Source organism: Phocoena phocoena, chromosome X, assembly GCF_963924675.1.
Source record: "Phocoena phocoena chromosome X, mPhoPho1.1, whole genome shotgun sequence".
NCBI lineage: Eukaryota > Metazoa > Chordata > Mammalia > Artiodactyla > Phocoenidae > Phocoena > Phocoena phocoena.
In genome coordinates this window covers 99,600,807-99,731,245 of record NC_089240.1, presented here as the reverse complement: position 1 = coordinate 99,731,245, position 130,439 = coordinate 99,600,807, and the positions used below count along the sequence as shown (strand labels likewise).

Sequence of the window (130,439 nt, the reverse complement as noted above, 5' to 3'; positions counted from 1 at the left end):
AAGTCTTAACAGTGACCTCTGTTCTCTGAAGCGATTGCCGGGCATCTTGGACTGAACTGTGAAACACTCTGATATTCTAGAAAGAGAAATGGGTCAGGTAAAAACCCTAATGGAACACACAGAGATTCACTTATTCATCCATTATTTCAATGACATTTATGAAGCACCTACTACGTACTAGGTACTGTTCTAGATGCTGGGGTTTCAATGGTGAGCATAACTTGACGCCATCCCGGCCCTCAAGGAACTCTTGTTCAGTGCAAGAGATAGGTGTTAATTAAATAAGCACAAATACATAGATAATTATCATAAGAATAAATAAACAGGACTTTGCAGCCACCTCAACTCTGCTCTGGTGTGTGGACAAGAATGTCTAGAATACTGGCTAATTATTCTCATCTCTTCCTCCTGCCTATAACAGAATTATACACCTGCACCCTTTGCAATGCAACTTTGTAGTACATCCCACCCAGTGGAGTAAGTGGAGTATATTTCTTCCTTCTATCTACTTTGGGTTTGAACATGTGACCTACTTTGACCCAGGGTTTCACTTGGCCCATATTCGTGGGCCAAAGTGATAGTGTATCAGTTCTGAGCAGAGGCTTTAAGACGCATTTTGTATTTTTGCTTCTGTCTTGTCCTCCTGCCGTCCACTAAAAGAAGACCATATACAGGTAGCTGCTCCTCTTTGGCATGGGTCCTGAATGAATGAGCAGACCTGAACCCAAAACTAAGAGGCCAGGCTAGCCAATCCCAGTAGACCCACAGCCAGCCCACAGAACCGTGAGCAAGAGATAAAGGTTTGTTGTTGTATCTGGAATTTGAGGGGTCATTACTGCAGCAAAAGCTGACAGTTCATCAGCTTATAGGTATTTACCTGAGTACCTACTATATGCTAGGCCCTGGGCTAGGAGTTGGGATTAAGTGGTTAACAAACCCAGACACTGTTAGCATGAAAATCACAGACTACCCTTTTTGTTTGGCTGACATATTTTTTTTCCTCATCATTTTTTAAAAATAAATTTATTTATTTGTTTTTTGGCTGCGTTGGGTCTTCGTTGCTGCACGCGGGCTTTCTCTAGTTGTAGCGAGCAGGGGCTACTCTTCATTGCGGTGCGCGGGCTTCTCATTGCGGTGGCTTCTCTTGTTGCGGAGCACGGGCTCTAAAACCGCAGGCTCAGTAGCTGTGGCCCACGAGCTTAGTTGCTCCGCAGCATGTGGGATACTCCCGGACCAGGGCTTGAACCCGTGTCCCCTGCATCGGCAGGTGGATTCTTAACCACTGTGCCACCAGGGAAGCCCCTCTCATTATTTTTTATTTCCTCCTTAAAGTGGGGCCAGCAAAATATACTAAAAATATGCCTGAAACCTCAATGTTATTTGTTCCGGTCTTGAGTTTCTGCCTTCCACCAATTCCCCAACATTTTTTAGCTTTTCTTGGGCTCCTAGAATGGAGATGCTACCATCACATTTTTATTTTCAATGACGTGGAAAATCTGTCTCCCTTAGGAAAAGAAGGGTTTCCTTGTCAGTGTCCAGGAGTTGAAAAAGATTGGAAACTGATCGTATTTTAAAATTCTGTCTTAAGTTATGAAAGACTTTCCAGTAATTTAGTGCTTTTAAGGTGTTTTATACATGTAAGCAGAGTATGCCTTACGGCCTGGCTGTTTTCTATCCACAAGCACACAAGGTAGACGGCTCCCTACCATAGCTCTGTGAGGAGAGATTTGTCAATCACAAAGCTTTGACAGAACTGATAGGGCCCCTGCTCAAAAGTGACAAACTCATTTAAAACTTACAGCAAAGGGGGGATTCCCTGGCGCCCAGTGGTTAGGACTCACGCTTCCACTGCAGGGGGCATGGGTTCTATCCCTGGTTGGGGAACTAAGATCCCGCAAGCAAAGGATACCAAAAGTGCTATTTACATCATCCTATTTAACCCTTCTAACACTCGTAAGTCTTAAGTCTTCATTGAAAGCGTTACTGAGTATCTGCTATGTGCCAGACATTATTCCAGATGCTTGTGGACATAATTAAACAAAATAGACAATGACCCTTGCCCTTGTAGGCAGTGGGGGAAGACAGAAAAGAAACTATTACAATGTTAAATAAATTAATTAAATAGGGCTTCCCTGGTGGCGCAGTGGTTGCGTCCGCCTGCCGATGCAGGGCACATGGGTTCGTGCCCCGGTCCGGGAAGATCCCACATGCCGCGGAGCGGCTGGGCCCATGAGCCATGGCCGCTGAGCCTGCGCATCTGGAGCCTGTGCTCCTGCAACAGGAGAGGCCACAACAGTGAGAGGCCCGCGTACCGCAAAAAAAAAAAAAAAAAGTAATTAAATAATGTTTTAGAGTACCATAATTACTATGCAAAAAGAAAAAATAAATATGACTAGGTACTATTATCTTCTTTGGAAATGAGGTATCAGTATCAGACCTGTGTTCAAATCTCAACCCTACCAGTTAATAACTAGGTGATTTGGGGCAAGTTACTTAACTTCTCCGAGCCTCAGTTTCCCCATCTATACAAGCAGGGTAAAACGTCCCCTGAAGTATTGTTTTGAGGACTGAGATGATGCAGGCGCAGTGCCTCCCACATCGACCCATGGTAAGCGTCAATGATTGGTAGCTGTCTCTGCTGGGAAGTCATGCATATTGCCTGTGGTTGTAGAGATCTAAGGGGCATGATCAGGATTTGCAGCCACATTTTTCAAGCTTGTAAATTTAGAAATAACTTCAAAATTACAGAAAAGTTGAAAGAATAAGAATGGTACAGAGAATACCTCTGACTGCTGTACATGCGCTCTCTCTCTCTCTCTGTATACATATTTGTTTTTTCTGAACCATTTGAGAATAAGTTACATAATTTATGACCCATTACCCCTAAATATTTCAGCATGTATTTCATAAGAATAGGGATATTCTTTTACATGACCACAGTACAGTTATCGACTTCAGTAAATTTAATATTGACACAATTTTATGTGATCTACCATCATATTCCAATTTTGTCAACTGATCCAATAATGTCCTTCATAGCATGATCCTCCCTCCCATACAGGATCCAGTCTAGGATCAGGTATATATTTAATTGTCGTGTCTCTTTCAACTCGAAACATTTCCATAGACGTTGTCTTTTATGACATTGACATTTTCAAGCAATACAGTCCTCACCCTCCTCATTTTTTCAGTAGGACATCCTTTATTTGAGGTTTGCCTGACATTCAGGTGATGCTTTCTCAACTGAAATACTACAGAGGCAATGCTGGGTCCGTCTCAGGGTCTCACATCTGGAGGCACACACTGTCCATTTGTGCCTCTCTGGTGATGTTAATTTGATCACTTGGTCAAGATGTTAACCAATTTCTTCACTGTATAGTTATTTTTTTACTATGCAGTTGACAAGCAATTTGTGGGGTAATACTTTAAGACCATGCAAATACCCCACTCCTAATCAAAAGCCATTGATGATTCTTGTCTGATCAATATTTAACATGATGTCGATTTTCCAACTCAAGTACTTCTTTTGCCTTCACCAGTTGTACTCTACAGTTAACAAGATCCCTCCCTTTTCCTCCATTTATGTAGGCATGTACGTGTTTACGTCTATCTATTATTGTTATAGACTCATGGCTTTCTGTTTTTTCAGTTTCATATTTCATGACTGTACTTAGTTATTTGGGTTCTCAGTTTGTCACATATTTGGCCTATGTCCCTTTCAAGCTGGTTCTTGTTCTTGTGACATACCCCCATCATTTATTTTGAGCACTTCCTTAATTTCTGGCATAACATGTTCCAGAGTCATCTTGTTCCTACCTTGTCTAGCCCTGAAATCAGCCGTTTCTCCAAGGAGTTCTGTCACACCACAGTGAGTTCAGCCCTGCAAAGACCAAGGCTATACTTGGGGGATTTTTATGGAGAGGTGCACCTCTGGGGTACAGGATGATTTCTGGGGAGTGATGGGAAACAAAGCTTATCAGAAAGTTGTCCAGAGTATAGAATTTTTTGTGGTAAGCAAATGGAAATCAATGAAGTTCCTAATCAAAATTCTTGATTGGAAATCCCAGTAAAAAGAATGGGAGGGCTTCCCTGGTGGCGCAGTGGTTAAGAGTCTGCCTGCCAATGCAGGGGACACGGGCTCGAGCCCTGGTCCGGGAAGATCCCACATGCCGTGGAGCAGCTAGGCCCGTACACCAAACTGCTGAGCCTGAGCTCTAGAGCCCATGAGCCACAACTGCTGAGCCCACGCGCCACAACTACTGAAGCCCGCGCACCTAGAGCCCGTGCTCCGCAACAGGAGAAGCCACCGCAATGAGAAGCCCGCTCACCACAACGAAGAGTAGCCCCCGCTAGCCACAACTAGAGAAAGCCCACGCGCAGCAACGAAGACCCAACGCAGCCAAAAATAAATAAATAAAATTAATTTATAAAAAAAAGAATGGGAAAGGGGTGGGCTTGAAGATTGATATAGTAAAGATTGAATTTCTTAGCTGGGGGCAGACAGTATGGACAAGGCAAGTATATACTTGATTTCCTTATATTGAATAAAAAGAAAATCGTATAAAACACGTCTCTCATAATTTCTTCGTGTAATATAGGAGCACAATTGCTAAGAGAAATGAAATCAGCAGAAATGGCAATTCCATTTTTGTCCATGTAACATCAATTTCTTCCGCTGACTTTTGTTTTGGGGGGGGTGGGGTCCAGACTGACTGCAAAGAATACAAGCGTTTTGAGTTTCATCTCCTTTCTCTGGCTACCCTCTAGTGGAGGTGAACTGAAATTACACAATGACTTAAAAACAGATTGCTAAAGGAAAAATAAAAAACAACTAGGTGAAATAGGCGAGATCACCAGTTAGAGCAGGAAGGACTTGAAATATCTTTGTATTCAATCCCTTATTTTGCAGATAGGGATAATGAAGCCCAGGGAAGGGGGGAAGTTATTTGCCCAAAGTCATAAAGCTAATGACAGAGCTAGGACACACGCTGCTCCTGGAACGCACCATCATTTCAAAGAAATCCTTGACAACTTTCTATTAAAAACAGCCCATTTGAAAAAAAACAGCCCATTTGAATGCAGAAGAGTTTACTTAAATTTTATAATACTTTGCCATCAAATATATATTTTTCAGAACTTCATTTTTAGGAATGTGAGGGAAATCAGTGGTTATTCCATACATGCACCCCACCCCATTCCCAATTTTCTTTTTTCTTTTTTTTTTTTTGCGGTACGCGGGCCTCTTACTGTTGTGGCCTCTCCCGTTGCGGAGCACAGGCTCCGGACGCGCAGGCTCAGCAGCCATGGCCCACGGGCCCAGCCGCTCCGCGGCATGTGGGATCTTCCCGGACCGGGGCACGAACCCGTGTCCCCTGCGTCGGCAGGCAGACTCTCAACCACTGCACCACCAGGGAAGCTCTTAATAACAGCTTTTTAAAGATATATTTTACATGCCATAATATTCAACCATAACAATTCGACAGCTACCATCTTTCCTTTCAAAAACATATAGACAAGCTCCTCTTTTAACAGTTGAAAACTATCTATTATTCCCTTTTCTCCTTGAACATATAGTTCCATTCCTCTTCTCCCAGATTTTTATCCTAATGTAATATAGTTTCATTCTTGAAAATGTTTATATTTATCACCCTGTCATGCTTCTTTGCAGCAAATATACAGATACACATGTTAAACTTATATTTTTCATTTCCTGTGACCACAGTGCTCTAAATGTTAACACTTTTCTTCTGATTTGAGTTAGCCTTACAGTTATATGGCTATAAGGCTTGATCAAAATAAATGTACCAATTTTAGTCAATTATTAAACATGAGGAGTACATTTTTATTGGAAATACAGCTCTAAATGTGGTATATGGGGCCCTTTTCAATTAGTTCATATTTCTGTGGCTGACTAGTTCTTACTGCTAAAAGGACACAGCATTCAGCTTCAATTTTGTTCCTATTTTCTTTTCCATTTATAGACATAAGCATTGAGGAACCTTATTCACAAATTTAAGTATATGAGAATTTTGTTTTAGCAATGCCACTCAATTCTTTGAACCTTTCCAAGTATATAAAAAAATAGAAGTGATCTATTACCAAAGTTATTTTTTAATGGTTATCTGACAATTAGGTTCTCATTCAATTTTGTTGAAAGCAAAGAATCGGAAACCACTTAATTGGCAAGAAGATACGCTACCCCATTGTTGTAGTCACACATGTTCTCAGCACCGACACCAGTATTTTGAATTGTCCCTCTGTTTGCCTCTATGGTGGTTTTTACACCCTGGGGCCATTCCCTACATAAGTTTTAGGATAGATAAGTATGATTTTTTTTTTTTTTTTGGTCTGTCAAGGGAGATACAGGTGATCATGAAAGGCGAGGCAGGAAAGGAGATTCTGCAGGTTGCCTCTTTCTCAGGCAGATGGATTTTAGGAACTCTGAGGACATATGAAAATGGAGGATCTGGAAATTGATTCCTTTAAGACTATCTGTGCCTATGTATGCTTTGGAAAATCTTCATGTATCCTCAGGGGTATGTGTACATATCTTTTGTTGTTGTTGTTGGCCTCGCTGTGCATTTGTGGGATCTTAGTTCCCTGACCAGGGATCGAACCCTGGCCCCCTGCAGTGGAAGCGCGGACCTCTATAACCACTGGACCATCAGGGAAGTCCCTGTGTGTACTTATCTTTAACAACAGCTGCTCCAACCCAGGACTTCTAAAATGTTAGTGCTTATCAGAATTGCTTGGTGAGTTTTGTAAATATGCAAATTCCAGGGCCTGCCTCCCTTTGATCCTGATTCAGGAGGTTTGGGGCACCCTGGACTCTGCATTCTAAGCACACCTCCTCTCCCCTCATCTGATGCAGGTTGTATGTGCCTGACGCTCAAGAAATCCTGGGCTAGAATATAAGATGCAGAGGAGAGTTTTTGCCTGTGGGCTGTAGCATATACGCATACCCTTATTTTCTTAGCTCAGGCTCTAGATTGAAGGGAGAGGGCCTTGAGGAAGGAGAAACAAAATGTTCTGTTCTCGACATTAACGCATGAGAGTGAAATGCTTTCATGTATTTGTTTATTTATAAGCTTAAAATAAATCCTCTCCCTAATGGAGATGCACAGAAGCTTGGCTGACGGAATCCAGCCTCTAATGGTTTATTCCTTTGATTTAGCAAATGCCCATGTCAAGGCAAAAATAGAGCCAATGAAGTCACACATAATTCCCAATCTCTCTTCTGTTACTCTAGCCTTTTTCACATTGTACTCTGCACTGCAACAGACTCAATTGCGATTGAACATCTGTTGAGTATCTCATACTTGCAAGACCCTGTGATCAACTTTCACGTACATTCTATGGGTCAATTCATAATAATCAACCATGAAGTGGAATCATTCTCTTCTGTCTTCTGTATCTGTTTCAACTCGATTCTCAGGAGGTTTTAAGGCTTTCCATCACCTTCCGCTCCCATTGCCACCAGTGTCTATTCCAGCCTTTGCCGTTTCTGCAGTCTGTCTGTACCTTCCCCCCGCCCCCCATACTTAGGGGTATACTCTTGCCACACACAGAGTTTTACGAAGATCTGTCTTTTTTGCCTCATGCCAAACTCACCTTTTAGAAGATGCTCCTGATTATGGACTCTGATTTACCAAAGCAAGATTCAATTTAAGTTCTCTTTGGCCATTTTTGTAATAGTTAAGTTTTACGCATACTCAAATTTTTTAGAAAGTAGGTTCACTTCTGGTTTGTCCTGCTTTACCAAACACTTTGTTTTGTAAATAACTTAGGTTAGTTTCATGGTTCACTGAAATGTATGTGAAATTTCTTTGGGGGTTCAGCAGATGGATACAATTCATGTTTGCTTTTTGGTTCCCTCCGTTTGGTCTGGTCCCAGGAGAGGCAAAATACTGCCATCTGCCATCTGCTCCAATACTCCTCCCCACTCTCCCCAGCTAGCGACAGTGAAAAATCTAAGGCCTTTTGTTCTCCTAGCAATTTTAAGTTATGCTTTTGGTCTCCTTATCCAGATAATGAATAATACGCACTGCAGTATTTTAAATGTTGAGTACCGGCTAGAGGAGACAATATTTACTGATCCAGCTGATGAATGTGTTTGGGGAAAAACATTAGGGAAAATGCTTCTCAATATACTGATTTGGGGCATGGTTAGTTGTAATTAGAAATTCTAGGTGTAGAACTCAGTCAGACTGGGCCATTCTGGTGCTACAGGTCAGAAGTTATAATGTCAGCATGAACATAAACACATTAACACAAAGCCTGACTTGTCCTGGCAGTTGGGTGAGACAGGTGATGGGCTTGGCTTCACTGGGGTTCCTAGTTGCCATGCACCCAATACAGCGAGCTCCGGGAGCAGTTGAATTTACTGCAGTGGAGATCTCAGGGATGCTCTGACTTGGGACCACTAGTGCCCCCTCTGGTAGTTTTGGTTATTGTTGGGATTGGGCTGTGAGCCGTCAATTTATTGTCATCGACCTGGTGTAACATTCCATATGCCAGAGGTGAGTAACCTTGGTATGGCCTCTTATAGTGACGTAGTTTGGAATATCTTAGACAAAAATATGAGGCCCATAGCGTTTGTGTTGCAGTCTTCTTATCTCCCATATGTTTCCCTTTCTTCCTTCCTGGTATCTTGCAACATTTTTCCAGTGCACTATTTTTCTTTATACTCAACTATTAGTTTATGCCAACTGATAAGGAAAATTAACTGATACCAGCGTAACTAGTTATTCCTTCCCGGGGTGAAAAACCTTCAAGACCCAAACAAATGAAGCTATGGAGGTATAATAAAGGCAGAGGAGCTGATACACCCAGATGCGGTGGCTAGCCAACTCTGTTAGCCACCCTCCCTTCTCCTGCCAGCCAATTCTATCACAAGGAATTCCATCTCTGGAAGTGAGCTCCCCAAGTTGACTTCAACAGACTTCACATGGCTATGACTTTGCAGGTGACATAAACCGCGAGTGACTTGCATATCGCATGTCCTCTAGATATCTGCTAAGAAACAGGAAAGTGAGTAAATTCTTAGCTATACTGCCTCCGAAAGAATGCTGACCAGGCACATGGACCACTTGAGTTAGAAGGGCTCTTAATCTAAATACCTTATTTTGTTAGGCTCTCAGAGAATTCCTTAACTTTCCTCAAGTCACAAGGCCACCAGAACCAGGACTACAAACTGGGGCTCCCAATTCCTGTGCAGAAGATTTTTACAATCTATGATACTGCTTATCCTTAGGAGTTCATGCCTTATACTTTCATTTTAAGGATTTATCATCTTAAGTCAGTAATTAGAAATTCTGACAAAGATATTTGCCTCTATATCTTCCATTGTTATTCATGGTAATAAAATAAGGGTACACCCTGAGTGTTCCATACATTGCTTAAATTGTGTCCATATGATGGAACACTTATGCACCATGAAAAAACATGGAAACTGCCCGTGATGTGTAGTATGAATATTATTCAAATTATCTTGTTTAATTATATAAGCTCTTAAAAATATATATGCATAAAAAGAGTTAAATATCCTAAAATATCAATATCAGTTATCTCTGAATTACAGTATTATGGGTGATTATTTCTTATAATTTTTGGTATAAGTCAAGTTTCCTACACTGTGTAAATGTTAAAGTAGAATAATATTTTAAATTAGAAAGGATTTCTTATGAATTTGTGTCAGTTTAGAGATCAGGTATGTAGCAACCGAATTCTCTCTTCTACCTAAGCCTTGCTACTAGTCCCAGCCAGGAATCAGTGTATATAACCCAAGTCTGCTCCCACAAATGCTTCTCCAAGGGTAGTATTTTACATATAAATAATCCTTAAGTCATGGTTTCTCCACTGCTTTTTGCCAAATCCTCCTAAGATTTAGGTTTCCCACAAAACTGGAAATTGAATAGATGTGTAACAGATCCTCCTGTTATTTATGCCCTTGTACTAATCCGAAGAGGCTGTATTAACAAGTTCTAATAGTGGAAAAAGGTTTCTACTAATGAAGGGTGTTCTGATTGTGACCTTTGAAGGAAAGGGCTATACCTTATAATTTTTTATTCTTTACAGTACCCCATAGAGTAGGAACTCAGAAAATATGCAATAAAATGATTGAAATCATAATTGTAACTCCTTCATGAATTTCCGAGATCCAAAGCATATTACAAATGGTTCAAGGCAACGTAGGTGATTATCTGAAAAGCATTTGCTTTGAAATTTTTCCTATGTTGTTTAGCTTCAGCCAGCTGCTTCAAACTTGGTTCTTACAGACTTTTCAAATTCTGGTGAGCTCTTCAGCCATACATCAAAAATATCTTTTTTACTGGAGAAATTAGGGTTAATTTTCCTATCAAATTCCCACAGTTTTTGCAGAAATTGACAAGCTGATCCTAAAATTTATATGGAAATGCAAGCGACCGAGAATAGCTAAAACAATTTTGAAAAGAAAGAACAAAGATGGAGGACTCACAGTTCCCAATTTCAAAAGTTATTACACAGGTGCAGTAATCAAGACAATTTGGTATTGGTATATGGATAGGCATATAGATCAATGGAATAGAAATGAGAATCCAGAAATAAACCCTTACATTATGATCAAGTAATTTTTGACAAGGATGCCAAGATAATTCAATGGGGAAAGAATAATCTTTTCAAGAAACAATGCTGGAAAAACTGGATAGCCACGTGCGAAAGAATAAAGTTGGACCCCTCCCTTATACCATACATAAAAATTAACTCAAAATGGATCATAGACCTAAATGTAAGAGCAAAAACTATTAAGACTCTTAGAAGAAAACTTAGGAGTAAATCTCTATGACCTTGGATTAAGCAATGGTTTATTAGATATAACACCAAAAGCAAAAATGACAAAAGAAAAAATAGATACATCAAAATTAAAAAGACTTGTGCTTCAAAGGACACATCAAGAATATGAAACGACAACATACAGAATTGGAGAAAATATTTGCAAATCATATATCTGATAAATCATATATCAGGTATATCATATATGTGATTTGTATCCAGAAAAAGTACTAACACACTCAATGACAAGAAGAAAAATTACCCAATTAAAAAATGGGCAAAAGACTTGCATAGGCATTGCTCCAAGAAAACATATAAATGGCAAGCAAGCACATGAAAAGATGCTCAACATCATTTGTCATTAGGGAAGTGCAAATCAAAATCACAAGGATAATGGACTTTACATAACTAGGATGGACAACAAGTGTTGATGAGGATGTGAAGAAATTAGAGCCCTCATACATTGCTTGTGGAAATGCAGAATGGTACAGCCACTGCAGAAAAGCTTGGCGGTTCCTCAAAAAATTAAAAAGAGTTACCATATGACCCAGCACTTCTATTACTAGGCATATACTTAAGAGAAATGAAAACAAATGTCCCCACAAAAAGTTGTGCATAAATTTTAAGAATATCATCATTCATAATAGCCAAAGACAGGAAACAACACAAATGTCCATCAACTGATGAATGGATAAACAAAATGTACAACGGAATATTATTTAGAAATAAAATGAAGTACTGATATATGATACAACATGGATGAATCTTGAAAATATTAAACTAAATGAAAGAAGCCAGAGACAAAAGGGCACATACTGTATGATTCTACTTATATGAAATGTCCAGAAAGAAATTATATTAGTGGGGCTGGTACTGGATGAAGGGAAGTGGGAAGTGATTGCTAATGGGCACAGGGTTTCTTCTTGAGGTGATGAAAATATTCTAAACTTGGTGGTGATGGTTGCTTAAGACCATTGAATTGTACACTTTATTATTATTATTTTTGTTTGTTTGTTTTTTGCCGTACACGGGCCTGTCACTGTTGTGGCCTCTCCCATTGCGGAGCACAGGCTCCGGATGCGCAGGCCCAGTGGCCATGGCTCACGGGCCCAGCCGCTCCGCGGCATGTGGGATCCTCCCGGACCAGGGCACGAACCCGTGTCCCCTGCATCGGCAGGCGGACTCTCAACCACTGCGCCACCAGGGAAGCCCGAATTGTACACTTTAAATGGATGAATCTGACGGCATGTGAATTATATCTCAATAAACATGTTTAAAAGGTTTTATGTGGTGCATGTGAAGGAATGAGTTTCGATCTTAGACATTTACTTATCTGTTTATGTCTAAACATTTTATACAAACACACACAAGCCCTGCCTACACAGCCCTTTCTATGCTGTCAATTTGTTTCACCTTTGAGCTTGTCTAGTTTAGATGCACTTCATGTATAACCTTAAATGCAGGGCCTGAAAAAACATAGCCACAGGCTGAGTAATTAATTTGAGTATTTCCAATTTCCCTATTTCCTGCTGTTACTACAGTCTTATCACTTTTTAGATTTATTTAAAATAAAATGACTGTTGGGGGCAGTGTTAATGGAGTGAATTGTGTTGCCCCCAAATTCATATGTTGAAGACCTAACCCTCCAGTACCTCAGAATGTGACTATATTTGGAGATAAGGCCTTTAAAGAGGGAGTAAGTGTAAATGAGGCCTTAAGGTGGGACTTAATCCAATCTGACTGCTGTCCTTATGAAAAGAGGAGATTAGGACATACAGAGACACCAGGGCACATGTGCACAGAGGGATGACCCTGTGAAGAGGCAAGACGGTGGCCATTTTTAAAGCGTAGGAGAGAGTCCTGAGAAGAAATCAAACCTGTTGTTTAAGCCACTCAGTCTGTGGTATTTTCTTATGGCAGCCCTAGCAAACTAATATAGGCAGACTCACTGCAAACAAGTTATGGGGCTGTCAGGCTAGCTTCTATAAAGATCCACAGCATGAAACCAAATGACCTATGTACTCAACTTTCAGAGTATCCATCGGAACGGCTCTACCTCCGCATCTTTTCATCAGGAGAGAGAATTAAGGTATTCATAACTAAATTAGAAATGTCTTTTCTTTGAGAATGGACTTCATATATGCTAATGAATTACTAATTCCTTTAGATAATCACCAAATTCTGTATATGCTCGAATAAGTTTGCTTTTTGATAACTAAGAGTACTGCTTATACTTATAAGCAGTACTTATATAAACACAATCTTATATAAGCAAGGGGGAATCAATACCTGCTTGCACGGTAAATCAGAGAACTGGGTTTTGACTTAACCCAACGTCATATGTATATACATACATACATGTATATATATATATATATGTATCAGTAAATGGCTTGGCATTGAGAAGTAGGAAAATCAGATAAGACTACCCTTTAATCATGCTAAGAGTCTGGATGGAATCATCATTCTTGTCTGTTTCTTCTACTGGACACCCTCAAGGTCTTGACACAGACTAAGTGCTTGATGTTTGCTGAATAAGTGCAACCCCAGTGCAGCAACAGGACAGACTGTAAAACTGCTTTGGGATAATGCTAAGCATTTGAAAGCAAGGCAGGAAGTTGTCTACAAAAGAATTCCACTGCTTACTTACTAAATAAGTTAGTAAGTAAGGAAACCACTATTGGGATTTGTACATCATCAAATCCCAATAGATTTTTAAGTTTTAAAAATTTTTAAAAAATTTTAATTTTTGGCTGCGTTGGGTCTTCATTGCTGTGCGCGGGCTTTCTCTAGTTGTGGCGAGCGGGGGCTACTCTTCACTGTGGTGCACGGGCTTCTCTTTGTGGTGGCTTCTCTTGTTGCAGACCACGGGCTCTAGGTGCGCAGGCTTCAGTGGTTGTGGCACGCGGGCTCAGAAGTTGTGGCTTGTGGGCTCTAGAGCGCAGGCTCAGTAGTTGTGGCGCATGGGCTTAGTTGCTCCACGGCATGGGGGATCTTCCCGGACCAGGGCTCGAACCCGTGTCCCCTGCGTTGGCAGGCGGATTCTTAACCACTCTGCCACCAGGGAAGTCCCCAATAGATTTTATTAGAGGAACAGATAATGTAAATGAATCTAGTATTTTAAAAGGTGATGTCAGTGGAGAAAAAAGGCGCTGACCTTAGTAACTTCGAAAAACAGTGTTGTAACCAGAAATTACGATATAAAAGACGAAGGACTGTATGTAAAAACTGTATTCTAGTTGGTAAAGGTATTTCTCATGGGGGTATGGGTTAGCAATTCTGAAACTGCTGAATATGTTATGTTGTGATTGAACAAATAAGTAAATGGGAAGTAAATGGTGGAAACCAGGTGTCTCACTGTTGGAGAGGGAGGTTATCCATAAGCAAGAGGAGGAAACTAGAATAATCCATGTGTTAATGGATTACTCAGAGACATCAGCAAGGATTCACGTCTAATTTAATATAGAGATGGTTACATAGAAATTTTTATAGATGTGTGGAGATTAGTATACATGCATATATTTCTTTGCTCGGTCAGCTGAGAGGGCCTAAGAGAAACAATGCCCCAGTAGCAATGAGCACACCTGTCACCCAAATCTTAGTTTCTAATACCAGTCTCCAATAAAAAGGAACTGGGATAAATGGTTGATTATAGGGCTGGAGCAGGAAATACACAAAATGAACCTGGAGCATGTTGGGAGTGACAGAAGGTAAGGAAGTGCTCAAAAAAAAAAAAAACAGTCAAAGGGACACAGAAGCCAACTTGAAAGAACTCTCAATGGCTAAGGCTGGAACAAGTTGAACAACAAAATAAGGTAGTATTGTGCTGTAACTCAAAGTATAAAATAAATACCCCTAAGTCCATGCTGATATAAACAAATGGTTGAATAAATAAATAAGAGAGAAGAGACCTATCTCCTGTACTGAGCAATTCCAAATTAAGTTATACAGATACTTGCTCCTCAAGGAGGTGGGCCTTAACTCTTCCTTACCCCTTGAGTTTCGGCTGTGCTTAGTGATTCACTTCCAAAGAGAAGATTTATGGAAAGTGAGAAAAAAGTAACTTTATAATAGAGAAACCTGACAAACATTCCTCAGCCAGGTGATGTCATGTTGGTAGTATGTATCCTTTTTTTAAAAAATACTTCTTTATTGGAATATAATTGCTTTACAACGGTGTTAGTTTCTGCTGTACAACAAAGTGAATCAGCTATATGTATACATATATCCCCATATCCCCTCCCTCCCACCCTCCCTATCCCACGCCTCTAGGTGGACACAAAGCACCGAGATGATCTCCCTGTGCTATGCGGCTGCTTCCCACTAGCTAGCTATTTTACACTGGGTAGTGTATATATGTCAATGCCACTCTCTCACTACGTCCCAGCTTACCCTTCACCCTCCCCACGTCCTCAAGTCTGTTCTCAACGTTTGCATCTTTATTCCTGCCCTACCACTGGGTTCATCAGTACCATTTTTCTGGATTCCATATGTATACGTTAGCGTATGGTATTCGTTTTTCTCTTTCTGACTTACTTCACTCTGTATGACAGACTCTAGGTCCATCCACATCACTACAAATAACTCAGTTTTGTTCCTTTTTATGGCTGAGTAATATTCCATTGTATATATGTGCCACGTCTTCTTTACCCATTCGTCTGTCGAAGGCCATTTAGGTTGTTTCCATGTCCTGGCTATTGTAAATAGTGCTGCAGTGAACATTGTGGTACATGTATCTTTTTGAATTATGGTTTTCTCTGGCTAGATGCCCAGTAGTGGGATTGCTGGATCATATAATAGTTCAATTTTTAGTTTTTTAAGTAATCTCCATACTGTTCTCCATAGTGTATATCCTTGATGTGATGTAATGAAAAGAGTAATTCACCTCTGTGGTCTTCCTCCCCAAAGTTCATAGCCTGTTGAATCATGAGAAAAATACCAGACAAACCCAAACTGAGGGACATTCAACAAAATACCTAACCAGTACTCCTCAAAACTGCTGAGGTCATGGAAAGCATGAGAAAACGTCATGGCTAAGAAGAGCCTAAGGAGACCTGACGACCATGTGTAATGTTACATTCTAGACGGGAATCCGGGACAGAAAAAGGATATTAGGTTAAAAACTAGTGAAATCTGAATAAAGTGTGGAGTTTAGTTAACAGTAATGTACAAATGTTGGTTCCTTAATGTGAAAAATGTGCCATTGTAATGTGAGATGTTAACAATAGGAGAAATTGGTGCAGGGGATATGTGAACTCTTTGCAAACTTTTCTGAAAAATCTAAAACTATTCTAAGATAAAAAGTTTATTTAAATTAAGAAAGCACAATATGCCTAAATGCAATAAGGTATTCTGGACTGGATCTTGGAAGTGAAAAAGGACACTAGTGGAAAACTGGTGCAATGTGAATAAAGTCTGGAGTTTACTTAATAGTATTGTACCAATGTGGGTTTTAGTTTTGATCACTGTGCCATGGTAACGTAAGATATTAACATTAAGGGAAACTAGGTAAGGAGTATATGGGAACTCCGTATTTTCTTTGCAACTTTTCTGTAAATCTAAAGTTATTCCAAAATAAAAATTAAAAAATGTAATGCAGGGTAGCTGGACGTACAGGCAAACTCCATCTGCCTGGACCACCGTAGATCACCTACATGATGACATTTGATTTGCTGGGGACTCTGCAGTGGATCTCTCCCCTCATTTCCACACCACCCTTCACGCTGGCCCTGCTGTATCAACCTGAATTTACTTCATGTGCATGGGTCTACACCAGCCAAGTGGTTGTGGCTAACAGGGGGAACCTGGCTTCCCCAAAACCAGATGACTCAAATCTAGAGAACGAAAGAAAAATGGACCAAGCTTCAGAACTGAAGGGAACAGGAGAGCAGTTGCGGGGAAGGGGGGGTCTGTTAAACAGGAGTTAGCTCAAAATAGAAGACAGGTAAGAATTTAGAGGAAATAGACAATGATTTTAGTCTGGGAGGAGGGAGCCAGAGACCAGCGAAGATGTCGGCATGGTGGGTACTCCATTTTTTCCACCTTACCGGTATATGGCTTACACATAAGGTCTTTTACCCATATTATCCTTGCTATTTGTAATATTAGATGAACTAAGATGGGCCTGAGAATCAAGTGGCTGCCATGAGTTACTAGGAAGGGTAGAACAGACAGGGGATAGGATGAGAAGGGGCATTTCTAGGGCCACAGCCACAAGATAGTTCCAAGTCTCTCACTTGTTTCTGTGGCCATCTTCTCCATCAGACTGTGAGCTCCTCTGGCACATGGCTGCTGCCTTATTCTTTTCTAGTCTCAGCAGTGGTCTGTACATAGTAGGTGTTCAATAAACATCTGCTTAATGAAGAAGGCAGGAAGCTAGAAACCAGTGAAACTGGGAATGATTTTCTTTTGAAAACTTTATCTTGAATCCCCATAATAATTAAATAACTTAAAAACATTCTGATAATTTGATTTTTTCGTATCAGTGAGGAGAGCTGGCTCTCAAAATTATACAACTGAAACTAGAATTTTGGGGATGGATATATTAACGTTAAACATATATTTCAAAGAATAAAAAGCAACTGCCCAGCTGTATAATTTGAAGACCAGAGAAAATGGCATGCTAAATATGTTGAGTCATTCATATTTTAATTCCAATTAAGGTAAACAAGATGGAGGCAGGGGAAGGCTCAATATGACTCTTCAAAGAGTTTTTAATGAAATGTGGTTTTAAACTTGTCCAGGCAGCCACACCAAGTCTGTGATGAAATTTTCACCAAAGGAAAAAGGGAAAATAAGGTAATATGGTTACTTTTTTCAAAAGCTAGGTTTATTCACTTTAGACTGTTTGTTGCTCTAAGATAAGATTGTGTTTGACTTTTCTTAGTGACTGTTTTAGTATTAAGATGTTCTCTCTTTTATGATGAGGTGATAGTATACGGTGGCAGTTTTTAAAAGTGTTGCGTTGGCAGAAAAAGGCTGGTGTCCTATGTCAATCCTTAAAATACTATTTGTCCATGAAATCTCAATATCTAGAAAGCACTTGCACATCTTTTTTTTTTTTTTTTTGGTCTAGGAGGGTACTCAGGGATTCGGGAGAGGCAGTGAGAAATGTGTGTTTGTTGAGTACACCTACTGGCTAGGTACCAAGCTTTATACATACACGATTTCTCAGTAAATCTTTACAATTTCCATTAGATATTCTTGTACTACAGATAAGGACATGGAAATTAATACAGAATAACTTGCTCAAGGAAGGTGCTAACAGAGGAAACCAAATCTAAGTTTATCTAATTCTACAATCTGTGCTCCTTCCTATAATACCACACAACTTATTACAGTGAGTTTCTAATATTCATTTTAGGGAAAAATATTGTTCAGTTTTTCTTTGTATACATCTTCATGCTACCTTTTCAAACTCACTTTCTGACTTGTAACTTCACAGTGTATTTATATAGTGATAGCCAACAATTTATATAAAACGAAATTTACAAGTGTCAGTATTGTTCTCTTAAGCTTGCATCCCAACTATTTTTTGCCTTTTTGTTCAAGAAACCACATAAAACCTATCAGGAAATATTCATATTGGCAACACCCTGATTATCTGCAGTTGAAACATCCAGCACCGCAGCAGACTACAAGGCCTCAGGCAGAAGTCAGTGAAAGCCAAGAGGGTTGAAGACACTGAATTCTTTGACACGCTAGACCAATCACACTGCCATCCAGACCCTGAGACTACGAAAGTGACTGGTTAAAAAGCCAATGGCATAACAACTCGGTCTGTCAGGTAGAGTACAGAAAAGTGAGCAGAGGTGGGGAGAGAAGTGTGAGGGAGGTGAGAGGAGGGGAAGGACAAAGCAAAGCACTGGCAAGAGGAAGAAAGCAGCATAGGGGTAAAACCAAGGCAAATAATATGCAATGAACTAGAAAATCCACGACACCTCAAGACCATGCTGATGGGCTTCCCTGGTGGCTCAGTGATTAAGAATCCGCCTGCCAATGAAGGGGACACGGGTTCGAGCCCTGGTCCGGGAAGATCCCACATGTCGTGGAGCAACTAAGCCCGTGCGCCACAACTACTGAGCCTGTGCTCTAGAGCCCGCGAGCAACAACTACTGAAGCCCGTGCACCTAGAGCCCATGCTCTGCAACAAGAGAAGCCACCGCAATGAGAAGCCCACACACCGCAGCGAAGAGTAGCCCCCACTCACCGCAACTAGAGAAAGCCCATGTGCAGTAATGAAGACCCAATGCAGACAAAAATAAATAAATAAAATAAAATTTTTTTTAAAAGACCATGCTGATTGATAAGGATGTGATCACGGCTCCCCAGCTTCTCACCTATATACTGAAAACAAATGCAGTAAAGAACATATAAGCATACAGATGAACTGTTAGCAGTGTTCATTTTAGAACTAGAATTAAAAACTTTTTTTCTTAAAGGTATGTAGCTAATGCATTATAATTTAGGGGTCCAAAATTTGATCTCTGCTTGCTAAAAATCAAATTATAAAAAAGATTTTGGTTTTTTTACATTTCTCAATTTACCGAAGTCATCTGAAAATAAAGTCATATGTTTAACAAGTTTTGGCCACCAACTTTTAATAATACATATTTAATTTTCAGAAACATATGCTAACCATCAACAACATTATCAGGGTTCCATCACCCCAGATGTTATTTCATTGGTACATTATATCAATATTTACAAAGGCTTTCAAATTCAACAACACAAAACAGCTTAATTTTTAAAACTACAATGCTTTAAAAAATGTAAACTGTCCATTTTTACATTATTGTAAAAAAAGAAGACTCACTCCTTAATGTGGCTTAATTTTTTTAAGTGAGCAAAGCCTGGTGCTCATGGATAAAGAATGAAAAGAATTCTTTACATAGGAAACATTGTGCTCCAGTGTGGCAAAAAAAAAAAAAGAAAAGAATATATATATATATATATATATATATATATATATATATATATATGTATATATACACACACACACACATACAAAAAAAGAATCTTAAGTCCACAATTTAGACCACACACAAAAAAAGTCCCCAAATTGAGAAATTTATAAAAACCATTTACACATGGTTGTTGACCTATTGAAAACCTATATAACATTTTAAAAATATTAACTCAGTCAAAAGATACCACTTCTCTTAAAAATGAAATTTTGTGCAAAAGAAATTATTTAAGCTAGAAACAAGACACTCCCCCTCAGTAAGAGGCCAAAAGAGCCACTGAAATAATTTAACTCTGTTAGATTTAGTGCATGTAACCAAAAGGCACACACATGTGATTAATATATTAATATATTTTCATGCAGAAACCTGTGCATGTTCACAATTATATAACAAAAACACAAACATAACAAAATGTAAAGCCTAATGTTTGGCAATGTTATTCTAGCTACATTCCTTTCTAGTCTATCAGTCCCGGGTTTACTAGATCATTAACGTTGCCTCTCAAAAAATATATTATATTTGAACAACTTCCAATAAAAATTAAAAAAAGGATGTTGGCCTGAAACACTATAACTTTTTCAGTTCTGATACATATAGAAACTTACTGATATGTTTATTTTAAATGTCATTTCAAATTAAGATACATTTTTCCTTTTGTTAATAAACACTTTGATTGCGCCAGTGAAGTCAGCAGAGAGAAGAACTTCTGTGTTATCTGTCTTCATAATACCTTAAAAGCATAAAAGAAAGTTTTTAGTTGATTTTAAAGGAATATGAAGCCTGCTGCCACAACTGTCACATGCCCATGACCCTCTACCTTTGGGGCGGAAGAACCTCTCCCAGCCTTCAGTCTCTCTTTTCTGGCTTGCTCCTGTGATCCTTTCATCCTCCTATACCTCTCCTCTCTGAGGCTCACTTCCACTTACCTTGTCTTAGCTGCTCTTTTCCTGGCAGCTAAGGAGAGATTATGGTCCCTTGGGGCCAGGATGCCTGGATTTACTCCCAGACAGCCAAGGCCTCTAAGTTGTCTAATTCTTCATTTCGCGACAAGAGGCTAGCATGTTATTCAGCCCCAGGACTGGAATGTTGGCGGGATGGGACCAGCTGGGCAAGTCTTTTGCCAACAGGGTTCACTAATGAGGTTGACAGTAAGGTTTACTGTACAGCAGACATACTGGAACTGCCATGAAATGAAGCACACACGATCACTCTGTGAATGCTGAGAGAACCTTTTGCCTTTCCAGTCCATACTGAAGAACCATGTAGCTACTACGCTGAATGGCAAAAACGCTTACCACTTACATTTGCTGGTAAAAACATTTAACGAACAAAATTCAGTGTTAACTATTATGCATAGGCAAAAATTGTGGGTTTAAGAAGGAGTGATTAGTAAGGAAGAAAATAATCCAAACTTTAACTGGGAAGTTGTGTACAGGATGAGTTAGACAAAATGGTTTCATATATATATATATATATATATATATATATATATATAAATGCCTTATAAGATACAATATAATGAAGATGATAATGTCTATTGCATGCCAGGCATTTTGCTAGACACCTTACATGTGTTTAATTCTTCTCACAACCTTGTTTTGTCTTTTTTTTTTTTAGTTTTCAGCTGTATTTTTTTTTTAATTGAAGTATAGTTGATTTAAAATATTGTGTTAATTTCAGGTGTACATATGGTAGCCGTAAGTTTGTTTTCTATGTCTGTGAGTCTGTTTCTGTTTTGTAAATAAGTTCACGTGTACTATTTTTTAGATTCCACATATAAGTGATATATTTGTCTTTCTCTGACTTACTTAATATGATAATCGCTAGGTCCATCCACATTGCTGCAAATGACATTATTTCATTCTTTTTTATGGTTGAGTAATATTCCTGTGTGTGTGTGTGTGTGTGTGAGTGTGTGTGTGTGTGTATACACTGTAGTTTTGATTAGCATTTCTCTAATAATTAGCGATGTGGAGCATCTTTTCATGTGCCTGTTGGACATCTGTAGGTCTTCTTTGGAGAAATGTCTATTGAGGTCTTCTGCCCATATCACAACCTTATAAACGAGGTATTATCACCATTTTAAACATGAGGAAAACTGAAGCTTAAGTTGCCAAATATGTCAGAATAAAGAGGAGGGCAATCAGATATATTTTATGATCTCATACCCCAAGTTTAAGAGTTTATTCTTAGAGTACACCTACACAGGTACAAAACAGCAAACACAAATCTGAGTATGATCCAAAGTTGTGCCTCTTTAAAAAGGAGGCAGTGAAGTAATAACTGAACCATGTTAATATGGTGTAGTTTGAGAAGTTTAAAAAAGGTACTTTTCATTTTTCCTCAAATGGTTTAAAAAGCTAGAATTTTCTGTTCAATGTGTAGGGAAAATGTGCAGAGTGTAAAAAGGTATTGGGGAAAAAGAAAAGGAAAAAAAACCAACCAAATGACTTAATTTAGAAGAGAGAAGTAGGATTTGACTGTGAGAAAAAAAAAAAGAAAATGAAAAGAAATATTTCCAAACAGGCATTTAGTAAAGGTGTAATAATTCTGAGTTGGTTGATTTTTAAATCTGGTAATTGAAAGAAGTGGTAGGGACTTCGCTGGTGGCACAGTGGATAAGACTCCACGCTCCCAATGCAGAGGGTCTGGGTTCGACCCCTGGTCAGGGTTCGACCCCTGGTCAGGGAACTAGATCCCACATGCCACAACTAAGGAGCCTGCCTGCCACAAGTAAGACTCAGCACAACCAAATGAATAAATAAATAAATATTTAAATAAAAAAGAAAAAAGAAAGAAGTGCTAGACTGAAGTTCATCTTTGCTATCAAAATTTTTCTTCACAGACAGAAGAAATAGTGTATTTAGTACAGTGTATAGTGCAAATAATGCCACAAGGGAAATTACTTGATATTAAATGAGAAAAATGCTTGAGAACTTTTTAGTATTCAAATACTTTTAGAAGCACTCTTACTACATTGTATCTATTGTTGTGACTTTATAACTCTCTACAAGGCCTGGGTATAGTCTCTAAAGTGAGAAAACACATTTAATAAAATATTCTGCAATAGATTTTAACAATACAAACTTGTTTTCATTAACAACTGGTCCAAGTTTCCATGTTTTTACCTTACTCTTAAGAATTAACAGGGACCATTTTTATATAATTGGCACTCAATACTACTTGACGGTTTCTTTTTACTTCCTAATCTGAGCATTTTATATAATTGAAAGTACTATTCCTTCTCGAAGTATTTGCTGCAAAGGGCAAGAATTACTGGCTTGTAAATAGCTATCTATGAGAAGCTGTAAATTTGTGGCAATTAGAAAAGAACACTGCTTTCATTTTGGTTTAATTCACTTATTCAGTAAATGTTTATTAAGCACCTACTACATGCAGGCAAGCACTGTGCTAGGCACTGGCCCTACAACAATAAATAAAACACATAAAATCTTTGCCCTCACAGAGATTATAGTGCAGCAGAGACAGATAATTTATCTTGTATGTATTTATGTCTGGTTTGCATTTCTCTAAAGAGAATAGTTGTCCATAAAAAAAATTACCAACTTTCAAAAGTTTCAGTTTTAATTCCCAGGTGAATTTAAAAGAAGAAAAACTCGCAAGAACTATATTACCAAAATGTTCAGAAATGAACATCTGACAACCATTATGTTGCACAAAGGAAATATTCTTCATACTCATGATGAAGACCTCATAATACCCACAGGTCAATGAGGCTACTAAAGGCTGACTAGGGAAAACGAAGGACAAACAAAATATGAATACCTACCAGAGGGCATGTTATCCAAAACTTCAGCATCTTCACCTTTATCGTTCCCTTCTGATTTTTCAGACTGCACATCCAAAGACAACATCAAACTTGGGTTTGGAGCAAAGATGGCTGATGTAACAACTGCATTATGGGCTGGGGAAAAAAATTTTACTTTAAGACAACTAATAAACTTGATTCTAAACATCAAGACAAAAAGCATAATATTTCAAAAAACATAATAGTGTAGTTATATGCAAGTACCTTTAAAAACTAACATATAAGTAACTAAGAACTATTTAAAACCCAAAATATTTTCTTAAAAGAAACCAAATCCATCATAGTAGGGGACTTTTAACACCCCACTTTCACCAATAGACAAATCATCCAAAATGAAAATAAATAAGGAAACACAAGCTTTAAATGATACATTAAACAAAATGGACTTCATTGATATTTATAGGACATTCCATCCAAAAACAACAGAATTCACTTTCTTCTCAACTGCTCATGGAACATTTTCCAGGACAGACCATATCTTGGGTCATAAATCAAACCTTGGTAAATTTAAGAAAATTGAAATCGTATCAAGTATCTTTTCTGACCACAACGCTATGAGACTAGATATCAATTACAGGAAAAAATCTAAAAAATACAAACCCACGGAAGCTAAACAATACACTACTAAATAACCAAGAGGGAGGTCACAGAAGAAACCAAAGAGGAAATCAAAAAATACCTAGAAACAAATGACTATGAAAACACGATGACCCAAATCCTATGGGATGCGGCAAAAGGAGTTCTAAGAGGGAAGTTTATAGCAATACAATACTACCAAAAGAAACAAGAAATATCTCAAATAAACAATCTAAAGCAATTAGAGAAAGAAGAACAAAAAACTCCCAAAGTTAGCAGAAGGAAAGAAATCATAAAGATCAGAGCAGAAATAAATGAAAAAGAACTGAAGAAAACAACAGCAAAGATCAATAAAACTAAACCCTGGTTCTCTGAGAAGACAAACAAAACAGATAAACCCTTAGCCAAACTCATCAAGAAAGAAAAGGAGAAGACTCAAATCAACAGAATTAGAAATGAAAAAGGAGAAGTAACAACTGACACTGCAGAAATACAAAGGATCATGAGAGATTACTACAAGCAACTCTATGCCAATAAAATGGACAACCTGGAAGAAATGGACAAATTCTTAGAAAAGCACAACCTTCCGAGACTGAACCAGGAAGAAACAGAAAATATAAACAGACCAATCACAAGCACTGAAATTGAGACCAGGACCAGATGGCTTCACAGGCGAATTCTATCAAACATTTAAAGAAGAGCTAACACATAATGTTCTCAAACTCTTCCAAAATATAGCAGAGGAAGGAACACTCTCAAACTCATTCTACAAGGCCAGCATCACCCTAATACAAAAACCAGACAAAGATGACACAAAGAAAGAAAACTACAGGCCAATATCACTCATGAACACAGATGCAAAAATCCTCAACAAAATACTAGCAAACAGAATCCAATAGCACATTAAAAGGATCATATACCATGATCAAGTGGGGTTTATCCCAGGAATGCAAGGATTCTTCAATATACGCAAATCGATCAATGTGATACACCATATTAACTGAAGGAGAAAAACCATATGATCATCTCAATAGATGCAGAAAAATCTTTCGACAAAATTCAACACCCACTTATGATAAAAACCCTCCAGAAAGTAGGCATAGAGGGAACTTACCTCAACATAATAAAGGCCATATGTGACAAACCCACAGGCAACATCGTTCTCAATGGTGAAAAACTGAAACCATTTACTCTAAGATCAGGAACAAGACAAGGCTGTCCACTCTCACCACTATTATTCAACAGAGTTTTGGAAGTTTTAGCCATGGCAATCAGAGAAGAAAAAGAAATAAAAGTAATCCAAATTGGAAAAGAAGAAGTAAAGCTGTCACTGTCTGCAGATGACATGATACTATACATAGAGAATCCTAAAGACTCTACCAGAAAACTACTAGAGCTAATCAATGAATTTGGTAAAGTAGCAGGATACAAAATTAATGCACAGAAATCTCTTGCCGTCCTATACACTAATGATGAGAAATCCGAAAGAGAAATTAAGGAAACACTCCCATTTACCACTGCAACAAGAAGAATAAAATACCTAGGAATAAACCTACCTAAGGAGACAAAAGACCTGTATGCAGAAAACTATAAGACACTGATGAAAGAAATTAAAGATGATACAAAACAGATGGAGAGATATACCATGTTCTTGGTTGGAAGAATCGACATTGTGAAAATGACTCTACTACCCAAAGCAATCTACAGATTCAGTGAATTCCTATCGAACCACCAGTGGCATTTTTCACAGAACTAGAAAAAAAAAGTCACAATTTGTATGGAAACACAGAAGACCCCGAGCAGCCAAAGCAATCTTGAGAAAGAAAATGGAGCTGGAGGAATCAGGTTCCTGGACTTCAGACTATACTACAAAACTACAGTCATCAAGACAGTATGGTACTGGCACAAAAACAGAAATATAGATCAATGGAACAGGATAGAAAGCCTAGAGATAAACCCATGCACATATGGTCACCTTACTTTTGATAAAGGAGGCACAAATATACAATGGAGAAAAGACAGCCCTTCAATAAGTGGTGCTGGGAAAACTGGACAGCTACATGTAAAAGAAGGAAATTAGAACACTCCCTAATACCATACACAAAAATAAACTCAAAATGGATTAAAGACCTACATGTAAGGCCAGAAACTATCAAACTCTTAGAGGAAAACATAGGCAGAACACTTTATGACATAAATCACAGCAAGATCCTTTTTGACCCACCTCCTAGAGAAATGGAAATAAAACCAAAAATAAACAAATGGGACCTAATGAAGCTTCAAAGATTTTGCACAGCAAAGGAAACCATAAACAAGACAAAAAGACAACCCTCAGAATGGGAGAAAATATTTGCAGATGAAGCAACTGAGAAAGGACTATTCTCCAAAATTCACAAGCAGCTCATGTAGCTCAATATCAAAAAAACAAACAACCCAATCCAAAAATGGGCAGAAGACCTAAATAGGCATTTCTCCAAAGAAAATATACAGATTGCCAACAAACACATGAAAGGATGCTCAACATCACTAATCATTAGAGAAATGCAAATCCAAACTACAATGAGGTATCACCTCACACCAGTCAGAACGGCAATCATCAAAAAGTCTACAAACAACAAATGCTGGAGAGTGTGCAAAGAAAAGGGAACCCTCTTTCACTGTTGATGGGAATGTAAATTGATACAGCTACTATGGAGAACAGTATGGAGGTTCCTTAAAAAACTAAAAATAGAACTACGATATGACCCAGCAATCCCACTACTGGGCATATACCCCGAGAAAACCATAATTCAAAAAGTGTCATGGACCACAATGTTCATTGCATCACTATTTACAATAGCCAGGACATGGAAGCAACCTAAGTGTCCATCGACAGATGAATGGATAAAGAAGATGCGGCACGTATATACAATGGAATATTACTCAGCCATAGAAAGCAATGAAATTGAGTTATTTGTGGTGAGGTGGATGGACCCAGAGTCTGTCATACAGAGTGAATAAGTCAGAAAGAGAAAAACAAATACCGTATGCTAACATATATATATGGAATCTAAAAATTAAAAAAAAAAAAGGTTCTGAAGAGCCTAGGGGAAGGACAGGAATCAAGATGCAGACGTAGAGAATGGGCTTGAGGACACGGAGAGGGAGAAGGGTAAGCTGGGACGAAGTGAGAGAGTGGCATGGACATATATACTCTACCAAATGTAAAACGGATAGCTAGTTGGAAGCAGCCGCATAGCACAGGGAGATCAGCTTGGTGCTCTGTGACCACCTAGAGGGGTGGGATAGGGAGGGTGGGAGGGAGACGCAAGAGGGAGGAGATATGGGGATATATGTATATGTATAGCTGATTCACTTTGTTATAAAGCAGAAAGTAACACACCATTGTAAAGCAATTATACTCCAATAAAGATGTTAAAAAAAAAACAACCCACCAAAACCACATACAAGTTCTGAGATTCCATGACTTCTCAAATTTTAGACAAGTATACGTTCTTCCTTGGTACAGAAAAATCAAACAAAGCCAATACAATGCGAAAGCACTTAAAACTGCCAAACTATCTCTCTGAAATAAAGCCTATACAAATTTACTTATAATACATCTCCATTTTAACTTTATTCACTTATAAGACACATAAAAGTATGCATTTACTTACCTTTAATACCTTCCCAAAAGTCATTACGATCTCTCCTCACTGAAGTAAACTTGCTTAAGTCATGGTAAGTACTCCAGATATAAACATACTTATCTTCTGAGCCACTAACGAGGTAACTAAAATCATGGCTACATTTAGTGAAGAAAGAAAAAAAAAAATCAAAGTTGTGGGTTTTTTTAGGTTTCCCTCTATCTATCAGAGCTTCCTAGTTTGAAACACCTAAGAAAACAGCCAAGAGAACTTGTTGAAATACAGACTCCTAGTCTCACTCCAGAGGTCCTGAACGTGTAGGTTTGACATGGGTGGCCAGTGGCATTAGTATTTTCATCGAAGCTCTAGGTAACTGCTGCTGGGTTAACCCACACTGGGATGAGTGCCTACTTAAGAGGTAAAAGAGAGAAGCAGAATGCTTTACCAATTAAATTACTGGGTAATTCAAGAAGAAAGGAGAACTGGTAAGAAAAGAGCTGAAATAAGGACGGCTACAAAGGAAGGAAAGGTAGGTATTTCAGGAGAGCCTGCAGATCCCAAACTAACAGTTCAAATAATAATGATATGCAAAGGTGTAAGTACAGGACACTGTACTTTAGGGTCTCGAAATGCTTTATTAGCTTCTGCACCTAAAAGGATCAAGACCATGGGTGGGGTGGGCGGTGGTGGGATAAATCTCCTCTTAGAAAGCATACATGAAAGTACAAAAGCACAAATTCTGGAGCTGGGTCTTCTAATCCTGGTTCTGCAACTACCAGTGTGACTTTAGGCAAATTACTTAATTTTCTGGGTGTTGGTTTCTTCATCCTCAGAGCAAGGGCAATTCGAACTCTACCAAACAGCTGGATAATGTAAGTAGGACTGATAATATGAGATACCAGTTGTAAAACTGCAAAGTAACTAACAGCACCATATAAACATAAGCCATAGATCAATGGAAAAATGGGAGTAGGGGAGAAATGTTCTGATCCCTTTTGGGAATTCCTCATTGTCAATTTACCTGAAACTTGCTTTGATCTGGCTGCTGCTGTTGACATAACCCTTATACTTCATGGACAGTGACAAATCTCTAAGATCATATAGTCTGATTCTGGAGTCATTTGAAGTTACCAGTATCTAAAAACAAATCAAAGGAAAAGTTAAAAATACCATCTTTTAATCTGTGCTAAGGTACAACCAAAAAAGGGTGTTAGACACATACAGAATATATCTCAAAACTAGAAAAAGCAATATTCCATAGGAAAGGAAATATATTCTTAGCTAAGATATGAAGAACTTACTTTCAGGAGTCTATATATAGTGTGGAGACAGATGGTTTTGAATACCTAGTACCTTATTTTCTCCAGGTAAAGGTTCAATGCCAGTAATTTTTCTTCCAACCTTGTTGCGCCCTCTGGTAGATCGGACATGTATCTGTGTGTGGTATTTCAAATGCTAAAAAAAAAAAATCACAATTTAAAAAGATCAGAATTAGAAAGAAACTCAAAGATCATCTGAGCCAACTCACAGACAAACATGGTATTATTTGTCCCAATTACAGATAAGGCAGTTAAAGCCCAGACAGGATACACCAACTTATTCCAAACCACAAAAGTATCTAAGTATTCAAGTATGTAATTTATACAAGACAGTCATTTACCTCTGTATCATAGAAAATACACCTGCCATCATATGTCCCAATCACTGCATATTTGCCATTCTGACAGAAATTTGCAGCTGTGATCAATTTTGTTTGACCATCTACTTCATTCCACAAAGCCACTTTTTTGTCAGGTATGTTCCAAAGGCGGAGCTTTCCATCCAATGACCCACTTAGAAAATACCTGTCATCCTAAAAATGTGACGAAAGAGGAAGCTTTCATTTTATCACATGAAGAAAAACTCATTAGCAAATCAATACATTAAGTCTATTAGAAATAATGTTAAAATATATAGATTTCATTTTAAAAGTATTAAAGTAAGCATTATTTCAGTCACTAAAAATAACAACAATTAGAAACCTCAGTATTCATTTTGGAGAAATGACCTTCTAATCACTTTATCATATCCTTAAACTGCTTTTCCCAAGGTATAGATGTTAATAGATAATGTGTTTGAGTATACATTGTGTAGAAGGGTTCTGTGGTCAAATAAGTTTGAGAAATTCTGGGTTACAGAAAGTTAAACAGGATTCTCAGTTAACACGCACTCTGAATCTTTAACGGGCGACTTTTTTGGGGGTCAGGTAGGGACATCTAGCAGGGCTAGCAATTCAAGGAACATGCTTTGGGAAACACTATCCTAAAATGGTACATTTGCCCATACCTTCCTTGGGATACATGTAACAGATGGATAAAAGAGTAACTAATGCCAGTTAGCCCACAGAACCAGTCAATTTTTGGAACTCTGATACCCTGTCAGCAGAGAATTGCTTCACTGTTTAAATTCTCAATCTCAAACCAGGGGTTCTCAGCTGGGGGCAACCTGGCCCCACAGGAGACATCTAGCAATGTCTGGAGACAGTTTGGAATTGTCACAATTTAGAGGGTGGGGCGCTACTGACATCTAGTGGGTAGAGGCCAGGAATGCTGCTAAACAGCCTACAATGCACAGGACAGCCTTTTCTCTCTCTAAGAAAAAGAATTATCCAACCCCAAGTGCCATTAGTGCCAAGGTTTAGAAACCCTGTTCTAAACTAAACCAAGCCTACCATGAAGCTGCTCTAATTTTTGGTAACATAAGAATTAAAAAGAAAATAAAATAATTGGGATGCCAAAACAAGAAACAGATTTTCTTCTCCACTCAAGATTATTATTCTTACCCACTTCTCAAGCCCGTCAAGGATAACCTTCATAGAATAGGCATTTTTATGGCTATGGTACAGTAGGCTCAACTCAATGTCTACCAGCAGAAGTGCTGAACAAATAAAAATACTTCATCTTGGTCTTACAATTCAGAATTTTATTTACATACATATATACACGTGTGTACATGTGTGTGTATCTCCATTTTGCTATTTCTTTTATGACTCTGCTTCGTTTCTTCTAGGTAACATTATTTGATAGAGTCATATTTCCTAGGAAAATGTCAACACCACCCCACTCTTCCCTAGCCCCTCTCATAAATTCTCCAGGTCAGTAGAATTTTTAGAAATAAGGCTTTTCAGTTTCCAAAATAAAACCAAATAAAAGTATAGGAAAATTATTGACTGAACAGAAACCTTAATAATAAAGTACTACATAGATAACTATTACCACCTAATAGCCCTCTCTTTCCATCTTGATACATTATAGTTAAAATAGAGGTGGGGGGATTTTGCTCTCAGGTGCTTGACAGGGGTAAAATCTACCCTTTTGTTGCACCCTTAGGTGACAGGATGGGGATATTATTTAGAAAGAAGCCTCGAAAGCTTGATGGTCAAAACTGATACAGTATTAACATAGATTAAGCATTTTTAATTTTCAAAAGTTCTTAATAAAATCTTCTCTAAGGGTTCAGAATTATTACTGCCTATGTTATAAGCCTGCCCAGGGAGGGAAATTATATTGAGAGAAAAAAGTCATTCTTCTCTCTTAATTTGGGGAATGAGAGAAAGAAATGTCAATATAATTGAAAGGTTGCATTAAAAAGACAATGGGTACTAAACACAGAGAGATGAGGACATGATTGGAAATGTAATCATACACAAATGTAGTGGAGGGAAAGTCAATGAGGGTCAGCTCAAGCCCTCCACTTATTTCAACCTAGCTAGTGAAGCAGTGCCAACAAGTGACATCCCTTGTGCTTACAGCTGCAAAGAACTAAAACTACTCTAGCCTCATGCATTTGGTGGCTCTATCCTATAAGGGCATAAGATAGCTCTGGAGTCCATGATGGTAGATTTTTCTCCTTTAGTTGAAATCATATGAAATTCTTTCTAGAGGAAAGATATTAAAGGATTTTCTACATTGAAAATGAGTATGAAGGGATCTCAAGATTAACAATGTTTTCAGACCTGAAATAGGAATTCAGTCTATCTTGTAATGAATTTTGGTCTTTGCCTCTTTCAACCTTTTCCTCTTTGTCTCTTCCCTTCCTGACCCTCCTACAACTATTCCTGCCTATATGCTTCCCTTTCTCATTTATTTACCTGCCGTCTTTTCTTCTTCCACTGTCTCCAACCTCTCTCCTCTTTAATAAGATATTTTATTTCTTTATTTATACCCTGCAGGTCTTATTAAAGATTTGGGATGACTTTTCACTGTCATATTTAGACTATAATATTTCCAGCTCTTCTAATGAAGATTAGTACAATATTTATTTCCTTTCTTATTTTTAAAGCAGAATGAAACACTAAATTAAGCTGCTCTTAACTATGTGGATATTAATAATTTTTTTCCTGTAGTCCAATTACCCTCCAGAGAAACCTGGTTCCATCACCTTCCTCATAGTATAACAGAAAAACATGTAAATACTTACTCTTGGATGGAAAGCTATGGCAGTGACAAAATCTATGTGCTGAAAACAGCAAAGGCATTCTCTTCTGGAAATGTGCCATAACCTGACTGTTTTATCCATTGAAGAAGAAAGCAGAAAGTAGTTCTACGGAGAAATTGACATTGATTATCTTATCACCATATGAAAAAAAACACTTACACCATAAAAGAGAACTTTTAGTTTTAGGTATCTCAAGAGTTTTGTCATTACTATTGTTATATGCAGCATCATAAAGTACAAAGATATCCAATCCACTTGGACAATCCCATTTTTTTCCAAATAGTTAAATACCATATTTCTTTGATTCTAAGACTTTTTCACATTACCTATTCTGAAATGAGGATGAATCTTATGACTTCTGTTGAAAGAAATCTGCCAGATGCCGACAGAGGACTAAGGTGTGCCTTGGTTGTTGGAGCCTGCATGTACTAGAAGTTAGCTATGAATGTAAGGCATCTATTCATTTGATCGTCACTTCAGTTATTTTCACATTGATAACACTGGTGAATTTTAACTCCCATGAATTCCCTAATTGTCACTTAAAATGTCTTGAAACGAAAAGTTCTTGTGCACCTGTCACACCTTAGGCAAGCAAATGAGAGAACAGAAATTGTCAAATGTCTCAGAATAGAATTTTCAAAGCTAGAAGAGGGTAGTGTAACTGATTTAGGCATTATGATGGCCCATCACCCATAAACCAAACATCTATCTGTCAAAAGCTTCCAGATGGATACATAAGGGGATAGGATTCCCAGGTGCTCGGCCCTACCAGGCGCCGGATGTGCCACTGCGCAGGGGCGCGAGACCAGATTCTGTACGTCACTCCCTCTTGTGAGAACACCGGAATCACAACTAAATGCTGAACAATCATCAACAGGAAGGCGCTGGAACTCACCAAAAAAGATACCCCACATCCAAAGACAAAGGAGAAGCCACAATGAGACAGTAGGAGGGGGGCAATCACAGTAAAATCAGGGGCTTCCCTGGTGGTGCAGTGGTTGGGAGTCCGCCTGCCGACGCGGGGAATGCGGGTTCATGACCCGGTCCGGGAGGATGCCACATGCCGTGGAGTGGCTTGGCCCGTGAGCCATGGCCGCTGAGCCTGCGCGTCTGGAGCCTGTGCTCCGCAGCTGGCGGGGGGGGGGGGCGCGCAGCAGTGAGAGGCCCGCGAACCGCAAAACAAACAAAAAACCAAAAAACCAAAAAAAAAACCCCAAAAAATCAAATCCCATAACTGCTGGGTGGGTGACTCACAAACTGGAGAACTCTTATACCACAGAAGTCCACCCACTGGAGTGAAGGTTCTGAGCCCCACATCAGGCTTCCCAAACTGGGGGTCCGGCAATGGGAGGAGGATTTCCTAGAGAATCAGACTTTGAAAGCTAGCGGGATTTGATTGCAGGACTTTGACAGGACTGGGACAAACAGAGACTCCACTCTTGGAGGGCACACACAAAATACTGTGCACATCAGGACCCAGGGGAAGGAGCAGAGACCCCATAGGAGACTGAACCAGACCTACCTGCTAGTGTTGGAGGGTCACCTGCAAAGGCAGCAGGTGGCTGTGTCTCACCGTGAGGACAAGGACACTGGCAGCAGAAGTTCTGGGAAGTCTTCCTTGGTGTGAGCCCTCCCAGAGTCTGCCATTAGCCCCACCAAAGACCCCAGTGTTGGGTCGCCTCAGGCCAAACAACCAACAGGGAGGGAACCCAGCCCCACCCATCAGCAGGTAAGTCTATTAAAGTTTTACTGAGCTCTGCCCACCAGAGCAACAGCCAGCTCTACCCACCACCAGTCCCTCCCATCAGGAAACTTGCACAAGCCTCTCAGATAACCTAACCCACCAGAGGGTAGACAGCAGAAGCAAGAAGAACTACAATCGTGCAGCCTGTGGAACAAAAAACACATTCACAGAAAGACAAGACGAAAAGGCAGAGGGCTATGAACCAGATGAAGGAACAAGATAAAACCACAGAAAAACAACTAAATGAAGTGGAGATAGGCAACCTTCCAGAAAAAGAATTCAGAATAATGATAGCGAAGATGATCCAGGACCTCAGAAAAAGAATGGAGGCAAAGATCGAGAAGATGCAAGAAATGTTTAAGAAAGACCTAGAAAAACTAAAGAACAAACAAACAGAGATGAACAATACAATAACTGAAATGACAACTACACTAGAAGGAATCAATAGCAGAATAACTGAGGCAGAAGAACAGATAAGTGACCTGGAAGACAGAATAGTGGAATTCACTGCTGCGGAAAAGAACAAAGAAAAAAGAATGAAAAGAAATGAAGACAGTCTAAGAGACCTCTGGGACAACATTAAACACAACAACATTCGTATTATACGGGTCCCAGAAGGAGAAGAGAGAGAGAAAGCACCCGAGAAAATAAATGAAGAGATTATAGTCGAAAACTTCTCTAACATGGGAAAGGAAATAGCCACCCAAGTCCAGGAAGCACAGAGAGTCCCATACGGGATAAACCCAAGGAGAAACACGCCAAGGCACATAGTAATCAAACAGGCAAAAATCAAAGACAAAGAAAAATTATTGAAAGCAGCAAGGGAAAAACGACAAACAACATACAAGGGAACTCCCATAAGGTTAACAGCTGATTTTTCTGCAGAAACTCTACAAGCCAGAAGGGGGTGGCATGACATATTTAAAGTGATGAAAGGGAAAAACCTACAACCAAGATTACTCTACCCAGCAAGGATCTCATTCAGACTCGGAGAAATCAAAAGCTTTACAGATAAGCAAAAGCTAAGAGAATTCAGCACCACCAAACCAGCTCTACAACAAATGCTAAAGGAACTTCTCTAAGTGGGAAACACAAGAGAAGAAAAGGACCTACAAAAACAAACCCAAAACAATTAAGAAAATGGTAATAGGAACATACATATTGATAATCACCTTAAACGTGAATGGATTAAATACTCCAACCAAAAGACACAGTCTCGCTGAATGGATACAAAAACAAGACCCATATATATGCTGTCTACAAGAGACCCACTTCAGACCTAGAGACACATACAGACTGAAAGTAAGGGGATGGAAAAAGATATTTCATACAAATGGAAATCAAAAGAAAGCGGGAGTAGCAATACTCACATCAGATAAAACAGACTTTAAAATAAAGAATGTTACAAAAGACAAGGAAAGACACTACATAATGATCAAGGGATCAATCCAAGAAGAAGATATAACAATTATAAAATACATGGGGCTTCCCTGGTGGCGCAGTGGTTGAGAGTCCGCCTGCCGATGCAGGGGACACGGGTTCGTGCCCTGGTCTGGGAAGATACCACATGCCGCAGAGCGCCTAGGCCCGTGAGCCATGGCCACTGAGCCTGCATATCCGGAGCCTGTGCTCTGCAACGGGAGAGGCCACAAGAGTGAAAGGCCCGCGTACTGCAAAAAAAAAACAAAAACAAACAAACATACACCCAACATAGGAGCACCTCAATACATAAGGCAACTGCTAACAGCTATAAAAGAGGAAATCGACAGTAACACAATAATAGTGGGGGACTTTAACACCTCACTTACACCAATGGACAGAGCATCCAAACATTCCATCCAAAAACAGCAGATTACACTTTCTTCTCAAGTGTGCACGGAACATTCTCCAGGATTGATCACATCGCGGGTCACAAATCAAGCCTCACTAAATTTAAGAAAACTGAAATCACACCAAGCATCTTTTCTGACCACCATGATATGAGACTAGAAATCAACTACAGGGAAAAAAGCGTAATAAAGACAAACACATGGAGGCTAAACAACACATTACTAAATAACCAAGAGATCACTGAAGAAATCAAAGAGGAAATAAAAAAATACCTAGAGACAAATGACAATGAAAACACAACGATCCAAAACCTATGGGATGCAGCAAAAGCAGTTCTAAGAGGGAAGTTTATAGCAATACAATCCTACCTCAAGAAACAACAAACATCTCAAATAAACAATCTAACCTTACACCTAAACGAACTAGAGAAAGAAGAACAAACAAAACCCAAAGTTAGTAGAAGGAAAGAAATCATAAAGATCAGAGAAGAGATAGATGAAATAGAAATGAAGAAAACAATAGGAAAGATCAATAAAATGAAAAGCTGGTTCTTTGAGAAGATAAAAAAAAATTGATAAACCATTAGCCAGACTCATCAAGAAAAAGAGGGAGAGGACTCAAATCATTAAAATTAGAAATGAAAAAGGAGAAGTTACAACAGACACCGCAGAAATACAAAGCATCCTAAGAGACTACAACAAGCAACTCTGTGCCAATAAAATGGACAACCTGGAAGAAGTGGACAAATTCTTAGAAAGGTATAACCTTCCAAGATTGAACCAGGAAGAAATAGAAAATATGAACAGACCAATCACAAGTAATGAAATTGAAACTGTGATTAAAACTCTTCCAACAAACAAAAGTCCAGGACCAGATGGCTTCACAGGTGAATTCTATCAAACATTTAGAGAAGAGCTAACAGGCATTCTTCTCAAACTCTTCCAAAAAGTTGCAGAGGAAGGAACACTCCCAAACTCATTCTATGAGGCCACCATCACCCTGATAACAAAACCAGACAAAGATACTACAAAAAAAGAAAATTACAAACCAATATCACTGATGAATATAGATGCAAAAATCCTCAACAAAATAGTAGCAAACAGAATCCAACAACACATTAAAAGGGTCATATACCATGACCAAGTGGGATTTATCCCAGGGATGGAAGGATTCTTCAATATACGCAAACCAATCAATGTGATACACCATATTAACAAATTGAAGAAGAAAAACCATATGATCATCTCAACAGATGCAGAAAAAGCTTCTGACAAAATTCAACACCATTTATGATAAAAACTCTCCAGAAAGTGGGCATAGAGGGAACCTACCTCAACATAATAAAGGCCATATACGACAAACCCACAGCAAACATCATTCTCAATGGTGAAAAACTGAAACCATTTCCTCTAAGATCAGGAACAAGACAAGGATGTCCACTCTCACCACTATTATTCAACATAGTTTTGGAAGTCCTAGCCATGGCAATCAGAGAAGAAAAAGAAATACCAGGAATACAAATTGGAAAAGAAGAAGTAAAACTGTCACCATTTGCAGATGACATGATACTATACATAGAGAATCCTAAAGATGCCACCAGAAAACTACTAGAGCTAATCAATGAATTTGGTAAAGTAGCAGGATACAAAATTAAGGCACAGAAATCTCTGGCATTCCTATACACTAATGATGAAAAATCTAAAAGAGAAATTAAGGAAATACTCCCATTTACCATTGCAACAAAAAGAATAAAATACCTAGGAATAAACCTACCTAAGGAGACAAAAGACCTGTATGCAGAAAACTATAAGACACTGATGAAAGAAATTAAAGATGTTACCAACAGATGGAGAGATATACCATGTTCTTGGATTGGAAGAATCAATATTGGGAAAATGACTATACTACCCAAAGCAATCTACAGATTCAGTGCAATCCCTAACAAATTACCAATGGCATTTTTCACAGAACTAGAAAAAAAATGTTCACCATTTGTGTGGAAACACAAAAGACCCCAAATAGCCAAAGCAATCTTGAGAAAGAAAACGGAGCTGGAGGAATCAGGCTCCCGGACTTCAGACTATACTACAAAGCTACAGTCATCAAGACAGTATGGTACCGGCACAAAAAAAGAAATATGGATCAATGAAACAGGATAGAAAGCCCAGAGAGAAACCCACGCACATATGGTCACCTTATCTTGGATAAAGGATGCAAGAATACATAGTGGAGAAAAGAAAGCCTCTTCAATAAGTGGTGCTGGGAAAACTGGACATCTACATGTAAAAGAATGAAATTAGAACACTCCCTAACACCATACAAAAAAATAAACTCAAAATGGATTAAAGACCTAAATGTAAGGCCAGACACTATAAAACTCTTAGAGGAAAACATAGGAAGAACACTCTTTGACATAAATCACAGCAAGATCTTTTTTGATCCACCTCTTAGAGAAATGAAAATTAAAACAAAACTAAAGAAATGGCACCTAATGAAACTTAAAAGATTTTGCACAACAAAGGAAAGTACAAGCAAGACAAAAAGACAACCCTCAGAATGGGAGAAAATATTTGCAAACGAGTCAACAAAGGATTAATCTCCAAAATATATAAACAGCTCATGCAGCTCAATATTAAAAAAGCAAACAACCCAATCCAAAAATAAATACTTAATAAATAAATGAAATTAAATAGCGTTCTTGAACCAAGCATGATCTTACAAGTCAAAAAAATTAGATTCAGATCTAAGTTCTACCCATAACTAGTTTTGTGATGGGTCAGAGGCCCAGTCTTCTAATCCACAGTATGGAATATCAACTACCTCACAGCATTGTTATTTTCAGTATTAACAAGGTAATTCCTATTACGTGGCACAAAATAAGTCTTCAACAAACAGAAAACCCACTATAAACATCAACTGTGCTAGATACTCAAGAGAAACAACAGTGAAGTAAGAGCTGATCCCTACTCTTGAGGGGCTTAGAATCTTGTTGCCAATAAGATGTGGAAATGTACATAGATAAACAGTTAAGTAAAAAAGAAAGTTTAAGAAAAGAGCACAGAGACAGATGAAGGCGTTAAGAACAAAAACTGAGGTTTCCTGGAGAAGAAATTCTGCCTTAAGACTCCAGCATGAATGTACAACAAGGTGACTAGAGTTAACAACGCTGTATTATATACTTGCAAGTTGCTAAGAGAGTAGATCTTAAATGTTCTCACCACAAAAAAAAGGTAACTATTTATGGTGATGAATGTGTTAATTACCCTTATTGTAGTAATCATTTCCCAATATGTAAGTATATCAAATCATCACTGTGTACACCTTAAACTTACACAATGTTTTAATTACATCTCGATAAAGCTGGGAAAAAAACCCAAAAAAACTTCAGCGTGACTCCAGCTGAGTTTTCAATGCCTGCCCTACAAATTTCAAATTTGCCTGCCCCCACAACTGTGTGAGCCAATTCCTTAAAATAAACCTCCCATGTATGTATTTCCTCTTGGTTCTGTTACTCTGGAGAACACTGACTGATACAGTCATCAATGGAGGATTAATATCTTCAGTTGGTGCTACATTTTACAAAAAATATTGGTTTGCTTTAAGAAAGTAAAATGAGTGCAGGGTTCCCAATAAGGTGCTTTGTACTTTTTATTCTAGATGAATACGATTATCAGATTAAGGACACTTTAAATTTCCATCTTCCAACAACTCAGATTTCACACAGGGTGGGGAGAGAGTACAAAGATACAACTGTGGCTCAATTTAAAACCAGACTACCAGGTGAGGCCCAAGCTTGTTCCAGGAGGTTAGAGAAAAACGTTATGAAATGCATCCATAACATCTAAACAAATATGATACGAGCATAATTCAAAAATGGAGTGATTCAAAGCTGGAGCTCAGGGAAAGGCTGACTTGCCAATATATGCCAGTGATATCTTTGTGATATAGTTAAAATATATGGGTGTCACTGGTATCCTTGCTAGTATTTTGTTAACTCAGATGACTTTTCTCAATTTAAAGCTTTTAAATATCACTTTCCCCCACAAATTCTTAATATATTTTAGATTTTGATTACTGACAAATTTTAATACAAAGAAAGTATAAGGAATCATGCAAAAATTCCAAAAAACTGCTTCATGCTTCAAACACCTTAAATAAAATTTTAAGTATCTCTTAAAAATTTTGCAAACTTCTAAGATATTTGATCGGTGGCAAAATAGCCCCTCTACTTCTAAAATTTTGCTCTAAGGAAAAAAAAAATTACAAAATGAAGACTTACCATTGATCTGCAGAATATAATTATTAAACCTAAATTAATAATTTCATGAATATAGCAGATTATCCCCAAAACAGTCTTGATTAGATAGGTCAGACTTCACCTTTGTAGCTGAAGTCATATCCATTTTGCTGAGGATAGTTACTTTGCAAAACTATTTTATAAAAGAAGCAAATACAAGTATATAGACAGATCCAGATAGAAGCTGTTAAGTAATATAAACATTTTATTAGCCTAATCTGACATTTCTCTTTTTTAACTTTGATTAATTTGTAACTCCCACAAAGTATATACAAACATTCAAACACCTGACTGTGACAATCATACAAATAAAACATTTGCTTATATCCTAAAATAGTTACATAGAATACAAAATTCAAATAAGAATTTCTTACTTTAGGACTTTATGATGGCGCAGTGGTTAAGAACCCACCTGCCAATGCAGGGGACATGTGTTCGATCCCTGGTCCGGGAAGATCCCACATGCTGCGGAGCAACTAAGCCTGTGTGCCACAACTACTAAGCCCACATGCTGCAACTACTGAAGCCTGTGCACCTAGAGCCTGTGCTCTGCAACAAGAGAGGCCCATGCACCGCAACAAAGAGTAGCCCCTGCTCGCCGCAACTAGAGAAAGCCCGTGCACAGAAACGAAGACCCAACGCAGCCAAAAAAAAAAAAAAGATTTCTTACTTTAGACCATGAAAGATCAAGGAGATCAGCAGTATGTCCTTTATATTTGCAAAACGGCCGTTGTCGAAATGGTGCATTTTTATCATCTGGGTCTTCATCAGCTCCACTGCATACCTATTTAGACATGAAAACAAATGTTAAAACTAGAAAAACAAAAGCTTCATACTCTTCCCACCCATTTATTCTCTCATTTTATATGATGCCTGATTGAAATCTTGATCCACTAAAAGCTGACTCCCCTTTATGCTGAATCTACTACTTATTACTTCCTCACCTCCTTGTCCTAATAAGCCAGGATCATCCCTGAAGACATCATGCTATCACAATCTTTCCCTCCCTAACAGAGCCCCCACTTTGTCCTTTTTTGAGCATCTCTTCCTTTAGGAGAGGTGGGAGCCAGCACCAGGGGGTGATCACGATTAGGTCCAAGCTAATTAAGATGAACTAACTCCCCTTTCCAGTGATGACTGGTTTAGGCATGGGCATATGTTATAATTTTCATCAAACAGACATGAGGGCAAGTCCATCTGGGGGATGAGGTGATAGGGGAGGCTTCTAGAAAGATTTCCTCACTCTTAAAAAGGGGTATACTAAAGGGACCTTCCTCTTTCCTGCTTCTGAACATTGTTGTCTGCATGTGACACCTAAGACAGTAGTAGTCATCTTACTACCATGAGGGCACCAAGCCCAGGAGAACAACAGATAAAGAACAGCAAAGCAAGAGGATGGAAGGACCTTGTGTTCCTGATGACACTACTGAGCTGCTGAATTAAGCAACCCTAGAGCCGCCTTACCTCCAGACTGGCTTCCTCATTGTTAAGCCATTTTCAGTTGGATTTCTATTATTTGAAGTCAAAAGCATCCTGACAGGTAGAGGTAGGTAGAAAATAATGCCATACACATGTGCCATGCATTTAGTTTACAACATGCTTTTGTATTCATTATCTGAATGAATCCTAACGACCCTGTGAGGTAGGTATTACCATTATGAGGATGAAGAAATTAAGCAAAAAACCTGAGAATCAAAGAGGTCAAAACAACATATTAAAAGTCACGCAGCCACCTGTAAACAGCAGAACCAAAGCAAAGGTACAAGTAATCTAACTAAGTCCAGAGGTTGTTCCTCAAATGTTTTAGAGGATGTCACTTGAGCAGAAATATGGAATGTTAGCTAAGCCTTGCATATTTAGGGAAGGGTAGGTAGGATGATGAGGATGGAGAAAAACGTATATGGAGATAAAGCAGGGGATTAGGGTAGAAAGGTACTTTGAGACCAGATCATAAAGTGGCTTAAAAATTCAGACATTCTAAGGCGATGGAGAGCCAACAAAGGTTTCTGAAAAGGAAAAATAACACAATCTGACTGGGGCTTTAGAAAGAGAATGCTGGGCAATAATGTAAAAGATGGTTTGGAAAGAGAGTCGGGGCAGGAAAAGCAGTCAGTAAGTTTAAGTAAGACTAACGAGGGCTTAAATAGGACAGTGGCCATGGGGATAGATAAAAACTACCACTATCTGTTAACAACTTTACAGTTTATAAAAACATCTTCACATTCTCTGTGGAGGTAGACCAGCAACACAGATGCCCTGACCCTTTGCCAAACACTCCTCATCCTAGATGATTACAGCTACTTCCCCTAATTTTACTGCTAGATTAGTGAGCACTGCTGGAAGACAAAACTAAACAGGCTTCTTGCCCTGTTACATAAAATTCAACTTTTTGTTTAATAATAATTTTCATTTTATTAACTCCTCAGCATATTTCCCCTAGCTGTGATCCCAGATCTTTTTTTCCTCCTTAACCATCCATTTTCTTTTCATTGTACTCTACATATTTTCAAAATACTTAAATAATGTATTTTTGATTATAAAGTAATATACATGCTCAGTATAGACAATTCAGAAAACATAGAAAGTAGAAAAACTAAAATTAAAACCACCTATAATCTGCTCAAATTTTGGCCACCTTCAATCTTTCATTTTTTAAAAACATAATTGAAATCACATTGTACACATGATTCAGTATCTTCCTTTTTATTTTACATGAGCACTTTCTGTATTTCACTCTTTGGAAACATTTACTAGCTGCATATGGATGCACCATAATTTAATCATTTCCAATTTGTTGGTAATTTCGACATTTCCAATTTTTTGCTAAATAGCAATTCAACAAACATCCTGGAGCATGAACCTTTATCCCTATTTTATCATTTGCTTATCCTACTAGAAGGGTCAAAGGCTTAAACCATAGACTTTTATAGTATCTTCTGTTGTTTGTCTTAATAAAATCAGGTAAATTTATTACAGAAAATTTTAGCTAAAACCCTACCAGCTAGTGATAACTACTAGTTATAATTTAGTGTATTTCTTTAAAATTTAAAAATCTATATTTATAGATATTTTTAGTTAAGATTAGGATAATATTATATCTGTTTTTTATTCTGCTATTTTCACTTTACAATTTATTTAGAATATTTTAAATGTCATCAAGTAGTCTTTGAAAAGAATTTAAGGACTGCATAGTATTATACTGTATGGATTATACCATAGTTTTTATTTTTCAACTATTAAAAATTCAGGGCTTCCCTGGTGGCGCAGTGGTTGGGAGTCCGCCTGCCGATGCGGGGGACGTGGGTTCGTGCCCCGGTCCGGGAGGATCCCACATGCCGCGGAGCAGCTGCGCCCGTGGGCCATGGCCGCTGGGTCTGCACGTCCGGAGCCTGGGCTCCGCAGCGGGAGAGGCCACGGCAGTGGGAGGCCCGCGTACCGCAAAAAAAAAAAAAAAAAAAATTCAGTTTGTTTAAATTTTAGCTACTGTGAGAACATTAATATGAAAATCCTCTTACATCTTTGGGCATACATGATCATTTCTTTATGATAGATTTTTAAAGGTAGAATTACCAAGTGAAATGTTATATATTTTATCTATATCTCTCTAGATATCTATATGTAGAGAGATATTTATATCTCTATGTAAATATAAAACTTTATTATGAACATTTCAAATATACACAGAAGTAGACAGTATAATGAAACCCGTGCATCCGTCACCTGTTTTAATGATTATCAACATTTTATTCACCTTGTTTTTCAATCCTCCCACTTTTATGTATTTGCTTATTTTTGCTGGAGCACTTAAAGCAAAATCTAAACATCATTCATTTTATCAGTAAATATTCTATATGTATCTCTAACTAGTAATCTTTTAAATTTAACTACCATTACATTATCATACCTAAAAAAATACCATCTGTGTCATCAAATACCAAATCCATATCCAAATATCCAGATTATCTAAAAATGTCATTTAAAGTTGGATTGCTTTGAAAACTTGTAAGCCTTTTGATATTTATTAACACTTACTATATACCAGATATGGTATGCTACTTGAAATACCAAAATAAATATTTCTTATCTGTTTATAATCTATTCTCAGTATTTAAAAGCCAGAATAAAATATGTCAGATTGTCATTCTCTGTTCAAAAACCCTCCATTGGCTTCTTTCTCAGAGCAAAAGCCGAAGTCCTTGCAGTGTCCTACACCTTATGACTGGCCCATCTACACCTCCGTGACTTCATTTTCTTTTTTTTTGTTTTCATGACTTCATTTTCTACTACTCATCTCCTTGCTCACTGGCTCCAGCTACCCAGGCCTCAGTGCTATTTCCTGAACATACCAGGACTCCTGCCTTATCACAGTTTCACTTGCCTCCACTTGGAATGTTCTTCTCCTCCAGATAGCCAGATGATCCCTCTCTCACCTCCTTCAGATTCTCCTCAAATGACTTCTCAGTGAAGCTTTGCTCGTCCACCATATTTACCTCCTGTCACCCCGCTTTATCTGCTTTATTTTTCTCCACAAAATTTATCACCTTCTAATATATTACAAAATTTACTTGTTTTGTTTCTCTGTCTCCCACCACTAGAATAAGCTTCATAACAATACATTTTTTTTGTTTCTTCTGTTCACTACTATATCCCCAACTCTTAGAACAATGATAAATACACAGTAGACACTCAATAAATATTTGTGGACTAAATGAAGACATAGTGCCAGACCTTCAGATGTCAACTAGCAGAGCATAATGGTTAAGAGCATAAGCTCTAAAGACACATCAGAGCTGGGTTCTAATTCTCTTGCTGTATCTACCAACTGTGTGAAACTGGTGTTACTCAATATCTCTAAGCATTTTCTTCATCTGTAAAATAGGGTTCTTAATAGTACTTCACAGCACTACCAGGGCTGTTGTGAGGTGAAGTAAGACATAAAATGTACTTAGCAAAGTACATGGCACATAGTAAGGGCTCATAAAATGTTAGCTGTTGTTACATAAATTGATATAGTATACAGTAAGTGCTTTTAACAGAACTATGGGCAAAGTACCATGGGAACAGTGAGGGAGCACATGAGTAAATTACTAGGTGAAGCAAGGAATGCTTCAGTGAGGGGACGAGTCTTAAATGAATTTGCCAGGCAAAGGGGAACTGCACATGTATTGTTAAGTACAGGGAATCAACAAAGGGTCTGACATTTTTGTTGGGGCATGAACAACCAAGTGGTTCAGAACATAAGGCCTGAGAGAGGGAAGGGTGGGAAATAACGAGAGCTGAGGTCAGGCTGATCTCTGAAAGACTGGGTCATCTAAGGAATTTAGACTTAATTCTATAGGAAAAAAGAGAGCCAAAAGGAGTGCTTAAAACAGGAGAGTAACATGATGAGATTTGTTTTACAGGAAAGTAATTCTGCTGGCATAATTTTATCCATAATTCTGTGGATAAAAGACTGGAATCTGGGAGAACAGCTATAGTGGTCCAGGTAAGAGATAAAGGCCTGGATTGTAACAGTGGAAATGAAAGAAATGGCCAGATTCCAAAGACATTTCTGAGATCAAGCGGGCAGGATCTGGTAAATGAGCAGACACTGAAGGGAGAGGAGACAGTGAAAAGTGATCACAGTTTCTAACTCAGGAGATGGTATGGGTGTTAAATAATGAACTGATATCAAGTATGCATACCATCAAAGGAGTGGTTTTCTCAGGAAAATGATACTTAATTCTGTTTTGGGCATATATTATCGGGTTGGCCAGAAGGTTCGTTTGTTTTTTTCCGTAAGATGGCTCTAGTAGCACGTAGTTGTCTTTAACTTCATTTGAAACAATTTTATTAGATTGTATGTGACAGCTGTCATATCAGCGTGCATTTAAAAAGAGACTTATCAAAATTGGTGAATTTTTGTGTAGCCATTTTAATATTGAAGATGGAAGAGAAAAAGCAACGTTTTTGGCATATTATGTTTTATTATTTCAAGAAAGGTAAAAACACAACCGAAATGCAAAAAAGGATTTGTGCAGTGTATGGAGAAGGTGCTGTGACTGATCGAGTGTGTCAAGAGTGGTTTGCGAAGCTTTGTGCTAGAGATTTCTCGCTGGTCGATGCTCCAAGGTTGGCTAGACCAGTTGAAGTTGATAGTGATCAAATTGAGACATTTATTAAGAAAAATCAACGTTATACCACGCGGGAGATAGCTGACATACTCAAAATATCCAAATCAAGCGCTGAAAATCATTTGCACCAGTTTGATTATGTTCATCGCTTTGATGTTTGGGTTCCATGTAAGTTAAGTGGAAAAAAAACTTCTTGACAGTATTTCTGCATGCAATTCTCTACTTAAACGTAATGAAAACATTCTGTTTTTAAAACAAATTGTGACAGGAAATGAAAAGTGGATACTGTACAATAATGTGGAATGGAAGAGATCGTGGGGCAAGCGAAATGAACCACCACCAACCACACCAAAGGCTGGTCTTCATCCAAAGAAGGCGATGTTGTGTATATGGTGGGATTGGAAGGGAGTCCTCTATTATGAGCTCCTTCTGGAAAACCAAACGATTAATTCCAACAAGTACTGCTCCCAATTAGACCAACTGAAAGCAACACTCGACGAAAAGCGTCCAGAATTAGTCAACAGAAAATACATCATCTTCCATCAGGATAATGCAAGATTGTGTTTCTTTGATGACCAGGCAAAAACTGTTACGGCTTGGCTGGGAAGTTCTGATTCATCCACCATATTCACCAGACATTGTGCCTTTGGATTTCCTTTTATTTAGGTCTTTACAAAATTCTGTTAAAGGAAAAAATTTCAATTCCCTGGAAGACTGTAAAAGGCACCTGGAACAGTTCTTTGCTCAAAAAGATAAAAAGTTTTGGGAAGATGGAATTATGAAGTTGCCTGGAAAATGCCAGAAGGTAGTGGAACAAAAGGGTGAATACGTTGTTAAATAAAGTCCTTGGTGAAAATGAAAAATGTGCCTTTTATTTTTACTTAAAAACTGAAGGCACTTTTTGGCCAATACAATATCATTGTTGATGTCTGTCTTCTCCCATGCATTGCTCGTTGGTATGAATTATCCACTGCATCTTTATATTTTCAGTGCCTAACACACTGTCGACGTTTAAAAATTGCTTGTTGATTGAACCAAATCTAAATCAGTGCATATTTTTAATACATACCGCATATGTACAGTTTCATAAAAATTCCCTCTCATTCCCTTACAGTTAAGGCCTTTCATCCATTTTAGACTCTAATGATTTTGAAGGGGATCAGAATATGTCACCCCCAAATATGCCCCTTTGCCTAAGGATTATTTTGAGCTGAATGCAACTAAGAGGAAACAGACACAAGAAAAAGTCTCTGCCCTCCCCCTTTCTACCTGAAAGCAGAGCATAAAGTGCCCTTTGTGAAGGTGTCTCCCCCTCACCTCTCCCTTACCAGGAAGGGGAGAATCAATCTTAACTGCCTAAACAGAACCTTACTAAATTACCCTTATCTTCCATTAGTTTCCCCCAGTTGATTTACCTTCCCACAATTTACCACCCCTAAAAGCCTAAACTTCTTTTTCTTTATCTTGTCACTTTTCCACAAATTTCTTGCTCTTTGTTAAAATGATATATAAGTGCCTAAGTCTAATAGCTTCTTTGGGTCTTCACTATTCCTCTAGGAAGGCCTCTATATGCATACGTAATAAACCGTTTCTCCTCTTAATCCGTCTTTTGTTAGGTTATTTCGAAGTTCCCAGCCACAGAACCTAAGAAGGTAGAGGAAATTTTTTTCCTCCCCTACAATCTACTCTCAAAAATTCTAAGCAGAAGTTAAATGCTGTTAACACCCATATTGATATTCCACTAATCAAGTGCACCAAACAGATTTATCCAAGAAAAACATTAATTTTTAGGTAGATAGCATATTTATTCGTGTCAAGCAGAAATGTTACAAGTCTGTAGCATGATGGAGCAAACTAAATACGCTGCTCTTCCTTACATTTACTGAGCTACTTTTGGAAATCAATAGAAACAGAGAGCATAAGGGCCAGAATTCTAGGCTTGGCATGACCAACGAGTAGGTGAGTGATCTTGGGTGTGTCACTTTGTATGCCCAACTGTACAATAGGTACTTTTATGTATTCTATTTTACATGGATGCTAAGAAGGCAAGAGTAAAAATGTATCAAAAGAGATATATATAAGATATCACTGTCATGAGAAAAAAGAAAAAAAGAACACACATATCAGGGAAATAAACTCCACTGTGCTTACTGTGCCTCACTGCAGCGAGTACTAGGTTAAAGACAAAGGCATATGAAACAGAGGCTTCTTTTAACTGTCCCCATATAGAATAACAGAAGTGAAAGGAACCCCAAGGTATCTTTTCCTGAAAACAATAGATATAAATGATACTCAACTACTCCAGAAAAAAGGCTCAGTACTCCAGGGGCTCAGTACTTTTTGGGTCAAAGAACTACTATGCTCATTTTTTTTTTTTTTTTTGGCCACACCAAGAGGCATGTGGGATCTTAGTTGCCCGACCAGGGATAGAACTCATGCCCCTTGCATTGGAAGCACGGAGTCCCAAGCCACCGGACCTCCAGGGAAGTCCCTATGCTCCTCATTTAAAAGGTCTTCTATTCAAACAAGATTGGGAGTTACTTAGGGTTTTTTTTTTGGGGGGGGGGATGGAAGTAGTTAAGAATCTGTAAGTAGGATTGTTAAAATAAGCATAATATAAGATAGTACAAATAGTCTCTGTTTTTTTTTTTAATAGTCTCTGTTTTTAATAGTAATCAAGGCCTGGAAACTTTATGGTAAATTAAACTAATAAAAGCAAATCCTTTTCCCCTAAAGCAAAGTGGTTAAAATTTTCACTGCTACATTAGTCAGTGAAGGCTTTATGGAGGAAGTGGGCCTTCAAGAATGGGCAAGTTTTAAGTAGAAAAAAGGGAGACCACAGGCATCCAGATAAGGGGAATAGGAATGAATGAAAGGCACAGAAGCAGGAATTCAACACTGATTTAGGTCTACCACAGTCAGGCATGGGGTTAGGTTCCAAGGATACTAAGATCTGTGAAGTACAGTTCTTTGCCTTAAATCAGCCCTGAGCCTAGCCAGAGGGACAAACTGCCAAGGAAGGCATGGTAAATAATATCAATGTCAAAGTACATATGATGTACTGTCAGAACACAAGTGAGGAACAATTCTGTCTGCTTGATTCAGGGAAAATAATAAGAGAAGATAAGATATTTGAGCTGAATCTTGAAGGATGAGTAGGGCTTTGCCCTGTAAGAAAAGGGGACAGGGAGGGAATTCCTGGCAAAGCAAACAACATGAACAAAGACATGAAAGTGAAAGAGTGTTTAGGATACAGACCTATATTTGGCATGGCAAGTAGGATGCACAGGTACTAGGGAATTAGAACTGAGTTAAAAAGGTAAGATGAGGTAATATCAGGAAGAATGGTGACAAGGAGCCACCAGAAGACTTTAAATCACAAAATGGCACAGGTCTGTATTTTGACAAAAAAAAAAAAAAAAAGGGAATCTCCTGGAGGTCCAGTGGTTAGGACTCCATGCTTTCACTGCAGGGGGCACAGGTTTGATCCCGCAAGCCACGTGGTGTGGCCAAAACAAAAAGCTGGTGGCAGTAGAGACCAGCGACAGAAAAACCAACTAGGAGGCTACAGCAAGCATTTAAATGAGTGTCAAGGACCTAGACGAGGTGAGTAATGAGGGGTCAGATTCCATGGGCATTTGTAGGAGGAGGTGGAGCGGATAGAATTTTTAACTAATTTGGTATGTGGGTAAGGAAGAAAAAGTAATGAGTGTTTCTGAGTTAAAAAGGTAACTTATGGATGTTGATACCGTTAAAGAAGGCTCAAAACAGGAGAAGCAGGGTTGTGGGTAGATAATAATAAAACTATTTCCGTGAATGACCATTAATATCTAGCCAGTTGCTCAAGCTGGACACCTGGGAATCATCCTAGGCTACTCACTTACTACCCCAGGTAGTCTAGTCATCAAGTCCTTCTTTTATATTTCTCAAATTCAGCTCCTCTTTATGGTTTCTAGACTCACTGCTATCATAATCTACCATAATCGAAGTACCCATTTATCTCTGGGGTTGAGAGCCTCTTAAGTGGTCTCCCTGTCTCTAGCCAGGAGCCCCCATCCAATCTATCTTTTACACTGCTACGAGAATGCTCATTCCAAAACAAAAATCTGAACATTTTAATTCAGCTTCTGACCCAAACCCCTCAAAGCCCATCTTCCCCTAGTACCTTGAGGATAAAGTTCATATGTTTTGGTTTAATAGAAAAAGCCACTGAAAATACCAATCCTGCCTACCTTTCCTACAACTCTCACACATGCACCCTTTGCTCCAGCCAGGTAGTACCTTTAACATGCCATGTCGTTTCAGCCTCCATGCCTTTGCCCTTGCTATTTGCTCTGATACGCCCCTTCCTTCCCTCACATAGTTGATTCCTCGTTCAAAGCCTCCAGAAGCTTTTCCTGACACACTAATTCATAAGGCTAACTTGTATACGTGTGTAGTATCTTCTATAGAGTATTACCATCCAATACTATAATTGCAGATATATCTATTTCACTAGATTTCACAGTTAGCAAGGTCCCTGAGGCCAGAAAATAAGTCTCATTTGATTTTGCAGAATCTAGCAGTGTCTGGCACATGTAACAGGCACTCAGAAAACATTTGTTGAGGGAGTTTAGTTTCAGACCTATTAACTGATGTGCTTAAAGAACGTGTAGGTGGAGAGAGCCTATATATATTATTATGTGAAAAGGGTAGCATGCACAGTAAGGTTTCACTGTTGTTTAAAAAACATAAAGCTATTGAAAGGAAACAAGAATTATGGAGCTAAAGCCAGTTCAGGATTGGAGGTAGCGAGTGAATATGTCAACTGAGAATAGCCAAAGGACAAAACCCAGAAAAACAGCAACATTTTAGGGGGTGGAAGAGGAAGAGACAGCAGGGATATAGGAAGAGAACAAGGAAAAACAGAACCATGGAAAGCTGAGAGGAGTATGTTTAGAGTAGGGAAAAATTAGTGTCAAATACTATAGAGCCAATGAAATCCCAGGAAAATACTGTTGAGCAGATGGACATTTTAGGTTCTATTTGTTTACATCACCCTTGCCTTGCTGAATACACAAGAAGCACAGGGACAGCTTAGAATAATATTTTGCATTCCGCTTCTTAGGTTAAAACTAGTTATATTTAACCTTCCAGCTCTGAAACCAAATGAAAATCATTAAGATATTTTAAACCACCTGACACTGGGATAAAACATTTATTAAACCAAGAAGATGGAAAAATGAAAATATTTCAATATCTTTTTTCTTTCCTTAATTATCTTTAATTCAGGTGTCCGTTACTATTATTATTTGTAAAATATCTAACATGGATTTGAGGGGAGGGAATTTTTAAATTTAAGTTTACATTAGTATAGTAGCTTGAGTAATATTAGTTACTGTCTGACAATCTTTAAACATCACAATTTTTCATTTAACAATTCTAACAGAAAAAACCTAATGCATCTCAATTTTAAATGCTTTCATGTACCTGTAATATCTGATAAACAAGGTACTTTATGGTAAAAAATCATAGTATGTAACAATAGTAACCATAAAATAATAAACATACCCCTGTATCTGTATCAGATTTTGATGAATTTAGACTTTCCTGAGAAGGTGATGGGGACACACGTCCTAAAACAACATAATAATTGTAAAAAGGCACGTATATATACAAGTGTACACACACACACACATCAATCAGAAATAATAATACAGTAACACCTATTTAAAAGTCATAGAATACATCATTCTGGAAAAATACATTTTTCTAAACAAGCGAAGCGTTAACTCTTACGCACCAAAATATTTGTTTTTATCATTTTTATATAAAATATTTATAAGATGGCTTAACCATTTCCCCAATTAAAAAAAATACTGTTAAGTCCTCATTATTCATCGTGAAGACATCGTGAAGACATTCTTGTCAATCCTAACAGTTAGGAAGATGAATACAGGGGCAGGAAGGGTCTGGGCTGGGGTAAGTCTCAATGGCCACTGAAAATAGTCTTTCTGCTCCAGGCAGGGCAATAAATGTATAATAAACATAGTTTTACTTTTTGTCAACTCATCATCATCTTGAATTATGTATTATAACATATTGCAAACAACCCCATGGGGCTACTAAAGTATATGGGCCTCGCTGGCCAGTTTAGTGGCTCTCCCTAGATTTCTATGTTCCTCAAACTGCTGCTTCAACTACAGTCTATACTCCTGCCCATACTACCTCTATTCTCCTTTCTCCCATCCCTTAACTTTTGTGTTCAGCCTTGGATGATTGGGTGGTGAGGGGTTTGTGGAGAAAATGTACTGCAGTTAAATAATGACAATAATTACAAGAAAAGAATCCCATAAACTTAAAGCTCCTATTTACATCAATCTTACACACTTTGCTGATAACACAATACAAAAATATTTTACATAGTTGTAATCGTTGCGTATACACATCATGTTCTGGGGTTTCTCCTTTCCATTTAACCTAGTTTCATATACCCTTTGATGTACTGACAAATCACATTTACTTTCCATGGCTATGTTTCCTTAATCATTCTTTACTTACTGGATGTAAACATTATTCTCATTCTTTTTCTAGATTAATCAGATATTTCATTTTAACCTAAGATAGAACTGAAAGTTACCAGGGGAAACCAAATAACTTTGTTCTCGGTAGTTGATGAATTTAACTCTGCAGTACACCTAAAAAGAGATAAAGTCAAAAACTTTGTGGTAGCTTTTTTCACTGGGTTTAGATGCTTTCTGCTGTTGACTTCTGTTTTAAGTTTGTGGCTTTTATGGAAAGTAGTGCTTGCTGCAAATGATTGCCAGATAAGAGGGTATCATTATACCTAAAATGTAAAAATGCCAGATGTCTCCAGATATTTTAAAACCCACCAATAAATGAAAAATACCTTCAGTATTGTATTTCATCCGCATATTGTTGAAATAGTCGAAAGCATTTTTTAAAGCCCATATTCTTACTACATTGTCTTGTCCAGCTGAGGCAAGTAATCTGCCACAGTGAGAAAATTTCATGGTCCAAACAGCACCCTGTGAAAACAAAGGAAGGTTCAAAGTTATTACTTTAGAAGTTGAGACATTGTTTTTAAGCCAAAGAAAAAAGTTATGCCAAATTACACATACAGTAAATCCCCTACATATGAACAAGTTCCATTCCGAGAGTGCGTTTGTAAAACGTCAGCCTAGGTACCCAACTAACACAATCAACCATACAGTACTGTACTGTAATAGGTTTATAATACTTTTCACACAAATAATACATAAATAACAAACACAAAAAATAAAGAAAACATTTAAAATCTTACAGTACAGTACACCTTGAAAAGCATAGTACAGTACCAGCTACATCAACCTCTGCTTTTATGCCTGTTTCTGGACATCTTGGGCTTGAAATAAAGATACTGTACTACTGTACTCTATACAGTACTTACTGTACAGTAAAGTACACAAAAACACAACCACTTGTAGAGGATGCACACACGTGACAATGTACGCCAGACACGTGAACTAACTTACGTGACTAGACATGTGAACGCACGTTCGCACCTTTGAAAGTTCACAACAAGGGTCGTATGTAGGGGACTTACTATAAACTAAGATAATGCTCACATAACTAACACCACTTAAGGCCAATAGTCCAATGGTGCTATAATACCACAAAAAGGGACTTTTAGAAGAGAGGGAAAAGACAGTTGCAGTTTGCATAATCTAAACTAACAACTTCAGGCTTCCCTGGTGGCACAATGGTTAGGTATCCGCCTGCCAATGCAAGGGACATGGGTTCGAGCCCTGGTCCGGGAGGACCCCGCATGCCATGGAGCAGCTAAGCCCGTGCGCCACAACTACTGAGCCTGCGCTCTAGAGCCGATGAGCCACAACTACTGAAGCCTGTGCGCCTAGAGCCCGGGCACCGCAACAGGAGAAACCACCGCAATGAGAAGCCTGTGCACTCAACGAAGAGTAGTCCCCGCTTGATGCAACTGGAGAGGGCACACGTGCAGCAGCGAAGGTTGAACGCAGCCAAAAATAAAACAAACAAAAAAATAAATTTATAAAAAAATAAAAATAAACGACTTCAAGACCCAAAACCTTGTCCACATATTAATGGAAATGGGAGACCTGAGGGGGCCAGAAACCTTCATTGCAAAAGAACAAATCCTAGTCTGGGATCTCAGTCTCCTAGCTGAACATGAGGGCGAGTGGGATAGGAGGGGGCACAGACCTCAGAATAGCAATAACAACTCCTGACCAGGGCTGAGGGAAGAATAAGGCCCAGCTTAGCAGTGACCCTCACAGCACTGGTTATTTAGAAGTGTTGGAATGGAGTGGTCTCATTCTATTTTTCTCCCCAGAAAAAAGGTTTTGCAGCATATGGCTAAAATTCCCAGATAGACAGTACTAAGAACAGTGCGGAAGTGTGTGTGTGTGTGTGTGTGTGTGTGTGGCGGGGTGGGGGTAGGCATGGTAAAGAATGTGAACACTTAAATTGGAAAGGCCAAATCCTATTACAATAAATACTGTTATAACCACTGTTATAACACACATCTATGCAGGTCAAAAAGATCATCCAAGTTAAAGGTAACAGTTTATTTACTGGAATAACATTCATTTCCACAAAATTCAAGTATGTTAAGAAATTTGTCATTTGGAGCCTACTTCAATGAGATTTACTTAAAACTGTTAATAATGAAAGAGAACCAATACAGTACAAGGAAATTCATCAGATTCCTTAAGGGAGTTACTATAATCAATTGAAACCTTTTTTTTTTTTTTTTTTGCGGTACGCGGGCCTCTCACTGCTGTGGCCTCTCCCGTTGCGGAGCACAGGCTCCGGACGCGCAGGCTCAGCGGCCACGGCTCATGGGCCCAGCCGCTCCGCAGCATGTGGGATCTTCCTGGACCGGGGCACGAACCCGCATCCCCTGCATCAGCAGGTGGACTCTCAACCACTGCGCCACCAGGGAAGCCCTCAATTGAAACTTTTTAAAAAATTTATTTGATTGAAGTATAGTTGATTTACAATGTTGTGTTAATTTCTGCTGTACAGCACAGTGATTCAGTTATACATATACATTCTTTTTCATATTCTTTCCCATTATAGTTTATCACAGGATATTGAATATAGTTCCCTGTGCTATACAACTCAAACGTTTTATGTGTAGATTATAAGCACCAAAGTAAATTCAAATCTGGCTGCCAACTGATATGTGTAAGCCAACTTTTAGATTTAAAATCTAAATAGATAAGTAGATTCCCTGATCAAAGACCAACAGTATCACTTACCCAGTTCTGAGTTTATTACTACCTTCCCTGCGTTCCTAGCATTTTCAGGGGGTAACTGTAATGTATTTGTGAACTTTATATCTACTTTGGTACATTTTAACTCTGATAGACGACTTGTACCTCTACCTCTCTCCTTGTTCTGTCACTTTACAAAATATATTGAGCTTCTGAAATATTTGTATAAATTATTTAAAATACACCAGGGAGCATTTTAAACATTGTTCAAAGTGACAGATCACCCTTAACTGCTTTAAAGTTTGGTACCTTTCTCTGGTAAAAGAAAGTTTGCATAGCTTTCTTAATAATACAGGCCTAGAGTTTACTTATTCAATAGGTCACTTCTTGAACAATGATTCAGAGACAGACTTTGCATTACCTATTCATTAAATCATATTATTATCAATTCACTTTTCATGGCTCAGGCTAGCGAAATTACATACATAAGACATCAGCTTTATAGAAACCAAAGTATTTCTCTCAATGAAAACAGAATCAATCCTGAAAAATAAAAAGGTTGCTTACCATATGTTCACCACTAAGATCTTGTACCACTTTGATCTGATCAAAATCATAAGGTCCTTTGAAGCCATGTGCTGCTTTGAATTTAACTGGTCTTGTGTATGGCATTCCTTCATCATCACTTGATGAAGGATCATCTTGATCAGTATGAAACACTGAATAGAAAAGCAACAGAAATCATCACTAGCTAATATAGATATTGCTACTGTCATATTTTCATATCTACTGCTTACCAAGAAAATTCATTAATTGGAAAAGCAAAATCTGTCTATTACTAAACAGCATATTGGTTAGCAGCATGGAGTCTGGTACCAGATTGCCTGGGTCCAAATCCAGCTCTGCCATTTATTATCTGTGTGACTACGGGCAAGGTATTTGACCTTTTCGTGCCTCAGTTTTCTCATCTATAAAATGGGGATAATAATGGTCCTTACCTCATAGAGTTTTTAAGAGGATTAAATGAGTTAACACAGGTGAAAGTGCTTGGAACAGTGTCTGGCACAGAATAAATATTATATAAGTGTTTATTAAATAAAACAAATGAGCACAATTATAACAAAGGCATAGGAAGTTAAGGTGTGGAAATTCAGAAAATTTACCTAATTTTGAGAATATTTATAAACACTAAATAGCCTTACAAAACGAATTTACAACTGATTACTGAACACTCAACTCTTCCAGGTTGCTAGTCACAAAGTATGTACAAATTCATGTTTAAGATGCATAAATTCATTTTTCTTCCCACTCATAAAACTGATAGTGAGAGTAACATGATTTATTGAAATACTAAGATATTAGCTATTAAGGTTTATTACTTTCAATAAAATAGAATGCTTCTTACAAGCTACAGGCTAAATTTAAATGATTACGAATCAATTAAGTATTCAGTTGAAATGTTCTATTTCACTTACCTTCGTCTCTAACACTTTTAACTTTATTTACAGCACGTTCGCCGTATTCCTCAGCAAGGTGCTTTGCTCTCTTTACTGATTTTCCTAGGAACTTCTTTAGTTGAGTCCTTAACAAAAATACCAAAAAAAGATAAAAACCAAAAAACCCAACCCAAATTACTTCTTATTAACTCAACTAATTGTAAAAGTTCAACAATTCACAGATAATTTCAGAAGCTGTGACTGGTAAAGTGTATCATTTTGAAATAACTCCTTTTTTATATACATAGTAGGTCTTTGAGTTCCTAAATCCCTTGTTCTATGGAATAAATATACGCAAATCAATATGGCTACAAAGGAAATATAGGCAGTTCCCCCCAATGTATAATATCATATCCTCTAGAGCACTAGTTTTCAGTGGTGGATAATAATCACTTGGTGGGAACGGAGTGGGAGGGGAGTGTTTTAAAGTGCAGATACCTGGGCGCGTGGGCTTCACTAGTTGTGGCACGTGGGCTCAGTAGTTGTGGCTCGCGGGCTCTAGAGCACAGGCTCAGTCGTTGTGGTGCACGGGCTTAGTCGCTCCGCGGCATGTAGGATCTTCCCAGACCAGGACTCGAACCTGTGCCCCCTGCATTGGCAGGCGGATTCTTAACCACTGTGCCATCAGGGAAGCCCTAACTTCAGTTCTTGAAATGTACCAAGCTTTTAGTCACCTCAAGGCCTTTGGATGGGTGGTTATTTCTGCCTGGAACACTTCTCCCTTGGCTAATTTCTACTCATCTTTTAGGTCTCAGAACAAATAGCTCTCTTTTAAAAAAGCCCTCCTTGACTCTTTAGAACAGATTTTCCTGTTATACACTCCCATAGCACCCCATATATTCTTCTATAGTAATTACTACAAACACAGTTAGATTTATCTGTGTAATTACATGTTTAGTGTCTATTTCTCTTATTTAACTGGAAGCTCTATGAGGGCAGAGACTACGATTGTCTTCCTAACTATTTTATCTGCAGCACCAAACTCCCATGTCTAACTGACAGAAAGACTACAATATGCTACAACTGGTACTGATATGAAGAGATGTCCATTACATAATAGGTATTTTTTTTAAAAAGTCAATAAACTATAGACACAGTATAACTTCACTTTTGTGAGAAAAAAAATTCTATGGTGGGGACTTCCCTGGTGGCACAGTGGTTAAGAATCCACGTGCCAATGCAGGGGACACGGGTTCGATCCCTGGTCCAGGAAGATCCCACATGCCATGGAGCAACTAAGCCCGTGCGCCACAACTACTGAGCCTGCACTCTAGAGCCCACGAGCCACAACTACTGAGCCCACGTGCCACAACTAGTGAAGCCCATGCGCCTAGAGCCTGTGCTCCGCAACAAGAGAAGCCACCGCAATGAGAAGCCCACGCATGACAAAGAAGAGTAGCTCCCGCTCGCCGCAACTAGAGAAAGCCCGCGCACAGCAATGAAGACCCAACGCAGCCAAAAATAAATAAATTTTAAAAAAACTCCATGGTGAACATACCTAAAGATTATTTCTGGGGGTGAGAGTATGAGAGGCTTTCATTTTCTTTTTTACCCATTTCTGTATTACTTTTGATAATCATAAGACACAGATGATAAACCTTTTTCTTTTGGCCACACCACGCGGCTTGTGGGATCTTAGTTCCCTAACCGGGGATCAAACCCGGGCCCTTGGCAGTGAAAGTGCAGAGTGCTGACCACTGGACTGCCAGGGAATTCCCAGGTAAACCTTTTTTTTTTTGAGGTATAGTTGATTTATAATATTATATTAGTTTCAGGTGTATAATGTAGCGATTCAAACTTTTTATAGATTATACTCCACCTATGGTCAATTAATGTATGACAAAGGAGGCAAGAATATACACTGGAGAAACGACAGTCTCTTCAATAAGTGGTGCTGGGAAAACTGGACAGCTACATGTAAAAGAATGAAATTAGAACATTTTCTAACACCATACACAAAAATAAACTCAAAATGGATTAAAGACCTAAATGTAAGACCAGATACTACAAAACTCTTAGAGGAAAACATAGGCAGAACACTCTGACATAAATCGCAGCAAGATCTTTTTGGATCCACCTCCTGCAGTAATGAAAATAAAAACAAAAATAAACAAATGGGACCCAATTAAACTTAAAAGCTTTTGCACAGCAAAGGAAACCATAAACAAAGAAAGCCCACAGAATGGGATGAAATATTCGCAAACGAAGTGACAGACAAGGGATTCATTTCCAAAATATACAAAACAGCTCATGCAGCTCAATATCAAAAAAACCAAACAACCCAATCAAAAAATGGGCAGAAAATCTAAATAGACATTTCTCCAAAGAAGACATACAGATGGCCAAAAAGCACACGAAAAGATGCTCAACATCACTAATTATTAGAGAAATGCAAATCAAAACTACAATGAGGTATCACCTCATACCGGTCAGAATGGCCATCATCAGAAAGTCTACACACAATAAATGCTGGAGAGGGTGTGGAGAGAAGGGAACCCTCCTGCACTGTTGGTGGGAATGTAAATTGGTACAGTCACTATGGACAACAGTATGGAGGTTCCTTAAAAAACTAAAAGAACTACCATATGATCCAGCAATCCCACTTCTCTGGGCATATATCTGGAGAAAACCATACATTGAAAAGATACATGCACCCCAATGTTCATACCAGCACTACTCACAACAGCCAAGACACGGAAGCAACCTAAATGTCCATTGACAGAGGAATGGATAAAGAAGATGTACATATATACAATGGAATATTACTCAGTCATAAAAAAAGAATGAAATACTGCCATTTGCAGCGACATGGACGGACCTAGAGGTTATCATACTAAGTAAAGTAAGTCAGACAGGGAAAGACAAATATCACACGATATCACTTACACGTGGAATCTAAAAACAAGGATACAAATGAACTTATTTACAAAACAGAAACATACTCACAGACTTCGAAAACAAACTTACGGTTACCAAAGGGGAAAGGTGTGGGGGGGGATAAATTAGGAGTTTGGGATTATCATATACACACTACTATACATAAAATAGAGAATCAACAAGGACCTACTGTATAGCACAGGGAACTCTACTCAATATTGAGTAATAACCTATATGGGAAAAGAATCTGAAAAAGAATGGATTATGTATAACTGAATCACTTTGCTGTATACCTGTAAAACTAACATGCTATTGTAAATCAACTATACTCCAATATAAAATAAAAATTAAATTAAAGTTATTATAAAATAGTGGCTATATTCCCCATGCTGTACAATATATCCTTGTAGCTTATTTATTTTACACACAGTAGTTTGTACCTCTTAATTCCTTACCCCTATCTTGCCTCCCCACCCTTCCCTCTCCCCACTGGTAACCACTGATTTGTTCTCTATATCTGTGCTACAGAAATTAAATACAGATATAGAGATTAAAAACAGATAAACCATTTTTAAAATCACAGTAAGGTCTCTGCTACCTATAACTCTGAAGTTATATTTTCTGGTTAACTACAGGTTTAGTACTACTTTAAGCAAGGAAACATATTTTAATCATTTTGGATGAGAACATTTCTAAAATACATACTTTTGTGCCTTCTTTAATGGCACTTAATGCTCGATAAGTTTCTTTCTTTAATAAATAGGGTCAGTTACCATCTTTACTATTCTTTAATACATTCAAGGCTTTTCAAATGGATTGCAAGTGAGCCATAATATTGGTTCCCCTCTCAGCCTTCAAGGCAACAGGGTAGGGCGCAGAGAAACCAGAACCCTGGGCCAGTCTCTTTTGGCCATCAGCTGCCTCATCAGTTTACCCCAGGGTTCAGTGCAAATAATACCATGTTCTGTATGTCACAACATAAGAAGAAGTTGAAAGCACTGCCATGTGAAATGGTTGTGCAATGTGTGAGTCCTTTTTTATCATTTTCTGATTCCTCTCTTGCAATCAGAGTATTATGTGACATTCTTATGCGCTGATTTACATGTCAGTTTGCTGCTTCTATTTTGCTCTGAGATCAGATACCAGATGACCAGATTTTTAGAAATTATGTAAGAAGTAAGTATAAAGGCTTTGAATGAACTTGAGGAGCTTTTCTTTTAAAAAATAATGAGCTTTAGTGCATGGAGCAAGTGACATCTTTCCTGGATGTCTATATGTCTCCTGAACAATTCTAATTTTCCGGTTCCCGATAGTTGCCATTGCTAGAAGGCCAAGGTCCAGATAGCTGAGGTGTTATCATATACCTCCACTGTGGGCATACCTGCTCTAAAAAATCTCAATGCTTTCTTTGCTATACTTGCCACACTAGGAAAAGATCAGACTTGAGTAGAGAGCTCATTTTAGGCCTTAGACTGAATTATTGCCAATTAAGTGACTTGTGTATAATCAAGCAAAACATACATGTCCACCACTGTGCTAGATTTTTATAGGGGAAAAAGAAGAATGATGTGATCAAAATCCTTTTGCAACACATGGTCTAGTTGTTTAACATATATTTATCTTATTTTTTAAAATCAGAAAACAGTTTAAGATAATATAAAATATAAACAGCAAATGTAAGTTATGTAGACAATAGGTGTCATTGAAATTGAGAACAGGAGAAACTTTACTATGTACTGGAGTAGTAAGGAAGAATCTCACGTAGTTGGGTTTAGAAAGACAAATAGGATTTGGAGAGATGAGAAATGGAAAAAGCAACTTCAAGGACAATCATGTTCTTCTACCAACACTTCTGGCACCTACCATCAGAAAAATACAAGCATGATGCAAAATGTATCGATCATTTACTGTATGTCAGATGCTATAAAAATGACCAAGACAGCCTCAAGGAACTCATAATCCATTGCCCGAGGGCAGGGAGTGGTAGTGGTGGATGGACATGTAAACTGGACAGAATATAGATTTAAAATATGGCAGCTCTCATATATATATATATATATATATATATATATATAATAAAAGCCTGAAATGAAGAAAAGAGATGTACTGTAACTCACGTTTTCTGTTTTAACCTTCCACCATCAGTATCTGTTTGCTGAGACTGTAACTTCTCTTCATCATCTGACTGTGCTGCGTCATTACTACAAGAAGAGGTAGTCATTTTATAAGAAGCCATTTCCCCTACACTTCTCAAAAATCTCTATGTGTACTTAGTATACAATTAGCTAATCAGTGTAAGAAAAAAATGTTAACATGCTTTATATAAGTTTAATTTAAATGATGACCCTGAGAATTTAAAGACTTGAAAGATCATAGAGTAGAATCTTTAAGCAAGGTGCAATGTACAAAATGCAAACGAATGCAATTTAGGAATTTATGAAAAACCTAACACAAACAAGGCTTTTTGCTGGGCAAAACGTGCTGCACAGAAATGACACATTAACTTATAAATATCTCCCTCCTTACTTACCAGGCACATCATGTGAAAGCTTTGCTTTCACCGAAATTATTTCTTAGTTCTACATACATCTCACAGTAAAGTCAATCACCTCACTCTAAAGACACTTTCTGACCCTAAAAAGACAATACAATTATTTATAAAATTTCTGATCCTTAAAGCAAGGTTTCAGAAGACCAGGTGTTTATCCCACATGGCTTTTTAGCTTCATGTGTTCTAATATTGTCTCTAGTATAATATTGGGTTGGTTGAAAAGTTTGTTCAGGTTTTCTGTAAGATGTCATAGCAAAACCCGAACAAACTTTTTGGCCAATCCAATATAAATCATTTTAAAAGAAGACAAACCAAATACTATGAGATTTAAGATATATATATATTTTTCCCCAAGTAATTGTACAATCTTGAGAACAAAGCTGAATAAAGAAAATGTGACACACACACACACACACACACACACACACACACACACTCAGAGAAGAATATTGTTCAGTCATAAAAAGGAAGGAAATCCAGCCATTTGTGACAACATGGATGGACCTTGGGAGCATTAAGCTAAATGAAATAAATCAGACAGAGAAAGACAAATACTTTATGATATCACTTATATGTGGAATCTTAAAAAAAAAAGCTAATTTTAAAAAAGAGAGAGAAAGAAGTTTAAGAATACATACATTAACTAACTCTAATTTTAATTCTAACTTTAAAAAAAGAAGACTGAATGAAACCAAATTAGGGACTCTCATAGTTCATAAACAGAGAACTTTTCACCACTCTGAATGAAATACTACAAATGATAAATAATAACAGGCCATACCTTACATATTCCTTAGTCCTTCTCATGATGTGTAGAGTGAGAGGATTAATACCTGTTGGCAGTTTCTCTTCTGCAAGACTCAAAGGTATTTCTTCTCCAGTATCCAGATTCTTAATCATTACACTGGCTAAAATTTCCTGAAGTAAAAAATAACACCAAGAGTACCTATAATTTAATTATCTTTTTGAATCTACAAAATCCTCAAAAATTCAAGCTAAGAACTTTCTAGATACATTCAGGACTATGTACAATAATTTTTTTTTTTTTTTTGCGGTACGTGGGCCCCTCACTGTTGTGGCCCCTCCCGCTTGTACAATAATTTTTTAAACATTTTTAGTGAGATACAATTTCCACACCACAAAATGCACTCATTTAAAGCGTATAATTCAATGGTTCTGAGTACATTAACAGAGTTGTTCAATTACCACCATTATCTAAGTTTAGAACATTTCTACCTCCCCCAAAAGAAACCATAAACCCATTAGCTGTCATGCTGTATTCCCCTCTCCTCCCAGTCCTTGGCAACCACGAATCTACTTTTTTTCTCTTATGGATTTGCCTATTCTGGACATTTCATATAAATTAAATCATATAGTATGTAGTCTTTTGTGATTGGCTTCTTTCACTTAGCATCATCCTGTCAAGGTTCATCCATATCGCAGCATGTATCTCTTTCCTTTTAATCGCCAAAAAATAGTCCACATGGATGGACATACTACATTTTATTAATCCATTCATCAGTGTTGGACATTTGTATCGTTTCCACACTTTCGCTAGCATGAACACCTATGTATATTTTTTGTGTGGATGTATGTTTTCCTTTCTCTTTGGTGTATACATAGGATTGGTATTGCTGGGTCATGGTAACTCGATGCTTAATATTTTGAGGAACTACCAAACCGTTTTCCAAAGTACAATAATTTTTTTAAATGTACTGTTTAAAAGAAACAAAAGTTAAGATTTTGCTTCAAAACTTCATTCTGAATAAATTGGCCAACAGATGTATACTAAATTTTAAGGTAAGAATTAAACATTGAGTCTGTATACACTGTACATAATCCAATATGTATAAAGACATATACCGATAATATCAAGTTTTTTTTAAGCCCACTTTCTATAAAACATAGGCCTTGCTTTCAATACACTTATTCCACCATATAATTATGTGAAAGGGCAAGTTTAAGTCAGAGTTCAAACTCCAGCATATTAAAAAAAAAAAAACTAAGACAATCTTCAATTTTCATTTTTTCCTCTACATTATGATTTTTTTGCCTAACAGCAATAAAGCTAATTTTTTTTAATCATGGTAAAATATATATAATACAAAATTTACCATTTTAACCACTTTTAACTGTATAGTTCATCAGCATCAAGTACATTTACATTGTCATGCAACCATCATCACCATTCATCTCTAGAATTTTTTCATCTTCTCATCATGACCTCTATGTTTTATGCTTTCAAGAATCAAAAAATCTAATTATACCTCATCAGTAAGCTCTCTCCCAGAGTTGGATCTAGGTCTCTGAGGGCCCATCACTTCACCTGCTATTGTCTGCCCATCAGGTGTTTTTCCATTTTCCTGAAATTATAATTTTATAAACAGAAAGTAGACTGAATCAATTTCTATAAATATTCAATTATTCATTACCACACACAGTTCTAAAGAATTCCAGAATATAGATAATGGAGCCTACTGAAAATTTAAATGGAGCACTCCATTTCAGTCTTTTATTATTCCCAGCATACTGAAAAACATTAGGTACCAAAAGTGTTGCTGCTCATGAAATAATGTCTGAGTAGTCTTGAAAGCAAATAAATGTTCTATTTGAACCTGGCCCAAAAGCAGTTCTCTACCAGTTAAATGCCAGCACTAATATTGCCATTAATCAGAGCTATACACATGGATATCTCGAGGGTAGGGGTTGGCAAACATTTCCTGTAGAGCCAGATAGTAAATATTTTAAGCTTTTTGCTTCATATATAGTGTCTGTTGCATATTCTTTTTTAAAAAACAACCCTTTAAAAATATAAAGACCATTTTTAGCTTGGGGACCCCACAAAATCAGGCCACTGTTGACCTCTGCTCTAAGGCTCTGTAAAGACTATAGTGTCTTTTTGTGTGTGTATGTGCTTTGAATTTTATTCCAAGTTCCATTGGCCACAGAATCCTTGATTTAAAAAATTTTTAAATTTTATATTGCAGTATAGTTGATTAACAATGTTGTGTTAGTTTCAGGTGTACAGCAAAGTGATTCAGTTATACATATACATGTATCTATTCTTTTTCAAGTTCTTTTCCCTTTGAGGTTATTACAGAATATTGAGCAGAGTTCCCTGTGCTGTACAGTAGGTCTTTGTTGATTATCTATTTTATATATAGTACTGTGTATATGTTAATCCCAAACTCCCAATTTATCCCTCCCCCCACCTTTCCCCTTTGGTAACCATAAGTTTGTTTTCCAAGTCTGTATGTTTCTGTTTTGTAAATAAGTTCATTTGTATCATTTTTTTTAAGATTCCGATATCATATGATATTTGTCTTTCTCTGTCTGACTTACTTCACTTAGTATGATAGTATCTCCCAGTCGGCTAACCTGCCCTAACCACAGCTACCACATAAGTAACCCTCTTGAATCCCAGAATTTGACAGTGGCAGAAATTCATGTTATCAAGTCCTTTCTATTGCCTCATATATGGATACATAGCCTAGTGTATGAACTTTTTTTTTCATGATTAGGAAAAGGAAATTATAAAAAATAAAAGTCCCCAATTTTGACCACTATAGGTCAGATAAATGAAGATTATAGTTGGTATTTATTAATAAATATTACATATAGCAGCATCTGTCACTTTTTGAATACCTACTACATGCCAGGCACTTGGCATACTCTAGCTCATTTCAACCTTGCAAGAAACCTTCAAGGAAGGTTTTCCTCTCATTTCATCAATGAGCCATCTCAGACTCAGATGTTAAATAGCTTGCCAGAATCAGCCAGCTACTTAAGTAGCAGAGCTAGACAAGGGATGTAAGGTAGCCAGGTTTTGTGGACAAGGAAATATTTGGCCTGGAGAAGAAAGAAGGTTCAACAATCAACAAACCAAAACCAAAACCAAAACCAAAACCAAAACAATCAACAAACCAGCCAGTTGCAGAAAGCTGAGAAAGCCTGTATCAAATATAACACAAATTCACCAACCTGGGCAGTAACTATTTTATCTCCACTGGTAGCACTTGCCAAATCAAGAGAAGGCTGAGAATCTTTGACTGTACTCTCTGAAGCCATGTTTGTAGTTAGGAGAGTATCAGATGTAATATTCTCTTTGGGAACTGCAATAATAATAACAACAACAACAACAACTAATATTTATATAAGACCTTATACATAGCTTGAAAAGTGCTTTAACCTTTATCTGGCTGATGCTTAGAACAATCCTCTGAGAAAAGTGGTTTTATTACTCTCGTTTTATACATGGGAAAACCAGGGTTCAAATATGTTAAATTCCTCAAGGCTACACAACTTACACATGAAGAGAACTAGGACTTGAATTCAAATCTGAAGTCTCCAACTTCTACACTCTTTTCACTATGCCACACTGGCTCTCCAATGGTAACAGATTTGAAAGTCTCCTGAAATGTTTAATTACAGTAATGTAACAACACCAATGTAAACATTTTGACTTTCTATTACTAAAATAAGTTTTATAACTTGGTCATCAATGTTGTTATATACAGCATAAAGTGAAAAAAAAATCAGAAAGTTCAAGTTTCAACTCCAAGAACTCCCCGCAAAAATAGCTATTTCTCAACTAATACTTGCCATCTAGATCAGGTGCCTTAAGAGCCTCAAACTCCAATTCGCTTTTCTTTTTTCTTGGTGGTGGAGCAGGTCGAGATGGAGGTGGGGGTCTAGGAGGCGGGAAATTAGTTGGAGGAGGTGGGCGTGCTGGAACAGGCTTCTTTGTACTAGCTACTATATCAGGTTCTGGAGTAAGCTGTCTTGGTGGTTTGGCAGGAGCAACTTCTTCCACAACAGCAAAATCTTTAGTAGATAAGGAGTGTGAGGATGCAGGTTCTAGAATAGCACTTTCTTTGACTTCCACTGCTTCCTTGTTCAACACTTCTGTTTCAGTTTCAGGCACATTAAGCTGTTGTTCAGTTGAACTTATTTCAGTTAACTTAGTGGTTTCATCTACTGGCTTGTCACATGTGTCATCAGAAGGAAAACATTTTTTTGATTCTAATTCAGTGTCTTCAGATACATCCTGACTCTCTGCCTTTTGGGAATCTTCCTGCAGTACTTGATCTACGGCTAACAATCCAGGTATATCTGTTCCAGCCATGATAGGACTGGCAGTAGCCTGATCAGACTGTCCTTTTCCTTTGGAATCCAAAGAGTCATCTTCCAGCTGTAGTACTTTCTGACTCTCTTCAATAATACTTTCAATAATCTGATGAAAGGTTAAAAAGCAGTTGAAAAAAAGCAGTGAAGCTATTTACAAGAACAAAATAACAGCTAATCATTTATTTAGTACTTACTATGTGCCAGGCAATGTTCTTAACACTTTACGTATTTTAATCTTTACAACAACCTTGTAAGATAGCACTCTTACTATCATCATTATACAAATGAGGGAACTAAGGCACAGAGGGACCAAGTGATTTGTCCAATGTCACAAAGCTAGTAAGTGATGAAGCTGGCATAAATGTAGGGAGTTTTTGGTTCCAGACACTGTACTCTTAACCATTATACAGGGAATCTGTGTTAGTACGTGTAATCACAAAAATTCAATCAATCCTGTAAAAGAAAGTTTAAACCTAAATTTACATTCAGATGCTTCATGTCATAGTTCATTTACATATTTATGCCAAGTTACTTGCCTGCTGGTTTGAGCCTAGTTAACTATGAGAATCAAAACCACCTTGTACAAGATTTCAAGTTGTTCAGCTCTGAACTCAAGCCTGACATGGAAAGCCAGCAGATGCAGGGAGATTAATGTTCTTAAACAGGCTACATCTAATCCCCTGTTCTGCAGAGAGATGGCAGGACCATGAAAAGAGTTCAAATACCCACCTCATCTTGCCTTTTTTCCCTTTTATTTCTTATCTACAGTTGAAAACTACAGGCAGGCTTTCTGCGTCTCCTACCAACATTTAGAAGAAAATATATTTTCTACCCAGTCCTGTCATTATTAACACAATAAATCTCCCAGCCCACTCACTTATCTTTCCACCACGGAGACATGGATGACTTCTGCTTTCTCAATTCTTTGGCTCCAGAAAGTTAACAGAATGTGTTATGGAACTATCTTGATGTGGTTTACTACAAATTCATGCCAAGTTGAACTGGATATTAAGCCGTTCAATAACATTCATCCCTGACTTCCCAGCATATTCTACATATTAATTTTTCTCAATCTTCAAATTTTTGTCCTAGACCTACCTTACTTTTACCAGAGAAATATTAACTAGAGTCCACCTAATTTGTCAATTAGGTAGTTTCTGAGCTCCGAGTACTTTAGCAATAACAGAAGACAGATTACAGTAAATTTACGAATGAATAAGAGGTGAAGACAGGAACAGCCAGCACACTCTATGTTCTCAAAAAGCTTGGCTATACATGGAAGAGGGTGCAAGAAAATGATCCAGCATTTTTATAAGCCGAGGGTAAAGAGCCAATGGAAAGGAAGATAACAAGTTCTGGAGAAGAAAAGAAAGAGGGTCTGCTGTGTATCAGACCCAGTACACACATTTGCCATTTAATCTTTACACAGGCCTTGTGAGGGAGCTAGATTATCTCCCTTCTACAAAAGCAAGAATCTGAGGTAAAGGCATTAAGTATTTCGCCCAAGGTCCCACAGCTAGTAAACTACAAAGTCAAAACTGAAATCTGGGTTTTTCTCCAAAAAATCCAGTGTTCTTTATATTATATCATTCTACTTTGGACAGGAAAAAAAAGAATACTAAATTCTCAGGAATGGCATGAAAAAGAGGTAACAGATGACAACAAGTTTGCAGGTGAGGGAAGTGAGAGATGATGAAAAGGACTGAATTCAGGCTCCTTAGCCTCTAACACCTACATGCAGTGTGGGAAGCAAGGTTAGCTGATGAAAGTAAGCAGATGCAGGTGGGCACAGTGAGCATGAGGTGAATGTAAAGCTTTCAAATAATCACTATGCAGAGTGAAAAGGCCTATGCCATCAGAGGGGTTAAAACAAGGTTGAAAATCTTAAACCTTCTCTAATCCCTTACCTGAGGACAATCTCTTCCTCTTCTGAACTCCTATCACTCTTACTGTTCATTATAATATGAACTAGAATATAAATACAGAGTAGTACATGAGCTAGCTCTATATAAATATTTTCTCCACACCTGGAAAACAAGGCCCGTGTTTTCTACCTCTTGATATGCCCCCATAGCACCTATTTACAGTACCTAGCCCTGTTTCCCCACCCCCGTTCTCTGCCGGGTTTCAGGAGGTAGCAAATGGGGAAAGAACAAGAGAACAGTGAGAATCAAGACTAACAGAGAAATGATCATGCTAAAGCAACTGTTTCCTATCACCTCCCTGCTTCAAAAAAATCATTGCTTTCACAGCGACTGTAAAATAAAAACCAGATGTTTTAGTATGACATGAGAGGCATTCCCATAATCTGGCCCTAACTCTGGTCTCTAGACTCATCGTCAAACATTCTGCACATTCCTCATGTCCACGCCTTTGGTTATGCCTTTCCTCTTCCATCTCTGACTGCCCAAATCTTTTTTTTTTTTTTTTTTTTGCGGTACGCGGGCCTCTCACTGTTGTGGCCTCTCCTGTTGCGGAGCACAGGCTCCGGACGCGCAGGGCTCAGCGACCATGGCTCACGGGCCCAGCCGCTCCGTGGCATGTGGGATCCTCCCGGACCGGGGCACGAACCCGTGTCCCCTGCATTGGCAGGCAGACTCTCAACCACTGCGCCACCAGGGAAGCCCCCTGCCCAAATCTTATCCATTCATCAAGAACCAGTTCAGATGCTACTTCCTCCTTCCCCATTCCTATCCTCAAGGAGAAAGTAAAGCCTCCCTTTGTGTTCTTATAAAGTTTGCAAGTCTATTTGAACACTTATTACACTCAGTTTTGTGTTTATCCAATTTTCTCTACTAAAATGTAAGTTACTGGGAACAGGGATTGTGTTATACCCTGATCCAGGGTATAACTCCACAGCCTTTATCATTAATGTTGGATACTTAATTCACCTGAAAAGGCTAGAACTTAAAAAGTAATACCTAGAGTCTTAAGACTCACTCTATGGCTCCATAGTGTTTACTATTTTTTCAGCTTCTAAACTCTCCTTAAAAATCACTTTTTTTTGGCTACTAACTATACTTACCCATTTGTATTTTATCCCAAGAAAAAAATTCTTAAAAAGGGAAAGAAAAGCTCTAGTGGAAAAACAAACTTTTCAAGTTTTCAACAATAAAAATGGCTAGATACATAATAATCCATTTGCTTGATGGAAGCTAATAGACCAAATGAAAACTGAGTATTAAAATCATGTAGAGGGCTTCCCTGGTGGCGCAGTGGTTGAGAGTCCGCCTGCCGATGCAGGGGACGCGGGTTTGTGCCCCGGTCCAGGAAGATCCCACATGCTGCAGAGCGGCTGGGCCCGTGAGCCACAGCCGCTGAGCCTGCGCGTCCGGAGCCTGTGTTCCGCAATGGGAGAGGCCACAGCAGTGAGAGGCCCACGTACCGCAAAAAAAAAAAAAAAAAAATCATGTAGAAATATGATAAAAATCAAAAAATATTAAGAGGAAAAGGTAGAATATAAAATTCTGTCAGAAACAAAACAACACCATCACCAACAAAATTCTATCTACACTACAAATAGGCCAAAAAAAAAAAAAGCAAATGAGTGAGAACCAGAAGGGAACGCCAAAAAATCAAGACAGCTGTTTGTTTGTGTAGAATTGTGGGAAATTTCTGATTAAAAAAAAAAAAAGGGTACCACTCTTGTTATCTCATTCATGCTGATACACAAAACCATTTTTCCCAAAAAGGAAATTTTTCTTTTTAAAGGAAAAAGTATGATCAATATTAAAATATGTAGTCCATTAATTTCTAAATTCCATAAGGGTAGAACAATGAATCTACATTAGTGGTGATTTTGCCTGGTACCATTCCCCCAGACATTCAGTGATGTCTGGAGACATTTTTGGTTGTCAAGATGGGGTAGGGGTTGGGGGGGGGGCGGACGTTGACATCTAGTGAGTCAAAGCCAGGAATGCTGCTAAACATTCTACAATGTACAGAACAGTCTCTCCTTCCCCCCACAACAAAGAATTATTCACCCCAAAGGTGTTGCTGTTGAGAAACTGTGGGATAGAGGATGTGTCGTAGCATTGGTCTCTGGAAATCCACTCGCTAAACAGTGCCTGGGGCACAGAAAACACTCAAAACTGGTATAAATGAACAGACACACACCATTCTTTCTCCTTGGGTTTTATCCTGATACTGTGAACAACCCATTGCCAAAATTTTTATCTTATGCTCAGTCTCTTCCAGTAAACCAAACCCTGAAGCTTCATATGATCAATTCCTTAAAAGCTATCAAAGGTACTAGAAGAGTAATGACTTCTTGTAACCTCTAACTCCTCAAGACATTAGAATTTGCTGCACTGAGTTTTTCAGTACCTTTACCTCTTGGTACTAACCTCAAGAGTAGCTATAGCTTACTCTAATAAAAATACAGGTATAAAAAATAAAAACACATTACAAAACATTTTTCAAAATACTGATTCAAGGATAAATTACCAATTAGTTCGATTACAAAATGCCTTCTAAAAAGCCTGATGCACCTTCAATCACAAATTCAACAGATTCAGGAACATTTACTGAACATCCACTGCGTACAGGGCACTATACTAAAAGAATATAAAAAATTTTCCACTTTAAATATACCATAAAAATATGACATCTGCTAAACTAACATTAACATTTTATCTTACAAACCTTTTTAGACACATCTTGCTTCAATTCTTGTACAGGGGACTCATTTCCAACTTTGTATGCAGAGTTCTCTGCTTCCTATTTTAAAAAGAAAAGAAACAAAGACCAAATATCTTTTCTTTAAAACTTTGTTTAAAATGGGTATAAATTAGAAATTATAACATTAATAAATCAAAGGCCCATAAAGAGCTTAGATGTTTGTATACTGATAGATGCCCAGAGATTTTTATGCCAATTGGGACAATTTAATTTGCATAGGAAGGTTACCAATCAGCAATTTTCTATTTTTCTATTGTAATAGGATATTTTCCTTCACATGTACCCAACTTTTTAACATTAAAAAACTGCGCAGGAAGATAAGAACTACTAAGTACCTTTGTAGCTTAAAAAGATTAAGGACTTAAGCAAAGGGTTGAATTAGAATTGTTATTTTCCCCAAAGTATCCCTTCATAAATATGAATAAACACAAAAGTACATAATGAGGAAGACCATATTCAGAGAATCATTTTCTTAAAAACTCTATACACTTTAGATAAAAGGAATCAAGATTTAACCGGTATTAAATGAAGTCCCCAAAACAGTAACAGATGAAAAAAATTAAACCCACCAAAAATACATATATATCTACGTATACATTCATATACACATACGTACATATATATATATATTTGGGAGGTTAGAGAAGGTAAAATGGATGCTGCATTTCTGTTGGAAAAAAAATTCGGGTAAAGTAAGATAATCATACATTTGCAAATCTTAACACAATATTCTTTTCCATCTTAAGTTTTCTTTACATTTATAGAAGTACAGTAATTTGAATGCTACCACTAATACTGAGAAAAAAACTTTTCATAATTCTTGGTGTACATCACAGAGCTTGTCAGAAAGTCACTATAACCATTTTTGACAGATAAGCGACCTAAGATACATAAGGATGTATGTATGTATTAAGGTAGCAATTATACAAGTATCAGGACAGGCTCCGATAATCTCTCTACTCCAGAGATTATTATAATGCTAAAGACATAATAATGTGCTAGAGAAATTTCTGTTAGGACTTCCAATATCTTCAGGCTGAAAAGTTGTTTCATTGAATTCCTCCCAGCATTTGGGAAATACTACCAATTCTTATATAGATTCTTCTAGAGAAAAGTTGTTTCATGGAATTTGAAGTATTAGATAAAATCTAAACTCTACCACAGCCCATGAACACCTAACATGATATGGCTCCTGCCTACATCTTTGACATCTATATTTCTCACCTCCCTCTCCCATCACAACCACACAATTATACTTTGGCCAACTGGATGGTTCCTTACCATCCTTAGGGTCATAGCTCAGGCATTATTACATCAGAAAAGCCTTCCCTGACCACCCTGAAATAGCCATCTTGACAAGATGAGAGAGAATTCTTGAAACTGATGATAATTAAGAACGGTCAATGAATATTAGAGAAACACCTTCAACTGTCCTACAAATTAACTGTATTTACCCAATTACCCTCCAATAACTGTTCATTAGTAGGGAAATCAGAAGCACTGTACAACCTTAATTCCATGGATATTTTCCCCAAGTTAACCTAAGAAAAATACATAATAATAATTCCTGTACCTCAATTTCATTTATTTTAATACTTACTAAGATCACAGACCAAAACTGGCAAGCAATGATTAGGTTTCTATTTTATTTGGCTTTAACAAAACTCTCTTAGACTTTGAACTTTTGAAAGGTATCAACTCCTATAAGGTAAACTGCTGTTAAGTCCTAGTTTTAAGGAGTGATAATGGCACCTACCAGAGGATCTGATCTCTAGAGAGGTTAGTTGGAAGATTTCTTAGTAAAACCTGATTTAGTATATACAGTCATCTATGATTCTCTCCTTAGTGAGGTTTAAGGTCCAGGTCTTTCCCCTAGCAGCTCGATCAGGCTTTGAGGACAAAGCAATGGAAGCCAAGCATGTGCCTACAGACAACCAACACCAACTTAGCTAGACTTGAGACAGTCCTCAATTATTACCTTTTTCTGGAGATGGGCTGCCCCATTACTGTGGCACAGTACCTACTAAATCCCAGCTTCCCACCTTTAGGCCATTTCTCTAACTCCTACCTATCACAACCTCAGATACATGCTTTCTTAAAAGGTATAATAGAGCATTCAATTTCTAGCAATTCACACCACTGTTTCCCTCCATCTGTATTGGATATCAGAGAGCTGTTTGTACCCTCCTCATAGTATTCAGTTATAAGAATTGAGCTTTTTAATTTTAATAAGCACATCCAACAAAAGACCCAGTTTCACAAATCATTTGTACAAAAGTGATCTACACTCAAAGAAATCTTCATTATTATCTACTAAAGAACATTAAGCTAAAAATGTTAGTTACTAAAAAATTCAGGTCACTTCTGGTTTTTAGTAATGAGGAAGTAACTGTGTAATGAGTAATGAGTAATTAACTGTGACTAAAGTGAAATTTCAAAAAATGTTTGAGATGTGACCGCCACTCTTGCTGAGGAGAGAAAAAAAAAAACAAGAAACAAAAACCAGGAAACAACTCTTAAATAGTTGTCATACGCATCCATCCACTCCTATCAACACCATCCCTCTGTTGGAGTCTCATGTCTTGACATTCTAACCTCTTAACAGCTCTCTCTGAACTTAGTCTCTTTCCCCCGAACTTTCTTCCACCCTTCTACCACTTATCTTTTGTTAATTCCCCAGCAAAAAATCTTGTAAGGCATATAAATATTGACTTTAAATATCTTGCTTCAAAATTTTAAAGCCCAGATTTCTTAACCTGACATTCAAGGCTCATGGAAATCTAGCCCCAATTTACTTTACCAACATTCCACCACTGAAATGTTTACATTAGTCACACCAGTCTTTCAACGCGCCCAGCAAATTCTCTGTCTTTGCATATTAATTAGTTCGTACTATTACCTAACATACAATGCTTTCCCAATTTTTCTCTATCCACCTATGCAAACCTCTCCCAATTTTCAAAGCCTAACACAAGTTCTACCTCCTCCTGAAAAATTTTCTCTCCTATTCCAGGCAACAGAGTTCTCACAATTGCTCTATGTCCCCCTTCCTCCTCCAAACTCCCTGTAATTCTTAAGGTCTATTCTAGTCTACAAACATCAATACCACATGTATCATCCTTTCTTATATATATGTATCTTTTCTGTGCAGTTGTAAAGCCATCAAAAATAGGAACTATATCAAACTTTTCTTTGGATTGCTTAAGGTATCAATAGATATGCTGTTATATACAATAAGCACTCAATAACCCATGTACATCCACATCATAGAGTATTACTTAACAACAAAAAGGAATAAACCATTGACACATGCAACAACTTGGATGGATCTCAATCATTTGAGCCAATCTCAAAAGGTCACACATTATATGATTCCACTTATAGGACATTCTCAAATGACAAAATTATTGAGATGGAAAACAGATTAGTGGCTGGCTGCCTGAGGTTAGGGATGATGTGGGGAGGTGGTGGTTGTGACTTTATAAAGGAAGCTCTCTGTGGTGATAAACTAGATCTCATCTGGATTGTGGTGGTGGTTATATAAATATACACATGTAATAAAACGACATAGAACTATACACTCACACTGTACCACCGTCAAATTCTTGGTTTTGATATTGTACTATAATTAAGACATAACCACTGGGGAAAGTGGGTGAAGGATAACAGGACTTCACTCTACTATCTTTGCAGCTTTCTGTGACTCTATAATTATTTCAAAATAAAAAGTAAAAAAGAACTATATCCAACTTCATATTTATTTACTAAATATGTACATTTTCTATCTAATTTTATTCAAGTTAAGGACAATCTATAACTACTGGGATAAAATAAATTTCCCAAACCTATTTGTTATAACCTAAAAATATCTTAAGATCTAAGTGGGGCTTCCCTGGTGGCGCAGTGGTTGAGAGTCCGCCTGCCGATGCAGGGGCCACGGGTTCGTGCCCCGGTCCGGGAAGATCCCACATGCCGCGGAGCGGCTGGGCCCGTGAGCCATGGCCGCTGAGCCTGTGCGTCCGGAGCCTGTGCTCCGCAATGGGAGAGGCCGCAACAGTGAGCGGCCCTCGTACCGCAAAAAAAAAAAAACCAAAACCAAAAATGTAAAAAAAAAAAAAAAAAAAAAAAAAAAGATCTAAGTGGCTTTTAAAATCTACAAGCATAAACAGCAATAGTCTCTGGATAGGAGGACTGGGAAGTGGAAGGTGAAGAATGGGAGGGAAGCTACATTTCCAACCATCTTCTTTTCACACTGAGTGAATTTTTTTTTTTTTTTTTTTTTTTTTGCGGTACGCGGGCCTCTCACTGTTGTGGCCTCTCCCGTTGCGGAGCACAGGCTCCAGACGCGCAGGCTCAGCGGCCATGGCTCACGGGCCCAGCCGCTCCGCGGCATGTGGGATCTTCCCGGACCGGGGCACGAGCCCGTGTCCCCTGCATCGGCAGGCGGACTCTCAACCACTGCGCCACCAGGGAAGCCCTCACACTGAGTGAATTTTAACCATGTCCATGAGTTGTTTTTTAAAACGGTTTTATTAAATAGTTAATATAAAAGAATTTTTATAAAATATAAGGAATAAAGAATTATGATATAACCTTTCTTAAGTACTCAGTTTAAGAAAAAGAACAGTATTACTATTAGCTTTCAAGTCTCTTGTATGTCCTTCTCCATTTCCATTACATTCTTTCCCCCTCAGAGATGACTGATATCCTAAACTTTGTGTTTATTATTCCCTTGCTGTTCTTTATAGTTTTACTATGCTTGTATCTCTGAACAATATATTCTCTAGTTTTGCATGCTTTTGGACTTAATATAAATGGAATCTTCCTACATGTATTTTCCTGTGACTTGTTTTATTTTCCCCACTCAACACCATGGTGCTGAAATTCATCCATGTTATTGTGTATAACTAATTCATTCATAGCCACTGCTACAGAATATTCCATATGAATACACCACAATTTATCAAACAGATCAATATCCAATGTATATAAATAGAAGGTAGGGACACTGAAACTGAAAAAAAAATACAGCATGTTTGAGATTATACATACATATGTACAGACGTACACACAAACACAACCATACACAAACATACACATATAGTATATATTCTATTTGATGTAAATAGTTCTGTTTGGTGATATTCTTGTATTTAAAATGGTTCTCATTGGCATAATGTCTCAATATCAAACTTCTTTGCTTGAATATAAGGCTAGGATTGATTTTTATATATAATTATGATACCAATACATGTGCCCATAAGAAGTATACAAGTGTTTTGGTTACTCCATATTTCTGTCATGCAAGTATTACTTTTTCAATTAAAAACACACATACACACAAATACAAGTATTTTATAGTGTTCTTTTATTCTAAAAATTGTAAACCAAATAAAAATTAGCAGAAATCTAAAAAATACTTATAGTCCCTTCCTTACAGTACAATATTTAATTAGGTATTTCTAGAGTACCTAATCACACCTAGAGTAAGATACAATGATAACATTACTTAGCAAAAAATAAGTAATAGAAAGCCAAAGCAGAAAATGAAGAATTACATAAAAGAGAAAAATGAATGAAAATTGTATACAATTTGTAGAAATATACTTATCACGTTCAGAAAGCACAACTCACCTTTAATGTTGAAATCACAACCTTTCCTGGAGGCCTGTTCAGAAATAAAAGCAAGAAAGTGTTGAATAGTGGAGATGAGAAGGGAAATACTTCTATACACTCATTAAAGACAAGCCCATATTTTAAAAAACATTTACAGAAGATGTAGAAACCATAAAAAAGTAAAGAAGAAAATTAAAGTGACCCATAGCCTTACAACCAAGAGATTTGAGTTTGTATCTTTTGTCTTCCTAGATATATAACACTATAATTAGCATTAATGTGAATAAAATTTTGTACTCTTCCATGATAAATTTCTTTAAAATAAATTTCTCTAGAAGTGGAATTGCAGGTCAAAAGTATACAGACTTCTCAGCATTCTGAGAAACTCTCAAATTGCCCTCCAGAACAGTTGTACCAATTTAAATACACTCCCATTGCTCTGAGTCCCTGTTTCTTAATACCCTTGCCAAAAATGAGTGTTATTTTTAAATGTTTACAAATTTGATAGGCAAAATATATCTTATTGCTGTCTTAATTTGTGCTTCTTTGATTTACAGTATGGATGAAAAGTTTCATATGCATTAGACATTTACGTTACTTTTAAAGAGAGATAACCTATTTTTGTTTGCAGCTCTTTTTTTTTTTTAACTGGAGCAAAACTCTATTCTTAAATACAGAGTGCTCTAGATATAATAATTTTAAAAAGTAACTTTTCACCAATTATTTTCACATACCACCTTACATTTTTCTTCGAATAGGAACAATTTGATATCTGCTTCAAAGCACAAAGGAGAGACATACCCTTACAGCCGCTTATCAGGGTTATGCAGTAAGAAGCTTTTAAATGATTCATACGCCATTCCTAAATTTTTTAAATGCAGTGATCACAGATGATACAACTTTGTGTTGAAAGGTGCCTTCAAGATCATCTAGTCATAGCGCCTCTTTTTACAGATAAAGAAACCAAGGTGCTCAGAGATTAAGTGACTTTCCCCAAAGTCACAAATTAAGTTAGGGGCAGAACCAAGAGAAGCATCGAGTCCTACTCCCATGCTCTTCATGTGCCAAATTGAGTAATCCTTGACCTCTAATCAAAACAGTGTGATAAAAAATTACTTTTGCCATTCAACAGAAAATCAACCCCTTTATTCAACAAACATTTATGGAACATCTACCATGTACCAGGGACTAGAGATAGGAAGATGATTAAGACACAATCCCAGTTTAGGGGTTTTTTAAAGCTTGTTTAAAAAACAAAAAAGGTAGTCTCTTTTAAGTGCCTGCCCACTTAATTGCAGTGCCTGGACGATATCATTTCATGTTAATAAAGGACAATTTCCAGGAATGAAAATTTTAATATCCGCAATAACTTGGTTTCCCTGGCAAACATACTGCTCTGTAACAAAATCCTGTTTATCCGGAGGTGATTAGGACCAAGGTTATTCCAATTTTAATAAAAGGAATAAATATTTCACAAAAAGGATGTGTAAAATAATACAAGTGCACTGAAAACAATAACAAAAGTTTTAAAAACAAAAACAAAAAACCTTGAAGAGGCTCAAATTTCCATATGGCACATATTCTGAATGTCAATCAAGAAAAAAAAAAATCATCTGCCACAGAGGTGTAGCAACAAGAGGAAATAAGATGTTTTTCAAAAAACTTAACCCCCATATGAGGTAGAGAAGGCAAGAAAAAGAAAATCTGCCTTCCCCATGACTCCCACTTTGAGAAATCTGATCAGGTTTTTTAGCTGTCCAAAAAACAGAATAGGGTGCCACATTTATCTCTTGTATGTAACTGGTTTCATAAAGAGCTGATTATTCACGGGATCTAAGTTATAGACCAACTGTTGACACACATGGAAATAGTCCAGATTGGTTCTGGTGGGGCTTTACATACAGCTGTGTACAAACTATAAAGAGTAATTTATTACTTCCTTTTGAGAGCCAAGGGAATGCAGTGAAAAGAACATGTGCAGATAGACCTTGCTTGAATACCGCTTCTGCCATTTACCCTATGTGTGATCTTGATCAATTCATTTAATTTATCCAAGCCTCCTCCTTTGGAAAAGGGGTAAAAACATCTACACTTCATAGGACTACTATAAGGATTAAGTGAGAGAGCACATGGGGCACACACAATAAGCTGTAGTTTCCTCAGCAGCTTTGAATTGCTCCATTGAAACTCACAAATAATGAGTGCACCAAGTTTCTCCAAGCGACTCTGTCAGTAGTGGGAAGCCTGAGACTAATTTCTGGATACAGGAAAGATACCCTACAGCCTGTAAAGCTCCAGGCTATTTAACAACAGGGAACATGAAAAACACCAGATTATACTGAGCTGGTGATTAAAATGGGATCCTGCTTGCATTTTGTGATGTCATTAAACAAAAAACTAATAACAAAGCCACTCATGTTCAAAACATAATTTAAATGTTACAAAGTTGTTAAGGTCTTGGTAGGTAGTAAAACATTTCATAGCTTCCTCCAGTCTGATTAAGCCTAAAATTGTCTTTAACAGGGTAGTCTGTAAGATACATTTTGTGATACATTTTTTCATCCATTTATAGAACATTAGCATCTAGTAAAAAGTGAAAGCATATTTATAACTTGCAAAGTTGGCTAAAACGATTTGTATCATGTGCCAAAATGAGAAAACAATTCATTTCACCATAATAAACAGTAAATCATTATTTAGTATTCCCACAGGAAATGTTCTTAATAGGGGCCTTGTAATAATAATTATACAATGGCCATCATTTATTAATAAGCATGTGCCAAAAATGTGCTAGGACTTCACTTGCTTTTGCTTCTTTAGTCCTCACAGCTTTCCAATGAGGTAGTTATATTACCTTCCCTATTTTACACAACAAAAAAACTTGAGGCTTGGGTCAGATGAGGTAATTTAAATTGCACTGCTAGTGAATAACTGGGCCAGAATTTGACCTTAGGCAGTCTGGCTCTAGGGTCCACTCTCTCAACTACATTGCAATATTGCCTCTTTTCTGTGTAAGGTCTTAAAAGATGACGGTTATGAGAATATTCTAAGCAGTGCTATGAATGAACACCAAAGTAAAGGTAATTAGCGCTGCTTCTTGAGTTGTACTAAACTAATTAAGTCAAAGGCTTGAATCCTGATCTGCCTTTAACAACTACAATTAATGCCTAATTGATTTGGCACTGCTAGGAAATAAAATAATGAAATGTTCCATGTATAAAACTGCCAGAGAGATGAAGCTTCTCTTTGAGTGCCAAACTTCTGAAAGTGTTCTAAGTACTTTTGAATTTCAAATTTCAAAAGCAGCTTGTAAATAAGTACATTATAGGCTAAGCCTTGCCGTTTCAGTAATCTTTCCCTTGAAAATACCTTCTTAAACAAAGGATACACAATTTTCCCTTTCTTACTGACTCAGAGTAATTATCATGCTCAAATACTACACTATATTTTAATACAGTAATGCCCTCCACGGACCCTAACGTACAGGGGATTTATCTGCCTTCACACTACAGGACCCTACGCTACTATGCTTGGAATGTCTGTGTTTTATAGTTTTGCATCTCCCTCCTCAATAGAAGTGGTCACTTCGTACAGCTGGCCATGTGCCTGCCTTTAAAAGCTTTCTTCCCCCTTTCCTTCTAATTTTTGCTTCTAGTCTGCATCGAGCTGGGAAACCCGGTTTTTAAAACTGGAATTGTATGGTAAAGGAAGAATCCAGAGCTTCTGAGGGTTTCCCCAGACAACCATTCAACTCTTCTCCATAACTCAGTCTCTAACTTCAAAGTAGAGATAATAACATACTATTTCAGAGTGATTATGTACCTAAAGAAAATAGCTATTCATGTTGGAGTTTGGGGACAGGAGAAATAGGGGACTAGGTCAAGAAAATTAAGTTCTACTCTTGGCTTTCCCAACCAACTAGGGGCAAGACCTTTAAGCAAGGGTTTTCAGAGTTTCTGTAACTTTAGGGAAGTTTATTTTAAGACCCTTCATTAGTTTGGGAGTGAAGATGTAATTTTTATACCATGATTAATGATCTAAATTTTATACCTTTGACTTCCCTTAAATTTGAGATATATTATAGGAAACATGGACATAATCCAGCGCACACACACACATCCAGAAATGTCCGGTAATACTCTGATACATCTAGTTTACTAGAAAAATATTCTTTCAAAATTTTCTGTAGATACTAAATATTAGATTCCTCCTGTTCAAAGGTTAAGGTCAGTAATTTTCCCCATAAAAAGCCCACATTTTTCCCATAAAAAGCACATAAAATAACTTTTATTACACCCCACACAAGTGAGAGATCTATAAGAAAACTGAAGTTAACAGGTAGATATATTTAAGTATTGGCAGTTTATCTCACTTTAACAAAACCTTTACAAACCAAAATGAGAACTTCAAAAGTTCAATTTTCATTTCAAAAGTTTTTATTACAGGATATTTTAAAATCAAGTATTTTTGACACATTTAAATATATGATTAACAAAGCTTCATTGAAATAAGAAATGTGCTTCTAACAAAGCTGAACAAAAATATAACTTTAATGGGAGAAACTTCCTTCATCACCTAATAGCATTAAAAAAAACCTTTCAACATATTCACACTAATTAAAAATGCAGTAAATCTTTGATTTTGCAGCATAGTTTCTGAAATTGAAGACAATGTCTATCAATGATATTATTAAACTTAAACATGAAAAACAATTTCTGAAACAGCTCCAAAATAAAGTCTAAGTTAAACAAGCATTGGTATTCTACTAACAAACAAACAAACAAAAACCCACATGGCTTATAGATCAAATACTTATTTTTAGTGTGGCTTGCACTCAGGTTTTGAATATAAAAGCAATTTTAAGGTTAGTATTTCAGCAACTTATACAGATAGAATATTTTAATTCATTATATCCTGTTTTCTGTAAGAAAGTTATTTTCATGCACTCGCTATGTTGAGTTTATACTAACGAACCTCATATTTGAGTATAAAATAATGTGTGACTGAAGCTTTCTCCGGTCCCTGTCCATTTAGCATTTTAATTATAGTAGTTTTTTTTCCTTTTGCATCTAGGGTATTTGTGTTCAGTACCAATGCACTTTAGTATCTACACAACATTCATTATTTTTAAAATGTTACATGGCATCAAAACATTGCTCTGGTCACTTTGCAGGGCAGTATAGGAATTATTTTTTCCTTTATAAACTCTGACCTGATCCAGTGATAACTTTCAGACACCTAAGGTAAAATTTCATTAGAATAATAAGGTCATTACTTCCAAAGGTAGGTGCTAATCACTGGGATTTGGATCTGATGACAATAATTACAGCTTATCCAAAAGTTACTCACTAAGTTTCCAGAGGAAGCAAAATGTCAAATCCTTTATAAACTCTGACATAATAATACTGCATTCAATACAATTTCAGTGAAAAGTAAAAATATGCAAGCGATGCAACATTTTATTAATAACCCTCTTAGCTTGAGTTTGGAACTTGCTAAACCTGACTCTCTAATTTAGTAATGTTGAGAACAGTATTCATTTACTTAATAGAAATAAAATCAATCCAACAGAAGATGCATAGCAGTAGGCTATTTTTAAGAGATTTTGATGCAACATAACTGTGGGTTTTCTGTCACAGGTGTTAGAAGTGAGCATTCTACCTAATGATGTTACCCAGTGTTAAAAAGACATTTACAGTAATTCTTTACAAAGTCCTAAAAGGATTTTTAAAAAATCAGTAAGAAGGGAATATATATTTTTTCATGTTTGAAGGAAGTAAGAATAATTTAGACCAACTATCTCATTTTACATGTGAGGAAAATAAGGCCAAAGAAGCTTAAATTAATCCATTCATTCAACATTTACCTACTGCTTACCTCGTACCAGCACAGTGCTAGGCACTGGGTGTAAAGTAGTGAACAAAGCAGACATAGGCCCTGATCTCCTAGAGCCTATGCGAAGATCAAGGGCCTAATAATAATTAGGCGTAGGACCCAAGTCTCTTCGCTGATTCTAGCAACACATGGAGCCTGTCAATTTACCCTAATAAGTCTAATATTCTTTCCTGGTTTCACATGGGTAGGTAGCCGGTCAAATGAAACTGGCCATTTATTAAAGCCTTACTTATCTAGAAGTGCCACCACAAATTCCCCAGGGAAGCCTTGGGGAGGGGGTCCCAAAGACTGAAAGGGCACCATGACACCAATCTCGAAGTAGAAGGGCTGTAAGTTTAGCTACATAGTAAAAGAACATGAGCTGGAATCAGGAGACCTGAGTTTTAGTTCTGAATCTGCTAGTAACAATGTATGTGATCATAAAAAATATTTTGGGGGAGTTTTTCCAAGTTTTAATTATGGCTATTTCAAACATGTACAAAATTGGGAGAATAATATTATCAACCCACATGCACAACATGTTGACCATGGTCAACAGTGATCAATATCAATATCCCTCCCTCCACTCCCCTGCCAGATTATTTTGAAGCAAATCTCAGGAACTATTTCATTTTTACCCATAAAAATTTCAGTACATATCTAAAACATAACCACAACACTATTATCAAATTTAACAATTCCCTATTATACACAGTCAACATTCATATTTCCCAGATTGTCTCAATTTTTTTTTTTTACAGTTGGTCCATTTCAATCAGTATCCAAATAAGGTCCATGTGCTATAATCAGTTGATATGTCTCTTTCAATGAGTAGGTTTCCTTTCATTTTTTTTATTTCTTGCAGTTCATGTGTTGAGGAACTAGGCTGTTCATTCTGAAGAGGATTTTTTAGGGCAGTGAAACTAATGTGTATGATACTATAATGATGGATACATGCCATTAGGCAGTTGTCCAAAACCATAGAATCTACAACACCAAAAGTGAACCCTAAGGTAAACTATGGACTTTGGGTGATTATGGATGTGTCAATGTAGGTTCATCAATTGTAACAAATGTATCACTCTGATGGGAGACGTTGATAATGGGGGAGGCTATACATGTGTGTGGGGAAGGGGTATATGGGAAATCTCTGTACCTTCCCCTCAATTTTGCTGTGAACCTAAAACTGCTCTTAAAAAAAAGTCTTAAACAAAGACACTAGGTTGTTCATCCCCTAGAATTTCTCATTGTCTGAATTTCGTTGATTGCATCTCCATGGTGACATGTCAAAAGAAGTATTTTAAAGGAGAACATGCAGAAGAGATCGGAGGGATGGAATGGGCACACATCCAAGGAAAAGTACAAAAACCTATAAGAACAGTATCAGAAAAGACTGGTGCTCAAAATGTGCGAGGATTTAAAAAAATACCAGAGACAGAGTTTTTCATTATTTTAATTTATATTCAGAACAACAAAAAGAAACTGCAGTCTGGATATATGTGGATGAATAATATAAAGTAAAAGCCTGCATCAATTCTTTTTTTTCCAATTAAGATTACTGATAGTTAAACCAGAAAGGGAAAAACAAATTATAGAATGAGGAAATTGAATCCCAACGCATTCAAGGAGATAAAAGTACCTAGCTACTGTAAATGATTTCAGTTCTCCTGTCCCAAATTATATCCCAGCATACTCTGAGAATTTATAGAGTTCAATCTCTAAAACCTCTGAAGAATCAGAGAGATGGAAAAGGATGTTAAGGAAAACTCTGGTAGTCAACACTGGAAAGTAGGTAGATGCTACAAACTATAAACAGATTCACTTGATGTCAATGTCAAGCAAAATTCTTAAACACATTGTGAAATGGTTTTAGGGCCCTAGGCGTGGGGAAAAGATACTCATTTAAGAGTCAGTAAGCACTCACAGAAAGCCAAACATGCAAGATTAACCTAATTTCCTTTTTTGATAGGGTTACTGGCCTAGAATATAAAGGGAATACCGTACACACACAAAAAATCTGGATTTACGCACTAATTTGATAATTCTCTCATGATATCCTTTTAGACAACAAAGAGATGTAGGCTAGAATACACTTAGGTGGGTTTGTAACTGGTTGAACATTACTCAAGGTGTGATTAATGAATCAATGAAAAACCATAAGGAAATAGTAAATAATTTTTATTGTACTCTATCCTACTTGATGTTCTGTCCCACTTGACATTTGAATGTCTTGAATGAGGAAACTGATGGTATATCTACCAAATTTACAGTTGGCACAAAGTTGGAGGGATAAGGAATATACTGGCTGACAGTATCCAAAAATATTTCAACAAGTTAGAAGGATGGGCCAAATCTTAACAGAATGTAATGTAATAGGGATAAATGTAAAATGCATGATTGGGGAGATATGACTTAACAACAAATCATGTGAAAACATTTAGGTATTTTTGTTGATTGCTCAGACAGTAAAGGCTGTGATATGACTACTGAAAGAGCTAGTGTGATCTTAGGCTGAATTAACAGAACTATTATGTCCAGGGCAAGGGGAGTGGTAAATTCTACTCTACTTCCCACTGATAGATAAGAGCACGCTTTAGAATATCGTGTATCGTTGGGATACATTTTAAAAGAAACACTGAAAAAACAGAACATATCCAAAAGACAGAAACCAATTTGGTGAATGTTCCAGAAACTGAGTAGAATGATATAAAGAACTAAGGATGGCTAACCCAGAGAAGAGAGAAATGAACGCCTCTTTACCGTTTGGATTTTGGATTTATTTTGGAAAGTACAAGCAGTGAAACTTTCCATATAGGCTAATATTCTCACTGAAGCCTATGTTTTAACTTTTAAACTGTTATTCTATATTTGATATGTACAAGAGTATAATGTAGCAGATACATGTAATTATGAAGCACAACAAATAAAATGAACTGTGACTCACTAGGTCACCTGAGAATGAGAACAGCGTCAAGACCAGGGAAGCTACTGTCTGCCCTATTCTGCTGCTTTTGCCTTAGAGGGAACCACTAGCCCAGATTTGACTTATTGTTCCCTTACTTTTTTATTTTTAAAATGCCATGTATCTCTAAACGATATATTGTTAAGTTTTGTTATTTCTGAGCTTTGTTTTCAGGAATGCACTTACAAAGAAAAAAAGAGTTGGACTCTTAAAATTAACATTGCACTCAAAAATCCCGGTATTCCCAATCAGAGTAAAACGCGATCCTTGTCACTGCATACTCAGTTGTATTTAAGTCTCACAACTGTGCCCATACCTACTAGTCTCCTTTTGCTTCTCCCCCACCTAGGGTTGCCAGATTTAGCAAACATAAATATAGGCTGCTCAGTTAAATTCCAATTTCAGATAAACAACAAATCTATTTTTAGTATGTTTATCTGAAATAGGGATTTAACTGGGAGTCCTGTATTTTATCTGGCAACTCTACCCTACCCCTAAAATAATTAGGTGGACAATTAATTCTATGATCTGTTCGTGTGTGATAATGGGACAAAGTGGGAGGAATTGTATGGCCAATGTCATTGTATAAATATTAATCTAAGTATTCAACAGCATTCACTGACTGGGGAAAAAAATTGCACATGTGTGAATTTAGTCAAAGCTTTTCCAGACAATGCATTCAGTGGATATGCCCAAATGCAAATACTGTATATATGCTATTATGTACATTTTTCAAAAACAGTGAAACAGAGTAGTAAGGTCTATTAACAGCTTCATTATTTTGGCTTAGATTGAACCCCTCAAAAAAACAAAAACAAGATGGCTACTGTAACAAACTGATAAATCTCTAGATATGTAAACTGACTTATAACCATTATTTATAAAGATATTTATATCATTTGTCTTCATTTGTGTTAAAAATGAAGTTAACCTATATAGGTCAAATAAAGATCAACAGCCAACTTTCTGGATAAATATCAATTAAAATTATGTTGTCATTAAAAATGGATCCGGTTACTGTATTTACAAAGTCATTTTAGGACACTTCACTTTATAAAAGGGATATCAGAAATATTTCAGATACGTTCTTTTTCAATAAAACTGATGAGCTTTCTACAATATGAGGTAGAACTTGCTTTTCAATTGTCTCAACATCCTCCCACAACCTGAAGCACTAATGGCTCCTCAATTTGAATGGCAGTCAATACAAGTGTGTATTAAGAACCCGTACAGATTAGATTCCCCAAATAGAAGCCAGTTGCATTTCCTTGCCTGTCTTACTGCAAAACCCACATTTTGAAATCAGGTATAAACATGGCTGACTACTGTAATAGTCTAACTTGGTTTTTCAGAGCTTCAGTGAGCGGTTTCTCTCCAGGCAATCATTGAATCATCTTTTCCATCTTCACCACTCATGCACTATGGCTTTAGGGTAATCAGTGCTTAAGTCTACTTTAAAAAAGAACACTGAATTTCTGTAGTTTCAAAGAGTCAGATCCCATAAGCCATCCTACCTCTAGTTTCTCACCCTTTAGCTATAGACAGATCCTTCTGTCTTTTGGGTTTGGTGTTTCTCTTACCTCTTACCTGAGGGTTATCTGAAAAACAAACAAACACAACCTGTAAGCCTTCTGAGAACAGGGTGGAAGGAATGTGCAGACTAAAGCTACATTTGCCACCTGCTTCATAGTCAACTAAACAAGTAGGAACTCAAAGACCCACTACACAAAATATAAGAGTGATCTCACATTTAACATTTCCATTTCCAGACTACTCATTATACTGGGCGAAAAGAATATACCAAAACAATTGGGCAACACACAGAAAAATGGACTAACAAGGTCTTCTTTTCTTTTTTTTGTCAGTAAGAGGACTCACATTTTAGGTTCTGAGGAAAAAAAGATGGTTGGCTCTGAAGAAGCCTCTTGTCAGGTTGCAAAATTCCTGACAGACTCCTAAGGAGGTAAAAAAGAGTAATGACATGGAAGGAGGACGCATAGAGTGAGTCAGCTGGAATAAAGCTGGTGGCTTGGCAAATCATTTTTCTTATAGAAGGTGACTACCAAGGGCTTAACAGAAAATTGTCCTATAGCTTGATTTTGTTTTTATCCACCTCTTTTTGCCTTTGCCATCAGGAAACTATAAAAGTAAGATAAGCTTAAGCAGTACATCAACAAACTGAATCAAGGAGAGCAAAGAACAGCTTGCCTGTACAAAGGTTTGGGATTCTAAGGTCCTTGAGGTGAACAGGAGGTGAGTGCAGATAAGGCCCTAGCTAGTCATTAAAATAAGCAGGTAATTAAAGGGTTTTGATTTCTAAAGTCCAGCAAACTGAAATAGGAAGATCTGATGGCAAACTAAGACCAACACAAAAGTGCTAAGTCTAAACTAGTAATCAGAAAGGTTCTGGTGCTCACAAAACACTGACATGAGGATTTCTTCCCCCACTTAGGACAGGCAGGAAAACAACAAAAACAAAGCAAAAATCAAAAACAGAACCAAACCTCAGGTTGAAGAAAAATTAAGAACAGTTCAAATTTAGAGAATAAGATACCGTTTTATTTTTTAAATCTTGCTCTAGGTGCATAATTTTTAAAAATTTGGTATGCAGCATCGTTCACTGGAATTAAAATGTATATACTGATGCGTATATATCATTAATGAATGTATTTATTAATTAGTTACATTGTTATGGCAAGTTTTACTAGATTACATGCTAAGCATAAAACCCCCCACAGAAGGGGGTTTCCCTTGATACATGGCAATACTGGTTTATTAACAAGATTAACAAAAAATGGAGAATATAGTTATGACAGTTATCTAATAGGGAATTAACTGAATCCTCAAGATGTGAATTACTACTTTTATTATCCTTTGAAAGACCATTTTAGGTTTTAAATACTATGAAAGCCAAGAAGCAGAATATGTCTAAAATACCTAATGACTATTTTACCATTGATATTAATAGAAACAGATGGAGAGAAAATTTGGCACAATGGCTCTATGTTTTCTCAATATAGGTTTTGTGGCAACATTTTTAAGTGATCTATAATGAAATCAAAAGAAACTTTATAATGAAATATAACTCTAGTCATATAGAAAGTAATTAAAACTTAAAGTAGAACTTAAGCAGCTTTATCTTGTCTAAAATGACAAGCTGATTTTTCCAAACTGATTTATGTAATTCATGTAGTTTTACGCCATATTCCTGAAAGAACAGCTTGATAATCTATTTATTGACAAAATAAACAGAAAAATATATCAGCTCCCTGGGCCTACTCAAGAATTCTAAACTAAAACCATTCTACCCTTCACGTTTACAATCATTCAATAAATACCCACATTCAAGCAGTAACTCCAGGGTAGGGTAGCTATATCACAATGTCCCAATTTGTCAAAGTGGGTTAGATGAAAGTCACATCTATTAATGATTTAAAATAATTTCTAGTAAAATTGCAACAGAAACAGATAACTAAATTTATGACTGTCTGGAAAAGTCAATACTAATGCAATTATCCTAAATCACTTCGTAACTTACTTTTTAAAAAGTAAACAAGATGTTGGGCTACAGGCCACTTTACAGAAGCTTTATCAAGTTAACGTGCTAATATGATTTTGTAAGTTATCTAAAACATCCAATGATGTGCTAATCTTTTTTAAAAATTTCTATTTATTTTTGGTTGCGTTGGATCTTTGTTGCTGTCTGTGGACTCTCTCTAGTTGTGGCGAGAGGGGGCTACTCTTCGTTGTGGTACACGGGCTTCTTGTGGTGGTGGCTTCTCTTGATGCGGAGCACGGGCTCTAGACACGTGGGCTTCAGTAGTTGCAGCACATGGGCCCTAGAGCGTGTGGGATTTCAGCAGTTGCAGCGTGTAGGCTCAGTAGTTGCGGCGTACACGCCAGCTTCAGTAGTCGTGACTCAGGGGCTCTAGAGTGCAGGCTCAGTAGTTGTGGCGCACGGGCTTAGCTGCTCCACGGCATGTGGGATCTTTCTGGACCAAGGACTGAATCCGTGTCCCATGTGTAGGCAGGTAGGTTCTTAACCACTGCGCCACCAAGGGAGAACCTGTCACAACCCCCCTTTTTAAAAAATTTAAATAAATCAATTCTATTATCAATGAACTGATTATTCAGACTTTGAGATTCTTTGCTTTTCTCCTTTTGAGTTCACTACTTATCACCAAAGATGGGCAGAGGAACAAAAATTCCAACTAAACCATTTATTTTGTTTTTTAAATTACAGGAAAAAAATTACTGTTATCTCTGATAAAAGGTTTGATGGGAAAGGAAGTTGTAAACTAATGACTGAGCTGAGGTTTTGGTGTAACTGGTAACATTTAATTATTCATGTTTTCCCTCAATATCATGAATAATAGAAAATTGGACATATTTCAGTAATTAAGCACTTTAGGTTATAAATTCTACTTCTATGCTTTATGTATCTGAATTTCTACTTCTGCATTCTTTAACATGTATTAAAAACTTCATAAATATTCTAGAAAAATCTCAAATTACCCAGAATGCTTACCTACATAAAACAATCTGTAGGCCAAGTTTATTATTAAAGAGATTATTCATCCTTATTTACATCTTACATAGTAATTACTGAGAATGTAATTTTTCTAATTAGCTACTAGGAATGTATTTTTCCCATTAATTTGATAGCCAAAAGAGGTCTGATTAGCTGGAAAATATTAAAAACTCCCACATGCATTCATTGTGACTGCTAGAAAATATCTTTGAAGGGGAAGGGAAAAAAAAGAAAGAAACATTGTGTTTCCAATTAGTGGCTTGTAGCCAAAAATATGAATCAGAGTTATACAGCAAAAAAAAAAAAAAAAGGAAAAAAAATGTGGCGTAACTAAACAACTGACAACAACCTACAAAACAATTACAGAAAAAAAAAAATCTGTGCTCAAGACTTTTTGATGAGGCACAGAAGCCCAAATCAGCAGTTTCTCACATCTTGAGGGGTTTTTCCCTTAGGAACAAAGAACATACCCTTTGAAATGAAGTTAGCAGTGTCTGGGATTCCAGCTCTTTCAGTAGCAAGGTCATTTTCTGACCTAGCTACCATACCATAATCAATTCCGTCAAAGCTTAAAAAGAAAAGCATAAAAAATACTGCTTTTTGTTGTTTTCAACAGTGAATTATACATACCCAAATGGCAGGAGAGTCAGCCTCATCATTCTAATAATTCACATTTAAAATATAACATCAAAAAATGTTTATAGTTTAGAAAAGTGAAGTGGGAGGAACCTAATGTTTTACATCTCCATTCAAAACCATCATCTAATTACCACAAATTAGTGAAATTCCACTTTTGCTGGCTGACCCCCATTTATGCTGAGCTGTTTTTTTATTTGCAGAATTAGCATAATAACTGCCCTACCTAGCTCACAAAAATTGTCCTATATTACAGAATTGCAGGATAAATCAGAAGAGATAATGTAAATAAAAGTACTTTGAAAATGAATGCCCAACATTAATCGAGAGTATGGCATTACCATTCTCTGCATGTTTAACAACATGCAGTACTATATTATTTCTTTCTTATTGGGAATACATTCATTCCTGGAAAAAAGAAAGTTGGTAACAAGGAATTGATATGACTGCAGGATAACTGGCAACACTTCCCAAGGCTTCACTGTTAACACTTAATATTTACTGAGTACAGGATGTCCCCAAGTTATAAAGGTCCCATAAATCCAAACCACTGTCCTTGTCTCAGCCCCCTCCATTTCCTCCCTTCACTCTTATAGGAACTGTATAGGGATGGGGGAAGGGAGTGAAGATTTCAGAGAACCAGGAAGTTCAAAAGTAGAAGAGATTGTGAAGAGAAGCGGAACACCGTAGAGCATCCTATCGCCACGTAAACCTTTTGTAGCTGCTACACATCAACTGCAGACATCTCCTCTCTACGCCGGGAAGTAAGGCAAAGGTTAAAAGTCAACAACCAGGAGCTATGACCTGGGATAAAAATAGGCATAGTAAAGTTCACTTAAAGGAAAAAAGACTGATCTCAGTCATTAGCCTTAATCTCTAAAGCCAATCCAATAAAGATAAAATACCAATTGCAAAATATTGACAAACCCACTCACTTTCACTCACAAAGGTACTAGTTTTATCAAACTACCTATTCATTCCGCTCACCTATCTTCTGCTAATCCAATGACCTACCCCACCTGTGACACTAACCAATCCCACTTACCAATGCATCCGCTATATCCAATTTAACCAATCTTTCCCTTATTCCTTCCCAAAGACCCACCCATTCATTATATTTCATCCATCACTGTTCCTTCTCAGTTGTAAGGAACAGCAAGTCATTATGCTGGGGAATCTCTGTACTAATGTCTTTGAGGTAAGCTAGGAAGGAGAAAGCTGGGGGTGAATGGGGTGGAATTGGGGTTGGGAGGAAACCTTCAAACCACCTGCCATTTGGGTAGATAGGTGTATTTTAAAATAATGATTTTTTAAAAAACCACACAAATTGTTAATAGTACTGCTAATAACTAGAAAGATAATTTCCTCAGTCTCCCAATTTAAATAAAGACTTGCAGGAACAAATTTAAAAGAGGACTATGGACATTAAGTTCATCCATGGCTAGTCTTTCCAGTTCAAGAGCAATGCCAGAAAGAACACTCCTACCTCTTCTCTTGAGCCTACTTAGTAACCAGGATGCCTGCTTCTGAGAAAGTGGGTTTGAATACAGCTCTATATTCTATTTATTGGTCCTCTAGAGAGCTTGACCTGTGGTTCAAAAGAATGCCCATGGTTCAGTGAGTCTGTACTGGAATAGTCTATTACAATTAGTAGTGAGTGGTCAAGTAGGTTTTAAACAGGTATGGGTTGCTCTGTACAGGCTGCCTACTGGAAAACATTGTTAAAGTTTTCTGTCAGTAGTTTCCAAAACTTTTATGCTTCATCCTTGGCCCTTTTTGAAAAAAATTTTATCCTCCCCTCCCCCTTCTTTTTAAAAATTTTAAGGATTAGGATCCTGCGGATAAAGTAAAACCTTTTCTGCTCTTAAGCCTATTTATACAATGAAAATAAAGTTCTCCTTGGGGCATCCTCAGAATTTGGTAACCAGAGTTCTGAATAGGATAAACTAATATTAAAATGAAACCATTCGAATATGATTTAAATAAAAATTCAAGCCAGGAAATTTTAATTTAATCATTTCACAAACTTACAAGCTCACTACATAATATTCTAATTCAGAAAGACAAACACTTTTTGAAAAGTACACACAATATCTTAAGAGAATTCTACTTTGATATATATATATTTTAAATGCTTAACCAAATGTGGTTTCACTTTTTATGTCTTTTAAGACTGCTATAAATCAATTTACAAATATGTAAGAACTATCCTTGCCCGAACCATGTGCTCCAGCTCGAGGTTTGGTAAAACAAAACAGACTGAGTTCCTGGCGAAACATGGCATAAAATGCAGACAGCGGTTCCAATATCTTCTTGCCTGCCTTTTAGACAGGGATAGCCAACATAGCCCAACTTGCATCTCTCCAGCCACCCCCACCAGGAGGCATCAGCAGCACTCCCCAGGAACGTCCTGTGGTGACAGACATTCTAGATCTGTGCTGCCCAAAGCAGTAGCTGTAACAATTACTTACGTTATAGTTGTGTACAGAAACGGATACCAATATTGGCTAAATGACTAAAAGATTAACCACCTCAGTTAAACTGAGATTAATTATGCATATTTAGAAGTTATTACTATACCATACAATATTAACAAGCGTGAGCACCAAACATTAACACAAACACTAATATATAAACTACCAGTTTATATATCCTAAATATTTCTTCAACATCCTTATTTTTAGCAAAACAAACATATATATAACTTAAAACTATTTTAGTTGTTTGAATTCTGAAGTTTTTAAGAGATAAAAAAATAGAAGGACACGGGCTTCCCTGGTGGCGCAGTGGTTGAGAGTCCGCCTGCCGATGCAGGGGACACTGGTTCATGCCGCGGTCCGGGAAGATCCCACATGCCGCAGAGCAGCTGGGCCCATGAGCCATGGCCACTAAGCCTGCGCGTCCAGAGCCTGTGCTCCGCAACGGGAGAGGCCACAACAGTGAGAGGCCCGCGTATTGCCAAAAAAAAAAAAAAAAAAAAAGACAGAAGGACATAATAAAGACCCATACAACTATGCAGTCTTTACCTTTCTTTTCCCGTTTATTCAAAGGCTGCAAAAGAAAGATAACCTTTCCTATTAAATTTCTAAACTGTTTTCTCAAATTAGAATGAAAGGTCCAAACATTCTTTCTACAACCTACAGAAATCATTTTTGTTAGAGGCCAGATTATTTATTTGGTAGTTGCTGATGAATCAAGGTACTTTTAAGTCACTTCACATTTGCATATATTTCTTAAATGGTCACTCTTGATCTTGAAGTTTATTCTAGCTGATATGACAAATGGATGGCCACTGGATGCCAGTGATGTAATGCATTCAATCTTCAAGACAATGACTAACAATGGAACTGAGAAAATTTGTATGAGAAAAATGTTGCCTAAACATGTTACTGTTAAATTCTGTATGTTTAAAATGTTTGGAGACAAAAAGGTTTTGTGGACTTAAAACCGACTGACACTAATGGAATGCCAAGCTGTAAACTGCCAGACAGCTGCAGCTGGTAATAAAATGCTAAGACCTGAAGAGCTTTAGCAGAACCTGATTATATGGTAATCCTAGTATCTGAGAAGGCAAAAGAGCTAGAAGAATAACTGATAGGTTGGTTGGTATAGTAACCAAGATAAATTTGTATACTGAATGGGGAAAAACATTGGGGTTGCCATCAGGTATGAGGCCCACCTTATGTCTTATGTGCTTTTTCCACAATCTTGAATCACGAGATGACAGACTAACACAAAGACTGCACAGTTTGAAATAAGAGAATAGATAAGGTTCTGCTCTGAAGAGTAAGGAAAGCACCCAATTAAAGGTTTAGCTTGTTAGCAGAATAACATCTGACAGCTAGGGGGGAATAAACCTTGTGAAAGTTTGTAGAAATTAGCTTAGCTCTGGGTAGAAAACAAATGTAGGTTAATTATCAATTCAGGTTAAATACCTACAATTTTTATTACTTTAAATTTTGTTTGAGGTAATTCTTATAGGCTATTAATCTCTTACAGAACGGGTTGTTTAATTCACTGTGTAGGCATGTACCTAAAACAATGCTAAATAGTATGATTTGTCTGGTCTCAGTTACCCATGCCCCAGAAGCAGCCTTAGAACCTGGTCTCTCTATCTTGGCTGCTGGGGCTACCTTCACCACCTACTCCATCTCCATCACCTCCTCCACCACCACCACCACCACCACCACTCCTTTCCTCCATACCCCAGGAAGTAATTACCAGAACTGCAGGCAGAGTGTGAGGAGGAAACAAACAGCCTCTTCAAGGTGCTTGCCCGGCAAATTCACCTGACTTTGTCAAAATCGAAACAATGAACCAAAGAGAACACATGGATTGTCATGTAATGTAAAGGTTACACAAGTCTCAAATATCAACAATTAGAAGTTATTTTTTGTTCTGTAGGATCACCACCGAATGGTCAACATCCTAAATCTATGTTTTTAATATTTTTAAAGATCAAATTTTATCTACCCTATTTTATGAAGTAGGTTATCATAAGAACAGAATAAAGTTTCCAGTTTACAGGAGTTTGTACAGATTCAAATTGAGCCCCCAAATTGCAGTACTGGTTCGGACTGTCCCACCTCAATGGGTCACCAAACTGACAGTTTGAGGCCACTAAATTTAGAGCTTGAATTTACTAATTAATACGTGGAAGGTTTTCCCCCCACTTCTGTATGATGCTACATGGGTGTGATAAAACAGCATATGTAAATATATTTCTATCATCCACAAAGCCAATAGCAATCAAATATAATCCATGATTAAATACAATTTATGCTTAAATGCCAACCCATGAACAGCCATTTTTAAGGACTCTTTCCTTAAGTAACCCATAGCACACAAATACCTTTTTAATTGAAACTTGTATCACTTTTCAATTCAGAGAGAAATGTTTCTGATGCCTAAGTGAGAAGCTGAGTTTTCAACAAAGGCAGCTATGCAAGTTTTTATTTTTCAGACCAAACAATTCTTTGGGGCAGCTTGATCTCAGTTCTCATAACTTAAAAATCAAGGTTTTGTCATTACTCCAATCTAAAATAATATACTGTGACTCCAGGGAGATCAGCTCGGTGCTTTGTGACCACCTAGAGGGGTGGGAGGGAGACGCAAGAGGGAAGAGATATGGGGATATATGTATATGTATAACTGATTCACTTTGTTAAAAGCAGAAACTAACACACCATTGTAAAGCAATTATACTCCAATAAAGATGTTAAAATAAATAAATAAATAAAATAATACACTGTGACTGACACTAACAAAACAAATAACCATCCCTGTTCTTAGATTAGCTATTCTGTCACCGTTTTTCATCCTGACTTTGAGAAAATTAGTGGACAGAAGTTAGGATCCTAGAACAGTCCATGTCCTCTGACAGAAAGGCATGAAAGAAACAGAATCATGGTAGATAGCAGTTGACCATCTTAGGAGTCCCGCTAACAGGGTAAGTGCCAGAAACCTACAGCAGGGATACCTGGCAACACTTTCCCTCCTTCTGCAGACAAGGCATCACGGTATAAATGAAGAATCAGGAGACCTGGGTTCTAGTTCTGAGCTTGCCACTAATCAGCGATGTGTCACTTCCCCTGTCTGAGTCTAGGTTTCTCTTTCAGTTAAATGGAAGGGCTGGGCTAAATGATCTCCTGTCCCTTCCTACTCTAAAAATGTTACCATTCTAGCCTTCCTTCCAGGACCTTTTTAATTGAAACTTGTATCAATTTTCAATTCAGAGAGAAATGTTTCTGAGGCCTAAGTGAGAAGCTGAGTTTTCAACAAAGGCAGCTATGCAACTTTTTACTTTTCAGACCAAACAATTCTTTGGGGCAGTTTGATCTCAGTTCTCATAACTTAAAAATCAAGATTTTGTCATTACTCCAATCTAAAATAATATACTGTGACTCCAGGGAGATCAGCTCGGTGCTTTGTGACCACCTAGAGGGGTGGGATAGGGAGGGTGGGAGGGAGGGAGATGCAAGAGGGAAGAGATATGGGGATATATGTATATGTATAGCTGATTAAAAGTATAGCCAAAATACAAATATTTTGGTTGCCAACACAAAAATAAAGAATGCTCAAAATGTCACATTTAATTTTATAACATGTTTCAGTGCCAGCCTTTAGTAGGTATATGTATAATCCACACAAATTAGCAGGAACATTCATTTCATGTATAATTTACCCAATAAATATTTAATTTCAAATCTATGGGTCTCGAATCATGTACCCAATACCATCCAGTCTGTTAAACTCTCCTCGAATTAAAGATGAGGAAATGAAATGACTCATAGTCCAGGGCTTTTTTCTACTATACCAAACTTCCTCCTCCCTTTCCTGCTTTATCAAAAGACAGCACGATAGCAGAAAAGAACTCTAGACTGTGAAACTCATCTGGATTCTAGTCCTAACTTTGCCATTAGTTTGCTGTGGCACCTTGGACAAGTCACTTTACTTTTTCCAGGCTTTGGCTTTCACAACATTTTACATGAAGGAGTTTAACTAGATGTCCCTTCCAGCTGTAACATGCTATGATCTTATAACATTCCTATCTGACAAAACAAGATACACATTCTTGAAACAGAAAGTGGGAATTTCTAGCCAAGAGAACTGAAAAGTTTGTGCTGCTAGTTCTAAATATATGCATCAGTTCAATTTAGCAAGTTGGTCCTAAAGCATTTTACTCCAGCATCTCTTGGAGGAGGTTACCCTGTATAAACACACACACACACACACACACACACGCACACACACACACACACACACACACACACACACACACACACCACACACCCAGTATGGGGCAGCTATGATGTACTAGAAAAAATACTGGAGTAGAAGTCCGAAGAACTGGTTTCAAATCCCAGCTTTCACTTGTCTCCTAGGCCAATTCATTAACCTCTCTGAGCCTAAGCTTTCTCATTAAAATGGAGATAAGAATAAGGAAACCTGACTTAAAATACCAATCAAAATAAAGCATTATAACTGACGCACACTGCAAAGCTGTACAAGTGGAGATGATCTGCCACTGTGTTATAGTAGGGTGCATTCGAATCAAGCCTTTCTATAAACAACTGGGCTTATTTTTAACTTATTAAATTTGCTTTCAAAGAGTAGAATAACAAAGTTGAAGACACCACTGGAGGGGGAAAAGAAGAAATAAATCAATTTTAGGAAATGGATTGTTTATCTGGATTCTGCTGATTAACAAAACACGAGATAACTCTCAACAGTCTACTCAGTTTACTACAATTTGGTGAAATGGTCTGTGTACTCTAGAACGCGCAATGCAAGGAACATTTCTTAAAGTGCCCAAACTCAGTCTGTTAACCTCTTAGAGTTTGTATGGTATGCTACTCCAAGTATATCTCAAGGGAGAGAGGATACTTCTAATGACCAGATATCTAGTAATACCACGTGTTTCCACAAATCAAGATTTCTCACTGCATTTCTAGGTTGTTAGTTACCCAGCCAAGTCTCCTCACAGTACCTTATGCAAAATGACAAAAACTGTCACAAAGGACAGAGGAAATGCTAATGATGCCAACCTTGTGCAGTCCTCCCAGTACTGCTAGTTCTTTTCAGATGCAATTCTCCAGATGAGTCTAATTCTCTTCCAAATCCCCTCACTAACGTAGGATGGAGCTGAAAAATTCACAGACTAACAGTTTTATCTACAGAGCTCAACACTCTCAATATATAGGCAGGTTAGAGTTAAAATCAGAAGGCTGGGTCCCAAGAGATGTTTTTACTTTTCACCTAGCATATCAAAGGATCAAAGTGCTTGAGAAACTATATTATCCCACGAGGGAATAAGTGACTCTATCAATTCTATCAAAATGACTCATTCGGTTTGGATACGTTAAATAACTCCAAGTTCTGCATACTTCCTCCCAAAGTAAGCACTGTGTGAAGTTAAATTTGCTAATTCCAAGAAAGGAAGGAGAAAGGAATGAACATTGCAGTTCTTTCTCTGTGCCAGGTACTGGACTACTAGGCAGTTTACACAGGTCCTGATGTAGCTGTCCTTCAAACTTAAATTTGTTATATTCATTGAAAAGGAACAATATTCACATAGCTCTAAATTGATTAAATCATTTATGTCGATGGTTATTTCCCTTCCCCCTCCACGCGTGCACACACACACACACACACACACACACCACCACCACCACCAACAACAACTAAAGGATTAGGTCTCTTATTTAACCTGAATTGACAGTTCATTACTTTAAAGGGAATACCACAAAGACAAAATTTAATTTCAGGGGGCTCCAATGTACTTGGTAATCCAAGTGAATTTTCTATCCTCTAACATCTAGCTATGAACTTGTTTCATATATTGAACTTGAAGGAGATTCAATGTCATCTCAAGATTGGCCATTGCAGCCCCCAAATCCCATAACAGTGATTTGAAGGTTGGTGGAAACACACTCATCAGTGATCTACCAACGTAGAAAGTTCTCTCTGATTTTGTTGCTGTAACTTTTGAGGTATATATTATATATAATACATATTAGGTTTTAGAACGACTTCTAGAATGTACAGATAACATTATCTGCATTAAGATATCTCTTCCACGGGTAAGTTTGCAAATTGAAGGCAGCTGACTCCTGGAACCATATTAGTGACTTACATTAACATACAAATTTTACCGATTTTCAAGTTCTTATAGCATGAAAATGTATTTCACTGCCTCTAGTTCCACACAAGCCCAGTAGAAGAGTTCGGTGAAATCGCTTTAAACATATTCCAACTTTGAAAAGTGGAGGAGTGGGTAAGTAGAAGTCCCAGGCAAGCGAAGCATTCCAACTACTCTATTTCCTACTCAGAATCTCCCGTATTAATCACCACTAAAACATCTTGCAGAATTAGATAAAGAGCACAAAGCTGTGGCTCTCCTTCTAACCACAGATTACTCAGCACTTGTTTGCATCTCTGTAGTCGGTTGTGCACATTTATGTCCGGCTACGCTTTTAAGACCGCATTCTCCCTAATGGCAAAGGACCTTGTCTTCGATTTCCTTTGCCTCACGGCAAGGTGCTATTTTAATAAAACACCGTGGATCTAGAGTACATCACCTAGAGGACTTTCCTAAGTAAACACCCAATCTTCCCCCCCCCCCCCCACTCCGCGCTCCGCTCCTTTTCTTTCTGTGCAACGAAGAGAAGAAGGCAAAATAGGGAGCGGTACAGCCACCCCTGAAACGAATAGCTAAGTTAGCGGCAAAAGAAAAAAAAAACTGGGCACTGTAATTTCTCCTGTTGCTGCTCCTTTAAACTATGGCCCCCAAGGCTAAAACGGATGTTTCCAAAGTATGCTCTGAACCCCACAAATACAAATCTCCGGCTCTCAGGTTCGTAAACTGTCCCACCTCTTAGAAAGCTGGACAAGACAAGAAAGGAACCCCTGGGGCCGTTCACCAGGGAAAAGAGGAGGGTATGCCCAAGTGGCCAATCGCCCTCCCCCGACTGTCTCTTAAGTGCCCGAGGGAGGCGGAGAGGAGCAGCGGTGGCGGACACAGCCGGCCCTGGGAGGGGTGTAGGGGGGAAGGCACGGGGGAAGGCACAGGGGAAGCCGGGGGACGGGGACGCCCGGCTTGTGGGCCATGGCTCCGGTTACTTACCCTACAGGGTAGCCGCCCCCTAGGTGCACATCTTCAGGGGCATCAAAGAATTCCTCTGTGTCGCTTTCCGACGCCATTTATAAGACACACCCGCGGGTGAGGGAGCCGGCGCCGCCTGGAGGGAGGGTGACTCTCGTCTCCTCCTCGTCGTCCTCCACCCCGGCGAGGCCGTGGGGAGGTGGGCCCCGGGGAAGGATGAGGAGGGAGCAGACGATCTGAAGTGAGGAGCCGGACAGTGGCAGGGGGCCGCCGGGAGCTGCCGGACTGAGGGAATGACCAGCAGTGCGGCCGCCTGAGGAGGCGCCGGTGGGTTCAGGGACTGTTGCTGCCGCCGCTCCCGGCGATAGGTGTATGAGGAGAGCGAGAGAAGAGGCGGTGGCTCTCCTCAGTGGGGGAGGGGGCGCACGCCGACGACAGCAGCTCCAATTTCTCCCGCAGCTGCAATTACAGCAGCTGGGAAAGCTAGTTGTCCGCAAAATACGGACGCTCACCAACCCTCGCGAGATTTCAGGAGAGGACAGTAAGGCGTGGGCGGGGCGAAGAGGAGGCGGGGGCGGTTCCTGGGAAGCAGCGCTCAGATTTCTTGTACTCGAAAAGCCTATCAAAACGGCGCAAGCGCGTTGAGGGCGTTCTGTGAGGGCCGGAAGTAGCGGGGAAGGGTGGTGATGAGCGTCCTGAGGGGAGGAGTCTAGAACCCGCGCAGGAGCGGCGAGGTTCCCCGGCCTTGTGAGAGCGCACCCGACGTAGGTGGGGTCCGGCAGAGTGTTCTACCCACTAACTGCAGTTCCGAAGAGGCATTTTTAGAGGGGTGATTTGGGGTCTGCTTTTTTTCTTACAAGGAAATGCTGTCGGGAAAAGTTAGCATTGTGGTTTGAATCTACTTCGTGTTAATTTTTCCAAGCGCGGAATATCCCACCCTAGGGAGTAGGCAGGTCCACCTCCTCTAGCGTTATGGGCATAACCCGTCTTATTTACTACAAGCTCTCTAATTGAGATCCCTAGGTACGATCCTGCCGGCCAGAGGGTGGGGTCCAAGAGAGAAACGTGGGGAGCGTGACAGTTGCATGGAGTAATGATGGATTTGTTGCTGGAGCTGAGCCACTGTAGGGCCTCCGGTTACTTTCTCCCTACAAATACGCATTTTTGCCCACACTTAACGCGAGAGAAATTCTTACATACTGGCCAAGATGTGCGTCAGCCAAATGGTAAATATATATTGAGCAGATTCCGTTGCGAGGCTAAGAGCTAGTAACTTAATTCTAATCCTCGACTGCCCAATGTCCAGTGATGAAAATAGAAAGGTGCTTTTTAAAAGACCAAGATGTTCTTTCTTAACGCATCATGGACCATCAAAGTGATAATACTGACTTTCTATGGGATTGGGAGGCACACTTACTTTTCCCACTGCCATGACAGGAAGGAAGGCGCTCTGATCCGTTTGCAGCCTCAATTGTTGCTCAAGATGGTCACAGAAAAGATAAGTGGGACCAGTGGCATGGCCTCAGGCTGGAATGGGGCTCTAGATTACTCCGGAAAGCAACCAGGAAAAGATCTGGAGTTGTGTAAAACCAAATGCCATAGATTGTGTATTCTTTAACACCCTAGAAGTTCAGGGAAAACGCTGCATAATGAAATAGGGTAATATTTTTTGCAGTAAACCATATGATTATTCATACGTGGTAAATAAATACCAGTAAATAGCCTCCTTCAGTTCAGATCAGCTACCACTGTCAAGTAAGTTTAGGTTCGAGTAATTTAACTGTCAATAAGTTACTAAAAGTACAAAACAAAAATGTTTGGTTTCCAGAGCTTTTGGGATTTAAGAATTGCACATAAGGGATTTGTGGATCCTTGTGAGGACATGACTTTTGGCACTGTCCAATAATTATTAGCTTTTTTTTGTTGTTTAAAAATATTTATTTAGGGCTTCCCTGGTGGTGCAGTGGTTAAGAACCTGCCTGCCAACGCAGGGGACACGGGTTTGAGCCCTGGTCCGGGAAGATCCCACATGCCGCGGAGCAACTAAGCCCGTTCGCCACAACTACTGAGCCTGCGCTCTAGAGCTTGCAAGCCACAACTACTGAAGCCTGTGCTCTGCAACAAGAGAAGCCACCGCAATGAGAAGCCCGCACACCGCAACCAAGAGTAGCCCCCGCTCGCCGCAACTAGAGAAAGCCCGGGCGCAGCAACGAAGGCACAACACAGCCAAACATAAACATAAATAAATAAATAAATTTATTTTAAAAAATTTATTTAGCTGCATCGGGTCTTAGTTGCGGCACGGGGGATCTTTTAGTTGTGGCATGTGAACTCTTCGTTGCGGCATGCGGGATCTAGTTCCCTGACCAGGGATCGAACCCTGGCCCCCTACATTGGGAGCACAGAGTCTTAGCCACTGGACCACCAGGGAAGTCCCTAGCTTTTATGTGTTTTAAACATGTTAATTTCCTAGGTATAAAAATATATCTCAAAGTACTAACTTTTTATTTTGTTGCTCACTAGGAGAGATATGCTATTTTCCTTATGGATTATGGAAAGATACAAGTAAATAAACTACCTGAATTTATTCTCTTCCTAGCTTTCTGATAGTGAATTTACATTTGCCTTAAAAATTAAAGTTTGGGGTTTCCCTGATGGCGCAGTGGTTGAGAGTCCGCCTGCCGATGCAGGGGACACGGGTTCGTGCCCCGGTCCGGGAAGATCCCACATGCTGCCGAGCGGCTGGGCCCGTGAGCCATAGCCATTGAGCCTGCGCATCCGGAGCCTGTGCTCCGTAACGGGAGAGGCCACAACAGTGAGAGGCCCGCGTACTGCAAAAAAAAAAAAAAAAAAAAAAATTAAAGTTTGGTGTCATGTATTATTCTAGGTGCTGAGGATAATTCAAAGATGAAAAAGACAACTTAGTTCCTCTCTTCCAGAAGCTCACAATCTAACAATGGATGAAAACACAGAGTCCCAATTTGGTGCTTTTTTTCACTATACCATACCACCTCTCTTGGACCTTTTAAGGTACTTTAAACATTATACTTAGAAAACAGTTAAAATGAACTAGGAAAGATTAAGCTGATAACATTTTTAGAGCTGTTAAAATTATCTATGTAAATGCTTTTATCAATTTTATGAGAAAGTGAATTTCTGGGAACATCAAAACACATGTGTACCACCTATGATCGTTTTTAAAGATGTCAGAAGATGTGTTTGTTTTGCCTGAAACATCTGTTCTTGAGTTTTAAAGCAGCAGGTTTTAGGCTTAGTCCAAGGCAGTGGTTTTGAAGCCTTTCTCCTTATTAGAAATGGAACCCTTTAATCAAGCCTAATTTCATGCAAAAGTCCACATATCATAAAAATAAAAACAATTTTAGTTGAAGCAGGGATAGTTCAGTTTCCTGCCTGCTTGGCCTTCCTTGAGTCTCAAGAGACTGCTGCAAGGCTCCATCAAAAAAAAAAAAAGAAAGAAAGAAAGAAAGAAAAAGAAAGTTATTGGTCCAAAGCAGGGGTTGGCAAATTATGGTACTGGTACACTAGACAAATCTGTCCTGCTGTCTCTTTTTGTAAATAAAGTTTTATTGGAACACAACCAGCCCTATTTGTTTATATATTGTATATGTTTGCTTTCAGAGCAGAGTTGAGTAGTGGGGACAGAGACTCTATGGCCCTCAAAGCCTAAAATATTTACTCTCAGGCTCTTTGCAGAAAAGTTTTGCCAACCCCTGATCCAGAGGATACTATTTTCTAGGGTAACTGAGAACTGAAATTACACTCAAATTAAATGGTTGTTTGAATTAGTTTCACAACAGAATTGTATAATGGCACAAAATTATATGTATAGATAAAAATGAGAATAAAACATTTTCCCACCTGGCTCATTTCCAATGACTATAAAAACTGCACAGGTCTAGGGCTAAGGTGGGTTTAAGGAAACTTTTTATGCCTCCTTATCTGCACAGCATAAACTCTACTTAGGAGTTTCAAAGGCTAGGGTCACAGCCAGTGTATAGAACAGCTTGTCTGTGGGATACTTGCTCTCTCCTCTTGTCAAGAATAATACAAAATGGCGGTATCCTTGGAGCCAATTTTGCTCCAACCCCAAGGATAATCACTCAAAACATCAGTAACAAAACTGTAATGCATGTAGGCTTTTGTTATAAACAAGAGCTAACATGATAACTCAGGGGAAAACTTTTTATGTACAGGGTTAGGTGATTTGAGATACAATATTGACATGAAAAGATTTAATATTATAATCTCTGTGAGAGTTTTAGTGGATTTTGAAATATAAGAATCCATGAAAAAAATCATTCTGAAACTGGCCACAGTTGTCAGGGCCAAGACTAAATTCTGTAATCATCAACTTTCAATTATCTGTTTGAAAAGTCAGTTGTGTTACAGATTATAATAGTACAAATTCAAAAAATCTATTTGGCTTTGGAATTTTTATATCTTTTTCAGGTCTACTCCACCTTCTTAATGATAGTTTATGTTCATATTAAGATGAATTTTCAATCTCTGAGCACACAAGAACTGAAAGTAGAGAGTGGTAGTCTAGAAATGTGTCAAGAGACACAGAAAAGCCAGCCTGACACTTAAAATACGTATTACTATTCAGGACCCTGGAAGAAAGCTAACTGGAATTATCTTAAACGAAAAAAGGGAATTTATTCACTAACATAGTCAAGTACAGACTGCTCTAACACTTGTCTATTCCTTTGTGACTAATATATTAGAGACAATTTAAGCGGAAGGTGAATTTTGCATTTGCTTATGTGCAAATTTGTCAGCCAGATACAGATGAAAACAGAAAACTACACCCGGATGAATCAAGTTGCGTAGGAATACACAAAATACACGCACACAGACCCCAGACGTCTACCAGTTACCTCACTTCATTGTGTGTTTTGAGTCACACTCATCCACATGGAGTGTTACAGCTTTCCATCTGATTTCAGATAACCCTCCTTCCACCACTTCACAATAATTCACAAGTTGCAACCCTTCTGATAACCCATTTCCACAAGCAAACTTTAGTTCTTTTTCAAAATAAAGCACCATATTTATTGTAGTATTTATGTATTTCTTAACCATTTAATGTGTAAAACTGCTACCATTTTCATTAGGTTTGTATCTTTTTGTGTATGTGTCACTGACAGTTCTTAAATGTTGCACTCATAGCCCCATTTCCCCCATAAGCCCTGTGGTTTTTATTGAACAACTTTGCATAACGCAGTAATTTTGTGGGAAAGCATATGTTGTCTTTTTTTAAATTTATTTATTTATTTTTGGCTGCATTGGGTCTTCGTTGCTGCACGAGGGCTTTCTCTAGTTGCGGCGGGCAGGGCTACTCTTCCTTGCGGTGCGCGGGCTTCTCATTGCGGTGGCTTCTCTTGTTACGGAGCATGGGCTCTAGGCATGCAGGCTTAGTAGTTGTGGCGCATGGGCTTAGTAGTTGTGGCGCACGGGCTTAGTTGCTCTGCGGCCTGTGGGATCTTCCTGACCAGAGCTCGAACCCGTGTCCCCCACATTGGCAGGCAGATTCTTAACCACTGTGCCACCAGGGAAGTCCCCATATGTTGTCTTATAGCAGCACAGACTATAGTCCAGATGAAGTAGCTTTAGGCATGGCTGGATCTAGGGTCTAAGATATATCAAAACTTTCTCTTTCTGTCTGCCTCTCTTCTTTGCTTATCTCTGCTTGTTTTTGTGCTTTGGCTTCAATTTTCCTATCACAGACAGCTTCCTTTTTGTACTCAGCAAAGATGGCTGCAGGCAACTTCAGTTTATAATGTCTTAATAATTCTCAAACCCAAAGGAAGTAAAACTTTCTCTTGGTGTTGATATATTAAATCTCAGGGTCTATGTTGATTGGTCTTAGGAAACCTCTCTGGGTCAACTGATTCCCTGCCACACACCATGTGGGGAGAGACTACTGTGATCATCTTCCTCATGGACCACATGGAGTATGCAATGGATGTTTTTTTCAAGAAAGGGTTACTAGCAGACAGGAACGATGTGCTAACCACCAGCTGTTAAGGGGTAAGTCTCTATATTCATTGACATGACAGGAGCTCATGATGCATTAAAATGAAAACAGATGTCATGAAATAACTGCATGAGGAATAATCCCATTTATGTAAGATTATTTATCTGTGTATCTATATGTGTATATAAGCATAGGGAATTCTGGAAGAATATTCATAAATGCTTGATGGTGATTGTCTTTGGTTGCTGATTAAGATAATAATGAAAGTTTTGGTTATTTGTACCTTTATATAATGACTCAGTTTTCTACGGTGAATATGTATTACTTTGTAAACAAGGGGAAAATGTTGAAAGAAAATATATAAGCAATCATATACAAGGTAGACTTACACACAAAATGAAGAGCTGAGATTCATTCCCAATATAGTGCATGACTGTGAGTCCTGGGCCTATTACAGGTGTCACACTTAGCTTTTGGAACAGTTTAATAAGGGCCACTGAGAAAATGAACTTGGAAAAAATAGTCATATTTTCTGCACTGCAGGCCTGACACACAAAGAGAATGGTAACGGTAATTTCCAAAGCAACTGTGAAGTGATGCACTGATATGGAGCTTCTAGAAGCAAAGTATAATATTAGTGGTTCACTTGTAAATAATATGGACTAAGCATAATTTTGTTTTTCAAAACAATAAGCAGTATATGTGGCCTGATCTAAAGAGAGAAAAACTAAGACATATGAAACTTATGCTTCAAAATTTCACTCAGGTCAAAATCTGAGGAAGAGATCTTTTATTTTTCTTTCAGGGAAGAAAAGGAATATATACATACATACATATATATATACACATATACATATGTATTTTTTAATTGGTGAAACAATCTAGTGGCAAACATTTATATAGAAATATCAATCAGGCCAATGCATGTGTGCGTGCTGTTACAATTGGAAGGGACTTTAAAGGTCACTAGTGTAAGCCTCATATCTAACGCATGAATTCTTTTTACAAACTTCCCCGATAAGTGGTCACTCAGGGACATGGAACTTACTATTTACCCAGTCCATTTTTTTGATAAATGTTAACGAATCTCTTCATTGTATTTAGCCCAAATCTGCATTTCTGTATTTTCCCTCCACTGGTTATAATTCTGGCTACTAAATCCATACAAAACCTTTAATCTATTTAAAGATGATTATCAGTCCTCTTTATGTTCTTCGTCTTGGGAGCATACAGTTGACCCTTGAACAATGTGGGGGTTAGAGGTCAAAAAATCCACTTACAACTTTACAATTGGCCCTCCGTATCTGTGGTTATGCATCTTCGGATTCAGCCAACCTCGGTTCACGTAGTACTGTAGTATGTATTTATTGAAAAAGATCCACATATAAGTGCACCTGCACAGTTCAAATCCGTGTTGTTCAAGGGTCAACTGTATGCTGATTTGTTTATGCTGAATGTGTTCAGAGACAAAGATAAGTGGGAATTTGAACTGCACAATTAAAGTGGTACGTTAAATAAGTATGTGATAATATGTGTACATAGTAAACATATTCACCTTATGTACAGGATGCCTGTCTAATGGTGTGCCCTCTATGTGTACCTAGTGATAATATGTTACATCAGAATCACTCTTTATGCTTTCTGAGACAGTTTTACATGTCTTATATCATTCAATGATAAAATAATAATTGCTATCATTAAATTAGTGCTAGATACTGTATTAAGTGCTTTGCACATATTATTTCACTTAATCCATCATGCACTATATGATGAATATACTACTATTATCCCCATTTTGTAGGTAGGGAAACTGAAGTTTAGAAGAGTTAAGTAACTTACCCAGAGTTTTACAGCTAGCATTTAGTGGTGAAGATTTAAGCCCAAGGTCACACTTATTTTATTTTATTCTATTTTATTTTATTTTTGTTATCTTCCCAGAGTTTCCTCTAGTTTGACTAACTTATAGCAAATGAGCCATGTTAATGAGTGAAGTGTCTGAAATAATAATATTACAACAAAAAAATTAAAGCAATTGGTTGATATTTCTTTTTTTCCCACTTTTTATGGTATTTATCTAAATAGGAACATCTCAACATTGGCATTTATGGTAGGCAGAATTTTAAGATAGACCCTTAAGATTTCCTAGCTTCTTCTATACACACATCTTCTCCCAGTTATTCAATTCAATGCTAATCTAGGTGCTGCTATGAAGGGATTTTGCAGATGTAATTAAAGTCCCAAATCCGTTGTCTTTAAGATAGCGAGGTTATACCTGTGGATCTGACCTAATCACATGAGCCCTTTAAAAGCAGAATTTTCTCTGACTGGTGGGAAAAGGAAGTCAGAGAAATACACTCTGGCAGGCTTGGAAGAAAGCAAACATCTAAAAAAAAAGAAGGCAAACATCTAAAAAGAAGAAAGCAAACATCTATGCCGTATACTGCCTTTGGGGCCAAGGGGTGTGGAATGTGGCCTCTAGGAACCAAGAGTAGCTCCCTGCTGATAGTAAGGAAAGGGGGACCTCAGTGTTCTGGCTACAGGGATCTGCGTTCTGCCGACAACCTGAATGGGGTGGGAAGAGGATCCCAAGCTCCATACGAGAAAGCAGCCTAGCTGACATCTTGATTTCAGCCTTGTTAGACCCTGAGCAGAGAGCTCAGCCACACTACCCAGCCTTCTGATTTACAGAACTGTGAGCTAACAAATTCGTATTTTTTTAGGCCACTTTTTTAGGCCACTAACAAATTGGTAATTTGTTATGAAACAATAGAAAACGACTCCAGGGGTACATATCCTTATCTTCCCTCTGCTAGTTAAGAACCATGAATCTAGGTAGGTCACGGCAAAACAAGTGTGATACATCAGCAGGTGCTGTTTGCTTTCTGAAGTCCTTGAGTGCACTTGGGAGTAAATGTAACACTGGGAGTGAACATTAAGGTGTAATATAACAGAAGAAAAAACAGTGAGATCAGAAAAAATTACCTAACATGCATTTAAGATATGAAAGAAGTATCTTGCTTCACATACACTCACACACAGTACACCCAAAATTCAACCCCGTTTGCAAAATATTCTCCAGAACCGCAGCAATCCTGCTACCCGTGTGATGTTAGGGACTCTCTGGTTCCCTTGATTCTGTGGTCTTTAACCATTGAGTGAACCTGCCTGCCTTTAGAATTTAGACTTAGTTTCACTGTTAATCTTACTACTGACCTTCCAGTATTTTTACATGGCTTCACGGTGGTTGCTTGATCATTCATTCATTCTTTCATTCATTCAACAGAGGGCTTGCTATATGCTAGGCATTGTACTAGTAGTGGGTTAACAGTGGTATAACAGTCCTTCTGGGCTGGGCTTTTCATCCCTGTCACCTAAACTCTTAATTTGAGCTCTGACTTGTAGCTTCAGTACTCTGTGCCTGGCATCTGACACATGTAATCCAGGTCACCCTGAATAACTAAATGCCTAGCTTTTCATTTATGGCTTTTGCCTATGTTCCTCATCTTTGAAGCCTAAACTTCTGGTCACCAGCCTTCTCCAGCTTGCCTTGACCAGTCTTCCAATGTTCCCTGGCTAGTACTAAGTTATGGACTTGAAATCTAGCTTGTCATGCCAAATATTTTCTCCTACTTCAGTCATCCTCTCCATCTGGGTCACACTGGCTGGCCATTCTCGTTGGTCAGTATCTCTTCAATCTTTAGACCCAGCTTGACCATATACATCTTGAAGTTGAGAAATAGTAAACATAATTTTAGTTTTTCAAAATTTTAACAAAGTTTTATACCTAAAAGGGCCATTTTGTCAAAAGTAGACAATTTGTTTAAAAACTAATCAGGGATCTGACCTCAGTCTTGGACAAAAGTCTGAAAGTCATGACCTAAGAAGAGGGATGGGGAGATGAAAAGGGAATAATCACTTGTGCTGTACCAGTGATCTGGCTGGCTTTTTACATGTTATCTCAGTCATTCAGTTCTCAAACCTTCCCCCACTGTGTTTATTAAAAAATTTTTATACGTAGGGACCTGAAGCACAGTAGCAGGGTCAGAATTTGAACTTAGGTGTACCTGGCCCTTAAATGCACACTTTTCCCAGTATACTGCATCAAAATGCATACTTTTCTCTCTGTTTTTCCTTTTGGAGATTGCAGAATGGTCAAGCTAGGAGTTAGAATTAATAGAGCTCACCTACCAGATACCACTTCAGACTCTGAAGGAAATGTCTGTGTTGATTATACAGAATCGCATGTCTAGTATTCTGAAAAAAACCATAAGGTTTATTCAAGCAACTGTGCTCATTGCCCTTTGCTCCTTTTGAAGATGACACGAATGGACACCCTGATTGTGGTCAATCCAGGATTCTCATGTGGGCAAATGAAACGTTGATATTCGCCTAATAATTTAGTAGACAAAGTGAGCAAGCTCGCTAAATGTGGCCTGAATCTGAGGATTTGTATTTCGCTAACTGTGGAAAATTTATAGCCATTCTCTCTTATTCTCTTTGATATTTCCTTCTAGAACTTCCACTAGATGCATGTCGATCCGTCTCATTATATCCTCCATATGTCTTCACCTGTCTTTCATATTTTCCCTCGTGTGTATTTTGGTATTTATTTGTGAGCACACATTTCATTGGAACTTTCTCTCTGAAGATTGAAACCTGGGTTTAAAGTGAACACTTCTAGGGGAGAGTTGCTCCTACTACTCACCTGGGAATACTGCCAGTCCAGGACTATTTTAAGCTAAATTTCTGGTATGAGGTGTTTTGGCCATAGAGGTAATGTGATTTCTGGACCCAGACCTGCCTGGGGTTATGATGTCTAAAGGAAATTTCTCTCTCTCTCTCTCTCTCTCTCTCTCTCTCTCTCTCTCTCTCTCTCTCTCTTCTACGCAGAGCCAAAACCAGGACAAGCACCTATCTCTACCATCTGCCTCTGGGTGGTAGTTTTGCCCCCATTCATCCATGAAGAGCATCACCCTTTGGGGGTCTGACTTTAAGCAGAGAAAGAAAGGGATGGTGTGTGCCTGATCTAACTTCTAACCTTGCCTGGGCCCCAGGATTTGTCTTTTTGGTCCCTTGCACTCGACTAGCCCATTAAAACTAATAGGATTTTTTGAACTCTAGGGTTATTAGGAACCAGTAGCTATCCAAAGGTAGTTGCCACCTCCAGAGCTTCCTCTTTATTCTGGATTACTGCTGACATGTCCTTACTGGCTCTTATTTTCCCACTATCTCAACTATCAGCCCTGCATTTAAAAGGATATATTCTGTCTATCATACCTATCTATCATATCTATCTATCTGCCTATCATTTTTTTTTTTTTTTTTTTTTTTGCGGTACTGGGGCCTCTCACTGTTGCGGCCTCTCCCGTTGCAGAGCACAGGCTCTGGACGCGCAGGCTCAGTGGCCATGGCTCAGGGGCCCAGCCGCTCTGAGGCATGTGGGATCTTCCCGGACCGGGGCACGAACCCGTGTCCCCTGCATCGGCAGGCGGACTCTCAACCACTGCGCCACCAGGGAAGCCCTGCCTATCATTTTAAGATGTACTAAACTGGAGGTATTTCTTTGGCTATCTCTTCTGCCATATTTCCTCAATTCAATTCTTTTTTAAAAAAATTTTAATCTACTTTTTATTTCTTTTAATTTTTTTGAATTTTTGAATTTTATTTTATTTATTTATTTTTATATGCAGGTTCTTATTAGTTATCCATTTTATACATATTAGTGTATACATATCAATCCCAGTCTCCCAATTCATCCCACCCCCACCCCCACCCCCCACCACTTTCCCCCTTGGTGTCCATACGTTTGTTCTCTACATCTGTGTCTCTATTTCTGCCCTGCAAACCAGTTCATCTGTACCATTTTTCTTGGTTCCACATACATGTGTTAATATACGATATTTGTTTTTCTCTTTCTGACTTACTTCACTCTGTATGACAGTCTCTAGATCCATCCACGTCTCTACAAATGACCCAATTTCGTTCCTTTTTATGGCTAAGTAATATTTCATTGTATATATGTACCACTCTTCTTTATCCATTCATCTGTCGATGGGCATTTAGGTTGCTTCCATGACCTGGCTATCGTAAATAGTGCTGCAGTGAACATCGGGGTGCATGTGCCTTTTTGAATTATGGTTTTTGCTGGGTATATGCCCAGTACTGGGATTGCTGGGTTGTATGGTAATTCTATTTTTAGTTTTTTAAGGAACCTGCATACTGTTCTCCACAGTGGCTGTATCAATTTACATTTGCACCAACAGTGCAAGAGGGTTCCCTTTTCTCCACATCCTCTCCAGCATTTGTTGTTTGTAGATTTTCTGATGATGTCCATTCTAACTGGTGTGAGGTGATACCTCATTGTAGTTTTGATTTGCATTTCTCTAATAATTAGTGATGTTGAGCAGCTTTTCAAGTGCTTCTTGGTCATCTGTATGTCTTCTTTGGAGAAATGTCTATTTAGGTCTTCTGCCCATTTTTGGATTGGGTTGTTTGTTTTTTTAATATTGAGCCGCATGAGCTGTTTATATATTTTGGAGATGAAACCTTTGTCCGTTGCTTTGTTTGCAAATATTTTCTCCCATTCTGAGGGTTGTCTTATCGTCTTGTTTGTAGTTTCCTTTGCTTTGCAAAAGCTTTGAAGTTTCATTAGGTCCCATTTGTTTATTTTTGTTTTTATTTCCATTACTCTAGGAGGTGGGTCAAGAAAGATCTTGCTGTGATTTATGTCAAAGAATGTTCTTCCTATGTTTTCCTCTAAGAGTTTTATAGTGTCCTGTCTTACATTTAGGTCTCTAATCCATTTTGAGTTTATTTTTGTGTATGGTGTTAGGGAGTGTTCTAATTTCATTCTTTTACATGTAGCTGTCCAGTTTTCCCAGCACCACTTATTGCAGATACTGTCTTTTCTCCATTGTATATCCTTGCCTCCTTTGTCATACATTAGTTGACCATAGGTGCGTGGGTTTATCTTTGGGCTTTCTATCCTGTTCCATTGATCTGTATTTCTGTTTTTGTGCCAGTACCATATTTTCTTGATTACTATAGTTTTGTAGTATAGTCTGAAGTCAGGGAATCTGATTCCTCTAGCTCCATTTTTTTCCCTCAAGACTGCTTTGGCTCTTCGGGGTCTTTTGTGTAACCATACAGATTTTAAGATTTTTTTGTTCTAGTTCTATAAAAAATGCCATTGGTAATTTGATAGGGATTGCATTGAATCTGTAGATTGCTTTGGGTAGTATAGCCATTTTCACAATATTGATTCTTCCAATCCAAGAACATGGTATATCTCTCCATCCATTTGTATCATCTTTAATTTCTTTCATCAGTGTCTTATAGTTTTCTGCATATAGATCTTTTGACTCCTTAGGTAGATTTATTCCTAGGTATTTTATTCTTTTTGTTGCAGTGGTAAATGGGAGTGTTTCCTTAATTTCTCTTTCAGATGTTTCATCATTAGTTTATAGGAATGCAAGAGATTTCTTTCTGTACATTAATTTTGTATCCTGCAACTTTACCAGATTCATTGATTAGCTCTAGTAGTTTTCTGGTGGCATGTTTAGGATTCTCTATGTATAGTATCATGTCATCTGCAAACAGTGACAGTTTTACTTTTTCTTTTCCAATTTGTATTCCTTTTATTTCTGTTTCTTCTCTGATTGCTGTAGCTAGGACTTCCAAAACTATGTGCAATAATAGTGGCAACAGTGGACATCCTTGTCTTGATCCTGATGTTAGAGGAAATGCTTTCAGTTTTCATCATTGAAAATGATGTTTGCTGTGGGTTTGTCATATATGGCCTTTATTATGCTGAGGTAGGTTCCCTCTGTGCCCACTTTCTGGAGAGTTTTTATCATAATTGGGTGTTGAATTTTGTCAAAAGCTTTTTCTGCGTCTATTGAGATGATCATATGGTTTTTATCCTTCAATTTGTTAATATGGTATATCACATTGATTAATTTGCGTATATTGAAGAATCCTTGCATCCCTGGGATAAATCCCACTTGATCATGGTGTATGATGCTTTTTTTTTTTTTTTTTTTTTTGGCGGTATGCAGGCCTCTCACTGTTGTGGCCTCTCCCGTTGCGGAGCACAGGCTCCAGACACACAGGCTCAGCGGCCATGGCTCACGGGCCCAGCCGCTCCGTGGCATGTGGGATCTTCCCGGACCAGGGCACGAACCCGTGTCCCCAGCATCGGCAGGCAGACTCTCGACCACTGCGCCACCAGGGAAGCCTGGTGTATGATGCTTTTAATGTGTTGTTGGATTCTGTTTGCTAGTATTTTGTTGAGGAGTTTTGCATCTATATTCATCAGTGATATTGGTCTGTAATTTTCTTTTTTGTAGTACCTTTGACCGGTTTTGTTATCAGGGTGATGGTGGCCTCATAGAATGAGTTTGGGAGTGTTCCTTCCTCTGCAATTGTTTGGAAGAATTTGAGAAGGATGGATGTTAGCTCTTCTCTAAATGTTTGATAGAATTCACCTGTAAACCATCTGGTCCTGGACTTTTGTTTGTTGGAAGGTTTTTAATCACAGTTTCAATTTCATTACTTGTGATTGGTCTGTTCATATTTTCTACTTCTTCCTGGTTCAGTCTTGGAAGGTTATACCTTTCTAAGAATTTGTCCATTTCTTCCAGGTTGTCCATTTTATTGGCATAGAGTTGCTTGTAGTAATCTCTCATGATCCTTTGTATTTCTGCGGTGTCCATTGTAAGTTCTCCTTTTTCATTTCTAATTTTATTGATTTTTGAGTCCTCTCCCTCTTTTTCTTGGTGAGTCTGGCTAATGGTTTATCAATTTTGTTTATCTTCTCAAAGAACCGGCTTTTAGTTTTATTGATCTTTGCTGTTGTTTTCTTTGTTTCTATTTCATTTATTTCTGCTTTGATTTTTATGATTTCTTTCCTTCTACTAACTTTGGGTTTTGTTTGTTCTTCTTTCTCTAGTTTGTTTAGGTGTAAGGATAGATTGTTTATTTGAGATGCTTCTTGTTTCTTGAGGTAGGCTTGTATTACTATAAACCACCCTCTTAGAACTGCTTTTGCTGCATCCTATAGATTTTGGGTTGTCGTGTTTTTGTTATTTGTCTCTAGGTATTTTTTGATTTCCTCTTTGATTTCTTCAGTTATCTCTTGGTTATTTAGTAACGTATTGTTGAGCCTCAATGTGTTTGTGTTTTTACGTTTTTTTCCCTGTAATTGATTTCTAATCTCATATTGTTGTGGTCAGAAAAGATGCTTCATATGATTTCAATTTTCTTAAATTTACTGAGGCTTGATTTGTGACCCAAGATGTCATCTCTTCTGGCGAATGTTCTATGTGCACTTGAGAAGAAAGTGTAATCTGCTGTTTTTGGATGGAATGTCCTATAACTATCAATTAAATCTATCTGGTCTGTTGTGTCATTTAAAGCTTGTGTTTCCTTATTAATTTTGTGTTTGGATGATCTGTCCATTGTTGTAAGTGAGGTGTTACAGTCCCCCACTATTATTGTGTTACTGTCGATTTCCTCTTTTATAGCTGTTAGCAGTTGGCTTATGTATTGAGGTGCTCCTATGTTGAGTGCATATATATTTATAATTGTTATATCTTCTTCTTGGATTGATCCCTTGATCATTATGTAATGTCCTTCTTTTTCTCTTGTAATAGTATTTGTTTTAAAGTCTGTTTCGTCTGATATGAGAATTGCTGCTTCAGCTTTCTTTTGATTTCCATTTGCATGGAATATCTTTTTCCATCCCCTCACTTTCAGTCTGTATGTGTCCCTAGGTCTGAAGTGGGTCTCTTGTAGACAGCATATTTATGGGTCTTATTTCTGTATCCATTCAGCGAGCCTGTGTCTTTTGGTTGGAGCATTTAATCCATTCACGTTTAAGGTGATTATTGATATGTATGTTCCTATTACCATTTTCTTAATTGTTATGGGTTTGTTTTTGTAGGTCCTTTTCTTGTGTTCCCCACTTAGAGAAGTTCCTTTAGCATTTGTTGTAGAGCTGGTTTGGTGGTGCTGAATTCTCTTAGCTTTTGCTTATCTGTAAAGCTTTTGATTTCTCCATCGAATCTGAATGAGATCCTTGCCAGGTTGAGTAATCTTGGTTATAGGTTGTTCCCTTTCATCACTTTAAATATATCATGCCACTCCCTTCTGGCTTGTAGAATTTCTGCTGAGAAATCAGCTGTTAACGTTATGGGAGTTCCCTTGTATGTTATTTGTCATTCTTCCCTTGCTGCTTTCGATAATTTTTCTTTGTCTTTAGTTTTTGTCTATTTGATTACTGTGTGTCTCGGTGTGTTTCTCCTTGGGTTTATCCTGCCTGGGGCTCTCTGTGCTTCCTGGACTTGGGTGGCTATTTCCTGTCCCATGTTAGGGAAGTGTTCAACTATAATCTCTTCAAATATTTTCTCAGGTCCTTTCTCTCTCTCTTCTCCTTCTGGGACCCCTATAATGAGAATGTTGTTGCGATTAATGTTGTCCCAGAGGTCTCTTAGGCTGTCTTCATTTCTTTTCATTCTTTTTTCTTTATTCTGTTCTTCAGCAGTGAATTCCACCATTGTGTCTTCCAGGTCACCTATCCGTTCTTCCGCCTCAGTTATTCTGCTATTGATTCCTTCTAGTGTATTTTTTATTTCAGTTATTGTATTTTTCATCTGTTTGTTTGTTCTTTAATTCCTGTAGGTCTTTGTTAAACATTTCTTGCATCTTCTCAATATTTGCCTCCATTCTTTTTCCGAGGTCCTGGGTCATCTTCACTATCATTATTCTGAATCCTTTTTCTGGAAGGTTGCCTATCTCCACTTCATTTAGTTGTTTTTCTGGGGTTTTATCTTGTTCCTTCATCTGGTAGATAGCTCTCTGCCTTTTTATCTTGTCTATCTTTCTGTGAATGTCCCTCAATTCAGTTCTATTCCACAGAAAGATGTTTGGCTAGGTGGATTAAGATGTGTACAATTATCATGGAGGCAGTCTTTTTGGCAAAAAGTAAAACTGATTACACAGAAGCTCTGCCTTTCGGTTTATATTGATTGGGTCATTACATAGTTGTTGTAGTGGATATGTTTTACTGGATTTATCATGTCTTTGAAAAACTAAGGATGTTTGAGGTCCTGGATCAGGTAGTGTGATATAACTACTTCTAGCAGCAGCAGGTCCTGAAGCAGACACTTTCTGGCCTAGAGAACTGCAGAAAGTAGATCAAGCACTGTTTGGGTAGAAGGTGAGAATCCTTTCTTTCCATAATAGCATAAAGATATCTGGTCTGCCTAGGACATGTGGAGATTCAATTTATTTGAAACTGAGCTACTTTCTTACTGAGGAGCCATAACTTTTTTGTCTAAGAAGGGGTCAATGATTTTTTTGAGTGGAATCTAAGTCTTCCTCCTTTGGGTATACATTGGTTAGTGGACAGCTATTCGATGTCCATCATTTTGGTTGAGGGATGAAGGTCAATGAAGCTAGTGACAGAAACACATTCCCTCTGGTCATATACCATATGTGGGAAACTCAAAATCTAAGCCGTATCTCATACCAGCCCTGGGAAAGACTGTAGATACTGTCAATCTCTGAGGATGCCCATTGTAAATGTAAAAGTCATTCTTTAGATCAATGGATAGAAGGCAAGAAGTGATTAGGTAGTAATACCCTGAGCTGATGCTGCCCCAGGAGTAAGGGTTGGAATGGTTGTGGAGGATGTTTATGGTGTATAGAGGAAGAGTTGTGTTATGGACTTGTGTCGTGAGAGAAATAGGAGAATTTTTTTCAGCTTAGATTCAAAAGCACGAGTGGATTTTCCCAGCAAAATATATTTAAAATGCACCTCTCACCTTTAAAAATGCTGATTTAAAAAAATAAGAGACTCCACCTGTTCCAGAGAACATAGATGCAGAATGCTGGTCAGAGTGTAATTCTCAACCTGAATTTCCTACCCCATCCACAAGCATGAATCTTGCCAAAATCTCAGGCATCCTGGACAGAGGGCACATGTCACTTGAAAAAGCTCCTCAGTTGATTTTCATATATTCCCTTCCCTCCCCGCTGGCTCTCTTTTGAAACAATTCCAATTAACTAGTACAATAGGTAGTCACCTGTTTGCAGAACATATTGGAAGGATGTAAAGCTTAACATATAAATCATTTAATTCTCAATACTTAGAGCAAGTGCATGGGATTCCTAATAAGCACTGTGAAGCAGGAATTGGATCTCCCATCTCAGTCAGCACGGGATACTAACAACTTGGCAGACAGATGGTGATCCTCAGATCCTGGAAGGAAAATGTACACAGGTCACTTCCTTAGAAAGGAGGATATGGAGATTGATAACAAAACCCACCGTAGACCTTATAGTTGGTTTTATCTAAATATATGCAGTAGGTAAATAAGCAGTGTGTGTGTGTGTGTGTGTGTGTGTTTATGAGTAGGTATATGGTTCTTGTTATTAGAGTTCAGTTCAGGTTCAGTTATTTTTGATGTCTTCATAAAGTCCCAAGTTAAAGAACTCTCCACATACTGTTATGGATGTATAATCTGGTGACCACAGTCAAGATCCTAACACCTAAAGTTAGGAAAGCTATGTAAGCAGCATGTCTTACTGCAGTGATTTTCAAACTATACACTCTTCTAGGGAGCTGGTTAAAATACAGATTCTAGAACTTCACCCTAGACCTATTGAATTCTTATTTCTAGGAAGCCCCTAAAATTAGCATTTTGAGAAGCTTCCCCCAAGTGACTGTGATGCAGGTGGTCTTTAGATAACACTTTAAGCAAGGTTTACTTGAGGGAGTTTCACATTATATTTTCATGCTGCCATTTGGCCATCAGATTGAGGATTCCAGCCATAAATACTCAGAGACATCTATAGAAAAAAATGCCTTCCTTCTTCAAAGTGACTGTGGAATTGGGAAGAGGAGGTCTAAAAGTGGGACTCGTAAAATCTAAATGTAAGAATCTTAAGTATATGTAAATGTTTAATGGCAATTAGTGTTGCCATTGGTTAGTGGCATTGGGGGGTACTTTTGAAGATGTGTATTGTTCAAGCCTGAATGGGGGAAAGATTGAACTACAGGGAGGTAAGGAAATGGAGTCCTATATAGTGGGTGGGTGATACCTAGGGGTAAACTTGTGAAAAAGAAATCCCAAATCCAAAAGTGTTTCTTTGGAAAAAAAGAGAAGAGACAGAAAACGTGGGATGACCAGAGTCAGGGACGGAAAGAAGCTCAAGGGCACTGGGTGTGGAATATATGATGGAGACCGGAAAGTCAGGGAGAGTCTGGAGAGAGGCAATAGAGACAAATGGCAGACCACTCAGGATGCTATAATCCTGGGGGCAGGGACCAGGAACAGCGTGGGAGCAGGGCCTCTGTCGCAAGCAGGGAGGAAGCGATAGAAACAGGACATCCTGGGAGCAGCCAGAGGGAAACTAACCAAGTGGGTGATGAGAGGTGGTCAGGAAGTTAATGCCGTTTCAAGCTGAAGCCAAAACCCATGTCTGTTGAAAGCCAGATAACAAAGGACTTTATCCCTCTAAAGACCAAAAAGGAAATTAAAGCTTATATTGTAATCTGGGTCTGGAAGGTGGAAGTAGGGAAAACTAATTAGAAAAAATAGACTTCAAGTTCGGGGTTTAGTGACTGTTGTCACTCCTCTGTGTTATAGGGAATGTTAGCAGTGAATACTGCAAGGACCTACTTAGTGGTTCAACCTTTGCGAAGTTGAGCAATACTTTGCCATTACCACAAATGTAAATAGCTTTTCTCCAAATTTTCCTCTCAGCGCTTTAAGTTTACTCGTGTCTGGAATAGACCAAGGGAGCTGGTCAGTAGCGAAAAAACGAGGAGCCCAGCTAGAGGGTGTCCAGGTGCATTTCATCCCATCTGCAATGCTAATCGAGCTTTCAGTTAAAGGACAAGATGCTCACCCTTTAAGTCCTGAAAATAGGAAGAATGTTTGCCATTTTTATCGTTGAACAGTCCTCCTTAGACTAGAGCTGAGGCGACAACCAGCCTCCTGGCTGCCTGTAGCTTTAGACTATGCTCCTACATGAGAGTTTGTTAATATGTGCTCCAACTAATTTCGAACCCTGGTTTTCTTGATCTGACTACCTATGTACAAAGGTACTTTCTTGCTGCCAGTCCATGGCCTGTTCAGGTCCCTGTTCTTTTGGATAAGAGTAATGGTTCTGGCCCTTAAATACCCTGTGTGTGTCTAGATAAATGACGTGAAAGGAGTTGAGAGAGTCTTTGACAGGACACCCCTGCCAAAGCAGGGTGCAGGTTAGAAGAACACATGTCCCAGACCCAACTCAGGTTAGGCCTTCGTATTTCCTCATGGGCCAGAAACCTCCAAACTGTGGTTAGGCACTCCTACCTAGGACGAAGGCCCAACTTGTCTGGTGTCTTCTTTGTTGTGGAATGACAACAGCAGCTGTCCCCTATTTCCATGGTCTCTCAACTATCTCTCTTCTAATCCCAGAAATATCTTCAAGTCTTTTGGGCTGGGCTGGGTGAGCTGTCCTCAGGACTTTTTAGCTAAGCAGCTGTTGATAAGAATGTGATGGTGTAATGGAGGCATCTAGGGAAGCTGCTGTGGGGATAAATTGTCCTTGGGCATAGGGTCGAATTCTATCTAAAAAAGAAAATTTTAGGTGGCTTCATTGTACTCTGTGTCTCCTAGCAGGCCCTGGAATGCTGCTGCATGCCAATAGTAAATTTATCCCCACAAAATAGGATGAGCTAAAATTCTAAACAACTTTTAAATGGTTTTATAATAAATTATTTCAGGAAGCTAAAATTATTTATAGGTGTATCTTTGAGCAGGTTAAGGTAGTTGTCAATGAGGATAATCATGTTCTTTTACACTATTGGTGACAATATTTAGTCTAAATCAGCAAGACAATTCTTATGTTCCTATAAGGTAATGCTCCATCATATTTTTACAGAAGAGACTTACATGTGGTTATGATATGACAAAAATATTAGTGGAAACTTGTATTTTTTATATCATTGGGAGGGTTTATTCACTCATTCATTCATTTCTTCTCCCCAGGTACTAGGACTGTAAAATTGAATAAGACATAGTTTATTCCCTCAAAGACCTTAGAGTTTAGAAAGGAGGACAGATATGCCTAAAACTAATTGAAATATATTGTAGTTTTAGAGATATATGGCAGCAGTGGTTCTCAACCTTGGTACACATCAGAATCACCTGGAGAGCTTTGAAAAATCCTGATGCCCAGGCAGCACCAGAATGGCTACCTTTGCCTGGAAAAAGAAGGAAACTCCATAGCTGAATTTTGAGAGATGAGTATCTTAAAAAGGTTAAAAAGAGGAGGAAGAGCGTTGTAGACAGAGGAAATAACACTTGCAAAGGCACAGATGGGGGAACTGCAAGTTTGTAGACATCAGATCTTAGCATGCAAGAGAAGGGGCTGTGAAACATATGTTTGGAGAAGTAGGCAGGAGCCAGATCTTAAAGAGCCCTAAAGAGATATTTGTACTTTATTATGTGTAGAGCCACTGAAGGGTTTTAAGCAGGGGACTGCCATGATCACGGTCAGCTTTTTGGTTTTGAAAGCTCATTCTGGTGGCAGTGTTAAGGAAAGAGTAGACAACCCCAAACTGGGTCAGAGATACCCTTTCGGAGGTTATTACAAAAATCCAAGTGAGAAGTCCTATGGGTCTGGACTAAGGCCATGGCAATAGGGATAAAGTGGAAGAAATGGATGTGAGAAATATTTAGGAGGCAAATCAGTGTAGAGCATGGAGGGAGGGGACATATGGGAAAAGGAAGCATGGGACTGTGGAGTTTCTTGTTAGGTGCCTGGGAAAATAAAAACGTCATGCACAGAAACAGAAGTCAGAAAGAAAAGTCAGTTTGGGAAGGCATGTGTTTGATTTTAGTGTTTACTTAAATGTGAGGTGGTGGACAATCAGGAAGAAATCGCTAGGATCCACTTGAATATACAGGACTGGACATTTGAAAAGTGATCAGGGCAAGTGATAGAAAACTTAGCTTTGTACTCATCAAAATGATAGGAACTGTGGGAGTAAATGGATTCTCTGAAGTTTGACAATTTTTCTTCCTCTTTTCTTCTTTTGCTTACCTTACCTGACAGCCCTCTAGTGACAACAAGCACATACTACATTTCTCAAAAGTGCCTCAGCTCAGTTAACGTGATCATGAAACGTATCTTCGGAACCCTGATTTGGTCAAAATACTATTGTATTACTATTTCAGTATCAGTATGTGGCAGCTCATCCATGCAGCAAGGGCCTCAGGGGTGTCAGATTGAGCCTAAAGTTGTCATTTGTCGTAACTCTGGGAGATTCAAGAGGACGTGAAATTGACCTACCGGGAATCTAATTTATATGAGGAATCAAGGAGGCTCCTGTGAAAGAATTTATTCCAAAGCAGCAGTTATCACATCAGAATCACCTGGGGAGCTTAAAAAAAAATCCCAACGCCCTTGATGCATCTCAGACCAATTAATCAGAACCTCTGAGGGTGGGACCTGGCCAGGCATCAAACTTCCTCAGGTAATTCTTTATGCAGCCAAAATCAAGAACTGCAGCTCCAGAGGATGAGAGCCTAGAGATACACAGGGTTGAGTCAAGAATACTGACCAATGCAGCAGGGGAAGAGTGGTTCTGGGTGCAGCATGTTTCTATCAATCAAGATGCCCCTGGGTTCAGCCCCCAGGGAGTCATACCTGTGGTCATACCTGGATTGCCATACTTGAGACTAGGTCTAAGGAGCTGCAAAAGAGTAAAAGCTAAAATAATGGTGTCCTCTAAAACTAAGTAGGATAGCAAGAGCACAAGGGGTTAACAGCTTTGGTATTGGCAACAACACTGGCAGTATTGGTGATGGTGATTCCTTCATTCAGCAAAATTTTATTGAGAGCCTGTATTATGTGCCAGGCACCAGTCTAGGCACTAAGGAAACAGTGCAAACAGGATTGACAGAGTCCTTTCTCTCTTGGATCATGGATTCTAGTACTTTTGTTGGTGAAAACGGACTAACAAAACAACGTCAGGTAGTGAGAAGTGCTGTGCAGAATATTAAATAAAGTCATATAGTAGAGAATGAGTGGCTTTTATTTGGATTGGTAGGTCTGGGAAGTTTGCTCTCTGCAGAGGAGATATCTAAGGTAAGGTATGAATGACAAGGAGGAGGCAAGCCATATGAAATGCTGGGAGATGAATATTCTAGGCAAGGAGAACAGCAGATGTAGTGACCCGAAGGCAGGAGAAGCTTGGCATGTTTGAGGAACAGAAAGGAGGCCGGTTTGATTGAGGAGAGAGTAGGACAAGATGAGATTCTAGGACTTCCCTGGTGGCACAGTGGTTAAGAATCCGCCTGCCAATGCAGGGGACACGGGTTCGAGCCCTGGCCTGGGAAGATCCCACATGCCACGGAGCCACTAAGCCTGTGTACCACAACTACTGAGCCTGTGCTCTAGAGCCTGCGTGCCACAACTACTGAGCCCGTGTGCCACAAGTACTGAAGCCCACGCGCCTAGAGCCCGAGCTTTGCAACAAGAGAAGCCACCGTAATGAGAAGTCTGTGCACTGCAACGAAGAGTAGCCCCTGCTCTCTGCAACTGGAGAAAGCCCGTTCGCAGCAATGAAGACCCGACGCAGCCAAAAATAAATAAATTAATTAATTAAATAAATTAAAAAAAAAAAAGATGAGATTCTAGAGGTAGTCAGGGGCCAGATCATGTATTATACAATCTAGTGAGTCGTGGTAAAGACTCTGAATTTTAATCTAAGTGTGATGAATAGCCATTGAATGATTTTGAGCAGGGAAATGATAAGACCTAATTTATATTTTAAAGGATCATTCTTACTACTGTCATGGAAAATGGGTCGGATTGGTGTAAGAATGGAAACAGGGAGAGCATTTAGGGTATTTGCAATAGTGCAAGTAAATATGGTGGTAGCTTGGGCCAGGGTGTTAATAGTGGACTTGGAAGGAAGTTGGCATATTGGCGATATGTTTTAGAACTTGAATCCATTGGACTTATAGATAAATAAGGATGTGGGGTTGAGGGAAAGGGTGGTATCAAGATGATGGTGATGGTGGCAGCAACATTAGCAGTGGCATTGTTGAAGGCAGTAGTTCTGTTGGCAGTGGTACCTTCAGTGCCTCTGCTAAACAGCATTGGCACCTTCAGCTCAGACATCAGCTCATGTGGCCTTCATGGACATTGTTGGCATACTAGCCACTCTTGGTGAAAGGAACGGAGACATCATTACTGGAGAAAAATGGCAGGCACCACATGGCAGCAAAGCAGACTCATTTACAGAGCATATGTGAGATAGCCTCTGGGGACTTAATGCCAGAAATATTTGGGAAAATTTTAAGAAGAGTTATTTTTAACTTCTGCAGAGCTGATGGGAGTGAAGTCAGAGATATACCATTTTGTTATTATGCTTGTGAGCCCATATTATCCATAAGCTGCTTTGACAGAAGTAATCAGGATTATTCTAAAAGAAGTCCCAATCAAAGCTATACTAAATTAAACATTATCAAATATATTTTTTGTAAAAATTTCTGCACCAACTATGTAAACATTAACATTTTTATATTATAATTGTGTAAAAAACCTTCAGATACATGCTTATAAAGATTCAAACAATACAGAAGTTAAATGTTATAACTGTTAGTCTTCCTCCAGCTGCTCCCCAGGTACATGACCCAACAAGAGGTAACATAATGAACAGATTAGTAAGTTTCTTTCAAAATATTTTCTATGCTTTTACATATCTATATCTATATCTACTTTTATATATTATAGTTAAATTATTAAAAAGCATATAGAAAAAATATATAAGCATATAAAATATATAAGAAAAAAGCATATATATGACATTTTATATATGTTATTTATTTATATATATAAATACACATAATAGTTTTTTAATAAATAAAATCATATCAGTCAATCATATTGATCTGAATATTGCTTTTTTTTAATGTAACAATAAACCAGAGGCATCTTTCCGTGTCAGTGAATCTTGTTTTTTCAGCAGATGCGTATATTCGATTATATCAATATCTTGTGATATATTTAATCAGTCCCCTATTGATGGGCATTTCTTTTTATTTTTACATTTGTACTTTGTACACCTATGAAAGTATGTCTGAAGACTAGTACTCTAGAAGAGGAATTGCAGGGTTGAAAAATGCATTTAATATTTTGTTAGATATACAACCAAATTGTCCTCTAAGAAGAATGTACTCATTTACACTCTCACGAGTAGTATTTGAGAGGCTTTCTTTCCCTACACCCTCACCAACACTGGGTATCATCAATCTTTTTTATCTTTGCCAACAAGATGGGTGAGAATTGGCATTTCATTATTGTTTAATTTGTTTTTCCCCCAATATTAGTGATATCAAACATTTTTTATATGTTTAATATTTGCCTTTTTTCTATGAATTGTCTGTTGATATTCTTTACTCAATTTTCTGATGGGTTATTTATCTTTTTCTCATTGATTTGTAGGGACCTTTCATATATACTAAGTATTAATCCTTTCCTCACATAATAGAAAATTTTCCTTCCTACTCTGTTACTTGTCTTTTAACTTCATTTATGTTATCTTTTGTTGTACAGAAATTTAATATTTTGATGTAATCAAACTTGTCAATCTTTTCAATTTGGGGTTTGGAGTCTTGCTAAAGAAGGCCCTCCCCGTTGAAGATTATGTAAAAATATTCTACTGTATTTTATTTTAGTACATAATTTTTCTTTCTTTTTTCTATTTTATTATTACTTAAACATTTTAAACTATTAAATATATATTACATTAAAAATAGCATAAGCATAGTAATAAAATAAACACCTGGATACATGTCATCTGACTTAAGAAGCGGAAAATCGTCAATACCTTAGAAGGCCCCTGTGTGGATCCTTCTCACTTCTGTACCCTTCCCTCACCACCAGATGTAATCACTATCTTGCCTTTTGTTTTAAACATTTCTTTGTTTTTTTCTTACATATTAACCACCTTTGTGTAATGTATTTGGTTTAATTTTGAAAAATTGAGTAGTAAGCACTAATTTCACTGTATTAGGAAAGAGTAATATTGCCATTATTAAATAAAGACTTTCATAGGAAGTCTCTGGGGCATAGCCTGTGTTCAGCTTTTCTGAGAGTTTATAGGAATCCTTTCTGTGGGAATTCTTGGGCAAAGCCTAAAGTGAGTGCTGCTGCGTTACATAGTGGTGTGCTGGAGTCAGCTTTTACTGGCTGATGATTACATTTTCAGGAAATTGATCTCATGTTGGCAGCTTGAAATTGGCCCTAAGGGAAATATTTGTGTCATGAAAATTGACAAAAATCTAAACTCAGGGCTTTTTCTTTTGATTAAAAAATATTTTGGAAAGCCAGGAAACCAGCAAACCACTTGTCCTGAGAAACACAGGGCTCAGAACAGTCAGGGTATTTGGCAAGGCTGTTGTTGTGTGGACCAGGTTTTGAACATTCTGCAGAAAGATGACCAGAGGGAATGGGCTGCACTATATTTTTAAAGCTCACCATGGCCAAACTTCAGTATTCAAGAATAGGTCAAAGCATTCAGACTATAATACAAAGCTACAGTAATCAAAACAGTGTGGTACTGGCACAATAACAGACAAAGATGAATGGAACAGAATAGAGAGCCCAGAAATAAACCCACACACCTGCGGTCAATTAATCTTCAACAAAGGGGGCAAGAATATACAATGGAGAAAAGACAGTCTCTTCAGCAAGTGGTGTTGGGAAAGCTGGGCAGCCATATGTAAACCAATGAAGTTAGAACACTCCCTTGCACCATAAACAAAAATAAGTTCAAAATGGCTTAAAGACTTAAATATAAGACATGACACCATAAAACTCCTAGAAGAGAACACACGCAAAACATTCTCTGGCATAAATCGTAACAATGTTTTGATTATGTTTCCTTAGACAGTCACTAGCCCAAGGCAATAGAAATAAAAGCAAAAATAAACAAATGGGACCTAATCAAACTTATAAGCTTTTGCACAGCAAAGGCAATCATGAACAAAATGAAAAGACAACCTATGGCTGGGAGAAAACACTTGCAAATGATGTGACCAACAAGGGATTAATTTCCAAAATACACAAATGGCTCATACAACTCAATAAGAGAAAAACAAACAACCTGATCAAAAAATGGGCAGAGGACCTAAATAGACATTTCTCCAAAGAAGACATACAGATGGCCAATAGGCACATGAAAAGATGCTCAACATTGTAATTTTTAGAGAAGTGCAAAACAAAAGTATAATGAAGTATCACCTCACACTGGTCAGAATGGCCATCATTAAAAAGTCTATAAATAATAAATGCTGGAGAGGGTGTGGAGAAAAGGGAACCTTCCTACACTGTTGGTAGGGATGTAAATTGGTGCAGCCACTATGGAACACAGTAAGGAGGTTCCTTAACTAAAAATAGAGTTGCCATATGATCCAGCTATCCCACTCCTGAGCATATATCTGGAAAAGACAAAAGCTCTAATTTGAAAAGATACATGCACCTCAATGTTCATAGCAGCACTATTGACAAGAGCCAAGACATGGAAGCAACGTAAGTGTCTATCAACAGATGAATGGATAAAGAAGATGTGGTATATATATATATATATATATATATATATATATATATATATATATATATATACAATGGAATATTACTCAGCCATTAAAAGAATGAAATAATGCCATTTGCAGCAACATGGATGGGCCTGGAGATTATCACATGAAGTGAAGTAAGTCAGACAGAGAAAGACAAATATTACATGATATCACTTATATGTGGAATCTAAAAAATAGTACAAATGAACTTATTTACAAAACAGAAACAGACTCACAGACATAGAAAACAAACTTACGGTTACCAAAGGGCAAGGGGGTGGGTAGGGATAAATTGGGAGTATGGGATTAACAGATGTACATTACCATATATAAAATAGATAAACAACAAGGATTTACTGTATAGCACAGGGAAATATATTCAATATCTTGTAATAAACTCTAATGGAAAAGAATAAAAAAGAATATATATATGCATATATATGTATAACGGAATCACTTTGCTGTACACATGAAATGAACACAATATTGTGAATCAACTATATTTCACAAAAAGAATAGGTCAGAGCATAACATTGCGTGTGTGTGTGTGTGTTGGGGATGGGGGATGGGGGATGAGAATCTCGAGCATTATTTGAGATCTTACCTGTTTGAAATGTCTTTAATCTACCCTGTCACTTGATCTTTGGCTGAATATAGAATTTTAGTTTGAAAATAATTTTCCATCACAATTTTGAAGGCATTGCTCTATTGTCTTTGAATTGCCACTGTTACATTGAAAGGCGATTCAGTGATAGTGATTACAGGTTTAGGTTATGGCAGTGAAGTGAGAAGGTGAGGCAGCCTGGAGAAAAATATCATTGGATGTGATGGAGGTCAAGGAACTGATTGACCAGAGGGGGTTCAGTGATCATCCACATGAATATCAAAGTCACCAAGAATGACAGCAGTAGTTTTAGAGAGCAAGATGTAAGACTGATGGCAAAGTCATCAGTCTTGGGGCTAGAAGACAGCAATTATTTTTAAGGAGGAGTGAATTAGAAATGGCTGTGAGGAGAGGGGCAACAGGAGGCCACTTTATGTCCAAGTCTAGTGGTGTGACTTGTGTGGAAGAGATACAACCTCCACTTGAGAGGGCTACAGGGAAAGCAGTGTGCTCAGGGAAGTGTGAGGTTTTGGTGAGAACAAGAAGGTGAAGGGAACATTTAGGGAAGAGGTTGAGGATATGACAGACTTTAATACTGATACAAATGGAGTTCCAGAGGACACAGTAGAAGAATTAGGGAGGGTAAAGAGAGTGAGAGATTTGGTTATCTTAGAAGAGGAAGAGAGCTGTATGAGAAATAACATATAGATTATCATAAAGGAGAGGTTTGGATT

The 130,439-nt window shown here is 38.0% G+C and overlaps 1 protein-coding gene across 3 annotated transcripts; it reads right to left on the bottom strand.

Annotated features, from left to right (window-relative positions):
• Nucleotides 1–20,413: 20,413 nt before the first annotated feature.
• WDR44 (WD repeat domain 44) lies at nucleotides 20,414–101,557 on the bottom strand. Of its 3 annotated transcripts, none has more exons than XM_065900435.1 (20): nucleotides 101,481–101,557; nucleotides 77,871–77,904; nucleotides 72,201–72,275; nucleotides 67,032–67,662; nucleotides 66,411–66,541; nucleotides 64,697–64,792; nucleotides 63,211–63,347; nucleotides 61,996–62,079; nucleotides 56,981–57,087; nucleotides 56,073–56,224; nucleotides 53,159–53,297; nucleotides 51,820–51,884; nucleotides 40,827–40,940; nucleotides 32,268–32,390; nucleotides 29,470–29,661; nucleotides 29,163–29,264; nucleotides 28,831–28,946; nucleotides 27,840–27,967; nucleotides 23,569–23,703; nucleotides 20,414–20,508 (listed from the first exon to the last, which is right to left on the bottom strand). In XM_065900435.1, exons 1-20 carry the CDS (start codon nucleotides 101,555–101,557, stop codon nucleotides 20,414–20,416), a joined length of 2,733 nt encoding a protein of 910 aa, XP_065756507.1. The 3 variants fall into 3 exon arrangements, with proteins under 3 accessions (XP_065756507.1, XP_065756508.1, XP_065756509.1); XM_065900436.1 differs by having other exon boundaries at nucleotides 27,840–27,943; XM_065900437.1 differs by lacking the exons at nucleotides 29,470–29,661; nucleotides 72,201–72,275.
• Nucleotides 101,558–130,439: the final 28,882 nt, after the last annotated feature.

What these genes read in the sequence shown, in the direction of transcription:
- WDR44 (XM_065900435.1), bottom strand. Translation starts at nt 101,557, where the DNA reads ATGGCGTCGGAAAGCGACACAGAGGAATTCTTTGATGCCCCTGAAGAT. An exon ending in TAAAAGTGTTAGAGACGAAG is followed by an intron (nt 56,225 to 56,980) that starts GTAAGTGAAATA and finishes TTTTCTATTCAG; the next exon opens with TGTTTCATACTGATCAAGAT. An exon ending in TTGATCTTTCATGGTCTAAA is followed by an intron (nt 32,391 to 40,826) that starts GTAAGAAATCTT and finishes ATTTCTCCGTAG; the next exon opens with AACTACTTTCTGCTTTCTTC.